We start from the raw sequence: 122,500 nt of genomic DNA, 5'->3' as shown, positions 1-122,500 counted from the left end.
CCCTCCCCCTCCCCCCTCCCGGTCTTTCCCTCCCTCTCATGCCTTGGCTACTCCCCCCTGATTCTTGGCTACCTGGCTCCATTCTTCTGTTTGTTCGTTGGCCACAAACAGGTCCCGGAACAATTGGGTGAATGGCTCCCACGTTCTGTGGAAGCCGTCGTCTGACCCTCGGATGGCGAATTTGATTTTCTCCATTTGGAGAGATTCCGAGAGTTCGGACAGCCAGTCTGCAGCTTTGGGTGGTGCTGACCGCCAGCCAGTCTGCAGCTTTGGGTGGTGCTGACCGCCAGCCAGTCTGCAGCTTTGGGGGGGGGGCTGCTGACCGCCAGCCGAACTGGATTCTACGGCGGGCAATCAGGGCAGCAAAGGCAAGGGCGTCCGCCCTCCTCCCCAGGAATAGATCTGGCTGGTCTGAAACCGCGAAGACCGCCACTTTCGGGCATGGCTCCACCCTCACCCCCACCACTTTGGACATTGCCTCGAAGAAGGCTGTCCAGTACCCCGAAGGTCTGGGGCAAGACCAGAACACGTGGGCGTGGTTGGCCGGGCCTCCTTGGCACCGCTCACATCTGTCCTCCAACTCCGGGAAGAACCTACTCATACGGGTTCTTGTTAAGTGGGCTCTCTGTACCACTTTTAGTTGCATCAGGCTGAGCCTTGCGCCCGTGGAGGTGGAGTTGACCCAATGCAGTGCTTCGCTCCAGAGTCCCCACCCTATTTCAATTCCCAGATCTTCCTTCCATTTCTTTCTTGTTGCGTCCAGTACGGTGTCGGCCCTTTCTACCAGTCAGTCATACGTGTCACTAGTTTCATCTAGGATGCTTGCGTCCAGTAACTCTTTCAGTAATGTCTGTCGTACCAGTTGTGGGTACGTCCTTGTCTCCTTTCGTAGGAAGTTTTTGAGTTGCAGGTACCTTAGCTCGTTCCCCCTGGCTAGCTGGAATTTCTCTGTCAGTTCGCCCAGTGTTGCGATCCTGACGTCCGTGTATAGGTCCCTGACTGTCAGCGACCTTCTGTCCTCTCCCCACCTTTTAAAGGTGGCGTCAGTCAGCGCTGGCGTGAACCTATGGTTGTTGCAGATGGGAGCTTTGTCCGACATTTCAATCCCTTATATTTAAACAGTGACCTAGTTCTAGATTCTCCCACAAGGGGAAACATCCTCTCCACATCGCCCCTGTCAATACCCCTCAGGGTTTTATATGTTTCAATCAAGTCTCCTCTTACTGAACCTCTCCAACCTTTCCTCATAAAACCCGCCCAGGTAACCAACAATCCGCTGGCGAGTGCCCCAGCAGCCCATAATTCACCCATACCCACTATCACAGCTTCCGAAGTCAGATTGGCCTTCCTGAAAGTGAACCCTCGGAAGGCGACGGGCCCGGACGGGATCCCTGGTCGTGCACTGAGCCTGCGCGGACCAGCTGGCAGAGGTATTCACGGACATCTTTAACCTGCCCCTACTCCACTCCGAGGTCCCCACCTGCTTCAAGAAGACCACCATCATACCGGTACCAAACAAGAACCAGGCAACGTGCCTCAATGACTACTGACCAGTGGCCCTGACTTCAGTCGTAATGAAGTGCTTTGAGAGGTTGATCATGAAGCGCATCACCTCCATACTCCCAGACGCCTTGATCCACTGCAATTCACATACCGCTGCAACCGGTCCACATCAGACACCATTTCCCTGGCCCTACACTCATCCCTAGAGCATCTCGAAAACAAGGACTCCTACATTAGACTCCTATTTATTGACTACAGCTCCGCCTTCAACACCATAATCCCAGCCAAGCTCATATCAAAGCTCCAAAACCTAGGACTTGGCTCCCCACTCTGCAACTGGATCCTCGATTTTCTGACCAACAGACCACAATCAGTAAGAATGAACAACAACACCTCCTCCACAATAGTCCTCAACACCGGGGCCCCGCAAGGCTGCGTACTTAGCCCCCTACTCTACTCCCTGTACACACACGACTGCGTTGCAAAACTTGGTTCCAACTCCATCTACAGGTTTGCTGACGATACGACCATAGTGGGCCGGATCTCGAATAACGATGAGTCCGAATACAGGAGGGAGATAGAGAACCTAGTGGAGTGGTGTAGCGACAACAATCTCTCCCTCAATGCCAGCAAAACTAAAGAGCTGGTAATTGACTTCAGGAAGCAAAGTACTGTACACACCCCTGTCAGCATCAACGGGGCCGAGGTGGAGATGGTTAGCAGTTTCAAATTCCTAGGGGTGCACATCTCCAAAAATCTGTCCTGGTCCACCCACGTCGACACTACCACCAAGAAAGCACAACAGCGCCTATACTTCCTCAGGAAACTAAGGAAATTCGGCATGTCCACATTGACTCTTACCAACTTTTACACATGCACCATAGAAAGCATCCTATCAGGCTGCATCACAGCCTGGTATGGCAACTGCTCGGCCCAGGACCGCAAGAAACTTCAGAGAGTCGTGCACACCGCCCAGTCCATCACACAAGCCTGCCTCCCATCCATCGACCCCATCTACACCTCCCGCTGCCTGGGGAAAGCGGGCAGTATAATCAAAGATCCCCCCCACCCGGCTTACTCACTCTTCCAACTTCTTCCATCGGGCAGGAGATACAGAAGTCTGAGAACACGCACGAACAGACTCAAAAACAGCTTCTTCCCCACTGTCACCAGACTCCTAAATGACCCTCTTATGGACTGACCTCATTAACACTACACCCTGTATGCTTCATCCGATGCCGGTGCTTATGTAGTTACATTGTATATGTTGTGTTGCCCTATTATGTATTTTCTTTTATTCCCTTTTCTTCTCATGTACTTAATGATCTGTGAGCTGTTCGCAGAAAAATACTTTTCACTGTACCTCGGTACACGTGACAATAAACAAATCCAATCCAATCCATTCCTGGAATTAGTCCAGTGAACCTTCTCTGAACTGCTCCCAACACATTTACATCTTTCCTTAAGCATACCAATACTGTTCACAATGTTCCAGATGTGGCCTCACCAAAGTCCTGCACAACTGAATCACAACCTCTCTATTTTTGTGTTCAATTCCCCTCACAATAAATAACGTCGTCAGCTTTCCTACTTACTTACAGCTCCTGTGAACTCACCTTTAGTGATTGATGCACAAAGACACCCAGATCCCTCTACACCTCAGAGCTCTGCAATCCCTCACCATTTATAAAAGCTTCTTTATTCTTCCTGCCACAATGGACAATTTCACATTTGCCCACACCATGTTCCATTTGCCAGATCTTTGTCCACTGCCAACCCACGTCCATTTTCAACCTTCTTACGTCTACTTCACTATTTACCTACCTATCTTTGTCATCAGCAAATTTAGAAACCATACCGTCAGTCTTATGGTCTAGCCAACATTGTCCATGTCTCTGACACAGACAGGAGGGCAGGGGGCACTGCAGTCCTGTGGACCAGGATCCTGGTGCTGTGTTTTGTCACCAAACACTTTTCCTCAGGTGGCTGAAGGCTGTGCTGCCACACTGGAGGTGATGTCGAGTTTTATCATCAATGTCTGACCTCACCGAGGGGAGGCTCCCAAAGTATGGGAAATGATTTACGTTGTCCTCTGGCTTGCCGAGGATCTTTATAGTCGGGGGCGGGGTGCTATGGGAGCAGGCTGGTAGAGAACCTTTGTCTTCCAGATACATAGCCCAAGGCCCATTCCTCCATCCGCCTCTGTTCATGCATCGCTGATAGTTTGGAGCTCAGCCTCATTCGCAGGTGTGGTCAGCAGCTCAATGACAAGAGGCCGACGTGATCTTGGTTCTGGAATGGAGAAGGCGTAGATTGAATAATTTTCCACTCGATCTGCAGGCGGCTCCACTCTGGCGATGGGGTGGATTGTTGCAGTGAGGAAGATGGAACAGTATGTCGGTGCGATGACACAGCCTTGTTTAGTGGCCTACGTATGGCTTACATGTGACTCCAGACCCACAGCAATGTGGTTGACTCTTAAGAGTCTCAGCAAAGCACTCAGTTCATGGGCAATTAGGGCTGGACAAGAATTCCTGGCCCAGCCAGTGACACATCTCATGAAGGAATTAAAACGAGCACCTGACCCTTGAGGAGTGAAAGCAGGGGGCACGTAGGCCACCCCCACCCTCTGGGAGAATCGGGAACTCTCTCCGGGACGGTTGCATGTTGGAGTTCAAGCTTGAGACAGATTTTGTGACGGATAGAGAGTGATGGAACCAAGGTGGGCAAGTGGAGTGCAGGTCTAGATCGGTCATGATCTGGTTGAAAGCCTCCACTTCTTCCCTCTACAATTGCCCTTTCCCCACCTTTACAGGGCATTGGCATCTTATCTCACAGCCGCAGTACTGGAAATGGCGTTAGGTCAGTGAGGGCTGCACATCCCTGCTCTGATGTGACACTGCTCCCAGGCGCACTTACACACAGACAGACTGAGACACGATTCAGGTGCTATTGGACTTTGTTTTATTATTGCGTGAGTAAAACAATTAAAAAAATAAGTGACACTTTCTTTGAGAAATGAAAAAAATAGTTTACAATACGAGAGTAACATATTGATTAAGAGAGATGCAGAGAATGGGACAGATTTCATGAAATAAACTCTCAGTAGAGGTGACGTCGGGGGGGTACAGTGGGGGCGGGCGGGGAGGGGTTGTGGGGATTGTCGAGTGGGGGAGACACATTACTGAATCTCAGCCCTGAGATACGAACCTGGGTTTGGTTAACATAACACATCCAGATACCAGCCACACAACCAAAGCCCGTTAATAACAGGCAGACACATCCTAAGCCTCTGTCAGACGGCCCAGGGTCACTTTTAAGCTGCGTCCCCAACACTGACGTTGCCAGACCCTCCTCCCACATTGAGCTGTCCCGGCTGACTGGCGGGATAGGGGCATAGGTTCTGATACCACCCCTTCTCCCCACCCCTCCTGCCCCACCACACCATTCACCAGCAACCACACTTCATTTCCTCATTAATATGCCTGTGCTTCTGGAGAACAGGGAATGCAGGCATGCTCCGAACAGGGGAGCTTGGGAGCATTTTATTGCACTTAAGACAACCAAATAAGTTAATGATACACTAATAAATTAACAACAGTTAATAGGTTACCGATACATGAATGGAAAAGAGGAAATAACTGAGAACTGCACATCATGGCCACTTGCTGGGAGAGATCAGATTGGTCGTCATCAAGAAACCACAATTAGGTTTTGGTCCAGACACAGTATATTATTAACAGCACACAGCAAATTCTAACACTCAATATATTCTGTATGGGATAAAATTTAGTGCTTTGTCCTGTAAATTTCTTTGTCTGCTCACAATCAATTTCTTCTAGAAACATCTGAAGATTTGTTAGAAATCATCCTATAAATGCGGTGATAGGGATGGTTTATGGGTGAGCAGAGACATCTCTCACTGCCTGGGGGTGTTCGAGCCTTGGACACAGACTTCAAGAAGCTTTTCAAAAAGAGAAAAAAAACATTGAGGTCAAAATCAGTTGAAATTTCTCAAGCAGTTTCTCCCTCCCCACTAACTCCTTCAACAGGGACACAGTTCCTGAAGGTGCTGACTCTCACTGGGAGACAGTTCCTGAAGGTGCTGACTCTCACTGGGGACAGTTCCTGAAGGTGCTGACTCTCAGTGGGACACTGTTCCTGAAGGTGCTGACTCTCACTGGGACACAGTTCCTGAAGGTGCTGACTCTCACTGGGACATAGTTCCTGAAGGTGCTGACTCTCACTGGGACACAGTTCCTGAAGGTGCTGACTCTCACTGGGACACAGTTCCTGAAGGTGCTGACTCTCACTGGGACACAGTTCCTGAAGGTGCTGACTCTCACTGGGGGACAGTTCCTGAAGGTGCTGACTCTCACTGGGACACAGTTCCTGAAGGTGCTGACTCCCACTGGGACACTTCCTGAAGGTGCTGACTCTCACTGGGGGACAGTTCCTGAAGGTGCTGACTCCCACTGGGACACTTCCTGAAGGTGCTGACTCTCACTGGGGGACAGTTCCTGAAGGTGCTAACTCTCACTGGGACACTTCCTGAAGGTGCTGACTCTCACTGGGAGACAGTTCCTGAAGGTGCAGACTCTCACTGGGGGACAGTTCCTGAAGGTGCAGACTCTCACTGGGACACAGTTCCTGAAGGTGCAGACTCTCACTGGGACACAGTTCCTGAAGGTGCTGACTCTCACTGGGACACAGTTCCTGAAGGTGCTGACTCTCACTGGGACACAGTTCCTGAAGGTGCTGACTCTCACTGGGGGACAGTTCCTGAAGGTGCTGACTCTCACTGGGACACAGTTCCTGAAGGTGCTGACTCTCACTGGGACACAGTTCCTGAAGGTGCTGACTCTCACTGGGGGACAGTTCCTGAAGGTGCAGACTCTCACTGGGACACAGTTCCTGAAGGTGCTGACTCCCACTGGGACACTTCCTGAAGGTGCTGACTCTCACTGGGGGACAGTTCCTGAAGGTGCTAACTCTCACTGGGACACTTCCTGAAGGTGCTGACTCTCACTGGGGGACAGTTCCTGAAGGTGCAGACTCTCACTGGGGGACAGTTCCTGAAGGTGCAGACTCTCACTGGGACACAGTTCCTGAAGGTGCAGACTCTCACTGGGACACAGTTCCTGAAGGTGCTGACTCTCACTGGGACACAGTTCCTGAAGGTGCTGACTCTCACTGGGACACAGTTCCTGAAGGTGCTGACTCTCACTGGGACACAGTTCCTGAAGGTGCTGACTCTCACTGGGACACAGTTCCTGAAGGTGCTGACTCTCACTGGGACACAGTTCCTGAAGGTGCTGACTCTCACTGGGACACAGTCCTTGAAGGTGCAGACTCTCACTGGGACACAGTCCCTGAAGGTGCAGACTCTCACTGGTACACAGTCCCTGTAGGTGCTGACTCTCACTGGGACACAGTTCCTGAAGGTGCTGACTCTCACTGGGACACAGTTCCTGAAGGTGCTGACTCTCACTGGGACACAGTTCCTGAAGGTGCTGACTCTCACTGGGACACTTTCTGAAGGTGCTGACTCTCACTGGGACACTTCCTGAAGGTGCTGACTCTCACTGGGACACTTCCTGAAGGTGCTGACTCTCACTGGGACACTTCCTGAAGGTGCTGACACTCACTGGGACACAGTTCCTGAAGGTGCTGACTCTCACTGGGACACAGTTCCTGAAGGTGCTGACTCTCACTGGGACACAGTTCCTGAAGGTGCTGACTCTCACTGGGACACAGTTCCTGAAGGTGCTGACTCTCACTGGGACACAGTTCCTGAAGGTGCTGACTCTCACTGGGACACAGTTCCTGAAGGTGCTGACTCTCACTGGGACACAGTTCCTGAAGGTGCCTACTCTCACTGGGACACAGTTCCTGAACGTGCTGACTCTCACTGGGGGACAGTTCCTGGAGGTGCTGACTCTCACTGGGACACAGTTCCTGAAGGTGCTGACTCCCACTGGGACACAGTTCCTGAAGGTGCTGACTCTCACTGGGCCACAGTTCCTGAAGGTGCTGACTCTCACTGGGACACAGTTCCTGAAGGTCTGACTCTCACTGGGACACAGTTCCTGAAGGTGCTGACTCTCACTGGGACACAGTTCCTGAAGGTGCTGACTCTCATTGGGAGACAGTTCCTGAAGGTGCTGACTCCCACTGGGACACAGTTCCTGAAGGTGCTGACTCTCACTGGGCCACAGTTCCTGAAGGTGCTGACTCTCACTGGGACACAGTTCCTGAAGGTGCTGACTCTCACTGGGGGACAGTTCCTGAAGGTGCTGACTCTCACTGGGACACAGTTCCTGAAGGTGCTGACTCCCACTGGGACACTTCCAGAAGGTGCTGACTCTCACTGGGGGACAGTTCCTGAAGGTGCAGACTCTCACTGGGACACAGTTCCTGAAGGTGCTGACTCCCACTGGGACACTTCCTGAAGGTGCTGACTCTCACTGGGGGACAGTTCCTGAAGGTGCTAACTCTCACTGGGACACTTCCTGAAGGTGCTGACTCTCACTGGGGGACAGTTCCTGAAGGTGCAGACTCTCACTGGGGGACAGTTCCTGAAGGTGCAGACTCTCACTGGGACACAGTTCCTGAAGGTGCAGACTCTCACTGGGACACAGTTCCTGAAGGTGCTGACTCTCACTGGGACACAGTTCCTGAAGGTGCTGACTCTCACTGGGACACAGTTCCTGAAGGTGCTGACTCTCACTGGGACACAGTTCCTGAAGGTGCTGACTCTCACTGGGACACAGTTCCTGAAGGTGCTGACTCTCACTGGGACACAGTTCCTGAAGGTGCTGACTCTCACTGGGACACAGTCCTTGAAGGTGCTGACTCTCACTGGGACACAGTCCCTGAAGGTGCAGACTCTCACTGGGACACAGTCCCTGAAGGTGCAGACTCTCACTGGGACACAGTCCCTGTAGGTGCTGACTCTCACTGGGACACAGTTCCTGAAGGTGCTGACTCTCACTGGGACACAGTTCCTGAAGGTGCTGACTCTCACTGGGACACAGTTCCTGAAGGTGCTGACTCTCACTGGGACACTTTCTGAAGGTGCTGACTCTCACTGGGACACTTCCTGAAGGTGCTGACTCTCACTGGGACACTTCCTGAAGGTGCTGACACTCACTGGGACACAGTTCCTGAAGGTGCTGACTCTCACTGGGACACAGTTCCTGAAGGTGCTGACTCTCACTGGGACACAGTTCCTGAAGGTGCTGACTCTCACTGGGACACAGTTCCTGAAGGTGCTGACTCTCACTGGGACACAGTTCCTGAAGGTGCTGACTCTCACTGGGACACAGTTCCTGAAGGTGCTGACTCTCACTGGGACACAGTTCCTGAAGGTGCTGACTCTCACTGGGACACAGTTCCTGAAGGTGCCTACTCTCACTGGGACACAGTTCCTGAACGTGCTGACTCTCACTGGGGGACAGTTCCTGGAGGTGCTGACTCTCACTGGGACACAGTTCCTGAAGGTGCTGACTCCCACTGGGACACAGTTCCTGAAGGTGCTGACTCTCACTGGGCCACAGTTCCTGAAGGTGCTGACTCTCACTGGGACACAGTTCCTGAAGGTCTGACTCTCACTGGGACACAGTTCCTGAAGGTGCTGACTCTCACTGGGACACAGTTCCTGAAGGTGCTGACTCTCATTGGGAGACAGTTCCTGAAGGTGCTGACTCCCACTGGGACACAGTTCCTGAAGGTGCTGACTCTCACTGGGCCACAGTTCCTGAAGGTGCTGACTCTCACTGGGACACAGTTCCTGAAGGTCTGACTCTCACTGGGACACAGTTCCTGAAGGTGCTGACTCTCACTGGGACACAGTTCCTGAAGGTGCTGACTCTCACTGGGGGACAGTTCCTGAAGGTGCTGACGCTCACTGGGGACAGTTACTGAAGATGCTGACTCTCACTGGGGGACAGTTCCTGAAGGCGCTGACTCTCACTGGGGGACAGTTCCTGAAGGTGCTGACTCTCACTTGGGCACAGTTCCTGAAGGTGCTGACTCTCACTGAGGTACAGGAGCTTTCCAACAGCATTTCTTGCCTTACTGTTTCAGCGCTGGGCTGAGAGGTGGCAAATTGAGTTTAATGCAGAAAAGGGTGAAGTGATTCATTTTGGAAGGAATAACAGGAAGACAGAGTACTGGGCTAATGGTAAGATTCTTGGCAGTGTGGATGAGCAGAGAGATCTCGGTATCCATGTACATAGATCCCTGAAAGTTGCCACCCAGGTTGATAGGGTTGTTAAGAAGGCGTACAGCGTGTTAGCTTTTATTGGTAGAGGGATTGAGTTTCGGAGCCATGAGGTCATGTTGCAGCTGTACAAACCTTTGGTGCGGCCGCATTTGGAGTATTGCGTGCAATTCTGGTCGCCGCATTATATAGGAAGGATGTGGAAGCATTGGAAAGGGTGCAGAGTAGATTTACCAGAATGTTGCCTGGTATGGAGGGAAGATCTTATGAGGAAAGGCTGAGGGACTTGAGGCTGTTTTCGTTATAGAGAAGAAGGTTAAGAGGTGACTTAATTGAGGCATACAAGATGATCAGAGGATTGGATAGGGTGGACAGTGAGAGCCTTTTTCCTTGGATGGTGATTCTAGCACGAGGGGACATAGCTTTAAATTGAGCGGAGGTAGATATAAGACAGATGTCAGAGGTAGGTTCTTTACTCAGAGAGTAGTAAGGGCGTGGAGTGCCCTGCCTGCAACAGTAGTGGACTCGCCAACACTAAGGGCATTCAAATGGTCATTGGATAGACATATGGACAATAAGGGAATAGTGTAGATGGGCTTTAGAGTGGTTTCACAGGTCGGCGCAACATCGAGGGCCGAAGGGCCTGTACTGCGCTGTAATGTTCTATGTTCTATATGGTTAAATGTTGACTTCCCGGAGTCGTTGTCCCCCATCTCACCTTCTCTGCTAATCCCCTCAGGCTCAGTAGTGATCTGGACTGTGGGATATGGCCCTGTATCCTGGGGTAATTCAACACTCAGTTAGGCTGTCACCATTGAGGGCTCTAGGTAGCTGTGCAAAGTCATACATTGGTCAGCGTGAGGTAGTGTCAGGGAGGGGTGGATGTTGCGTTAGCCCTGCATGCCTCAGAGGCTTCTGTGACTCGAGATGATCGTACTGCTATGGCCCTATTGCCACACAGTGAGAGGTACAGACTGAACTCTCTTCTCCAGCTTCTACCTTTGCTGCGGTCCCAGCATCGAGCCAGAGCCACATCTGATCTCCTACCCGACGCCCAACTCAGCTTCTGATCCATCAGTGAGATCGCCAATTTCCACCTCCATAACATCGCCGGACTTTTCACCAACTCCATCCATCTGCCACAGCTTAGACCCCTGCATTGTTGAACATTCCAAAGTACCCCAGGCCAGACTCCAGCTCTGCAAAAACCCTGCTCGCGCCAAGCCCTGCTCACGTATCCCACTCTCTGCTCACTGACCTATTCTCACTCAATTTGAAAATCGTCATCCGTACTCAATGGCCTCGCACTTTCCTTCTCTGTCATCTCCTCCAACCCCACATCCCTCTCTGTTCCTCCCACCCTGGAGTCTTGACAGAATTCAATTTTAATAACACTGCCATCGATATCGGAGACTTCAGCTGCTGCCCCGCTCAGCTCCAGACCCTCCCTCAGTCTCTCTGTCCCGCTCAGCTCCAGACCCTCCCTCAGTCTCTCTGTCCCGCTCAGCTCCAGACCCTCCCTCAGTCTCTCTGTCCCCCTCAGCTCCAGACCCTCCCCCAGTCTCTCTGTCCCGCTCAGCTCCAGACCCTTCCTCAGTCTCTCTGTCCCGCTCAGCTCCAGACCCTCCCTCAGTCTCTCTGTCCCGCTCAGCTCCAGACCCTTCCTCAGTCTGTCTGTCCCGCTCAGCTCCAGACCCTCCCTCAGTCTGTCTGTCCCGCTCAGCTCCAGACCCTCCCTCAGTCTGTCTGTCCCCGCTCAGCTCCTGACCCTCCCTCAGTCTCTCTGTCCCCCTCAGCTCCAGACCCTTCCTCAGTCTCTGTCCCCCTCAGCTCCAGACCCTTCCTCAGTCTCTGTCCCCCTCAGCTCCAGACCCTCCCTCAGTCTGTCTGTCCCCGCTCAGCTCCTGACCCTCCCTCAGTCTCTCTGTCCCCCTCAGCTCCAGACCCTTCCTCAGTCTCTGTCCCCCTCAGCTCCAGACCCTTCCTCAGTCTCTGTCCCCCTCAGCTCCAGACCCTTCCTCAGTCTCTCTGTCCCCCTCAGCTCCAGACCCTTCCTCAGTCTGTCCCCCTCAGCTCCAGACCCTTCCTCAGTCTCTGTCCCGCTCAGCTCCAGACCCTTCCTCAGTCTCTCTGTCCCGCTCAGCTCCAGACCCTCCCTCAGTCTCTCTGTCCCCCTCAGCTCCAGACCCTCCCTCAGTCTCTCTGTCCCGCTCAGCTCCAGACCCTTCCTCAGTCTGTCCCCCTCAGCTCCAGACCCTTCCTCAGTCTCTCTGTCCCGCTCAGCTCCAGACCCTCCCTCAGTCTCTCTGTCCCCCTCAGCTCCAGACCCTTCCTCAGTCTCTCTGTCCCGCTCAGCTCCAGACCCTTCCTCAGTCTGTCCCCCTCAGCTCCAGACCCTTCCTCAGTCTCTCTGTCCCGCTCAGCTCCAGACCCTTCCTCAGTCTCTCTGTCCCGCTCAGCTCCAGACCCTTCCTCAGTCTCTCTGTCCCGCTCAGCTCCAGACCCTCCCTCAGTCTCTCTGTCCCCCTCAGCTCCAGACCCTTCCTCAGTCTCTGTCCCCCTCAGCTCCAGACCCTTCCTCAGTCTGTCCCCCTCAGCTCCAGACCCTTCCTCAGTCTCTGTCCCGCTCAGCTCCAGACCCTTCCTCAGTCTCTCTGTCCCGCTCAGCTCCAGACCCTCCCTCAGTCTCTCTGTCCCCCTCAGCTCCAGACCCTTCCTCAGTCTCTCTCTGTCCCCGCTCAGCTCCAGACCCTTCCTCAGTATCTCTGTCCCATGTTCAAGATGCCCCTGAAAGAAAGCCCTTTCTGATCACCTGTCCTTATATATCTTTGAGGTTTGCTGCCCGACTGGATTTTGTTGAGGACTGAGTTAAATGCTAATCTGAAGCTGACACTGACTTCTCGAGTCAGCATGTGTGGAATAATGTGGAGCACCAAATCTGCTGTCAGGGTCCACGCTCCACTGGAGGAGCTTACAGATCGCAAGAGCCAATCGATCAGGAGTTACTGGGAACTGAGAGTTTCACTCTGTCAGCCTTGCTGTAAACCCTTCAACAAAGATACACCTTGTTCAATGAAATGTAACTGCATTTTCACGGAGGCATCATTTCAGAATTACTGCTGAATATTCATGGGGATTGTTGTATAATTTAACGATTATAAACTTTCTTTTAGATCCAAGACAGTCCAGAAGGTTAAAAAGTTACACGATACTTACAGCAAAACAGGAGACTGTTGCTAGTCATCAGTAGCTGTCAGTCCTCTCACCGGGCCGTTCAAAATCATCTGGAGAGAGAGACAGAGGACCATGGAGTAAAGTCATTACAGCCACCCTCAAAACCCCGCCCCCGCACCCCCAAACCCCGACACCGCCCCCCCAAACCCCGCCCCCGCGCCCCAAACCCCGCCCCCCCAAACCCCGCCCCCGCGCCCCCACACCGCCCCCAAACCCCGACACCGCACCCCCAAACCCCGACACCGCCCCCCCAAACCCCGACACCGCCCCCCAAACCCCGACACCGCCCCCCAAACCCCGACACCGCCCCCCAAACCCCGACACCGCCCCCCCATATCCCGACACCGCCCCCCCAAACCCCGACACCGCCCCCCCAAACCCCGACTCCGCCCCCCCAAACCCCGACTCCGCCCCCCCAAACCCCGACAACGCCCCCCCATATCCCGACAACGCCCCCCCATATCCCGACACCGCCCCCCATATCCCGACACCGCCCCCCCATATCCCGACACCGCCCCCCCATATCCCGACACCGCCCCCCCATATCCCGACACCACCCCCCCTCAATAGACCTTAACTCCCAGCAGAGCAAGATCCCTGGCAATGCCATTTCAAGGAAAAGTGGGAGTTAAAAAGTCAGATTGGTAGAGCACAGAAGAGGCCATTCAGCCCATCATAGCACACCTGTATCAGCAATAATAGGCCCATTATCAAGACTGCAGGCTCCCAGAGCACTTGTTAAGAAAGGCACAGTTTAAAGGAGCTAACTGGCGATCAGAGTGGGGAAGGAAAGGATGAGAGACCTCCGTGTGGGAAAGGGACTGACTGTTGCCTCACAACGTGGGTGAGCAATTGCGTGATTGTAGAACAGGACAGGTAGCCCAGGGAACTCAACCCTTGTTCTCACTTATGCAGATATGAACAGATCCCGATGGTCCGAGTTTGGAAGGAACAGCAGCAGACATTCCAAGACAGCTCATTCCAACCCTCCAGGCCCAGGAAAGTCATACAGGACGGAGACAGCTGACCTTGGTCCCTGGTCTCCAGGCTTGTGAGGTTGTCACCCACGCCCTGAACCCCGGTGATGGCAGGGCCCAGCAGGTAGGGGAATGATGCCAAGGTGAATTCCACCAACTGGAGATGGTTTGGGTCGGCAGGTTGCTGAATACCTGCTGCTGTAACGGGCCGCACTCCCAGGGCTCCACGGCCAATCTGAACTCAGGCTCAACGCACCTCATCCAGTTCTTTCTTGGTGTCGTCCTCCATGCGGCGAATGTCATCCATAGTAAGCCCAATCCACCTGTCCATCCAACAGAACAGCTGCCGATGGAAGACTGTGAATAAACGTCTTTCTTGCTGCACTCAAACAGACAAAAAAACAACAACTCAACAATCACAAACAACAACTGGACAAGATTAGTTTCCAATCTGAAGTTGATGCCGTGTGTCAGACTCTGGCCTCAGCAGGCTGACGGGGTGTCACACTAGAGAGCTCAGTCCACACGATGCACATTGATGTCGTGGTTCCAATAATTCCAGAGACTGGGCACTTGCCACTGCAGCACTGGGCTAGTGGGGATACCTGCTTCATTTTAGTTCCAATTTTCTTCCTTCCACCAATAAGACTAGAACCTAATGGCAGGTTGCAACTAGAGAACGATAAAGCACGAGAGCAAACTATTCAACTCATCGCCTGTGCTGGCTCTTTGTGACAAGCTATCCAATTAGTGCCGCAACTGTTTATGTCACACTTCTAAAGAGGTGCTTCACGGGAATATTAAAGAGAATTCAACACCGAACCACAGAAGGATTAGGACAATGACCAAATGCTTGGTGAAAGAGGTGGATTTGAAGGAGTGTCTTAGAGGAATAAAGCGAGGGACTTCCAGAGCTCAGGGCTCAGGCACCAACAATGCAGCGATCTACAAAGCCTGTACTTCCCCAGGAAACTCGGCATGTCTGTATTAACTCTTATCAACTTTTACAGATGCACCATAGAGAGCATCCTATCGGGCTGCATCACAGCCTGGTATGGCAACCGCTCGGCCCAAGACCGCAAGAAACTTCAGAGAGTCGTGAACACCGCCCAGTCCATCACACGAACCTGCCTCCCATCCATTGACTCCATCTACACCTCCCGCTGCCTGGGGAAAGCGGGCAGCATAATCAACCCAGGTTATTCTCTCTTCCAAGCTCATCCATCGGGCAGGAGTTAGAAAGTCTGAGGACACTCACTAACAGATTCAAAAACAGCGTCTTCCCCGCTGTTACCAGACTCCTGAACGACTCTCTTATGGACTGAACTGATCTCTCCACGCACCTTCTCTACTGAGTAGTCCTACACTCTGTGTGCTTCCCCCGCTGCCAGTGTCTATGTATTTACATTGTGTATTTATGTATGTCCTGTATTTTCATGTATGGAACGATCTGTCTGGATTGTACGCGGAACAATACTTTTCACAGTACCTCGGTACTCGTGACAATAAATCCAAATCAGGGGATGTTCAACATGTCAGAATTAGACGAGCACAGAGAGCGGAGAGTTGCAAGGCTGGAGATTGCAGAGATAGAGAGGGAGGAGGGAGGCCATGGAGCGATTTATAAACAAGAATAAGAATTTGAAAGGAGGACACGGCTTGGCCAGGAGGCGGTTCAGGTGGGTGGATACAGGATTGACACGTGAACTGGACTTTGTGGGAGTTGGGACTCGGACAGAGTTTTAGATAAATTCACAGTGGTCTGCCTCTGTGCCAGTCTCCCTCCCACCCACCCTTACTTAGCCACTCAGTCAGAAGATTGTGGGTGCACCCCCCCCCCCCCCCCCCAATACATCTAGGTTAATACTTTGAGGCATTAGTGAGAGGCTGCTGCACTGTCAGAGGTGCACAATACTGCGTTCGCCTGGTGTCGCAGCCAATATTTGTCCCTCACTTGGCGAAGCTGCGGGTTGGCCAATGACGCAGAGAGACTCGGGGGACATTTGACAAAAGTGTTCAAAACGGGGCAGGGTTTTGACAGAGTAAATAAGGAGAAACACTCTCCTGTGTCAGTACCCAGGGGTGATACAGATTTACAGATTGTGGGTAACTTTCAAAAGGACCAGAGAGGGAGGAGGAGGTGTGTGTGTTTTACATGGCAGATTGTTGCGATCCGCAATGTGCTGCCTGGAAGGCCGGTCGAAGCAGATTCAATCATGACTTTCAAAAGAAAGTCAGACATTCATCTGGGAAAAAAAGATCCTGCAGGGAAACTGGGATTAATTGGATTGCTCTTGAAAGAGCTAGCACGGACACGGCCAGTCGAACGGCCTCGTTCTGTCCAATATTCTGGTAACCAACATAACCAACAAAACAGATCTCCTGACCATTTCCTGACCACTATTAATGAAAACAAAACAGCTGCTGGGTCCTTCCTTCCCCAATACCGATTGTTACGTTGTGAAACACTCGTTACCCGGTCGATGCTGTGTAACTTCATCGCTTCACTCTCTTTGACATTTCACTCTCCCCATCCAGCAGCTATTGGCTCAGTGGGAATCTCACTGCTGTCCTCCTGCTCACTCACCTTCTGGATGAAGCTCTCCACTTTATTCTGAAGGCCCCACCATTTAAACTTCACCGTCACCAGTTTGTAAGCACACATGTGCGGCCAATCTCTCCTCTTTGCTAGTTCTTTCTGCAACGGAATGGGGAGAGATCAGTTGTCAGGGGACCCCGTTTTACTGTGGCGGCTTTTAAAGGATTCAGTTTCGGGTTGCCATTCACCCACAGCCGAGAAGAGATTCGGGAACTTTTCCGATTCAGAGAGCTTCAATACCACCGAGTGTTGTTCCAACAGCCAATCGCAAAGGCAGATGAAAATGAGGGAAGTATTTTGTATCCAATCAGTGCTAGGAGTGTATGATGGGGACAGTGTAGAGGGAGCTTTACTCTGTATCTAACCCCGTGCTGTACCTGTCCTGGGAGTGTTTGATGGGGACAGTGTAGAGGGAGCTTTACTCTGTATCGAACCCCGTGCTGTACCTGTCCTGGGAGTGTTTGATGGGGACAGTGTAGAGGGAGCTTTACTCTGTATCTAACCCCGTGCTGTACCTGTCCTGGGAGTGTTTGATGGAGACAGTGTAGAGGGAGCTTTACTCTGTATCTAACCCTGTGCTGTACCTGGCCTGGGAGTGTTTGATGGGGACAGTGTAGAGGGAGCTTTACTCTGTATCTAACCCCGTGCTGTACCTGTCCTGGGTGTGTTTGATGGGGACAGTGTAGAGGGAGGTTTACTCTGTATCTAACCCCGTGCTGTACCTGTCCTGGGAGTGTTTGATGGAGACAGTGTAGAGGGAGCTTTACTCTGTATCTAACCCTGTGCTGTACCTGGCCTGGGAGTGTTTGATGGGGACAGTGTAGAGGGAGCTTTACTCTGTATCTAACCCCGTGCTGTACCTGTCCTGGGTGTGTTTGATGGGGACAGTGTAGAGGGAGCTTTACTCTGTACCTAACCCCGTGCTGTCCCTGTCCTGGGAGTGTTTGATGGAGACAGTGTGGAGCGAGCTTTACTCTGTATCTAACCCTGTGCTGTACCTGTCCTGGGAGTGTTTGATGGGGACAGTGTAGAGGGAGCTTTACTCTGTATCTAACCCCGTGCTGTACCTGTCCTGGGAGTGTTTGATGGGGGACAGTGTAGATGGAGCTTTACTCTGTATCTCACCCCGTGCTGTACCTGTCCTGGGAGTGTTTGATGGGGACAGTGTAGAGGGAGCTTTACTCTGTATCTAACCCCGTGCTGTACCTGTCCTGGGAGTGTTTAATGGGGGCAGTGTTGAGGGAGCTTTACTCTGTATCTAACCCCGTGCTGTACCTGTCCTGGGAGTGTTTGATGGGGACAGTGTAGAGGGAGCTTTACTCTGTATCTAACCCCGTGCTGTACCTGTCCTGGGAGTGTTTGATGGGGACAGTGTAGAGGGAGCTTTACTCTGTATCTAACCCCGTGCTGTACCTGTCCTGGGAGTGTTTGATGGGGACAGTGTAGAGGGAGCTTTACTCTGTATCTAACCCCGTGCTGTACCTGTCCTGGGAGTGTTTGATGGGGACAGGGTAGAGGGAGCTTTACTCTGTATCTAACCCCGTGCTGTACCTGTCCTGGGAGTGTTTGATGGAGACAGTGTAGAGGGAGCTTTACTCTGTATCTAACCCTGTGCTGTACCTGGCCTGGGTGTGTTTGATGGGGACAGTGTAGAGGGAGGTTTACTCTGTATCTAACCCCGTGCTGTACCTGTCCTTGGAGTGTTTGATGGGGACAGTGTAGAGGGAGGTTTACTCTGTATCTAACCCCGTGCTGTACTTGTCCTCGGAGTGTTTGATGGGGACAGTGTAGAGGGAGCTTTACTCTGTATCTAACCCCGTGCTGTACCTGTCCTGGGAGTGTTTGATGGGGACAGTGTAGAGGGAGCTTTACTCTGTATCTAACCCCGTGCTGTACCTGTCCTGGGAGTGTTTGATGGGGACAGTGTAGAGGGAGGTTTACTCTGTATCTAACCCCGTGCTGTACCTGTCCTGGGAGCGTTGATGGGGACAGTGTAGAGGGAGCTTTACTCTGTATCTAACCCCGTGCTGTACCTGTCCTGGGAGTGTTTGATGGGGACAGTGTAGAGGGAGCTTTACTCTGTATCTAAGCCCGTGCTGTACCTGTCCTGGGAGTGTTTGATGGAGACAGTGTCGATGGAGCTTTACTCTGTATCTAACATGTAATTATAGGTGAAGTGAGCACATGTTATTTACCTTCCAACTAGTGCCAAGTTTTCCACGACCTGTCTTGACGGATTTGTAGATTGCGGGATCTTCCTCTGGTTTGTAATCCTGGAAAGATGAAAGGTCGACGGTTAGGCGGGACCCTGGTAACCATTTTAGACTGAGTTACACATCACCTCCCGAATTAGAATCACTGAATCAACAAATGATTTATAATGATATTAATGTTATTATTATTTTTCACATCCCATTGTTTAAAATGGCATTTGGAGGCCACATTCACGAGATCCTCTATTCCTCAAAAGCAGGTTCATCCTTGAATGAAGAAGAAATTTGAGCTCATGTTGGGGCAGCGGTCAGACTGAATGGCCATTATTAACTGTGATTACATCATGGTGGTCTGGATCCCGGACGTATTAACGCTGTAGTCATGAGACTGAAACTACCTGCCAGAGACTGAAAACAAGCTGAACAAAGCAAATCTTGGGGAGAATCATCGGAACTATCATTGCTAAAACCCTTCCAATGCAGTTAAAGTACGGTACTTGCTCCAGCTTCCAGGACGACCCGAGAACCAATTTCCTGGTTATTCATCTACAAGAGGCTTTGCAGCTTCACGAGAAAGGATGTCACTGCCACAGAGGAGCGCAGCGAAGGTTCACGAGAAGAGAAGGGATGGCCAGACTGTCTTATGAAGAGAGACTGGGGAAACGGGGCCTGTATTCTCTGGAGCTTTGAAGAATGAGTGGTGAATCTACAAATTAGACAGGCTAGACGCAGGTAAAATGTTTCCCCTGATCGGGGAGTCTAGGGGCACAATTTCAAAGTAAGGCAGAAGCCACTGAGAACAGAGATGAGGAGAAGTTTCTTTACACAGAGGATGTGAATAGTTGGAATTATCTATCCCAGGCCTACATCCATGTCCTAAATTTCATTTTTTATAAATATGGCATTAATTTACAGATAACCTTTGTCTGTATGATCGCGAGAGTGAGGTAAGTGATTGAGTAGGTACGTTTTAAACACCTGGGGCCACTGTGTAATAATAAATAATCTTTATTCTTAAAATCACTAAAAAAAAAATCACCGAGGGGGAATAGAAATCCACCTTAATCACAAACATTCCGGCTACAGACTGGAACGGACCACGCAAGCCCGGTCCTTATCACATGGCACAGATAACGGCCACAATTCTTTGGACTCTGGAATTGTTCGTACAGATTGGAGGTTAGTGAGTGCAGCCCGCTGTTCAAAAGGGGAGTTAGAGAGAGAACAGGGAACTACAGACCAGTGAGCCTCACGTCGGTAGTAGGGAAGTTGCTGGAGTCCATTAACAAGGATTTCATAGCACAGCATTCGGAAAGCAGTGGTGTAATCAGACAAAGTCAGCATGGATTTACGAAAGGAAAATCGCGCTGGACAAATCTACTAGAATTCTTTGAAGATGTAACGAGTAGAGTTGACCAGGGAGTTATTTAGACTTTCAGAAGGCTTTCGATAATGTCTCACATAGCAGATTAATGTGTAAAGTTACAGTGCATGGGATTGTGGATAGTGTCTTGAGCTGAATAGAAAGCTGGTTAGCAGACAGGAAGTAAAGAGTTGGAATAAATGGGTCTTTTTCTGATTGACAGGCAATGACTAGTGGAGTGTCGCAGGGATCTGTGCTAGGACCCCAACTGTTCACATTATATATTAATGGTTTGGACAAGGGAACTAAATGCATTATCTCCAAATTTGTAGATGATACAAAGTTGGGTGGGAGGATGAGCTGTGAGGAGGATGCAGAGATGCTTCAGCGAGATTTGGGCAGGCTGAGTGAGTGGGCACATGCATTATAGATGCAGTACTAGGTGGATAAATGTGAGGTTATCTGCTTCGGTAGCAAAAAATAGGAGGACAGATTATTATTTGAATGGGTGTAAATTGAGAGAGGTGGATACTCAGCGAGACCTTGGTGTCCTCGTGCATCAGACGCTGAAAGGAAGCGCACAGGTACAGAGGCAGTAAAAAAGGCAAATGGTATGTTGGCCTTCATGAAAATCAAATGAAATGAAAATCGCTTATTGTCACAAGTAGGCTTCAATGAAGTTACTGTGAAAAGCCCCTAGTCGCCACATTCCGGCGCCTGTTTGGGGAGGCTGGTACGGGAAGGACAGCAAGAGGATTTGAGTAAAAGAATAGGGATGTTTTACTGCAATTGCATAGGGCATTGGTGAGGCCACACCTGGAGTATTGTGGGCAGTTTTGGTGTCCTTATCTGAGGAAGGATGTTCTTGCTGTGGAGGGAGAGCAGCGAAGGTTTACCAGGCTGATTCCTGGGATGGCGGGACTGGCATTGAGGAGAGACTAAGTGGGTTAGGATTATATTCATTGGAGTTTTAGAAGCTTGAGAAGGGATCTCATAGAAACTGATAAAATTCTAACAGGATTGGACAGGGTAGATTCAGAAAGAATGTTCCTGATGGTGGGGGAGGCCAGAACTAGGGGTCATAGTTTGAGGATAAGGGGTAAACATTTTAGGACTGAGGGTGAGGAGAGATTTCTTCACCCAGAGAGCGGTGAATCTGTGGAATTCGCTACCACAGAAAGTAGTTGAGGCCAAAACGTTGTGTCATTTCAGGAAGGAATTAGATATAGCTGGATCAAGGGATATGGGGGGGGGGGGGGGGGGGGGGGGGGGGGGGGGGGGGGGGGGGGGGGGGGGGAGATCAGGGTATTGAACTTGATGATCAGCCATAATCATAATGAATGGCGGAGCAGGCTCGAGGGGCCGAATGGCCTCCTCCTGCTTCTATTTTCTATGCCAAGCATCCCACCAGGCATTTGCTACCTGCTTGCCTCTTCTTTCCCCATACTCATGAAATTAATTTCCTTCAATTAGTTATCCCGATCCCGTTTCAGCAGTTACTGTGGCTAGCTTTCACTGCCCTTTCAGACAACGCATTCCCAGTCACAGCAACCCGCTGCATTAAAAAAATCCCATTTCCCTCTGGCCCTTGGTGAATTATATGAACATACAACATCGAAGTAGGCCATTCAGCCCCTCGAGCCTGCTCTGCCATTCATTAGGATCATGACTGATCTGTCGGAGTTTCTAATTCTTCATTTCCATTCACTCCCGATGACCTTTGATTCTCTTTCCTAACAAGAATCTATCGATCTCCACCTTAGATATTCAGCCTACAACACCACCGGAGGCAGAGAGACCCAAAGTTGCATATTCCTCGTTTCTCCTATCGGTCCTCTGCCAAAATCTGGGAGGAGCGTTTTGCCAAGGTACGGCAGAAACTGGGCTGTGCTGGAAAATAGCTCAGGCTGGAGCTGTACGCAATGGTAGTCTTGTGTATGGAAAGAAGCCCTTATGGGTGTTAATTGTGGCAAACTTCTGTGATTCCTCGTCCAATTCTAATCACAGGCATGCATGGCTGAGATCCAATTTAGAGTGGATGAGGCCCACACCACCTTGGTATAGACGTCCTCGATCCGGGGGATCGGATACCTATCCACCGGGGAGGACATGGTTAGTTCTTATCGAACGATCCAGTTTGGCACAATTGGTGCTGCCCACTCGGAGAATTGATTATGCCCAGATCTTCTCATCTCAAACTCCGCTTCCACCTTCTGATGCAGGGCACTGGTCTGACTCTGAAGACCTTGGGCGTTGAATCCAGGTTGACACAGATTTGGGTTTGACACCTTTGATCCTGCCCAGTTCATTGTGCAAAACGTCCTCTTACCTCCTCAGCACATCGTGGAGGACACCGCTGGAAATTGAAACAATTTCCAGCCATTGAGCCTAATCTTCTGTAACCAGTCTCTGGCTGGGTTTGTGTCCTTCCACAATAACCAAGGGCATGTTGGCTTCTTGCTCTTTATACTTCACTGCTGTGCCGGTGGTTCTGGGCATCACTGGTGGATGTGGAAATCCTGGCTGAGGTGCTGCTCAAACTTAAAGACCGAGTTTCAACATGGATACAATCTGCTTTCCCACAATGGTCACCGAAGCCCTGATGTTGACTTCTATTTCAAGGGGTTTGCATTTACCGGTAGGATAATTTAAATTGGGATCATCTTATTCAACTGGGCTGCATTCAACTGATGCATTGCAAGCTCCTCTTCCGAGCTCTTCTCCACTATGTTCAGTGGACTGTGGCTGCTGCTGTCATTTTTTGCCTGGGGTGTTTTGCCCAGCGCAGCAAAGTGCATGAATGTGACACTTGTGGTTGCATCGGAAACAGACAAGCTCCCGAACGTGGCAGGTCCCTTGGGGATGGTCTCCCCCACAATGGTCACAGTCCACCACTGACGTGGGGTGACACCCTTTCCTTCAACTCTGGTCCAGTGCCAAGGACCGTGCCTGGCTCTCTGCTGTCCCTGTTGATCCTGCCGCATACCTCGTGGCCATACCGCCCCATTCTTGATTGACCGTCCTTTCGGTCACGCTTTGTAGCTTGGTGGCGCCTTTTTGGTGCACTCGGTCGCTGGAGCTATCTCAATCTCTCTTTCCAACATTATGGTGGTTTTAGCCAGGCGCTTCTCCGGATCTGGAGGTTATGGATCCCACAAACCAGCCGGTTGCACAACATGTCACTAAGTATGGTCCCGAACTCTGTGCTCAGCGAACTGGTGAAACCTGGCTATGAAAGCTGAGACAGACTCTTCATGGTCCCTAACCTCATCTCAGAGTTAAACTTATAAACCTTGGAGGATAATCGAGGCATTGGGTTGAAGCTCTTTGACCAATTTCACTACCTGATCAAAGGTCTTCAAGTCGGGTGCATCCGGGGACGTGATGATCCGGATTAAATTATACGTTTGGGGCCCACAATCTGCTTGAAGTATCACCTTCTGTTCGTCGGTAATCTCGTTCATGGTAAAAAGTATTGGAGCCGTTCGATGCACTGACTCCAATCTTCAGCCAGCCCCTCCATCACACAGGCTTGGTTTACCAATGATCGGCATTTTCACTCATGGTCTGATGCTTCCCGGCTCTCATTGGAGCTTCTTTCCTTTCTGAACCGCTCCTTCCTTCCTCCGTTCACCATGTAATGCCGGCTGCGACTGAAACTTTCACCTCATCGCCAATATGGTGACTCGAGGCAGACACTGGAGACCGGCGGTAGTTAACAAGGAATTTATTGATGAGCGACAAAGGCAGGCAAATAGCAGGCTCAGACCACAATAACAGGTCCTGCGTAAACACCCTACCTGCTGGGGTTTGCACGCCCCCACGAGGTTGGGCTTGAGTCAGTCACGTGGTTTGTCGAGCCCGCCCCCTTAAAGGGGCCACGCTACCAGAGTTGTCATTACTGAATAGAAGCATCTCAGAGTGCAACTCGACCTCCGGAGAAAATGTGAATATCATGGTACTTCACTGTTACAACAATTTGAAATGTTTCTATAATTTTTCTTCCATAAATATTATAAACAAAGTAGATTTTTGTTTAAAAAAAAAACTGTCCTAAATGGGTTTCTCCTAATTTTAAAACAGAGCCCCCTGCCCCCACCCCCGCCAGTTCTGGACACACCCACAAGAGGAAACATCCTTTCCACGTCCTCTGTCAAGACCATTCAGGACCTTATAAACTTCAGTCAAATCACCCCCTCACTCTTCTAAACTCCAGCGAAACAAGCTCAGTCTGGCCATATGACAACCCGCTCATTCCGGGTAACAATCCAGTAAACCTCCTCGAACACATTTACACCCGTCCTGAAATAAGGAGACCAAAACTTCACAAAGTATTTGAGATGTAATCTTACCGATGCTCTGTGTAACTGAAGCATTACATCCTTACTTTGATGTTCAATTCCTCTCGTAATACGGGATAACATTGCAATAGCTGCCTCAATTACTTACTGTACCTGTTCACAAGCTTTTTGTGACTCATGCACGAGAACATGTTGCCATTACAGAGACCTGGTTGAGGGAAGGGCAGGATTGGCAGCTAAACGTTCCAGGATTTAGATGTTTCAGGCGGGATAGAGGGAGATGTAAAAAGGGGAGGCGGAGTTGCGCTACTTGTTCGGGAGAATATCACAGCTGTACTGCGAGAGGACACCTCAGAGGGCAGTGAGGCTATATGGGTAGAGATCAGGAATAAGAAGGGTGCAGTCACAATGTTGGGGGTTTACTACAGGCCTCCCAACAGCCAGCGGGAGATAGAGGAGCAGATAGGTAGACAGATTTTGGAAAAGAGTAAAAACAACAGGGTTGTGGTGATGGGAGACTTCAACTTCCCCAATATTGACTGGGACTCACTTAGTGCCAGGGACTTAGACGGGGCGGAGTTTGTAAGGAGCATCCAGGAGGGCTTCTTAAAACAATATGTAGACAGTCCAACTAGGGAAGGGGCGGTACTGGACCTGGTATTGGGGAATGAGCCTGGCCAGGTGGTAGATGTTTCAGTAGGGGAGCATTTCGGTAACAGTGACCACAATTCAGTAAGTTTTAAAGTACTGGTGGACAAGGATAAGAGTGGTCCGAGGATGAATGTGCTAAATTGGGGGAAGGCTAATTATAACAATATTAGGCGGGAACTGAAGAACATAGATTGGGGGCGGATGTTTGAGGGCAAATCAACATCTGACATGTGGGAGGCTTTCAAGTGGCAGTTGAAAGGAATACAGGACCGGCATGTTCCTGTGAGGAAGAAAGATAAATACGGCAATTTTCGGGAACCTTGGATGACGAGTGATATTGTAGGCCTCGTCAAAAAGAAAAAGGAGGCATTTGTCAGGGCTAAAAGGCTGGGAACAGACAAAGCCTGCGCTGGAATTTAAGCAAGGAGTCAGGAGGGCTAGAAGGGGTCACGAAAAGTCATTGGCAAATAGGGTTAAGGAAAATCCCAAGGCTTTTTACACGTACATAAAAAGCAAGAGGGTAGCCAGGGAAAGGGTTGGCCCACTGAAGGATAGGCAAGGGAATCTATGTGTGGAGCCAGAGGAAATGGGCGAGGTACTAAATGAATACTTTGCATCAGTATTCACCAAAGAGAAGGAATTGGTAGATGTTGAGTCTGGAGAAGGGGGTGTAGATAGCCTAGGTCACATTGTGATCCAAAAAGACGAGGTGTTGGGTGTCTTAAAAAATATTAAGGTAGGTAAGTCCCCAGGGCCTGATGGGATCTACCCCAGAATACTGAAGGAGGCTGGAGAGGAAATTGCTGAGGCCTTGACAGAAATCTTTGGATCCTCGCTGTCTTCAGGGGATGTCCCGGAGGACTGGAGAATAGCCAATGTTGTTCCTCTGTTTAAGAAGGGTAGCAAGGATAATCCCGGGAACTACAGGCCGGTGAGCCTTACTTCAGTGGTAGGGAAATTACTGGAGAGAATTCTTCGAGACAGGATCTACTCCCATTTGGAAGCAAATGGACGTATTAGTGAGAGGCAGCACGGTTTTGTGAAGGGGAGGTTGTGTCTCACTAACTTGATAGAGTTTTTCGAGGTCACTAAGATGATTGATGCAGGTAGGGCAGTAGATGTTGTCTATATGGACTTCAGTAAGGCCTTTGACAAGGTCCCTCATGGTAGACTAGTACAAAAGGTGAAGTCACACGGGATCAGGGGTGAGCTGGCAAGGTGGATACAGAACTGGCTAGGCCATAGAAGGCAGAGAGTAGCAATGGAGGGATGCTTTTCTAATTGGAGGGCTGTGACCAGTGGTGTTCCACAGGGATCAGTGCTGGGACCTTTGCTCTTTGTAGTATATATAAATGATTTGGAGGAAAATGTAACTGGTCTGATTAGTAAGTTTGCAGACGACACAAAGGTTGGGGGAATTGCAGATAGCGATGAGGACTGTCAGAGGATACAGCAGGATTTAGATCGTCTGGAGACTTGGGCGGAGAGATGGCAGATGGAGTTTAATCCGGACAAATGTGAGGTAATGCATTTTGGAAGGTCTAATGCAGGTAGGGAATATACAGTGAATGGTAGAACCCTCAAGAGTATTGAAAGTCAGAGAGATCTAGGAGTACAGGTCCACAGGTCACTGAAAGGGGCAACACAGGTGGAGAAGGTAGTCAAGAAGGCATACGGCATGCTTGCCTTCATTGGCCGGGGCATTGAGTATAAGAATTGGCAAGTCATGTTGCAGCTGTATAGAACCTTAGTTAGGCCACACTTGGAGTATAGTGTTCAATTCTGGTCGCCACACTACCAGAAGGATGTGGAGGCTTTAGAGAGGGTGCAGAAGAGATTTACCAGATTGTTGCCTGGTATGGAGGGCATTAGCTATGAGGAGCGGTTGAATAAACTCGGTTTGTTCTCACTGGAACGAAGGAGGTTGAGGGGAGACCTGATAGAGGTATACAAAATTATGAGGGGCATAGACAGAGTGGATAGTCAGAGGCTTTTCCCCAGGGTAGAGGGGTCAATTACTAGGGGGCATAGGTTTAAGGTGAGAGGGGCAAGGTTTAGAGTAGATGTACGAGGCAAGATTTTTACGCAGAGGGTAGTGGGTGCCTGGAACTCTCTACCGGAGGAGGTGGTGGAAGCAGGGACGATAGGGACATTTAAGGGGCATCTTGACAAATATATGAATAGGATGGGAATAGAAGGATACGGACCCAGGAAGTGTAGAAGATTGTAGTTTAGTCGGGCAGCATGGTCGGCATGGGCTTGGAGGGCCGAAGGGCCTGTTCCTGTGCTGTACATTTCTTTGTTCTTTGTTTGTTCTTTGTTCTAACACCCAGATCCCTCTGCATCGTGGAATTATGCAGTTATTTCCCATTTGAGTAAAACTCTGCTTTTTTATTCTTCCTGCCAAAGTGAACAACTTCACATTTACCCACATTGTACTCCACCTGCCAGATTTTTACCCACTCACTCAACCTCTCTATATCTGTCTGCAACCTCCTTATGTCCTCTTCACAACATACTTTCCCGCCTGTCTTTGTGTCATCTTCAAATGCAGCGACCATAACTTCACTTCCTTCATCTAAATCATTTATATAAATAGCTAAAAGTTGACGCCCCTGTAGGACTCCATTCAGCACATCCTGCCAATCATAAACATTGCACAGGTTGACTGGAGTCACTGCAGTATTCCAGAGTTCCGTTCAAATCACAGCTCAGTCCAGGAGGCACAGGAACCTCATGTAACACAGTCCGAACGATAAAGGTTTATGGCGTAATACCACACTGCTACCCACAGAGAGCAACAGTGCACAACATGGGCCACTTAGCACCTCCTGACAATCAAAGGTACAACTCATCACTGCCACTTACGGGCAAGAAATATAGAACACAGGATTGGGCCTCAGAAAGCAATATGCTGCCACTGCTGGGAATCCGGAGTAACTCAGTGGGTCAGGCAGCTTTGGGAATCGAGAAGAGATTTGGTTTCTGGCCCAACTAGTTAACACCACCACCACAAATATCAAACCAATAATTCAAGATGGTACACCCACTGAAGAGTGCTGCACTGTCAGAGGGTCAGTACTGAGGGAGGGCCGCACTGTCAGAGGGTCAGTACTGAGGGAGTGCTGCACTGTCAGAGGGTCAGTACTGAGGGAACGCTGCACTGTCAGAGGGTCAGTACTGAGGGAGTGCTGCACTGTCAGAGGGTCAGTACTGAGGGAGTGCCGCACTGTCAGAGGGTCAGTACTGAGGGAGTGCTGCACTGTCAGAGGGTCAGTACTGAGGGAGTGCTGCACTGTCAGAGGGTCAGTACTGAGGGAGTGCTGCACTGTCAGAGGGTCAGTACTGAGAGAGTGCCGCACTGTCAGAGGGTCCGTACTGAGGGAGTGCCGCACTGTCAGAGGGTCCGTACTGAGGGAGTGCCGCACTGTCAGAGGGTCCGTACTGAGGGAGTGCCGCACTGTCAGAGGGTCCGTACTGAGGTAGTGCTGCACTGTCAGAGGGTCAGTACTGAGGGAGTGCCGCACTGTCAGAGGGTCAGTACTGAGGGAGTGCCGCACTGTCAGAGGGTCAGTACTGAGGGAGTGCTGCACTGTCAGAGGGTCAGTACTGAGGGAGTGCTGCATTGTCAGAGGGTCAGTACTGAGGGAGTGCTGCACTGTCAGAGGGTCAGTACTGAGGGAGTGCTGCACTGTCAGAGGGTCAGTACTGAGGGAGTGCTGCATTGTCAGAGGTTCAGTATTGAGGGAGTGCCGCACTGTCAGAGGGTCAGTACTGAGGGAGTGCTGCTCTGTCAGAGGGTCAGTACTGAGGGAGTGCTGCACTGTCAGAGGGTCAGTACTGAGGGAGTGCTGCACTGTCAGAGGGTCGATTTTAAGTGGTGGCTGCATCTGATCCCGCAGGCGGACAATGAAAGGACCGACAGTGACTATTTTGAAGATGAGTATGGGAGTGCCCCCTGGTGAACTGACCGTGAATCAGCATTCCAAATTACCTGGTCTCTATCTCATTGTTGTCTCTGGGAGCTTGCCAAGTGCAAACTGTTTGGGTTGTAAAATAAAAAAGTCTTTGCGTTGGTATCAAGCAGAAATCTCGGTGTCCGAGGGAGAGACAAAAACCCACAGAGACTGAATCCAGGACAGGATGCAGCAAGTGGGAAGCAGAAAACAGAGAATTGGTGGGTGGGCGGGTGCCAGGCTCACTGTAACACTGTACCAAACCCAACTCACCCCGGAGTCGCTCTGTGCCGGGAGAAGGCAAAACAAGGAAACGGATGCCGAACGTCCTCTCGGCTGTGTCAAGGCCGGGACCAGGGCAACCTCTCAATCCGGCACAACACAGTGCTTTCCCAAATGGCAGGATATTCAATCAACTGGGACTGGTCTAATCTCAGGAAATAAAGCACAACAATCTTGTTTCTTCCGTTCTGTGTGTTGAGAACATTGACAAACGGTGTGGTTCCCTTGCTCCACACATTCAGTTTCAACCCACTCACCCGAGCATGAATCTGGCTCCGGTCAGCAATGTCTATGTGAACAACTTCAACATGTTTCCACGTGTTGGGTTCCAAACCATGTACCTGCCGAGGGAGAGCAAAGTGACCATTGAAACTTATACTGGGGACAGTGTTGGGGACGGGTCTGTCACTGTAACACTGGGGTACAGGGCTGGTGGGGACGGGTCTGTCACTGTAACACTGGGGTACAGGGCTGGTGGGGACGGGTCTGTCACTGTAACACTGGGGTACAGGGCTGGTGGGGACTGGTCTGTCACTGTATAACACTGGGGTACAGTACTGGTGGGGACGGGTCTGTCACTGTAACACTGGGGTACAGGGCTGGTGGGGACGGGTCTGTCACTGTAACACTGGGGTACAGGGCTGGTGGGGACGGGTCTGTCACTGTATAACACTGGGGTACAGTACTGGTGGGGATGGGTCTGTCGCTGTATAACACTGGGGTACAGTACTGGTGGGGACGGGTCTGACACTGTAACACTGAGGTACAGTACTGGTGGGGACGGGTCTGTCACTGTAACACTGGGGTACAGTACTGGTGGGGAGGGTCTGTCACTGTAACACTGGGGTACAGTACTGGTGGGGACGGGTCTGTCACTGTGTAACACTGGGGTACAGGGCTGGTGGGGACGGGTCTGTCACTGTAACACTGGGGTACAGTATTGGTGGGGACGGGTCTGTCACTGTAACACTGGGGTACAGTACTGGTGGGGACGGGTCTGTCACTGTAACACTGGGGTACAGTACTGGTGGGGACGGGTCTGTCGCTGTATAACACTGGGGTACAGTACTGGTGGGGATGGGTCTGTCACTGTATAACACTGCGGTACAGTACTGGTGGGGACGGGTCTATCACTGTATAACACTGGGGTACAGTACTGGTGGGGATGTGTCTGTCACTGTATAACACTGGGATACAGTACTGGTGGGGACGGGTCTGTCACTGTAACACTGGGGTACAGTACTGGTGGGGACGGGTCTGTCACTGTATAACACTGGGGTACAGTACTGGTGGGGACGGGTCTGTCACTGTATAACACTGGGGTACAGTACTGGTGGGGACGGGTCTGTCACTGTATAACACTGGGGTACAGTACTGGTGGGGATGGGTCTGTCACTGTATAACACTGGGGTACAGTACTGGTGGGGACGGGTCTGTCACTGTATAACACTGGGATACAGTACTGGTGGGGACGGGTCTGTCTCTGTATAACACTGGGGTACAGTACTGGTGGCGACCGGTCTGTCACTGTATAACACTGGGGTACAGTACTGGTGGGGATGGGTCTGTCACTGTAACACTGGGGTACAGTACTGGTGGGGACGGGTCTGTCACTGTATAACACTGGGGTACAGTACTGGTGGGGATGGGTCTGTCACTGTATAACACTGCGGTACAGTACTGGTGGGGACGGGTCTATCACTGTATAACACTGGGGTACAGTACTGGTGGGGATGGGTCTGTCACTGTATAACACTGCGGTACAGTACTGGTGGGGACGGGTCTATCACTGTATAACACTGGGGTACAGTACTGGTGGGGACGGGTCTGTCACTGTATAACACTGGGATACAGTACTGGTGGGGACCGGTCTGTCACTGTAACACTGGGGTACAGTACTGGTGGGGACGGGACTGTCACTGTATAACACTGGGGTACAGTACTGGTGGGGACGGGTCTGTCACTGTATAACACTGGGGTACAGTACTGGTGGGGACGGGTCTGTCACTGTATAACACTGGGGTACAGTACTGGTGGGGACGGGTCTGTCACTGTCTAACACTGGGGTACAGTACTGGTGGGGACGGGTCTGTCACTGAATAACACTGGGGACAGTGTTGGGGACGGGTCTGTCACTGTAACACTGGGGTACAGGGCTGGTGGGGACGGGTCTGTCACTGTAACACTGGGGTACAGGGCTGGTGGGGACGGGTCTGTCACTGTATAACACTGGGATACAGTACTGGTGGGGACGGGACTGTCACTGTATAACACTGGGGTACAGTACTGGTGGGGACGGGTCTGTCACTGTATAACACTGGGGTACAGTACTGGTGGGGACGGGTCTGTCACTGTATAACACTGGGGTACAGTACTGGTGGGGACTGGTCTGTCACTGTATAACACTGGGGTACAGTACTGGTGGGGACGGGACTGTCACTGTATAACACTGGGGTACAGTACTGGTGGGGACGGGTCTGTCACTGTATAACACTGGGGTACAGTACTGGTGGGGACGGGTCTGTCACTGTATAACACTGGGGTACAGTACTGGTGGGGACTGGTCTGTCACTGTATAACACTGGGGTACAGTACTGGTGGGGACTGGTCTGTCACTGTATAACACTGGGGTACAGTACTGGTGGGGACGGGTCTGTCACTGTATAACACTGGGGTACAGTACTGGTGGGGACGGGTCTGTCACTGTATAACACTGGGGTACAGTACTGGTGGGGACTGGTCTGTCACTGTATAACACTGGGGTACAGTACTGGTGGGGACGGGTCTGTCACTGTATAACACTGGGGTACAGTACTGGTGGGGACGGGTCTGTCACTGTATAACACTGGGATACAGTACTGGTGGGGACGGGTCTGTCACTGTAACACTAGGGTACAGTACTGGTGGGGACGGGTCTGTCACTGTATAACACTGGGGTACAGTACTGGTGGGGACGGGTCTGTCACTGTATAACACTGGGGTACAGTACTGGTGGGGACGGTCTGTTACTGTATAACACTGGGGTACAGTACTGGTGGGGACGGGTCTGTCGCTGAATAACACTGGGGTACAGTACTGGTGGAGATGGGTCTGTCACTGTATAACACTGGGGTACAGTACTAGTGGGGACGGGTCTGTCACTGTATAACACTGGGGTACAGTACTGGTGGAGACGGGTCTGTCACTGTATAACACTGGGGTACAGTGCTGGTGGGGACGGGTCTGTCACTGTATAACACTGCGGTACAGTACTGGTGGGGACGGGTCTGTCACTGTATAACACTGGGGTACAGTACTGGTGGGGACGGGTCTGTCACTGTATAACACTGGGGTACAGTACTGGTGGGGACGGGTCTGTCACTGTATAACACTGGGGTACAGTACTGGTGGGGATGGGTCTGTTACTGTATAACACTGGGGTATAGTACTGGTGGGGACAGGTCTGTCACTGTATAACACTGGGGTACAGTACTGGTGGGGACGGGCCTGTCACTGTATAACACTGGGGTACAGTACTGGTGGGGATGGGTCTGTTACTGTATAACACTGGGGTATAGTACTGGTGGGGACAGGTCTGTCACTGTATAACACTGGGGTACAGTACTGGTGGGGACGGGTCTGTCGCTGAATAACACTGGGGTACAGTACTGGTGGAGATGGGTCTGTCACTGTATAACACTGGGGTACAGTACTGGTGGGGACGGGTCTGTCACTGTATAACACTGGGGTACAGTACTGGTGGGGACGGGTCTGTCACTGTATAACACTGGGGTACAGTACTGGTGGGGATGGGTCTGTTACTGTATAACACTGGGGTATAGTACTGGTGGGGACAGGTCTGTCACTGTATAACACTGGGGTACAGTACTGGTGGGGACGGGCCAGTCACTGTATAACACTGGGGTACAGTACTGGTGGGGATGGGTCTGTTACTGTATAACACTGGGGTATAGTACTGGTGGGGACAGGTCTGTCACTGTATAACACTGGGGTACAGTACTGGTGGGGACGGGTCTGTCGCTGAATAACACTGGGGTACAGTACTGGTGGAGATGGGTCTGTCACTGTATAACACTGGGGTACAGTACTAGTGGGGACGGGTCTGTCACTGTATAACACTGGGGTACAGTACTGGTGGAGACGGGTCTGTCACTGTATAACACTGGGGTACAGTGCTGGTGGGGACGGGTCTGTCACTGTATAACACTGCGGTACAGTCTGGTGGGGACGGGTCTGTCACTGTATAACACTGGGGTACAGTACTGGTGGGGACGGGCCTGTCACTGTATAACACTGGGGTACAGTACTGGTGGGGACGGGTCTGTCACTGTATAACACTGGGGTACAGTACTGGTGGGGATGGGTCTGTTACTGTATAACACTGGGGTATAGTACTGGTGGGGACAGGTCTGTCACTGTATAACACTGGGGTACAGTACTGGTGGGGACGGGCCTGTCACTGTATAACACTGGGGTACAGTACTGGTGGGGACGTGTCTGTCACTGTATAACACTGGGGTACAGTACTGGTGGGGACGGGTCTGTCACTATATAACACTGGGGTACAGTACTGGTGGGGACGCGTCTGTCACTGTATAACACTGGGGTACAGTACTGGTGGGGACGGGTCTGTCACTGTAGAACACTGGGGTACAGTACTGGTGGGGACGTGTCTGTCACTGTATAACACTGGGGTACAGTATTGGTGGGGACGGGTTTGTCCCTGTATAACACTGGGGTACAGTACTGGTGGGGATGGGTCTGTTACTGTATAACACTGGGGTACAGTACTGGTGGGGACAGGTCTGTCACTGTATAACACTGGGGTACAGTACTGGTGGGGCTGGGTCTGTCCCTGTATAACACTGGGGTACAGTACTGGTGGGGACGGGTTTGTCCCTGTATAACACTGGGGTACAGTACTGGTGGGGACAGGTCTGTCACTGTATAACACTGGGGTACAGTACTGGTGGGGATGCGTCTGTCCCTGTATAACACTGGGGTACAGTACTGGTGGGGACGGGTCTGTCACTGTATAACACTGGGGTACAGTACTGGTGGGGACGTGTCTGTCACTGTATAACACTGGGGTACAGTACTGGTGGGAACGGGTTTGTCCCTGTATAACACTGGGGTACAGTACTGGTGGGGACGGGTCTGTCACTGTATAACACTGGGGTACAGTACTGGTGGGGACGTGTCTGTCACTGTATAACACTGGGGTACAGTACTGGTGGGGACGGGTCTGTCACTGTATAACACTGGGGTACAGTACTGGTGGGGACGGGTCTGTCACTGTATAACACTGGGGTACAGTACTGGTGGGGACGGGTCTGTCACTGTATAACACTGGGGTACAGTACTGGTGGGGACGGGTCTGTCACTGTATAACACTGGGATACAGTACTGGTGGGGACGGGTCTGTCACTGTATAACACTGGGATACAGTACTGGTGGGGACGGGTCTGTCACTGTATAACACTGGGGTACAGTACTGGTGGGGACGGGTCTGTCACTGTATAACACTGGGGTACAGTACTGGTGGGGGTGGGTCTGTCACTGTGTAACATTGGGGTACAGTACTGGTGGGGACGCGTCTGTCACTGTATAACACTGGGGTACAGTACTGGTGGGGACGGGTCTGTCACTGTATAACACTGGGGTACAGTACTGGTGGGGACGGGTCTGTCACTGTATAACACTGGGATACAGTACTGGTGGGGACGGGTCTGTCACTGTATAACACTGGGGTACAGTACTGGTGGGGACGGGTCTGTCACTGTATAACACTGGGGTACAGTACTGGTGGGGACGGGTCTGTCACTGTATAACACTGGGGTACAGTACTGGTGGGGACGGGTCTGTCACTGTATAACACTGGGATACAGTACTGGTGGGGACGGGTCTGTCACTGTATAACACTGGGATACAGTACTGGTGGGGACGGGTCTGTCACTGTGTAACACTGGGGTACAGGGCTGGTGGGGATGGGTCTGTCACTGTAACACTGGGGTACAGTACTGGTGGGGAGGGTCTGTCACTGTAACACTGGGGTACAGTACTGGTGGGGACGGGTCTGTCACTGTGTAACACTGGGGTACAGGGCTGGTGGGGACGGGTCTGTCACTGTAACACTGGGGTACAGTATTGGTGGGGATGGGTCTGTCACTGTAACACTGGGGTACAGTACTGGTGGGGACGGGTCTGTCACTGTAACACTGGGGTACAGTACTGGTGGGGACGGGTCTGTCGCTGTATAACACTGGGGTACAGTACTGGTGGGGATGGGTCTGTCACTGTATAACACTGCGGTACAGTACTGGTGGGGACGGGTCTATCACTGTATAACACTGGGGTACAGTACTGGTGGGGATGTGTCTGTCACTGTATAACACTGGGATACAGTACTGGTGGGGACGGGTCTGTCACTGTAACACTGGGGTACAGTACTGGTGGGGACGGGTCTGTCACTGTATAACACTGGGGTACAGTACTGGTGGGGACGGGTCTGTCACTGTATAACACTGGGGTACAGTACTGGTGGGGACGGGTCTGTCACTGTATAACACTGGGGTACAGTACTGGTGGGGATGGGTCTGTCACTGTATAACACTGGGGTACAGTACTGGTGGGGACGGGTCTGTCACTGTATAACACTGGGATACAGTACTGGTGGGGACGGGTCTGTCTCTGTATAACACTGGGGTACAGTACTGGTGGCGACCGGTCTGTCACTGTATAACACTGGGGTACAGTACTGGTGGGGATGGGTCTGTCACTGTAACACTGGGGTACAGTACTGGTGGGGACGGGTCTGTCACTGTATAACACTGGGGTACAGTACTGGTGGGGATGGGTCTGTCACTGTATAACACTGCGGTACAGTACTGGTGGGGACGGGTCTATCACTGTATAACACTGGGGTACAGTACTGGTGGGGATGGGTCTGTCACTGTATAACACTGCGGTACAGTACTGGTGGGGACGGGTCTATCACTGTATAACACTGGGGTACAGTACTGGTGGGGACGGGTCTGTCACTGTATAACACTGGGATACAGTACTGGTGGGGACCGGTCTGTCACTGTAACACTGGGGTACAGTACTGGTGGGGACGGGACTGTCACTGTATAACACTGGGGTACAGTACTGGTGGGGACGGGTCTGTCACTGTATAACACTGGGGTACAGTACTGGTGGGGACGGGTCTGTCACTGTATAACACTGGGGTACAGTACTGGTGGGGACGGGTCTGTCACTGTCTAACACTGGGGTACAGTACTGGTGGGGACGGGTCTGTCACTGAATAACACTGGGGACAGTGTTGGGGACGGGTCTGTCACTGTAACACTGGGGTACAGGGCTGGTGGGGACGGGTCTGTCACTGTAACACTGGGGTACAGGGCTGGTGGGGACGGGTCTGTCACTGTATAACACTGGGATACAGTACTGGTGGGGACGGGACTGTCACTGTATAACACTGGGGTACAGTACTGGTGGGGACGGGTCTGTCACTGTATAACACTGGGGTACAGTACTGGTGGGGACGGGTCTGTCACTGTATAACACTGGGGTACAGTACTGGTGGGGACGGGTCTGTCACTGTATAACACTGGGGTACAGTACTGGTGGGGACTGGTCTGTCACTGTATAACACTGGGGTACAGTACTGGTGGGGACTGGTCTGTCACTGTATAACACTGGGGTACAGTACTGGTGGGGACGGGTCTGTCACTGTATAACACTGGGGTACAGTACTGGTGGGGACGGGTCTGTCACTGTATAACACTGGGGTACAGTACTGGTGGGGACTGGTCTGTCACTGTATAACACTGGGGTACAGTACTGGTGGGGACGGGTCTGTCACTGTATAACACTGGGGTACAGTACTGGTGGGGACGGGTCTGTCACTGTATAACACTGGGATACAGTACTGGTGGGGACGGGTCTGTCACTGTAACACTAGGGTACAGTACTGGTGGGGACGGGTCTGTCACTGTATAACACTGGGGTACAGTACTGGTGGGGACGGGTCTGTCACTGTATAACACTGGGGTACAGTACTGGTGGGGACGGTCTGTTACTGTATAACACTGGGGTACAGTACTGGTGGGGACGGGTCTGTCGCTGAATAACACTGGGGTACAGTGCTGGTGGGGACGGGTCTGTCACTGTATAACACTGCGGTACAGTACTGGTGGGGACGGGTCTGTCACTGTATAACACTGGGGTACAGTACTGGTGGGGACGGGTCTGTCACTGTATAACACTGGGGTACAGTACTGGTGGGGACGGGTCTGTCACTGTATAACACTGGGGTACAGTACTGGTGGGGATGGGTCTGTTACTGTATAACACTGGGGTATAGTACTGGTGGGGACAGGTCTGTCACTGTATAACACTGGGGTACAGTACTGGTGGGGACGGGCCTGTCACTGTATAACACTGGGGTACAGTACTGGTGGGGATGGGTCTGTTACTGTATAACACTGGGGTATAGTACTGGTGGGGACAGGTCTGTCACTGTATAACACTGGGGTACAGTACTGGTGGGGACGGGTCTGTCGCTGAATAACACTGGGGTACAGTACTGGTGGAGATGGGTCTGTCACTGTATAACACTGGGGTACAGTACTGGTGGGGACGGGTCTGTCACTGTATAACACTGGGGTACAGTACTGGTGGGGACGGGTCTGTCACTGTATAACACTGGGGTACAGTACTGGTGGGGATGGGTCTGTTACTGTATAACACTGGGGTATAGTACTGGTGGGGACAGGTCTGTCACTGTATAACACTGGGGTACAGTACTGGTGGGGACGGGCCTGTCACTGTATAACACTGGGGTACAGTACTGGTGGGGATGGGTCTGTTACTGTATAACACTGGGGTATAGTACTGGTGGGGACAGGTCTGTCACTGTATAACACTGGGGTACAGTACTGGTGGGGACGGGTCTGTCGCTGAATAACACTGGGGTACAGTACTGGTGGAGATGGGTCTGTCACTGTATAACACTGGGGTACAGTACTAGTGGGGACGGGTCTGTCACTGTATAACACTGGGGTACAGTACTGGTGGAGACGGGTCTGTCACTGTATAACACTGGGGTACAGTGCTGGTGGGGACGGGTCTGTCACTGTATAACACTGCGGTACAGTCTGGTGGGGACGGGTCTGTCACTGTATAACACTGGGGTACAGTACTGGTGGGGACGGGCCTGTCACTGTATAACACTGGGGTACAGTACTGGTGGGGACGGGTCTGTCACTGTATAACACTGGGGTACAGTACTGGTGGGGATGGGTCTGTTACTGTATAACACTGGGGTATAGTACTGGTGGGGACAGGTCTGTCACTGTATAACACTGGGGTACAGTACTGGTGGGGACGGGCCTGTCACTGTATAACACTGGGGTACAGTACTGGTGGGGACGTGTCTGTCACTGTATAACACTGGGGTACAGTACTGGTGGGGACGGGTCTGTCACTATATAACACTGGGGTACAGTACTGGTGGGGACGCGTCTGTCACTGTATAACACTGGGGTACAGTACTGGTGGGGACGGGTCTGTCACTGTAGAACACTGGGGTACAGTACTGGTGGGGACGTGTCTGTCACTGTATAACACTGGGGTACAGTATTGGTGGGGACGGGTTTGTCCCTGTATAACACTGGGGTACAGTACTGGTGGGGATGGGTCTGTTACTGTATAACACTGGGGTACAGTACTGGTGGGGACAGGTCTGTCACTGTATAACACTGGGGTACAGTACTGGTGGGGCTGGGTCTGTCCCTGTATAACACTGGGGTACAGTACTGGTGGGGACGGGTTTGTCCCTGTATAACACTGGGGTACAGTACTGGTGGGGACAGGTCTGTCACTGTATAACACTGGGGTACAGTACTGGTGGGGATGCGTCTGTCCCTGTATAACACTGGGGTACAGTACTGGTGGGGACGGGTCTGTCACTGTATAACACTGGGGTACAGTACTGGTGGGGACGTGTCTGTCACTGTATAACACTGGGGTACAGTACTGGTGGGAACGGGTTTGTCCCTGTATAACACTGGGGTACAGTACTGGTGGGGACGGGTCTGTCACTGTATAACACTGGGGTACAGTACTGGTGGGGACGTGTCTGTCACTGTATAACACTGGGGTACAGTACTGGTGGGGACGGGTCTGTCACTGTATAACACTGGGGTACAGTACTGGTGGGGACGGGTCTGTCACTGTATAACACTGGGGTACAGTACTGGTGGGGACGGGTCTGTCACTGTATAACACTGGGGTACAGTACTGGTGGGGACGGGTCTGTCACTGTATAACACTGGGATACAGTACTGGTGGGGACGGGTCTGTCACTGTATAACACTGGGATACAGTACTGGTGGGGACGGGTCTGTCACTGTATAACACTGGGGTACAGTACTGGTGGGGACGGGTCTGTCACTGTATAACACTGGGGTACAGTACTGGTGGGGGTGGGTCTGTCACTGTGTAACATTGGGGTACAGTACTGGTGGGGACGCGTCTGTCACTGTATAACACTGGGGTACAGTACTGGTGGGGACGGGTCTGTCACTGTATAACACTGGGGTACAGTACTGGTGGGGACGGGTCTGTCACTGTATAACACTGGGATACAGTACTGGTGGGGACGGGTCTGTCACTGTATAACACTGGGGTACAGTACTGGTGGGGACGGGTCTGTCACTGTATAACACTGGGGTACAGTACTGGTGGGGACGGGTCTGTCACTGTATAACACTGGGGTACAGTACTGGTGGGGACGGGTCTGTCACTGTATAACACTGGGATACAGTACTGGTGGGGACGGGTCTGTCACTGTATAACACTGGGATACAGTACTGGTGGGGACGGGTCTGTCACTGTATAACACTGGGGTACAGTACTGGTGGGGACGGGTCTGTCACTGTATAACACTGGGGTACAGTACTGGTGGGGGTGGGTCTGTCACTGTGTAACATTGGGGTACAGTACTGGTGGGGACGCGTCTGTCACTGTATAACACTGGGGTACAGTACTGGTGGGGACGGGTCTGTCACTGTATAACACTGGGGTACAGTACTGGTGGGGACGGGTCTGTCACTGTATAACACTGGGATACAGTACTGGTGGGGACGGGTCTGTCACTGTATAACACTGGGGTACAGTACTGGTGGGGACGGGTCTGTCACTGTATAACACTGGGGTACAGTACTGGTGGGGATGGGTCTGTCACTGTATAACACTGGGGTCCAGTACTGGTGGCGACGGGTCTGTCACTGTATAACACTGGGGTACAGTACTGGTGGGGACGGGTCTGTCACTGTATAACACTGGGGTACAGTACTGGTGGGGACGGGTCTGTCACTGTATAACACTGGGGTACAGTACTGGTGGGGACGGGTCTGTCACTGTATAACACTGGGGTACAGTACTGGTGGGGACGGGTCTGTCACTGTATAACACTGGGGTACAGTACTGGTGGGGACGGGTCTGTCACTGTATAACACTGGGGTACAGTACTGGTGGGGACGGGTCTGTCGCTGTATAACACTGGGGTACAGTACTGGTGGGGACGGGTCTGTCACTGTATAACACTGGGGTACAGTACTGGTGGGGACGGGTCTGTCACTGTATAACACTGGGGTACAGTACTGGTGGGGACGGGTCTGTCACTGTATAACACTGGGGTACAGTACTGGTGGGGAAGGGTCTGTCACTGTATAACACTGGGATACAGTACTGGTGGGGAAGGGTCTGTCACTGTATAACACTGGGGTACAGTACTGGTGGGGACGTGTCTGTCACTGTATAACACTGGGATACAGTACTGGTGGGGAAGGGTCTGTCACTGTATAACACTGGGGTACAGTACTGGTGGGGAAGGGCCTGTCACTGTATAACACTGGGGTACAGTACTGGTGGGGACGGGTCTGTCGCTGTATAACACTGGGGTACAGTACTGGTGGGGATGGGTCTGTCACTGGATAACACTGGGGTACAGTACTGGTGGGGACGGGTCTGTCACTGTATAACACTGGGGTACAGTACTGGTGGGGACGGGTCTGTCACTATATAACACTGGGGTACAGTACTGGTGGGGACGCGTCTGTCACTGTATAACACTGGGGTACAGTACTGGTGGGGACGGGTCTGTCACTGTAGAACACTGGGGTACAGTACTGGTGGGGACGTGTCTGTCACTGTATAACACTGGGGTACAGTATTGGTGGGGACGGGTTTGTCCCTGTATAACACTGGGGTACAGTACTGGTGGGGATGGGTCTGTTACTGTATAACACTGGGGTACAGTACTGGTGGGGACAGGTCTGTCACTGTATAACACTGGGGTACAGTACTGGTGGGGCTGGGTCTGTCCCTGTATAACACTGGGGTACAGTACTGGTGGGGACGGGTTTGTCCCTGTATAACACTGGGGTACAGTACTGGTGGGGACAGGTCTGTCACTGTATAACACTGGGGTACAGTACTGGTGGGGATGCGTCTGTCCCTGTATAACACTGGGGTACAGTACTGGTGGGGACGGGTCTGTCACTGTATAACACTGGGGTACAGTACTGGTGGGGACGTGTCTGTCACTGTATAACACTGGGGTACAGTACTGGTGGGAACGGGTTTGTCCCTGTATAACACTGGGGTACAGTACTGGTGGGGACGGGTCTGTCACTGTATAACACTGGGGTACAGTACTGGTGGGGACGTGTCTGTCACTGTAGAACACTGGGGTACAGTACTGGTGGGGACGGGTCTGTCACTGTATAACACTGGGGTACAGTACTGGTGGGGACGGGTCTGTCACTGTATAACACTGGGGTACAGTACTGGTGGGGACGGGTCTGTCACTGTATAACACTGGGGTACAGTACTGGTGGGGACGGGTCTGTCACTGTATAACACTGGGATACAGTACTGGTGGGGACGGGTCTGTCACTGTATAACACTGGGATACAGTACTGGTGGGGACGGGTCTGTCACTGTATAACACTGGGGTACAGTACTGGTGGGGACGGGTCTGTCACTGTATAACACTGGGGTACAGTACTGGTGGGGGTGGGTCTGTCACTGTGTAACATTGGGGTACAGTACTGGTGGGGACGCGTCTGTCACTGTATAACACTGGGGTACAGTACTGGTGGGGACGGGTCTGTCACTGTATAACACTGGGGTACAGTACTGGTGGGGACGGGTCTGTCACTGTATAACACTGGGATACAGTACTGGTGGGGACGGGTCTGTCACTGTATAACACTGGGGTACAGTACTGGTGGGGACGGGTCTGTCACTGTATAACACTGGGGTACAGTACTGGTGGGGACGGGTCTGTCACTGTATAACACTGGGGTACAGTACTGGTGGGGACGGGTCTGTCACTGTATAACACTGGGATACAGTACTGGTGGGGACGGGTCTGTCACTGTATAACACTGGGATACAGTACTGGTGGGGACGGGTCTGTCACTGTATAACACTGGGGTACAGTACTGGTGGGGACGGGTCTGTCACTGTATAACACTGGGGTACAGTACTGGTGGGGGTGGGTCTGTCACTGTGTAACATTGGGGTACAGTACTGGTGGGGACGCGTCTGTCACTGTATAACACTGGGGTACAGTACTGGTGGGGACGGGTCTGTCACTGTATAACACTGGGGTACAGTACTGGTGGGGACGGGTCTGTCACTGTATAACACTGGGATACAGTACTGGTGGGGACGGGTCTGTCACTGTATAACACTGGGGTACAGTACTGGTGGGGACGGGTCTGTCACTGTATAACACTGGGGTACAGTACTGGTGGGGACGGGTCTGTCACTGTATAACACTGGGGTACAGTACTGGTGGGGACGGGTCAGTCACTGTGTAACACTGGGGTACAGTACTGGTGGGGACGGGTCTGTCACTGTATAACACTGGGGTACAGTACTGGTGGGGACGGGTCCGTCACTGTATAACACTGGGGTACAGTACTGGTGGGGACGGGTCTGTCACTGTATAACACTGGGGTACAGTACTGGTGGGGACGGGTCCGTCACTGTATAACACTGGGGTACAGTACTGGTGGGGAAGGGTCTGTCACTGTATAACACTGGGGTACAGTACTGGTGGGGACGGGTCTGTCACTGTATAACACTGGGGTACAGTACTGGTGGGGACGGGTCTGTCACTGTATAACACTGGGGTACAGTACTGGTGGGGATGGGTCTGTCACTGTATAACACTGGGGTCCAGTACTGGTGGCGACGGGTCTGTCACTGTATAACACTGGGGTACAGTACTGGTGGGGACGGGTCTGTCACTGTATAACACTGGGGTACAGTACTGGTGGGGACGGGTCTGTCACTGTATAACACTGGGGTACAGTACTGGTGGGGACGGGTCTGTCACTGTATAACACTGGGGTACAGTACTGGTGGGGACGGGTCTGTCACTGTATAACACTGGCGTACAGTACTGGTGGGGACGGGTCTGTCACTGTATAACACTGGGGTACAGTACTGGTGGGGACGGGTCTGTCGCTGTATAACACTGGGGTACAGTACTGGTGGGGACGGGTCTGTCACTGTATAACACTGGGGTACAGTACTGGTGGGGACGGGTCTGTCACTGTATAACACTGGGGTACAGTACTGGTGGGGACGGGTCTGTCACTGTATAACACTGGGGTACAGTACTGGTGGGGAAGGGTCTGTCACTGTATAACACTGGGATACAGTACTGGTGGGGAAGGGTCTGTCACTGTATAACACTGGGGTACAGTACTGGTGGGGACGTGTCTGTCACTGTATAACACTGGGATACAGTACTGGTGGGGAAGGGTCTGTCACTGTATAACACTGGGGTACAGTACTGGTGGGGAAGGGCCTGTCACTGTATAACACTGGGGTACAGTACTGGTGGGGACGGGTCTGTCGCTGTATAACACTGGGGTACAGTACTGGTGGGGATGGGTCTGTCACTGGATAACACTGGGGTACAGTACTGGTGGGGACGGGTCTGTCACTGTATAACACAGGGGTACAGTACTGGTGGGGATGGGTGTCACTGTATAACACTGGGGTACAGTACTGGTGGGGATGGGTCTGTCACTGTGTAACACTGGGATACAGTACTGGTGGGGACGGGTCTGTGTCTGTATAACACTGGGGTACAGTACTGGTGGGGACGGGTCTGTCACTGTATAACACTGGGGTACAGTACTGGTGGGGATGGGTCTGTCACTGTATAACACTGGGGTACAGTACTGGTGCGGACAGGCTTGTTACTCACATTCTCTGTGTTTCCCATGTCAGACTTGTGCCAAGTTTCAATTTTGAGCAGAAAGTCATCCTTCATATATTCGTTCTGTCAGATGAAGATTGAAAGTGTTTAGCTGTGAGTTTTGTTCCCAAATTACAATGACAAAGAACTGAGCGCACACAAACGCTGCTGATTCAGGAGACGACTGCTGCACACAGAGTGGGGCAGAGAACCTCAACCTCTCCCTGGTCCAGTTTCACCCTCGCTCCCGTTGCTGAAATACCCATTTCATCCTCTTTCTCCAGTGTCCAGTTTCAGATATTCCACCGGGCTGCTGCAGAAGCAGCTGCCTCCTGTGAGAGACAAGGCTGCGAATGGCAGTGGGGGCTTCAACTGTGGCAGGGTTGGGGTCACAGCCAGGGCTGCAACATGCCACGTCTTGCTGTTTGAGGAGTGATGGTGCGAGGAGCAGGGAGATGGGAGACTGGCCGGTGACAGAGCTGGGAACTCGGGAAACAAGGGAGGTCTCTGCATCTTCTTTCCCTTCCGACCACGGACCTGGAGACCCCCCTCCCCACACCCCCCCAAGTTCTTCCTAAGGTTTTCCAACTCCCTATCGGAATCAAAGAGGTGTGCGTGTTTCTCAATGTTAGTTGCTCTGTAATCAGTTTTATTCTGTACAGAGGGGGGCCTATCATAATCTTTCCAAATATAATGCACATTAGTTTTCCTAAAATTCAATCTGGAAGTTAGGGTGCATGTTAGGCATGGTAACTCAGCAAAGTGGGGTTTTCTTTGTGCTGGTATCTGCCGGTTGGGGAATTCAGTCAGTCCTATTCGGGATCAGCTCTTCTTCCTCAGCCACGTTTTGGGTTTCTCGTTGGCCCACCGATCGGGGTTTCCTTATTGGAGATTGTACAAGGGCAGAAGGGTCTAAATTCTCAAGGAAACAGGGATGTTCCTGAAGAACGCCGCTGCCTGCAACAGGGTCCGAAAAGTGCATCCTGCAGAGTTTCTTTCACAATTGGCTTTGTGATGGTTCTCCTGAGGCAAAGCACCCAGGGATTGAACTGTTTCAATCCATCAAAGGGCTCAACTGGCATGGTAAAGAGTAGGTAAAGAGTAGGTAAAGAGTAGGTAAAGAGTAGGTAAAGAGTAGGTAAAGAGTAGGTAAAGAGTAGGTTTTCAGGCCCACTATTTTGATACTCATGGCGCAGATTTGTTATTTGATATTCAAACACATGAATCAGGAGGAGGTGGCCACTCGGCCCCTTGACTCTGCTCCACCATTCAAGAAGCTTGCAGCTGGCTAGGCAGGGGTCTAGAGGGGGGGGAGGGGAGGGGGGGGGGGGGGGGGAAAGGGTTGCTGCTGCACTGGCCGAAAGGGAATGGGACACAGAAGAGGTGGTCGGGACGGGGGTCCCCCCTCTGGGGGACTGGAGGGTGAGGGAGGCGTGGACACGGGACTGGCCCAAAAAAGGAGATGGCTAGTCGGCGGGGCATGGGGGGGGGGGGGGGGGGGGGGGGGGGGGGGGGGGGTTGAGAGCCCCTCCAATCCGGCTGATAAAGTGGAATGTGAGGGGCCTGAATGGGCCGGTGAAGAGGGCTCGAGTGTTCGCGCACTTAAAGGGATTGAAGGCGGACGTGGCCATGCTCTAAGAGACTCACCTGAAGGTGGCGGACCAGGTCAGGTTAAGAAAGGGATGGGTAGGACAGGTATTCCACTCGGGACTGGACGCGAAGAATAGAGGGGTGGCAATATTGGTGGGAAAGCGGGTGTCATTTGAGGCCAAGACTATTGTAGCGGACAATGGGGGGCGCTATGTAATGGTGAGCGGTAGGCTGCAAGGGACGTGGGTGGTGTTGGTAAACGTATACGCCCCGAACTGGGATGATGCAGGATTCATGAAGCGCATGTTGGGGCGCATTCCGGACCTGGAGATAGAAGGCCTGATAATGGGAGGGGACTTCAATACAGTGTTGGATCCAGCACTGGACCGCTCCAAATCAAGGACTGGAAAGAGGCCGGCGGCGGCCGAGGTACTTCGGGGGTTTATGGATCAGATGGGGGGAGTGGACCCATGGCGGTTTGCATGGCCTCAGGCCAGGGAATTTTCTTTCTTCTCCCATGTACACAAAGCCTACTCCCGGATAGATTTCTTTGTTCTGGGTAGGGCGCTCATCCCGAGGGTGGAGGGGACGGAGTATTCGGCTATAGTCGTTTCGGACCATGCCCCGCATTGGGTGGAACTGGAGCTGGGAGAGGAGAGGGACCAACGCCCGTTGTGGCGGCTGGATGTGGGACTGCTGGCGGACGAGGTGGTGTGTGGGAAGGCGAGGGGGTGTATCGAAAGGTGCTTGGAGGCCAACGACAACGGGGAGGTGGGGGTGGTATGGGAGGCGTTGAAGGCGGTGATCAGGGGAGAGCTAATTTCCATTAGGGCTCACAGGGAGAAGACAGAGGGTATGGAAAGGGAGCGGTTAGTGGGGGAGATTTTGAGAGTGGACAGGAGATACGCAGAGGCCCCGGAGGAAAGATTACTTGGGGAAAGACGACGGCTCCAGACGGAGTTTGACCTGCTGACCACAGGGAAGGCGGAGGTACAGTGGAGGAAAGCGCAGGGGGCGACCTACAAGTATGGGGAAAAGGCTAGTCGGATGCTGGCACACCAGCTCCGTAAGAGGATGGCAGCGAGGGAAATAGGGGGAGTCAAAGATGGAAGGGGAGCCACGGTTCGGAGTGCGACGAAAATAAACAAGGCCTTTTATGAAGAACTGTCCAGATCCCAGACCCCAGCGGGGGAAGAGGGGATGAGACGATTCCTAGATCAGCTGAGATTCCCAAGGGTGGAGGAGCAATAGGTGGCTGGTTTGGGGGCACCAATTGGGTTGGAGGAGCTGAGCAAGGGTTTGGGGAGCATGCAGGCGGGGAAGGCCCCGGGACCGGACGGATTCCCGGTGGAGTTCTACAGGAAGTACGCAGACCTGTAGGCCCCGCTACTGGTGAGGACCTTTAATGAGGCAAGAGAGGAGGGGACCCTGCCCCCGACAATGTCGGAAGCGACAATTTCTTTGATCCTAAAGCGGGACAAGGACCCACTGCAATGTGGATCGGACAGGCTGATCTCGCTCCTCAATGTGGATGCAAAGTTGCTGGCAAAAGTGCTGGCCACGAGGATCGAGGACTGTGTCCCAGGGGTAATCCACGAGGACCAGACGGGATTTGTAAAGGGCAGGCAACTAAACACCAATGTGCGGCGGCTCTTAAACATGATAATGATGCCAACGGAGGAGGGAGAGGCGGAGATAGTGGCAGCTATGGACGTGGAGAAGGCCTTGGACCGAGTAGAGTGGGAGTACCTCTGGGAGATGCTGCATAGGTTTGGGTTCGGGGTAGGGTTTATCAGCTGGGTTAAGCTCCTTTACAGAGCCCCGATGGCGAGTGTAGTGACGAACCGGCGGAGGTCGGAGTACTTTCGACTGTACCGAGGGACGAGGCAGGGGTGCCCCCTGTCCCCCCTGTCGTTCGCATTGGCGATCGAACCATTGGCCATGTCATTGAGGGAGTCTAATAAATGGAGGGGGGTGGTCCGAGGGGGAGAAGAGCATCGGGTGTCGCTATATGCGGATGACCTGTTGCTGTACGTGGCGGATCCAATGGAGGGGATGGTGGAGGTCATGCAGACTCTAAGGGAGTTTTGGGAGTTTTCGGGCTATAAGCTCAATGTAGGGAAGAGTGAGCTCTTTGTATTACAGGCGGGGGACCAAGAAAGAGGGATAGGGGACCTACCGCTGAGGAGGGCGGAGGGGAGCTTTCGGTATCTGGGGATCCAGATAGCCAGGAGTTGGGGGACCCGACATAAACTGAATCTGACGAGGTTGGTGGAGCAAATGGAGGAGGATTTCAAAAGATGGGACATGTTACCGCTCTCGCTGGCGGGTAGAGTGCAGTCGGTCAAAATGGTGCTCCTTCCGAGGTTTCTGTTTGTGTTTCAGTGCCTTCCCATCATGATCACTAAGGCCTTTTTTAGGAGAGTAGGCAGGAGTATTATGGGGTTTGTGTGGGCGAATAAGACCCCGAGAGTAAGGAGAGGGTTCCTGGAACGCAGTAGGGGCCGAGGAGGGTTGGCGCTGCCAAACCTGGGGAGCTACTACTGGGCAGCAAATGTGGCGATGATCCGCAAGTGGGTGATGGAGGGAGAGGGGGCGGCATGGAAGAGGATGGAGATGGCGTCCTGTAAAGGAACGAGCCTGGGGGCGTTGGTGACGGCACCGCTGCCGCTCTCGCCGACAAAGTATACCACGAGCCCGGTGGTGGCGGCAACGCTCAGGATCTGGGGCCAGTGGAGACGGCACCGGGGTGCAATGGGAGCATCGGTGTGGTCCCCGATCAGGGGTAACCACCGGTTTGTCCCGGGGAAGATGGACGGGGGGTTCCAGAGCTGGCATTGGGCGGGGATTGGAAGAATGGGGGACCTGTTCATCGACGGGACGTTTGCGAGCCTAGGGGCACTGGAGGAGAAGTTAGAGTTACCCCCGGGAAATGCCTTTAGATATATGCAGGTGAGGGCTTTTGTGAGGCGACAGGTGAGGGAATTCCCATTGCTCCCGTCACAAGAAGTTCAAGATAGGGTGATCTCGGGTGTATGGGTCGGGGAGGGCAAGGTGTCGGAAATACACCAGGAGTTGAAAGAAGAGGGGGAAGCGCTGGTAGAAGAGTTGAAGGGTAAATGGGAGGAGGAGCTGGGGGAGGAGATCGAGGAAGGGCTGTGGGCTGATGCCCTAGGTAGGGTTAATTCCTCCTCCTCATGTGCCAGGCTCAGCCTGATACAATTTAAGGTGGTCCACAGAGCGCACTTGACGGTGGCGAGGTTGAGTAGGTTCTTTGGGGTAGAGGACAAATGTGGAAGGTGCTCAGGGAGCCCGGCGAACCATGTCCATATGTTTTGGTCATGCCCGGCACTGGAGGGGTTCTGGAGAGGAGTGGCGGGAGCAATATCTCAGGTGGTGAAAGTCCGGGTCAAGCCAAGCTGGGGGCTAGCAATATTTGGAGTAGTGGACGAACCGGGAGTGCAGGAAGCGAAAGAGGCCAGCATTCTGGCCTTTGCGTCCCTAGTAGCCCGTCGAAGGATCTTGCTAATGTGGAAGGAGGCGAAGCCCCCCAGCCTGGTGGCCTGGATAAATGACATGGCTGGGTTCATAAAGTTGGAGAGGATTAAGTTCGCCTTGAGAGGGTCTGCGCAGGGGTTCTACAGGCGGTGGCAACCGTTCCTAGACTATCTCGCAGAGCGTTAGATGAAGGTCGGTCAGCAGCAGCAACCTTGGGGGGGGGGGGGGGGGGGGGGGGGGGGGGGGGGGAGGAGCGGGGGGGGGGGGGGGAAGGGGGGACTGCCTGGGAGGGTGGATGAGCAAGAGATAACATGAAGGGTTGGGGAAACTGGCACGTACGGGTGAGGGCCAGTGTACAAAGCTGTGTAAATATATCATTTTGCCATGTATATATCTTGCTCTGCGCGATTTCTCGTTTTTTTTTTGTTACGGGGGGGGGGTTAGTGTTTGTAAGGGAGAAAAATTGTGTTAAAAAACTTTAATAAATATATTTTTAAAAAAAGAAGATTGCAGCTGGATTGTGAGCTCCACCCTACTTTCCTGCTGACCCCCCCCCCCACCCGACAACCTTTCACCGCTTTGCTAATGAAGAATCGATCCAGCTCTGCCTTAAACATATTCAAAGATTCTGCTTCTACCGCCTTTTGAGGAAACCACCCTCTCAAATTCCTTCTCATCCCGTCTTAAACGAGGGACCCTTTATTTTTAAAACAGTGACGTGGTATTGTCATGTGAGTGCCTTTAAGAATTGGATGTTTAAGAAATGTACCTTTAAGAAATGAAGCTGATCATATTACTGAAGTGATGTCACAGGAGGGGGGGGGAGCCGAGCTCACTTCGGCTTTTTGGGTTTTAGTTTGAGACGGCAGCTTGGGTGCGACTGTATTTTTGGCTGTGAGCTGCATTGCTGGTGATCTCTGCCATGAAGGACTATCTCTTAATCCTTTGGTGAAATCGGAATTGTAAAAAGGTCTCAGTATTGAATATAAATCTAATGTGCTTCTGTTTGAAGGATTTGTTAAGTCTTTTGGATGTGTAAAGGAACAGTTTGCAGGATTGGGTAGTGTTGTATTATTTTCGGGGTTATCTTTGAAGGGCTGGTAAGAGATCCAATGTTTATTTAAAAGGTTAATTTGAGTTCATGGAATAAACATTGTTTTGTTTTAAAAACCACGTGTCCAGAATTGTAATCCCACACCTGGGGAACAAGCCGTGTGCTTCAAAAGCAACAATCCATTAAAGGGGGGGGGGGGGGGGGAAGAGTTGGTTGAACGCCATGATACATTTTGGGGTTCTGAAAACACCTCTTCCATAACAGTATATATGCCCAAAGATGTGCAGGTCGGGTGGTGTTACAGGGATAGGGAGGGAGAGAGGTCCTGGGTCGGGTGCTCTTTCAGAGGGTCAGTACAGGCTTGATAGGCTCAATGGCCTCCTTCTGCGCTGTAGGGATTCTATAACAAATCATTTAAGAGGCAGGTTGTGCAGAAATCTTGTGAGACAGTGGAACTCTCAAACAGACGTCCCGTCAGCCCACTGACAGCCTCCACTTGCAACTGGCCTGGCCGCAGCAGGAATCTCCCATCTCTCCCCCAACAGTCTGAAACTATCTCGGTGTCGGTCACAGGGAGTGGGTGAAGAGAGTAGCAGACATTAGATAAACGTGAGGGAGGCGGGAACGGAAGGTTATGCTGATAGATTTTGGTGAATAAAGTTGGAGGGTGGGGGGGCCGCGGGGAGGGTGGGGGGGGCCGCGGGGAGGGTGGGGGGGCCGCGGGGAGGGCCGCGGGGAGGGTGGGGAGGGCCGCGGGGAGGGTGGGGAGGGCCGCGGGGAGGGTGGGGAGGGCCGCGGGGAGGGTGGGGAGGGCCGCGGGGAGGGTGGGGAGGGCCGCGGGGAGGGTGGGGAGGGCCGCGGGGAGGGTGGGGGGGCCGCGGGGAGGGCGGGGAGGGCCGCGGGGAGGGTGAGGTGGCCGCGGGGAGGGTGGGGAGGGCCGCGGGGAGGGTGGGGGGGCCGTGGGGAGGGTGGGGGGGCCGCGGGGAGGGTGGGGGGGCCGCGGGGAGGGTGGGGGGGCCGCGGGGAGGGTGGGGGGGCCGCGGGGAGGGTGGGGGGGCCGCGGGGAGGGTGGGGGGGCTGCGGGGAGGGTGGGGGGGCTGCGGGGAGGGTGGGGGGGCTGCGGGGAGGGTGGGGGGGCTGCGGGGAGGGTGGGGGGGCTGCGGGGAGGGTGGGGGGGCTGCGCGGCGGGTGGGGGGGCTGCGGGGCGGGTGGGGGGGCTGCGGGGCGGGTGGGGGGGCTGCGGGGAGGGTGGGCTCACTGACCATGGTGCTGGGGGGGATTGACATTGTTCTCTGTAGCAAAGAGCAAGTGTCGAGGCGGCTATGTTGCTGACAGGATTCCTCGCTCAGGGTTATAGAGGAGCTCATAGAGGAGGAGGACAGGATCAGGTTTCTGTGGTCGATGTAGGTACCATGACACAAGCAGGACAAAGAGGGATGTTCTGCGTCATCAGTGTGAGGAACTTGGCACCAAATTAAGCAGAACCTCAAAGATAATAATTTCTGGATTATTACCACAATCTGTTGCAATTGGCAGAGGGCACACAAGATTAGCCACACAAATAAGTGTTCACGGTGTGGGGAGAAGTGGGTTCCGGATTGTGGGAAACTGGCACCAGTATCGGAGAAAGTGGGGGCTGTGCCGTTGGGAATATCTATACCTGAACCGTGCTGGGCCTGGTATTCTAGCTGCACAACTAGAGAGGGGTTTAAAATAACACGGGGTCAAATTTGGGATGATGTGGTAAACCAAGAAGAGTGGAGACAAGACTAGAGAGGAATGCATTAAAGTGGGAAATGATAAACAGTCCATGCCGGGGGGGGGGGTAACCGACCCTCCGAAAGAGCACCCTACCTAGGCCCAATCCCGCATCCTAGCCCCGTAACCCCACCTAATCTGCACATCCTTGGACACTAAGGGCAATTTATCGCAGCCAATCCACCTAACCCGCATCTTTGGACTGTGGGAGGAAACCGGAGCACCCGGAGGAAACCCACGCACACACGGGGAGGATGTGCAGACTCCGCACAGACAGTCACCTGAGGCTGGAATTGAACCCAGATCCCTGGCACTGTGAGGCAGCAGTGCTAAGCACCGTGCCACACGGCAGTGGTGCTGAGTATATTGTTGGGTCTGTGGGCTGACAAATCCCTGGCTCCGGGTGGGCTTCATTCTTGGGTATTAAAAGAAGTGGTTCGGGGGGATTGAATTTTCCATAACTCCCTAGATTTGGGGAAGGTTCCATTAGATTGGAAAATAGCAAATGTAACTCTTTTGTTCAAAAAGGGAGGGAGACAATGCAGGAAACTACAGGCCAGTTAGCCTAACATCTGTCTTAGGAAAATGTCAGAAGCTATTATTCAAGACTTTTCAGCCAGAGAGTCAACATGGGTTTTGTGAAAGGGAAATTATGTTTAATCAATTTATTGGAATTCTTTGAAGGAATCACATGTGCTGAGATAAAGGGGGGCCAGTGGATGCACTGTACTTGGATTTCCAGAAGACATTTGATAAGGTGCCACATAAAAGGTTGTTGTGGAAAAATAAATCTCACGGGGTAGGGGGCATGGATTAACGATTGGCTAACAGGAAACAGAGTGGGCATAAATGGGTAATTTCTGGTTGGCAGGGTGTGAGGAGTGGTGTGCCACAGGGAACAGTGCTGGGGGCTCAACTTCCTACAATTATATCAATCACTTAGATGAAGGGACTGAAGGTACAGTTGCTAAATTTGCTGTTGGCCCAAAGATAGGTAGGGAAGTAAATTGTGAAGAGGGTGTAGGGAGGCTGCAAAGGGACACAGATAGGTTAGGTGGGTGGCAAAAATCTGGCAAATGGAGCATAATGTGGGCAAATGTGAAATTGTTTATTTTGGCAGGAAGAATAAAGAATTAAGCTTATTACCCAAATGGTGAGAGATTGCAGAGCTCTGAGGTGGGGGGGGGGGGGGGGGTCTGGGAGTTCTAGTGCATGAATCACAAAATGTGGGTATCCAGGTGCAGCTAACAGAATGTTACTGTTTATTGTTTGGGAATTGATGACAAAAGTAGGGAGGTTATAATTCAGTTGTACAGGACATTGGTGGGACCAAATTTGGAATCTCACTATTTAAGGAAGGGTGTAAATGTGTTAAACGCTGTTCAGACATCCCGCACATCCAGACATAGGAACAGCTTCTTCCCCCCCCCAGCTACAAGACTCCTCAACGACTCCCCCTCGGACTGATCTGTTCCCTGTAAGAACACTATTCACGACGCCCTGTGCTGCTCTTGCTCATGTATTTGCTTTGTGTGGCCCCTTGTTCCGCACTGTAACCAATCACTGTTTGTCGATGTACCATTTGTCAGTGTTCTCTGTCGATTATTCTCTTTGTCTACTATGTCCGTACTGTGTACGTTCCCTCGGCCGCAGAAAAATACTTTTCACTGTACTTCGGTACATGTGACAATAAATCAAATCAATCAATCAATCAGAAAGAGTTCATTAGACTAATACCAGGAATGAGGAAAGGTTGGACAGGTGAGGCTGTAATTTATAAGTGGAGTCTTGATTAAAAACTCCAAGATCCTGAGGGGTTTTGACAGGGTGGATTTGGAGAGGATGTTTCCTCTTGTGGGAGAACCTCAAACTAGGGGTCACTGTTTACTAATTATTTTTGCTTGTTTAAGACAGGCGAGGGGAATTATTTTTCTTTGGAACTCTCTTCCTCAAAAGCCGGTCGAAGCAGAGTGTCTGATTATATTTAAGGAAGAACTCGACAGATTCTTGATTAACAAGGGGCGGAAAGTCAGTTATTGGAGGTAGGAGGGAATGTGGAGTTGAGGCTACAATAACGGTCTTGTTGAATGGCAGGGCTGGGTCGAGGGGCCGGTTGCTGCTCCTAATTTTGTATGTTTGATGAAGTGCTACTCCAGAGGACGAGGTCCTATAACTAAAATCAGATCCTAGCCCTGCCCCATCTGCAGATGTAGTCACCGCCATCGACTGATTCTTCGAGAGACACTCACCGTAATGACTGGAGTCAGCAGCACAGAGCGACATAGGAGAGAGAAGAAAGGAGTGTAAATGCATTGCAACATTGGCAGGAACGATACATCAGAGAGTGGCTCATGGGCCAGGCAGTGTGGACAACCCAGTCAGCAGCACGAACCACAATCCCATCACAACATCGATATTGCACCATTAAACCCAACCAATTTGAACTAATGTTTCCATAAAGTGCTTGAAAACACTTTTGTCTGAAAGAGTCCAATTGGCCTTGAAACGTTAACTCTGTCTCTCTCCACTGATGCTGCCAGACCTGCTGAGTTTTTCCAGCATTTCCAATCTCCAGCTTCACAGTATTTTGCTTTCATTTTAGAATGAATATCTTCTTTGCTTTTTGCTGATTTTCTCAGGATCTGGTCGCCCCCAGCATTGACTGCCTTTCCACATTGCCCCAAGGGTCAGTACTGGGGCCACTGTGGGGCGAGGAACAGTGACGTACAAGAGCGACAGGCTCTCTTCCCCCCCGGAGAACCAGAGCTTTTATTCTCCATGACGATTTGGCAGCTTTCAAGGTCTTTTTACGCGATGCAAACCCAAGAATTGCAAAGTTACAGAATCCAATCCCTCGATGGGTTTTGAACTCTCAATCGCCGAGTTAGCAGAGAATTAAGGTCTTGGTCAACATACTTTACTGACGAGGCGAGTGCTGCAGAAACGCAGCCTTTTGTTTACTGCTTTTGAAGGCAGCCTCACACTCGTCCAGGAACCGCGGCAGATTTGATGCTCGCCCTGGATCAGAACCAAACTGAGTGACAGGAGGCAAATTAGACGGATTTTCAACTCCTGCCCTCTCCAAGGAAAGATGGGGAAGGGCACACAAAAATACCCGAGGTCCTTGTTAAGCCCAATAAACTGCAGACGCCTGGTTTGTACTTTACAGCACAAGCAACTTTTTATCATGTACATTATTGATTAAACGGACAGAAATATAACTATCTACTGCCCCTTTCCCAATTCCCCCGAACTAACACCACTCGCTACACACACAACACACACGGTGGGGGGGGGGGGGGGGGGGGAGAAAATAACAAAAGGCTAAGCGTCTTTGATGCCCTGGGATGACGTCCAGGCAATGTGGTTCTGAAGTTCAGCTATCGTTCAGATACTTTTTCCTTCTAGGTTGGAGGTGATATTCTCTGGCACGGTTGCCTCCTTCTCTTCAGACTCAGCGTCATTTCGAGAGAGAGTGAGAACGAGCGGTCCTTTCACTTCCAGGATCTAAACACTTCTGCCCAGTTCTCTCAGAAAGCACCATGCGGGAACCAATCACTGACCGTTGTCAGGCAGAACACTGTCCCTGAGAAACCGAGTCCCTCCAAAACTGGTTCCTGAGGTCCACTCAGTGCCGAGGAGTCTGGCTATGAACAAAACCTGGGAACAGGGTGTCCTGACAAGCAGGCTGCTTCAACCTGGAGTCTTCTGCTTAAAGGCACATTCCGATTATGGGTCCATGGACCAAATTAATACAATAAAACATAAAATAAATGGAATAAAGGAAATAAACAGGAAGGACTCTTACAATATAAACGGGCCGCATTCTCCCATGTGACTGCAGGTCAAAAGTGAGTGATCAGAATCCTCACACGGAGGAAGAGCGAGCTTTGGGTTCAAGGCCTCTATTTAACAGTACATGTTCTTACTGCAATATACACCTTGTAACAGGTAGCGGTTCAAGAACATAAGAACACCAGAACTAGGAGCAGGAGTCGGTCATCTGGCCCCTCGAGCCTGCTCCGCCATTCAATGAGATCATGGCTGATTGTTTTGTGGACTCAGCTCCACTTACCCGTCCACTCATCATAACCCTCAATTCCTTTACTGTTCAAAAATCTACCTCTGTTTGCCTTAAAAACATTCAACGAGGTAGCCTAAACTGTTTCACTGGGCAGGGAATTCCACAGATTCACGATCCTTTGGGTGAAGAAGTTCCTCCTCAACTCAGACCCAAATCTACTTCCCCTTATTTTGAGGCTATGCCCCCTAGTTCTACTTTCACCCGCCAGTGGAAACAACCTCCCTGCTTCTATCCCATGTGTTCCCTTCATAATTTTATATTCTAGAAGGTCCCCCCTCATTTTTCTAAATTCCAATGAGTTCAGTCCCAGTCTACTCAGCCTCTCTTCATAAGCCAATCCTCCCCACTCTGGAATCAACCTAGTGAATCTCCTCTGCACCCCCCCAGTGCCAGTACAGGAGGCAGCTCACCACCACCATCTCAAGGACAACTAAAGGTGGGCAACAAATGCTGGCCTAGCCAGCAACACCCACATCCCGCAAATGAATTTTAAAAAGTAATCGAGGCCGCCACACTAAAGCAATCCCAAGAAAGTGCTGCATTGTCAGAGGTGCTCGAGGGGCGAGATGTGAAACCGATGCGGCCCCCGCCCCTCCAATCTGCATGTCCAGGGGGATGAGAAAACATCCCAGAGCAGCACGTGATGAGCAGGTTACACATCGCACTGCTACTCGAGGGATCAGGCTGTGCACAAAAGGTCAGCTGCATTTGCATACATTCCCGTGACTGCACTGCAAACTCATTCAGCACCCAAAATAAAAGGTGAGTGGCCCCGTCACATTTTATAAAAGGTCTTCTCTGCTCAAGCCTGATCTAGTTTGCTCCTATCGGCCTGCAGGCTTAATGAAATATTTACACGGTTCTGAAGTGACACTATTATCGCAGACTGCAGGGATCCAGTATCGCTTCACTGTCATGGCAATGTCACATTCCACCAGCGCTGCAATACGGCTGATAAATTAAAGAGGAATAAGGGACCTGCAGGTCTGGCATCTTTGTTACCTTTGCTTTATCTGTGGCAGATTACACTTCAGAGAACAGAGAGTGTGGCGAGGTTAATCACCATCACTCATCTCAGCACAATCCTTTACAATGGGTAGCAGCAGGTGAGGATGCTTGCAGCTGGGTTTTAGTCGTGTTCTTAAAGGGGCAGCGTTCGCCTGGAAGGTGACATTGGTCGACTGGGCTCCTGTTTAAAGGCAGCAGAACTTTGGAAGAGGATCGATTTCAAAGGAACTAAAATGATCGAGAACTCAGATACAGAACACTGTCAGCACACTCTCCCCAACAGCATGCCCTGCCCAACCTCTCCCCCCTCTCCCACCCACCCACCACCACACTGTCAGCACTCTCTCCCCGCGCTCCCTCTCCCCAACATGCCCTGCCCAACCTCTCTCCCCCCCACCCACACACCACACTGTCAGCACTCTCTCCCTGCGCTCCCTCTCCCCAACATGCCCTGCCCAACCTCTCCCCCCCCCCACGCACCACACTGTCAGCACTCTCTCCCTGCCCTCCCTCTCCCCAACATGCCCTGCCCAACCTCTTCCCCCCCCCCCCCGCACCACACTGTCAGCACTCTCTCCCTGCGCTCCCTCTCCCCAACATGCCCTGCCCAACCTCTCTCCCCCCCCACCCGCACCCACCCACCACACTGTCAGCACTCTCTCCCTGCGCTCCCTCTCCCCAACACACCCTGCCCAACCTCCCCCCCCCCCCCCCACCACACTGTCAGCACTCTCTCCCTGCGCTCCCTCTCCCCAACACACCCTGCCCAACCTCTCCCCCCCCCACCACACTGTCAGCACTCTCTCCCTGCGCTCCCTCTCCCCAACACGCCCTGCCCAACCTCTCTCCCCCCCCCCGCTCCCTCTCCCCAACATGCCCTGCCCAACCTCTCTCCCCCCCACCCACACCCACCCACCACACTGTCAGCACTCTCTCCCCGTGCCTCCTCTCTCCAACAACATGCCCTGCCCAACCTCTCTCCCCCCCCCCCCAACCACACCCACCCACCACACTGTCAGCACTCTCTCCCTGCGCTCCCTCTCCCCAACATGCCCTGCCCAACCTCTCCCCCCCCCCCCACCCACCACACTGTCAGCACTCTCTCCCCACGCTTCCTCTCCCCAACATGCCCTGCCCAACCTCTCTCTCCCCCCCCCACCACACCCACCCACCACACTGTCCGCACTCTCTCCCCGCGCTCCCTCTCCCCAACATGCCCTGCCCAACCTCTCTCCCCCTCCCCAACCACACCCACACACCACACTGTCAGCACTCTCTCCCCGCGCTCCCTCTCACCAACAGCATGCCCTGCCCAACCTCTTCCCCCCCCCCCCCCCACCCACACACCACACTGTCAGCACTCTCTCCCCGCGCTCCCTCTCCCCAACATGCCCTGCCCACCTCCCCCCCCCCCCCACCACCACACTGTCAGGACTCTCTCCCCGTGCTCCCTCTCCCCAACATGCCCTGCCCAACCTCTTCCCCCCCCCACCCACCACACTGTCAGCACTCTCTCCCCACGCTCCCTCTCCCCAACATGCCCTGCCCAACCTCTCTCCCCCCCCCACCCACACCCACCCACCACACTGTCAGCACTCTCTCCCTGCGCTCCCTCTCCCCAACATGCCCTGCCCAACCTCTCCCCCCCCCCCACCACACTGTCAGCACTCTCTCCCTGCGCTCCCTCTCCCCAACATGCCCTGCCCAACCTCTCTCCCCCTTCCCCAACCACACCCACCCACCACTGTCAGCACTCTCTCCCCAACATGCCCTGCCCAACCTCTCTCCCCCCCCAACCACACCCACCCACCACACTGTCAGCACTCTCTCCCCACGCTCCCTCTCCCCAACATGCCCTGCCCAACCTCTCTCCCCCCCCCACCCACCACACTGTCAGCACTCTCTCCCCGCGCTCCCTCTCCCCAACATGCCCTGCCCAACCTCCTCTCCCCCCCCACCACACTGTCAGCACTCTCCCCGTGCCCCCTCTCCCCAACATGCCCTGCCCAACCTCACCCCCCCACCCACCCCCACCACACTGTCAGCACTCTCTCCCCACCCTCCCCAATATCATGCTCTGACCAACCCCCCCACCACCAAAAAACAGGACTCTTCAGAAATTCGCCAAAGAGATTCCAGGGTTGGTTTAGCACAGGGCTAAATCGCTGGCTTTGAAAGCAGACCAAGGCAGGCCAGCAGCACGGTTCAATTCCCGTACCAGCCTCCCCGAACAGGCGCCGGAATGTGGCGACTAGGGGCTTTTCACAGTAACTTCATTTGAAGCCTACTTCTGACAATAAGCGATTTTAATTTTCATTCTTGGGGTATGAGTACCATTTGCAAGCCCCGGAATACATTTCGCACCACGGTTGATCTGGAGGGAGTGGTGTGATCCACCTTCTCGACTCTCTGGTACGGAATGGCTCGAAGGGCACTTCAGAAGTTTAGGCTGGATGTTATTTATTTATTTATTTTATAAATTTAGAGTCCCCAATTCATTTTTTCCAGTTACGGGGCAATTTAGTATGGCCAATCCACCCACCTGCACATCTTTGGGTTGTGGGGGTGAGACCCTCGCAGACACGGGGAGAATGTGCAAACTCCACACGGACAGTGACCCGGGGCCGGGATCGAACCTGGGACCTCGGCGCCGTGAGGCCGCAGTGCTAACCACTGCGCCACCGTGCTGCCCCAGGCTGGATGTTAAATCAAACCAAGTTTCCTTTGAAAGGATAACAACGGATTTTCTACCTTTTTTTTTTGTTATCGGTTATTTAGCTTGCTGTTTTGAGCTTCAGACCGGAGTGGGAAAAACTGGTCGGAAGGAACTGTGAATGGATTAACTTGACTGCTGGGGGAAACAGAAACTGTTGAGAGGGATGGTCGGTCCCTGTTGAGAGGGATGGTCGGTCCCTGTTGAGAGGGATGGTCGGTCCCTGTTGAGAGGGATGGTCCGTCCCTGTTGAGAGGGATGGTCCGTCCCTGTTGAGAGGGATGGTCCGTCCCTGTTGAGAGGGATGGTCCGTCCCTGTTGAGAGGGATGGTCGGTTCCCGTTGAGGGGGATGGTAGGTCCCTGTTGAGAGGGATGGTCCGTCCCTGTTGAGAGGGATGGTCCGTCCCTGTTGAGAGGGATGGTCCGTCCCTGTTGAGAGGGATGGTCGGTCCCCGTTGAGAGGGATGGTCCGTCCCTGTTGAGAGGGATGGTCGGTCCCCGTTGAGAGGGATGGTCGGTCCCTGTTGAGAGGGATGGTCGGTCCCTGTTGAGAGGGATGGTCGGTCCCTGTTGAGAGGGATGGTCGGTCCCTGTTGAGAGGGATGGTCGGTCCCTGTTGAGAGGGATGGTCGGTCCCTGTTGAGAGGGATGGTCGGTCCCTGTTGAGAGGGATGGTCGGTCCCTGTTGAGAGGGATGGTCGGTCCCTGTTGAGAGGGATGGTCGGTCCCTGTTGAGAGGGATGGTCGGTCCCTGTTGAGAGGACTGGTAGGGCAAGTGCAGTGATTTAGGCTGGTAGAGCGTCGAAAAGGAATCCTATCAGCTCCACACCACACCAACCGCAAGCCCGATTCACAAGTTAAAGGTCAGCAGTAACAGGATTGGTTTATAATCAAGCCAATTCAACTTGGTTTCAGTTTATAACAATACGATTTGGACATCAGTATAATTGTCGACTGCCCTCCCCTCACCACCCACCTCTGCCCCAGTCCAATGCACAGGATCTGAAGGAATTGCACTTACCAGTTCGGCAGTACGGATACGCGTTCCACGCCTCCTCATGCACATTCAGAGCTCCCTCGGGAGCCAACATCTGCACAAATCTGGGCACCTTGCTGAAAGAACAACATGGTTACTACTTCTCACGTCTCACCTTAAAGACAAGTTTAGGATGGACGTCAGCAGCCGCCATGCACCTGATGAGGTGAACAAATCGAAACGGCTTCTAGTTAAAGCAGCAGTGCTGCAGATCGTGGCGGCACTTCAGAAACTGTTGGAATGGGGGGCAAACTGGAGGGTCTTTTTGGTTGGATGGGTCAGGGTGAATTGTGTGGCCTTCTTTACATAGAAACTAGGAGCAGGAGGAGGCCATTCGGCCCTTCGAGCCTGCTCCGTCATTCATTATCATGGCTCATCATCCAACTCAACAGCCGAATCCCACTTCCCCCCCATATCCTTTGATCCCCTTCGCCCTAAGTGCTACATCTAATTGCTTCCTGAAAAAATACAATGTTTTGGCCTCAACTGCTTCCTGTGGTGATGAATTCCACAGGCCGACCACTCTCTGGGTGAAGAAATTTCTCCTCATCTCGGTCCTAAATGGTCTACCCCGTATCCTCGGACTGTGACCCCTGGTTCTGGACACCCCCACCATCGGGAACATCCTTCCTGCATCCACCCTGTCCAGTCCTGTTGGAACTTGAGGTTTCTACGAGACCCCTCCTCATTCCTCTGAACTCCAAAGTCTAAGTCCTTACATTCTGCTGAACTCCAGCCAACTTTAGTGTCTTATCTTATGATCATCACCCAACAGAAATCATAGAATCCACACAAACATATGAATTAGGAGCAGGAGGAGCCATTCAGCCCCTCGAGCCTGCTCCGCCTCTCTATAAGATCATGGTTGATCTGATTGTGGCTTCAACTCCACTTTTCAGCCCGACCCTAATAACCTTCAAACTCTTTGTCAGTCAAGAATCTAACTAGCTCAGCCTTAACACTATTCACTGACCCTGCCTCCACCAGTCTCGGGGGTAGAGAGTTCCAAAGATTCACGACCCTCAGAGAAAATAATTCTTCTCATCCCATTCTTAAATAGGCGACCCTTATTTGTAAACGTGTCCCCCTAGTTCTAGTCTCTCCCACAAGAGGAAACATCCTTTCGAAATTCACCCCGTCAGGATATCGTCGGTTTCAATAAGATCAGCTCTCGTCCTTCTAAACTCCAACAGATACAAACCCAGCCTGTCCAACCTTTCCTCGCAACTGCCTAACCCCCACATCCCAGGAATCGAGTGAACCTTCGCGGTATGGCTTCCAGCACATTGATGTCCTTCTTATATAAGGAGACAAAAACTGTACGCAGTATTCCAGATGTGGTCCCACCAATACCTTGTATAACTGCAGCAAAACATCCCAACTTTTATGGAGCATATACAGAGTTAGTGTTGCGTGTGTACGGTAACCGGTTCTCTGTGCACAGATGCTGATGTGCACAGAGTTAGTGTTGCGTGTGCACGGTAACCGGTTCTCTGTGCACAGATGCTGATGGTCCTGATGAGCCTTTCCAGCATTTCTGTTTTTGTTGCGAATTCCAGCATCTGCAATATTTTGCTTGTATCCTTACTTTTATATTCCTTTCCCCTTTCAATCAGCAAAGACATTCCATCTGTCTTCCTAACCACTTGCTGTACCTGCAAACTAACTTATTGTAATTCATGGACCAGGACACCCAGATCCCTCTGTACCCCCGCTCTATCTCCATTTGAACAACATTCTGTTTTTGTATTCTTCCCGTCAAATTGGACAGGTTCACATTTTCCCCACATTATACTCCAGCTGCCAAAACTATGTCCCCTTTGTAGACTCCTCGTGTCCTCTTCACTGCTTACTTCCCTATCTACCTTTGCGTTATCAGCAAATTTAACAACTGCACGTTTGGTCTCACACGGCTTTGAGAGAGTTCACGGTGTCCCTGCCCCAATGCCTTAGAGTTGGACAAAATGCATCATAAACAGTGAGCTGGAACCACATCAGAACTTAACCTCACCCAGGGCAGCACGATGGCACAGTGGTTAGCACCGCTGCCTCACGGCACCGAGGTCCCAGGTTCGATCCCGGCCCCGGGTCACTGTCCTGTGTGGAGTTTGCACATTCTCCCCGTGTTTGCGTGGGTCCGCACACGAGTGCGGCCTCAACCGGGACCTGGGATTCATGTCGCATTACATTCATCCCCCACCATCTGGCCTGCAAAATCCTACCAACTGTCCTGGCTTGAGACAATTCACACCTCTTTAACCTGGGGTTACCCCATCTCTGGATCTGTAAAGATTCAATCACCTGCTAATGCTCGCATTCCAAGCATTGTCTGGCATCTTTGAATCTGTCTATATATATATATATGTTTCTGGAACATACCTCTTCATTCACCTGAGGAAGGAGCAGCGCTCCGAAAGCTAGTGACATCGAAACAAACCTGTTGGACTTTAACCTGGTGTTGTAAGACTTCTTACTGTGCCCACCCCAGTCCAACGCCGGCATCTCCACATCATGTCAACCCAAAGATGTGCAGTGTAGATGGATTGAACACGCTAAATTGCCCCTTAATTGGAAAAATGAATTGGGTATTTATTTTTTAAAAACCTCACCCGACTTTCATTCTCGGCCCTAGTCACCTATATCGTTTTCCCAACTAAGCCCATCTCAAACTGCAGGAAGAAAGACTTGCGCTTTTCACATCCACCAACATCCAATTAAGTACTTCTGACTTGTAATCACTGATGTGATGGTCATCGGTCAACATATGCACAGCAGGGGGGACTTCCGCTTGCGGCTGAGCTTCGGCAGCTCCCGCTATAACGGACTTTTGGGCTCTCCAGAGGAGCCCCAACGGAAATTTTATGATTTAATCCCGTGTGGGAAGGTGAAGTAAGGTCCCCCCTTACGTTGTATGGCGGAAATTAGCGGTGGAGCGTCGGAGAAAGAGGCTCTGGAGCAGCGGCAAAAACGAGGGGGAAAAAACAAGATGGCGGAGGGCGGAGATCGAGCAGCATGGGGGGCCGGACCAGCAGGGTTTCCTTAAGCGCTGTGTGGAGGAGCTTAAAAAGGAGGTGCTGGCGCCAATGCTGTTGGCAATCGAGGGGCTGAAGGAGACCCAGAAGGCACAGGCGGTGGAGCTTTGTGAGGTGAGGGATAAAACGAATGACAACGAGGACGAGATCCTGGGCCTGGCGGTAAAAATGGAGACGCATGAGGCGGTGCACAGGAGGTGGGCCGAGAGACTCGAGGTCCTGGAGAACAGGTCGAGGAGGAAGAATCTCCGGATTCTGGGTCTCCCTGAAGGGGCGGAGGGGGCTGATGCCGGGGCGTATGTGAGCACGATGCTCCATTCGCTGATGGGAGCGGAGGCCTCTCCGAACCCCCTGGAGCTGGAAGGGGCTCACCGGGTCCTGGCGAGGAGACCCAAAGCTGATGAGCCGCCAAGGGCGATAGTGGCAAGGATCCATCGCTTTGCGGACAAAGAAAGTGTTCTGAAATGGGCCAAGAAGGTGCGGAGCAGTAGATGGGAGAATGCGGTGATCCGAGTCTACCAGGATTGGAGCGCGGAGGAGACAAGGAGGGGAGCTGCTTCAACCGGGCCAAGGCGGTGCTGCACAAAAAAAAGAGTCAGGTTCGGCATGCTGCAGCCTGCGCGACTGTGGGTCACTTATCAGGACAGACACCATTATTTTGAAACGCCAGAAGAGGCTTGGACCTTTATCCAGGTGGAAAAATTGGACTCAAACTGAGGGGCTGTGGTTGTGGGGGGGGGGGATGTTGGTTGTATACGGGGTTGTAAATATGGGTAAAGAATATTTCATGGGTGGGACGATGGATGGGGATGTGGGTAGAGTTCTGGTTAAAATTATTTTCCCCCCCCTGTAGACGAGATGGTGGGGAATGTGGGCGTCGGTGCTGGAGGGAGGTGAGACTCGGGGATGGGGGAACTGGGACAATGGCCGCAACAGGAGCTGCACCACAGGGGGCGGGGCTGGCTCAGGAAAGCGCGGGCTTTTTCCAACGCTAGGGCGGGGGGGATGGAGGAAGGTAAGGAGGAAGAGAGACTCCCACACGGGGAGATCAACGGGAAGGCGGGGTCAGCAGAAGTCAGCTGACTCACGGAAGTAATATGGGGGGAGCAAAAGTGCTAGATGCGGATCTAGCGGGGAGGGGGGGGGGGGGGGTGGAGGGAAGGGGGGGACATTAGGGTTGCTGCTGCACTGTCCGACAGGGAACTGAACATGGAAGAGGTGGTCGGGGCGGGGGTTCCCCGTCTGGGGGACTGGAGGGTGCGGGAGGTGCGGGCATGGGACTGGCCTAAGATAGGAGATGGCTAGTCGGCTTTGGGGGGGGGGGTGTAGCCCCCCAATCCGGCTGATCACGTGGAATGTGAGAGGCCTAAATGGGCCGGTTAAGAGGGCCCCGAGTATTTGCGCACCTAAAGGGACTGATGGCAGACGTGGCCATGCTTCAGGAGACACATCTGAAGGTGGCAGATCAGGTCAGGTTAAGGAAGGGATGGGTAGGACAGGTGTTCCACTCGGGGCTGGATACGAAGAATAGAGGGGTGGCAATATTGGTGGGGAAGCGGGTGTCGTTTGAGGCAAAGAACATAGTAGCGGACAATGGAGGCCGATACGTGATGGTGTGCGGTAGGTTGCAGGGGACGGAGGTGGTACTGGTAAATGTATACGCCCCGAACTGGGACGATGTTGGATTCATGAAACGGATGTTGGGGCGTATTCCAGACTTGGAGGTAGGGAGCTTGATAATGGGTGGGGATTTTAACACGGTGCTGGACCCAGCATTAGATCGTTCCAGATCTAGGACGGGAAAGAGGCCGGCTGCAGCCAAGGTGCTCAGGGGGTTTATGGATCAGATGGGGGGAGTAGATCAGTGGAGATTTGCCAGGTCTTTGGCCAGAGAATTCTCTTTTTTCTCCCATGTACACAAGGCCTACTCCCGGATAGATTTTTTTGTTCTGGGCAGGGCATTGATCCCGAAAGTGGAGGGAACGGAGTATTCGGCCATAGCCATTTCAGACCATGCCCCGCACTGGGTGGAGCTAGAGCTGGGGGAGGAGAGGGACCAACGCCCGTTGTGGCGGTTGGATGTGGGACTGCTGGCAGACGAGGAAGTGTGTGGGAGGGTGCGGGGGTGTATCGAATGGTATCTGGAGGCCAACGACAATGGGGAGGTGCAGGTGGGAATAGTGTGGGAGTCGCTGAAGGCGGTGGTCAGGGGATAGTTAATCTCCATCAGGGCTCATAGGGTGAAGAGAGAGGGCAGGGAGAAGGAGAGGTTAGTGGGGGAGATTTTAAGGGTGGACAGGAGATATGCAGAGGCCCCTGATGAGGGACTACTCAGGGAGAGGCGAAGTCTCCAGACGGAGTTCGACCTGTTGACCACGGGGAAGGCAGAGGCACAGTGGAGGAAGGCACAGGGGGCGATATATGAATATGGGGAGAAGGCGAGTCGGATGCTGGTACACCAGCTCCGTAAGAGGATGGCAGAGAGGGAAATAGGTGGAATCAAGGATGGCAGGGGAACTACGGTGCGGAGTGCAGGGAAAGTGAATGAGGCATTCAAGGCTTTTTACGAGGAGCTGTATAGGTCCCAGCCCCCAGGGGGAAAAGAGGGGATGCGACGATTCTTGGACCAACTGAGGTTCCCGAGGGTGGAGGAGCAGGAGGTGGCTAGTTTGGGGGCGCCAATTGGGGTGGAGGAGCTGGTTAAAGGACTGGGGAGCATGCAGGCAGGGAAGGCCCCGGGGCCGGATGGGTTCCCGGTGGAGTTTTATAGGAAGTTTGTAGACCTGTTATTCCCGTTGCTGGTAAGGACCTTCAATGAAGCAAGGGAGGGGGGGACCCTGCCCCCAACAATGTCGGAGGCGACGATCTCTTTGATCTTGAAGCGGGACAAGGACCCACTGCAATGTGGGTCGTATAGGCCGATCTCGCTCCTCAACATAGATGCTAAGTTGCTGGCAAAAATGTTGGCTACGAGGATCGAGGACTGTGTCCCGGGGGTGATTCACGAGGACCAGACGGGGGTTGTAAAGGGCAGGCAGCTAAACACCAATGTGCGGAGGCTACTGACTGTGATAATGATGCCATCGGTGGAGGGGGAGGCGGAGATAGTGACAGCTATGGACGCGGAGAAGGCCTTTGACCGAGTAGAGTGGGAGTATCTCTGGGAAGTGTTGAGGAGGTTTGGGTTCGGGGGAGGGTTTATTAGTTGGGTTAAGCTCCTGTATAGAGCCCCGGTGGCGAGTGTGGTCACGAACCGGCGGAGGTCGGAGTATTTCCGGCTGTATCGAGGGACGAGGCAGGGGTGCCCCCTGTCCCCTCTGCTGTTTGCATTGGCAATTGAACCTTTGGCCATGGCGTTAAGGGAGTCGGGGAAATGGAAGGGGGTGGTCCGAGGGGGAGAGTAACATAGAGTGTCACTGTACGCAGACGACCTGTTGCTGTATGTGGCGGATCCAGTGGAGGGGATGGTTGAGGTCATGCAGATCCTATGGGAGTTTGGAGATTTTTCGGGCTATAAGCTCAACGTGGGAAAGAGTGAGCTCTTTGTGGTGCATCCGGGGGATCAGGGAAGAGGGATGGACGACCTACCGTTGAGGAGGGCGGAAAGGAGCTTTCGATACTTGGGGATTCAGGTAGCTAGGAGCTGGGGGGCACTGCACAAACTTAATTTGACGCGGCAGGTGGAACAGATGGAGGAAGATTTTAAAAGGTGGGACATGTTGCCACTCTCGCTGGCGGGCAGGGTACAGTCGATTAAAATGGTGGTCCTCCCAAGGTTTCTTTTTGTGTTCCAGTGCCTTCCAATCGTGATCACCAAGGCTTTTTTTTTTTATAAAGAGGGTAGGCAGGAGCATTATGAGTTTTGTGTGGGCGAGCAAGACCCCGAGGGTAAGGAGGGGGTTCCTGGAGCGTAGCAGGGATAGAGGAGTGTTGGCGTTGCCGAATATGGATGGCTACTACTGGGCAGCCAACGTGGCGATGATCCGTAAGTGGATGATGGAGGGAGAGGGTGCGGCGTGGAAGAGGTTGGAGATGGCGTCCTGTAAAGGAACGAGCCTGGGGCGCTGGTGACGGCAACGCTGCCGCTCTTGCCGACAAGGTACACCACGAGCCCGGTGGTGGCGGCAATACTAAAGATCTGGGGGCAGTGGAGACGACACAGGGGAGCGTTGGGAGCCTCGGTGTGGTCCCCGATTAGGGATAACCATTGGTTTGTCCCAGGAAGGATGGACGGGGAGTTTCAGAGCTGGCATCGGGCAGGGATTAGAAGAATGGGGGACCTGTTCATCGATGAGACGTTTGCGAGCTTAGGGGCGCTGGAGGAGAAATTTGGACTACCCCCGGGAAATGCCTTCAGGTACATGCAAGTGAGGGCGTTTGAGAGGGGGCAGGTGAGGGAATTCCCGCTGCTCCCGGCACAGGGGATTCAAGACAGGGTGATTTCGGGCATATTGGTCGGAGAGGGCAAGGCGATATACCAGGAGATGAAAGAGGGGGAGGCTTTGGTAGAGGAGCTGGGGGAGGAGATTGAGGAGGGTCTGTGGGCTGATGCCCTGAGTAGGGATAATTCCTCTTCCTCGTGTGCCAGGCTCAGCCTGATACAGTTTAAGGTTATTCACAGAGCGCATATGACAGGGGCGAGGCCGAGTAGGTTCTTTGGGGTGGAGGACAGATGTGGGAGGTGCTCATCTTGCTAATGTGGAAGGAGGCGAAGCCCCCCAGCATGGAAGCCTGGATAAATGATATGGCTGGGTTCATAAAGTTGGAGAGGATTAAGTTTGCCTTAAGAGGGTCTGCGCAGGGGTTCTACAGGCGGTGGCAACCGTTCCTAGACTATCTTGCGGAGCGTTAGATGAAGGTTGGACAGCAGCAGCAGCAACCCCGGGGGGGGGGGGGGGGGGGGGGGTTCTGGGGGGCATTTGAGCAAGAAAACACATGAATGATCCGGAAAACTGACATGTACGGGAGGAATCCAATGTACGAAGTTCTGTATCTTATTGACTTGCCATGTTCATGTCTTGCTATGCGAGCTTTCTTTCTTTTTTGTTACGGGGGGAGGGGGGTTGTTTGTATGGTTGAAAATTTTGTTAAAAAATTCTTAATAAACATTTAAAAAAAAAAAAAACATGGGAAATCTGCTGTACAGCAGTGTTTTAATGACCAGATAAACTGTTATTTGTGCTGCTGCTTGAGGGATAAATATTGGCCAGGATACCGGGGGGGAACTCCATAGAACATAGAATTTACAGTGCAGAAGGAGGCAATTTGGGCCATCGAGTCTGCATCGGCCCTTGGAAAGAGCTCCCTCTGTCAGCCCACACCTCCACCCTATCCCCGTAACCCCTCCTCACCTTTTTGGACACTAAGGGCAATGTATCGCGGCCAATCCACCTAACCTGCACATCTTTGGACTGTGGGAGGAAACCGGAGCACCCGGAGGAAACCCACGCACACACGGGGAGGATGTGCAGACTCCACACAGACCCAGCGGGGAATCGAACCTGGGACCCTGGAGCTGGGAAGCCACAGTGCTAACCACTGTGCTACCGTGCCGCCCTTGATTATTTTATTTTTTTTAAATAGTGGCATGGGATCTTTTACACCCACTCAAGCAGGTAGATGGGGCCTGGGTTTAACGTCTGAAAGACGGCACCTCCAACAGTGCAGTGCTCCCTCAGGACTGCACCAGATTTTCAACTTGTATTCGAGCCCTGGTGGAAACAATGTATTACCCCACCTTTCTCCACGGCACACAGTTTCCTTCTGTCTGAATTTTAATTTACTTACGACAGTTACAGCATAGCAACTCGCTACACTTAAAATTCATGCACGTGAGGAACATCCAGAGAGACAACAGACACTACATAAAGCCAAGGCCTTTGTTCCTCCCTGTTTCTCCCAAATAGCTGTCTTGCTGTTGCAATGCATGGTCTTTGATGGGAAATTCTAATCGCCTCAATTTACCCTCCCTCCTGCACAGTAACATCAGAGGGGCAAGATAGAATGGGGGTCGAAATGATGATTCCAGTCCACTGCTCTGGTGCCCCAGGACATTGTCAAGAATTTAATTTACACACCTTTTCTTTTTTAACAGAATGTCATGATATGCAAACATGCAACCAATGAACACTCAGAATAGGACACAACCAATGGGCAGTCAGGACACTCAGAGGTGGCATCACCACAAGGGGGCATGACATAAACACTATAAAAGGGATGAGGCACTCACACCCTGCCTCTTTCCACAGACAGACATCTAGAGAGTTAGACAGGGTTGATCAGCATCACACCCCAGCACGTGGCTTAGAGCAAGCTGGCACAGTTAGACTGAGTTACTGCAGTTAGATTAGCAGAGAGTCGAAGTCATTTGAGAACTGTGTTAATAGTTCAATAAACACGTTGAACTCATTTCAGAGTCTGGAGCATCCTTTAGTTAAGACTGCATCAAGTAGCAGCCCGTGTTATCCGAAGCAGCAGAACACAACACAGAACACGGAGCATCATTGATTCCGAACGCTGCTAATATGATAACAGGAGGTGGTTAGACAGCTTCGGGAGAACAAATACAGGAGCCTGAAGGTTTATTGGGAAGGAACAGAAGGAAACAATGGGGCCATCTTCAATGACTTGTGTAGATATACACCGAGGTCCCTCTGATCCTGCACCTCCTTTAGAGTTTCTCTCATTATTTTATACTGTTCCTCCATATTCCTGTCAAAATAAATCACCTCACATTTCTCTGCATTGAACTTCATCTGCCACTTGTCTGCCCAATCCATCAACATGTCTATGCCCTTCTGAAGTTCAAGACTCATCACAGGCATCACCTACCCTGCACATTTTTGGGTTGTGGGGGTGAGATCCATGCAGACACAGGGAGAATGTGCAAACTCCACACAGACAGTGACTCAGAGCCGGGATCAAACTGGGTCCTCGGTGCCTAAGGCAGCAGTGCTAACCACTGCATCACCGTGCTTCCCTATTGTCAGTAATCCTGAGGTCACTGTTCTCGAGGTCCTGCTTTTTCATTCCCTTCCCATCTCCCTCGAATCTGTATTCAGGGCCTCATCCCTTTACCTACCCTTGGCATTGTGGACCATGTCCTCTGGTGTTCACCCTTCCCCAAAAGAATCTCCTGCAGCCACTCTGTGACATCGTTGACCCAGGCACCAGGGAGGCAACACACCACCCTGGGGTCGTGTCTATGGCTGCAGAAACGCCTGTCAGCTCCCCAACTATGGAATCCACTTTAGCACTTCCACTCTTTGTCCTCCCCTCTTGTGTAGTTCAGATACCCCTGGTCCCATGGACTTCTTCGCTCTTGTTACAGTCCTCTGAGGAACCATCTCAGCTGGGCTGCCTGGGATGTCTGTGAATTCTATTTTAAATTCTCATCAGAAATTACTGGTTTCCCTCTCAAGAGGGTCAGGTCCAGTAACATGGTGGATGGCAGATCAGCAGGGAGCAAATCAGCAATACATAGCAGGTTACTGGGTACCAAAATTACTGATAAGAACCATTAAACCAGGGCGATTAAATAATATCATACATCAGCCCTTCTCCATAACTCACCTCTCACACTCAGGCTTAGCAACTTACTCCAAAGTAATGCTAAAATACCCTGCTAGCTTCCAAGGGGAGGCAGTGGCGTAGTGGTATAATAATAATCTTTATTAGTGTCGCAAGTAGGCTTACACTAACACCGCAATGAAGTTACTGTGAAAAGCCCCTAGTCGCCACATTCCGGCGCCTGTTTGGGTACACAGAGGGAGAATTCAGAATGTCCAATTCACCTAACAGCACGTCTTTCGGGTCTTGCGGGAGGAAACCGGAGCCCCCGGAGGGAACCCACGCAGACACGGGGAGAACGTGCAGACTCCGCACAGACAGTGACCCAAGCCGGGAATCGAATCTGGGCCCTTGGCGCTGTGAAGCAACAGTGCTAACCAGATGATCTAGTCATTACCACATTGCTGTTTGTGGGAGCGTACAATGTGCAAAGTGAGATAATAAAAAAAATTAATGAGCCAGATGCTTTTTTCTCACAATCAATGATAGTTTTTTGAAAAGAGATTTAAAGTACCCAATTCATTTTTCCAATTCACGGGTAATTCAGCGTGGCCAATCCACCTAACCTGCACATCTTTGGGTTGTGGGGGTGAAACCCACGCAGACACGGGGAGAATGTGCAAACTCCGCACGGACAGTGACCCAGAGCTGGGATTGGAGCCGGGACCTTGACGCCGTGAGGCAGCAGTGCTAACCATTGTGCCGCCCTGGCAATCAACGATAGTTGCCATGGTCACGGTTACTGACTAGCTTTATATTCAAGATGCAAATTGTCCAGTTGCTGGGTGGGATTTGCACTGGGTCCAGGCCCCAGGGTTACTGGGTCAATACTGTAGTCACTGTGCGACCAAACCACAACCTGCTGCAGAGCCAGGTTGGTGCTCAGCAGGTTCCACCCCCATCTGCACTTACCGCTGGAGATGGTAGATCTTGTGTGTGTATTGTCCCTTCTCACCGTCTTTCTCGTACGGCTCGTTCTTTAACACTTCAACACCTTCGCCGCCGCCAGTCTCATTCTTACTTGCCTCCGCCACGGAGTATAATTGTCCCACCTGGTACTGTAAGGGGGGGGGGGGGGGGAAAGCAAAAGGCCGTAAGACATAGGAGCAGAATTAGGCCACTCGGCCCATCGAGTCTGCTCCGCCATTCAATCATGGCTGATATTTTCTCATCCCCATTCTCCTGCCTTCTCCCCATAACCCCTGATCCCCTTATTAATCAAGAACCTATCTATCTCTGTCTTAAAGACACTCAGTGATTTGGCCTCCACAGCCTTCTGCGGCAAAGAGTTCCACAGATTCACCACCCTCTGGCTGGAGAAATTCCTCCTCATCTCTGTTTTAAAGGATCGTCCCTTTAGTCTGAGATGGTGTCCTCTGCTTCTAGTTTTTCCTACAAGTGGAAACAACCTCTCCACGTCCACTCTAACCAGGCCTCGCAGATTCCTGTAAGTTTCAATAAGATTCCACCCCTCATCCTTCTCAACTCCAATGAGTACAGCCCCAGAGTCCTGAAGTAAGAGTTGAATTGCTTCATGCAGTCTGTATTTTGGATTAAAGTTCCTGGGCTCCCAGCACAGAGCCTCAGACAGACACACTCACAGGTCAAATGGAAATATGCAACAAGACATTTTGCATCCAGCTGAGGAAAAATAAAATTATATCTTGTGTTTTTTGCTACCTCAGGGTGTGTATTTCTGTAATATCACCAGCTAGCTCCTCACTAACAGCAATGTGAAAGTGACCAGAGAATCTGTTTGGCATTTAGTTTTTAAAAAATAAATTTAGAGTACCTAATTATTTTTTACAATTAAGGGGCAATTTAGCATGGTCAATCCACCTACCCTGCACGTCTTTGGGTTGTGGGGGCGGAACCGACGCAAACCCGGGGAGAATGTGCAAACTCCACACGGACAGTGACCCAGAGCCGGGATCGAACCTGGGACCTCAGCACTGACCCTCTGACAGTGCGGCACTCCCTCAGTACTGACCCTCTGACAGTGCAGCACTCCCTCAGTACTGACCCTCTGACAGTGCGGCACTCCCTCAGTACTGACCCTCTGACAGTGCAGCGCTCCCTCAGTACTGACCCTCTGACAGTGCAGCACTCCCTCAGTACTGACCCTCTGACGGTGCGGCACTCCCTCAGTACTGACCCTCTGACTGTGCAGCACTCCCTCAGTACTGACCCTCTGACAGTGCGGCACTCCCTCAGTACTGACCCTCTGACAGTGCAGCACTCCCTCAGTACTGACCCTCTGACAGTGCAGCACTCCCTCAGTACTGACCCTCTGATAGTGCAGCACTCCCTCAGTACTGACCCTCTGACAGTGCGGCACTCCCTCAGTGCTGACCCTCTGACAGTGCGGCACTCCCTCAGTACGGACCCTCTGACAGTGCGGCACTCCCTCAGTACTGACCCTCTGACAGTGCAGCACTCCCTCAGTACTGACTCTCTGACAGTGCAGCACTCCCTCAGTACTGACCCTCTGACAGTGCAGCACTCCCTCAGTACTGACCCTCTGATAGTGCAGCACTCCCTCAGTACTGACCCTCTGACAGTGCGGCACTCCCTCAGTGCTGACCCTCTGACAGTGCGGCACTCCCTCAGTACGGACCCTCTGACAGTGCAGCACTCCCTCAGTACTGACCCTCTGACAGTGCAGCACTCCCTCAGCACTGACCCTCTGACAGTGCGGCGCTCCCTCAGTACTGACCCTCTGACAGTGCAGCACTCCCTCAGTACTGACCCTCTGACAGTGCAGCACTCCCTCAGTACTGACCGTCTGACAGTGCGGCTTTCCCTCAGTACGGCTCTCCCTCAGTACTGACCCTCTGACAGTGCAGCGCTCCTTCAACACTGACCCTCTGACAGTGCAGCGCTCCTTCAACACTGACCCTCTGACAGTGCAGCACTCCCTCAGTACTGACCCTCTTGACAGTACAGCGCTCCTTCAACACTGACCCTCTGACAGTGCGGCACTCCCTCAGTACTGACCCTCTGACAGTGCAGCACTCCCTCAGTAATGACTCTCTGACAGTGCAGCACTCCCTCAGTACTGACCCTCTGACAGTGCGGCACTCTCTCAGTACTGACCCTGACAGTGCAGCACTCCCTCAGTACTGACCCTCTGACAGTGCAGCACTCCCTCAGTACTGACCCTCTGACAGTGCAGCGCTCCTTCAACACTGACCCTCTGACAGTGCAGCACTCCCTCAGCACTGACCCCCTGACAGTGCAGCACTCCCACAATACTGACCCTCTGACAGTGCAGCACTCCCTCAGTACTGACCCTCTGACAGTGCAGCACTCCCTCAGTACTGACCCTCTGACAGTGCAGCACTCCCGCAGTACTGACCCTCTCACTACCCCAGTACAAGCACTGGCTGTGCCAGCCTGGAATATGTGCCCAGGTCGCAGGAGTGGAGTTTCTGACAAGGGGGACCTTCAAAGTAACGGCTAAAATTATTTAGCCAACAGGAGCTGGTCATAACCTGCGGAATGTTAAGATTACACAGCCAGCTTCTCCAGAAAGACTCAGTCAACACATTCCCACATCAGCTACAACGCAAAGGTCAATCCTTGGAAAACAATGTTTCTTGGCCTGTGTACATGAGACAATATGTTTGTGGTGGGTAAGTGAGGTTTAATGGCTGGCTGGAATTTGAGTTCTCACACATCCTTCTGAATGATAGCGCTCATCGAATGTTCGCCTTTCAATCCGTTTTCTGATTAGTGTAGTCCCAGTTGCAAGCCTGGCTTTACCTTCTAATAACATTAACCTGATCCCTAAACCCCTGCGACTTTACTGCAGCTCAGATTCTAAATAGAACCATTGTCAGAGGTCGCAACTGATTGTATAATTTATATCACATCACACAACAGGCCAAATTTCACTTGCATTTGACAGTTAAGTGTCTCCTTAGTCTGCTGTCTGTCCAGTCTGCAGTTTCCACTGGCAATCTGCACACTGCATTGCCCTCTAATCAGACAGGGAATCGGTAAACTTCTTCACAAAGATCTCATGATGAACCACGGAAAATGACCCTTTAACAGGGCTTTTGGAGGTTAGGGTTGAACCACTTTCAGATACAGTTCTCCCAACTCTATATAACCTTGTGCTGTGCCTGTCCTGGGAGTGTTTGATGGGGACAGTGTATATGTAGTTTTACTCTGTATCTAACCCCGTGCTGTACCTGTCCTGGGAGTGTTTGATGGGGACAGTGTAGAGGAGCTTTACTCTGTATCTAACCCCGTGCTGTACCTGTCCTGGGAGTGTTTGATGGGGACAGTGTCGAGGGAGCTTTACTCTGTATCTAACCCCGTGCTGTACCTGTCCCGGGAGTGTTCGATGGGGACAATGTAGAGGGAGCTTTACTCTGTATCTAACCCCGTGCTGTACCTGTCCTGGGAGTGTTTGATGGGGACAGTGTAGAGGGAGCTTTACTCTGTATCTAACCCCGTGCTGTACCTGTCCTGGGAGTGTTTGATGGGGACAGTGTAAAGCGAGCTTTACTCTGTATCTAACCCCGTGCTGTACCTGTCCTGGGAGTGTTTGGTGGGGACAGTGTAGAGGGAGCTGTGCTCTATCTAACTGGAGATGTATGCGACCCAGGAGGCAGGATTGAATATCTTTAATGGGTGTGATACATATTGCCCTGTTTATACACTCCTGAAGTTGGTTACCTTGACTGGAGTCTGGAACTATCCGGAAGGTCAGTCAGGTTCCAGCAGCAGATTGCTGGAAGCAGCTTCTCTGTCTAAACGACAGGCAGCTGATCTCAAACTGGGATTTGACGTGATTAGGGAAAGAAAGTACAGATTGTGTGTAATATTTCTAAATCGGAGATCCCTAAAGCTATCAGAGGACAGGAGGGTTATTCCTGTCCCCTCGTTCTCAGGAGCTGACCTGTTTAATCACAATCAGTCTGCATTCTGAAGGATCACAGACACCATGGGACTGACATTAGGCTGCTGCAACGTGGATTGAGGCAACCTCGGGGGTAAATCCGTCGTGCTCCGCACCGGGGGGGGGGGGGGGGGGGGGGGGGGGGGGGGGCACAGGCTGCCTTCCAAACCACATCTCAGCAGAGCTTGTGCGCAAATCTCAACAGTCAGACCCTCAAGCTATTGAACCACAGAAGGCATCACAGAGTTTTGACTGATCCAGTTCTAACCTGGTGATACTTTTTAAGAGTATAAATTGAGAGTTTCCAATTAAGGGGCAATTTAGCGTGGCCAATCCACCTAGCCTGCACATCTTTTTGGGCTGTGGGGGGTGAGACCCTCGCAGACACGGGGAGAACGTGCAAACTCCACAGGGACAGTGACCCGGGGCCGGGATCGAACCTGGGACCTCGGCGCCGTGAGGCAGTAGTGCTAGCCACTGCGCCACCGTGCCGCCCTTCCTAGTGATACCTCAGCAATTAACAGGGAAGACCCAGCCCCACCAACTGCCCTTGGAACCAGAGGGAAACTGTCACAGAGAGAGCGATGTCTATCCAAACCGAGCGCAGCACCGACCTTCTCCGTCTGTGCTGCCGGGCACAACAGGGAACACATTTAACTGCCAAGTGCCTCGGTTTCCCACTTGTAGACACACACTGGCATTTATAGATATTTCACGCTCCTGGCCTCAGGAGATTCTCAAGTACTTCACATCCAATTAAATATTTAACTGCAGTCATTGGTGACCAGATGCACACGGCAGCACATCGCATAGCTCCAGGAACAGCAGTAATGGAGCCGACAATCTGCTTTGGATCGTGCCGGTGAGGGACGAGCATGTACGTGGGTTGAAGGGAGAACTCCATTGTCCTTCTTCAAAAAGACCCAATCGATATTTAATATAAAATAAAAAGAGAAAGTGTTGGAAATTTTCAGCAGTTCAGGAGGCAGCAATGCACAGAGAGCAACCAAATTCAGGTTGTGTGTTGAGGACCAGCTGAGTATTTCCAAGGGCAGCACGGTGGCGCAGTGGTTAGCACGGCTGCCTCACGGCGCCGAGGACCCAGGTTCGATCCCGGCTCTGGGTCACTGTCCGTGTGGAGTTTGCACATTCTCCCCGTGTTTGTGTGGGTTTCGCCCCCACAACCAAACGGTGTGCAGGTTAGGTGGATTGGCCACGCTAAATTGCCCCTTAATGGAAAAAAAAAGATTTGGGTTCTCTAAATTTAGTTTTAAAAAGCTGAGTTTTCCAACACGTCCAGTAGTTTATTTTTGTACCCTCCTGAACAGGCAGCTGGCAAGGGCTTTACCACATCACTTCAAAGATGGCACCTCTAACAGTGCGGCACTCCCTCAGTACTGACCCTCTAACAGTGCGGCACTCCCTCAGTACTGACCCTCTGACAGTGCGGCACTCCCTCAGTACTGACCCTCTGACAGTGCGGCACTCCCTCAGTACTGACCCTCTGACAGTGCAGCACTCCCTCAGTACTGACCCTCTGACAGTGCGGCACTCCCTCAGTACTGACCCTCTGACAGTGCAGCACTCCCTCAGTACTGACCCTCTGACAGTGCGGCACTCCCTCAGTACTGACCCTCTGACAGTGCGGCACTCCCTCAGTACTGACCCTCTAACAGTGCGGCACTCCCTCAGTACTGACCCTCTGACAGTGCGGCACTCCCTCAGTACTGACCCTCTGACAGTGCAGCACTCCCTCAGTACTGACCCTCTGACAGTGCGGCACTCCCTCAGTACTGACCCTCTGACACTGCAGCACTCCCTCAGTACTGACCCTCTGACAGTGCGGCACTCCCTCAGTACTGACTCTCTGACAGTGCGGCACTCCCTCAGTACTGACCCTCTGACAGTGCAGCACTCCCTCAGTACTGACCCTCTGACAGTGCGGCACTCCCTCAGTACTGACCCTCTGACACTGCAGCACTCCCTCAGTACTGACCCTCTGACAGAGCAGCACTCCCTCAGTACTGACCCTCTGACAGTGCGGCACTCCCTCAGTACTGACCCTCTGACAGTGCAGCACTCCCTCAGTACTGACCCTCGGATAGTGCGGCACTCCCTCAGTACTGACCTTCTGACAGTGCGGCACTCCCTCAGTACTGACCCTCTGACAGTGCTGGTTTAGCACAGGGCTAAAGAGCTGGCTTTTAAAGCAGACCAAGGCAGGCCAGCAGCACGGTTCAATTCCCGTACCAGCCTCCCCGAACAATCGCGGAATGTGGCGACTAGGGGCTTTTCACAGTAACTTCATTGAAGCCTACCTGTGACAATAAGTAATTTTCATTTCATTTCATTCACTTTCTGTATTGCTGCAGACTGTTCTATGAATAACCGATGCTATAGTCTGTACCTGACTCCCCTTGCTCACCTTGACGAGCACAGGAGATCTCTGCTTACTCCGCACACACAACTACCACCCTATAGAATTGGTGAGAGAATGACAATGCTTTCCTGAACTAGAAAAAAACGAATCTCTCACGCCCCCTTCTCAGCCTCCACTCTCCATTTCAGTGACAGAAAGAGTTTGATGCAATAACTCACAAGGAATGCCGGCTTCTCTCTCTGCTTGTGTGAGCTGGTTCTGATCTGCTTAGCTGCACACAAAGCTCATAACAAAGAACCATATTAGCACAACTGGCCGTAAGGACATTAAACCTGGTGACATGACATGTGGCGGAGATAGTTCTTCAACAACAACCACTCTGTAATGCTCTGGCAAATCCCTAGCAGGCAAGACTGGCAATGCAAGATGGTGAAAAAGTATTGGTTGCCACTCCTGAACTCCATCGAATGAGCCAAACTGGAAAATGTCCTTCTAAGCGAGGGCAGAGTTCATAGAATCATTGAATTTACAGTGCAGAAGGAAGCAATTCGGCCCATCGAGTCTGCACCGGCCCTTGGAAAGAGCACCCTACTCAAGCCCACATCTCTACCCTATCCCCGTAACTCAGTAACCCCTACTTAACCTTTTTGGACACTAAGGGCAATTTAGCATGACTAATCCATTAACCTGCACATCTTTGGACTGTGGGAGGAAACCGGAGCACCCGGAGGAAACCCACGCAGACACGGGGAGAACGAGCAGACTCCACACAGACAGTGACCCAAGCCGGGAATCGAACCTGGGACCCTGGAGCTGTGAAGCAACAGTGCTAACCACTGTGCTACCGTGCTGCTGGGTTGTGTATCTTTGGTGTACCGGGGCCTGGGGTTGAGCTGAGCCCTATATTTTGGTTGGCTTCCTGTTACCTCCCTTTGCAAAGGTGGTGAACAAGCAGCTATTTCCTCTTCCTCATTTCTGGGTGGTCGGTGGGTGCCAAGGCAAATATGGAAACAGGGCTGGGCTCTGATCCTTTGTGATCCTGTCGCTAACTCCTGGTACATCTCGCCCTTTATCCTTTTCTTGGGAAACCCTGAAGGCATTGATCATAATGCGAACAGGTTGTTGCCAGTCCTCTCTGTATAAATGTATTGAATGATGTTGGTTCTGTATCGGGCCCGAGTTGCGTTGCCTGGTTATATATGCAGCTCCCTTTTCGAACTGGGGTTTTCATGGATTTTCTTGTTTTCTTTTCATTTGTCAGGGTGGGTAGGAAGAATCCGGTGTTGGTTCCTGGGTGGAGGCAGACGGGTTTGGTATCCGAGGAGAGGAGGCTGCGGTGCGACATTGGTAATGCTCGAGTTGAGGGAGATATATATGTATATTGGTGCGTGGGGAAAATTTGTCCGGCAGTCTCATGGTAACTGAGCAGAAGCTTCATGGGAGGGTGTGCACCATTTGACCTGTTTTCATGGCTTCATCATGTTTCTCCCTTGGTCTCTGCTGTTTTAAAAAAAAAAATAGATTTAGAGTACCAAATTCAGTTTTTCCAATTAAGGGGCAATTTAGTGTGGCCAATCCACCTAGCCTGCACATCTTTGGGTTGTGGGGGTGAAACCCATGCAAACAGAGGGGGGGGGGGGGGGGGGGGGGGGAGTGCAAACTCCACATGGACAGTGACCCAGAGCTGGGATCGAACCTGGGACCTCACCGCAGTGAGGCAGCAGTGCTAACCACCGTGCCGCCCTTGGTCTCTGCTGGGTTAGAGAGGTATCTAACTATCTCTAACGATTGTGTCAGTATTCATGTTGAGCCAACCTCATGATGCCATCATCTTCAACCAATGGACCGTGGGAACTACCGAGGAATCTCTCTGCTCTTCATCGCCAGGAAGATCATCGCCTAAATCCTCACTAGCCACCTTCTCCTAGTCCCCGAGCAAATCCTTCTGGAAAGCCAGTGACATGGAGTTTGGTATCCGAGGAGAGGAGGCTGCGGTGCGACATTGGTAATGCTCGAGTTGAGGGAGATATATATGTATATTGGTGCGTGGGGAAAATTTGTCCGGCAGTCTCATGGTAACTGAGCAGAAGCTTCATGGGAGGGTGTGCACCATTTGACCTGTTTTCATGGCTTCATCATGTTTCTCCCTTGGTCTCTGCTGTTTTAAAAAAAAAAAATAGATTTAGAGTACCAAATTCAGTTTTTCCAATTAAGGGGCAATTTAGTGTGGCCAATCCACCTAGCCTGCACATCTTTGGGTTGTGGGGGTGAAACCCATGCAAACCGGGGGGGGGGGGGGGGGGGGGTGCAAACTCCACATGGACAGTGACCCAGAGCTGGGAGGCAGCAGTGCTAACCACCGTGCCGCCCTTGGTCTCTGCTGGGTTAGAGAGGTATCTAACTATCTCTAACGATTGTGTCAGTATTCATGTTGAGCCAACCTCATGATGCCATCATCTTCAACAAATGGACCGTGGGAACTACCGAGGAATCTCTCTGCTCTTCATCGCCAGGAAGATCATCGCCTAAATCCTCACTAGCCACCTTCTCCTAGTCCCCGAGCAAATCCTTCTGGAAAGCCAGTGACATGGAGTTTCCTAGGTGGACAATCATACTCGTTAGTGAGTGATCATCAAAGAAGAATGGTTCCAGTATCGCCAATACTGGTCAATATCCATAATAATAATAATCTTTATTGTCACAAGTAGGCTTGCATTAACACTGCAATGAAGTTACTGTGAAAAGCCCCAGTTGCCACATTCCGGCGCCTGTTCGGGTCACAGAGGGAGAATTCAGAATGTCCAATTCACCTAACAAGCACGTCTTTCAGGACTTGTGGGAGGAAACCGGAGCACCCGGAGGAAACCCACGCAGACACGGGGAGAACGTGCAGACTCCGCACAGACAGTGATCCAAACCGGGAATCGAACCTGGGTCCCAGGCGCTGTGAAGTGCTAATAATAATAGTGCTAACCATTGTGCTACCATGCTGCCGAAATGTAGAGTACCCAATTCTTTTTTATTCCAATTGAAGAGCAATTTAGCGTGGCCAATCCACCTAACTTGCACATCTTTGGGTTGTGGGGGTGAGACCCACGCAGACAGGGGGAGAATGTGCAAACAGACAGTGACCCGGGGCCGGGATCGAACCCGGGTCCTCAGCGCCGTGAGACAGCAGTGCTAACCACTGCGCCACCGTGCCGTCCCTTCATACCAACAAAAATAAATCAACTGTCCACTCATATCATTTACCCTTTGTGGGATCTTATGCAAATTGGCCAGTACATGACAATGATACCTGACCTGGGACGACCATTTAATGAATAGCTGGAACAGTCATGATGGGTCAAGTAGCCTCAGTCTTTGCTGTAACGTTCTATGATTCAGTTCCACATCTCTCCTCAGCCTCCATAAAACATCCGTGATTTAAATAAAATCTATGTCGCTAAATTTCTCTGTGGTGTCTTGACTGGCTCAAGTATTTAGTGAAAAACATCCGAATGATGCCAATAGCCTGGAACATTCTGCACAGGCGGGATAGAGGGCTGAAAATCTCCCACAGCAAAATGACTGAACAGGTGGCAAGTTGAAGGAGAATTAGAAATGCTCAGAATTGCTGGCATTTTAGTTGGGGCAATGTGAGCCACTTTGCAAAGCTGTCAAAGGCGGCTCTCAAAAGTGGGTTAGTGGCACCCGTGATGCACTCACTTTTACAGTTTCATGGCACTATAAAGTTTTGACATATTATGCAGTGGACTCTCTGTAATTAAGGCTCATGACACGGCGAGCGAAAGATAATCAGAGCTCTAATCATAAATACACCAGCTCAGAAGGGATGGGCTTAATAGTATTATACATCCCAGAGACTGTAGCATTACTTGGGTTACATAAATAATGGAATTTAGTGCAGAAGGAGATCATTCGGCCCATCGAGTCTGCACCAGCCCTTGAAAACAGCACCCTACCCAAGCCCCCATGTCCACCCTATCCCCATAACCCAGGAACCCCACTTACCCTTTTTTTTTTTGGACACTTAAGGGCAATTTAGCTCGGACAATCCACCTAACCCGCACATCTTTGGACTGTGGGAGGAAACCCTCGCAGACACGGGGAGAACTGTGCAGACTCCGCACAGACAGTGACCCAGCGGGGAATCGAACCTGGGACCCTGGAGCTGTGAAGCCACAGTGCTAACCGCTGTGCTACCGTGCTGCCCCAAAGGGTAAATGGTTACCAGCAGTGGTTAAGAAGACATATGGTGACTTCTGGGTGCGGCTATGCAGAGCTAGGTCGCATATTCAGTAGCTCCCGCTTGGAACGGACTTTTGGGCTCTTTTGCAGGGCCCCCACGGCATTTGTTTGACATTTCCCGGTGTGGGAAGAAGACTGCAACATTCCCCCGACAGTGTCCCCCAGGAATGTTGTGTATTTTGGCTGCCAGGCCCGGCAGAAGCAGTGGAAGATTTGGCTGCAAACAGGATAAACAGGGCCCCTTCCAGCATGCAAGCGGAGGTAGGGCAAGCTTAAAGCTGCAAACTGACCTGAGGACCTTTATCAAAAGTGAATTCTAACAGCAGAGGGAACAACTGTGAAAAGATCTCACCAGGGCCACTGAAGAAGCGGGGACAAGGCTTCCGGTGGCGGCCATGGAGGAGTAGGTCACGCATTCGGCAGCTCCCGTCTGGAACGGACACTTAGACCTTTTTCAGGAGTTTCCACGGACATTTTGGGGCAGATTGGTGAAGCGAACACTGCCAAAAGGATTCCCTCTCAAGACTTTTGGGCTCTTTTCAGGGCCCCCAAGGGCACTTTTTCGACGTTTCCCGGTGTGGGAAGGAGTTAATAATAGTTCCCCGTCAGTATATGGCTTTAACTAGGAGTGGGGTGACAAAAAAAGAAGATATATGGTATACTTGCCTTTACTAGCCGAGGCATAGCATTTAAGGGTTAGAGTGTTGTGAGCAGTTCTGGAATCCACATTACAGGAGGGATGTGATAGCCACTGGAAATGATGCAGAGGAGATTTACCAGGATGTTGCCTGGGCTGGAGAGTTTTAGTTATGAAGAGAGATTGGATAGACTGGGATTGTTTTCCTTGGAGCAGAGGAGACTGAGGGGGGACATGATTGAGATGTATAAAATTATGAGGGGCACAGATAGAGTAGGCAGGAAGAAACCTTACCCCTTGGTGGAGGAATCAATGACCAGGGGACATAGAGTTAAGGTAAGGAGGTTTAGAGTGGAGGGGAGGAAAAACATTTTTACCCCGAGGGTGGGGAGAGTTTGGAACTCACTGCCTGAAAGGATGGTGGAGACAGACCTCCAGAACTAGGTAAATAACCCTGCCTCTAGTCCCCTGCATTAAACACCAGCATATTTTTGCTTCACCAATACACAATTTAAGATCTCAAGCGGCCCCTAAAGCAACACCTTTTATTTGGAGGAAGGGAATGAAATTAGAAGTTTTTCTGATTTCTGGTGAAAGGTCACAGGCTTGAAAGGTTGACGGTCTGTCTCTCTCTCTCATTAGACGCTGCCAAATGTTCAGAGTATTTCCAGCATGTTCTGTTTTTACTTCAGACTTCCAGCATCTGCAGTATTTTATCTTTGTGCTGGGAGTCATCGTGTTCAGCTCCAGGCACAACCCCTCAGGAAGAATATATTAGTCTTGGGAGGACATGGAGTACAGATTTACCAGAATGATATCAGGGCTAAAAGGCTTCAGTGATGAAGAGAGGTTGCATAGACAAGGCTCACATTCCTTTGAATAGAGAAGAGTAAAAGGCAATCTACTCAAAATATTTAAGCTGATCTTGAGGATGAGATAGGGTAGAGAGAACCCCTTTCCTCTGGTAAGGAACTTCACAAGAGTTCAGCTAATCAGGAGTGAATTCAGGAGGTACATTTTCACACAGCCTCACAATGGAAATCTATCACAAAGAGTGGAGATTGGTAGAGACCCATGGACTTAGAACATTACAGCGCAGTACAGGCCCTTCGGCCCTCGACGTTGCGCCGACCTGTGAAACCACTCTAAAGCCCATCTACACTATTCCCTTATCGTCCATATGTCTATCCAATGACCATTTGAATGCCCTTAGTGTTGGCGAGTCCACTACTGTTGCAGGCAGGGCATTCCACACCCTTACTACTCTCTGAGTAAAGAACCTACCTCTGACATCTGTCTATATCTATCTCCCCTCAATTTAAAGCTTTGTCCCCTCGTGCTAGACATCACCATCCGAGGAAAAAGGCTCTCACTGTCCACCCTATCCAATCCTCTGATCATCTTGTATGCCTCAATTAAGTCACCTCTTAACCTTCTCCTCTCTAACGAAAACAGCCTCAAGTCCCTCAGCCTTTCCTCATAAGACCTTCCCTCCATACCAGGCAACATTCTGGTAAATCTCTGCACCCTTTCCAATGCTTCCACATTCTTCCCATAATACGGCGACCAGAATTGCACGCAATACTCCAAATGCGGCCGCACCAGAGTTTTGTACAGCTGCAACATTACCTCATGGCTCCGAAACTCAATCTCTCTCCCAATAAAAGCTAACACACCGTACGCCTTCTTAACAACCCTCTCAACCTGGGTGGCAACTTTCAGGGATCTATGTACATGGACACCGAGATCTCTCTGCTCATCCCCACTGCCAAGAATCTTACCATTAGCCCAGTACTCTGTCTTCCTGTTATTCCTTCCAAAATGAATCACCTCACACTTTTATGCATTAAACTCCATTTGCCTCCTCTCAGCCCAGCGCTGCAGCTTATCTATGTCCTTCTGTAACTTGTAAACTTTTCAAGATTCTCAAGGAATTTGGAGCAAAGAGAGGTAACTGGAGTGGAGATACAGGTCAGCCAGGCTCAATGGGCTAAATAGTTCCCTAAATGGAATGCCACTGTGGCACAACGTTTAGCACTGCTCCCTCATGCCACCAGGGATCTAGGTTGAACTCCGATTTTGGGTCACTGTCTGTGTGGAGTTTGCACGTTCTCCCAGTGTCTGTGTGGGTTTCCTCCGGGTGCTCCAGTTTCTTCCCACAGTCCAAAGATGTGCAGGTTAGGTGGATTGGCCATGATAAATTGCTCCCCCCGCTTAGTGTCCAAAAGGTTAGATGTGGTTACTGGGTTTCAAGCGGGGGATTGGACCTAGGTAGGACGTTCTTTCAAAGGTTCAATACTGACTCAATGGGCCAAATGCTTCCTTTTGCAGGTCAATCAATTATGATTCTCAAACAGTGAAGAGGTAACACATCTCACCAACCCTGCTTCCCCACCTCTTCACTCTCCCTGTAACTAACCTAAAGGTGAGGAAAGTTCCTACCTCAGTCGGGAGTGAATCACTCCAGGTAGATGCCAGGCAATGTGGAAAATTGCCCAGGTGTGTCCTGTACATAAGAAACAAGACAAACCCAACCAGTCAATTACCGCCCTGTCAGTCTACTTTCCACCAAGTGGCAATTACTCAGCAATAACCTGCTCATGGACGCTCAGTTTGGGTTCCGCCAGGGTCACTCAGCTCCTGACCTCATTACAGCCTTGGTTCAAACATGTACGAAAGAGCTGAATGCCAGAGGTGAGGTGAGAGTGACTGCCCTCGACATCAAGGCAGCATTTGACCGAGTGTGGCATCAAGGAGCCTTAGCAAAACTGGAGTCAATGGGAATCAGGGGGGAAACTCTCCGCTGGTTGGAGTCACACTTGGCACAAAGGAAGATGGTTGTGGTGGTTGGAGGTCAGTCATCCCAGCTCCAGGACATCACCATAGGAGTTCCTCAGGGTAGCGTCCTAGGCCCAACCATCTTCAGCTGCTTCATCAATGACCATAATACGGTCAGAAGTGGGGATGTTTGCAGATGACTGCACAATTTTCAGCATCATTTGCGACTCCTCAGGTAATGAATCAGTCCATATCGATATGCAGCAAGACCTGGACAATATCCAAGTTTGAGCTGACAAGTTACATTCACGCAAGTGCCAGGCAATGACCATCTCCAGCAAGAGAGGATCTAACCATCGCCCCTCGACATTCCATCGCTGAATCCCACACAATCAACATCCCGAGGAGGTTACCATTGATCAGAAACTGAACTGGACCCAGCCACATTAATACTGTGGCTACCAGGGCAGGTCAAACACTAGGAATCCTGCGGTGAGTAACTCACCTCCTGAACCCCCAAAGCCTGTCCACCATCTACAGGGCACAAGTCAGGAGTGTGATGGAATACTCTCCACTTGCCTGGATGAGTGCAGCTCCAAGAACACTCAAGAAGCTCGACACCATCCAGGACAAAGCAGCTCCCGCTTGATTGCTCCCCTTCCACAAACATTCACTCCCTCCACCACCGACGCACAGTAGCAGCCGTGTGTACCATCTACAAGATGCTCTGCAGTAACTCGCCAAGGTTCCTTAGACAGCACCTTCCAAATTCACGACCACTGCCATCTAGAAGGACAAGAGCAGCAGATACCTGGGAACCCCACCACCTGGAGGGTCTCCTCCAAGTCACTCACCACCCTGACTGGGAAATATATCGGCCGTTCCTTCACTGTCGCTGGGGCAACATCCTGGAACTCCCTCCCTAACACAGGGAGCACAGTGGGTGTATCTACACCTCAGGGACTGCAGCGGTTCAAGGCAGCAGCTCTCCACTACCTTCTGAAGGGCAACTAGCGATGGGCAATAAATGTTGGCCTAACCAGCGACGCCCACATCCCGTGAATGCATTTAGAATTTAAAAAATCTCTGTGCAGCTTATCACCGAGGGGTTGGGTTGCTTTGGGAGAGGTCAGCTCAGTGAGTGAATGGAATGCAGGACTGTAAGAGAAACAAAGATACGGTCTTTCTATTTTTAATGTGGTTAAACACTGATTGATGTACCCGACTAACAATGTGGTGTGAGTAAAAGTGATCTATCTTCGGAGGAGAAATGACAATGGCAATATAAACTAAACGGTAAACTTTAAGAGGGGTGCAGAAGCAGAAACACACAAGGTTTCACACACAATCTTTGAAAGAGGCAGTTGAAAAGAGAGAAGTTGTGTAGGCTGTTGGAAAACACACAGGATCCTGGGTTTCAAACAATGATGTGGAGATGCCGGCGTTGGACTGGGGTGAGCACAGCAAGTCGTCTTACAACACCAGGTTAAAGTCCAACAGGTTTGTTCCGAAACCTGGTGTTGTAAGACTTCTTACTGTTCAAACAAAGAAGCAGAGAGCAGAAAAAACCCAAGGACGTCACAGAAAATCTTCAGAAAGCATTGGTTAGGTTTCAACATGACAGAGGTCAATCCTGGGCGGGAAAACCTCGGAGAGGGTGCGGAGGAGATTTACCAGGATGGTACCGGGGGCGAGGGACTTCAGTTAATGTGGAGGGACTGGAGAAGCTGGGATTGTTTCACCTTAGAACAGAAATTGTTACGGGGATAGATGCTTAATGGAGGTTCAATATTATGAGTGGTTTTGAAACAATAGCAAGAAACTGCTTCTGGTGGCAGAGAGGTCAATTATCAGCAGACACAGATTTACGGTCAATGGCAAAAAAAGAAGCAGAGAGGATTACTATCATCCGAAAGCAGATTTAATAGCAACTTTCCAAAGGAAATTTGGCATTTGTTGAAAAGAAAACATTGGGAGCGATGGGAATAAAGAGCAGTGCAGTGGCTCTAACTGGATACACTTCCACAGAGCCGGCCCACACACAACAGGCCGAGTGGTTTCCTTTTGCACCACAGACTTCTCCAAAAATAAACCTCCTAGACAAATTCCAAATCAGCATCAAAGGTGGCTGCAGGCAGAAGTGGTGGTGAGTCAACAAATCTTAAATATAACGTGATTGCGGTGAGGCGTATTACACAACTATCATTAGCTTCACTATTAGTGCGGTCCTTACACGGGCAGCTTGCGATAGGGGCTGATTAATAACGGTTTCAGAGCAGAAGTTACAATATTGACCACGTTCACTCCTTCCACATATCGAGGTGGGAAAGATGTCCAGTTAGATAGTGTCATCAAAAACATTTGAGAAACAAATGGCTGTGATAGGGAAACGTTTGGGTCATTTTGCATGGATGAAATCTCATTGGGCTGAATGGACCTTCTTTAGGCCAGAGCTCTCTGGTGATGTTTGCAAACTGGTAGTGGGGTGGCATGATAGGCCACTCATTCACATTACAGGTTTGACCATTAGTGATTCTAAACAGGATATTTGAGCGCTGACGATAGGTAGAGCAGACAATGGAGAATCAGACTGAATATAGAGGGAGCCCAGGGGAAGTGAAAAAACTCAGCGGAAAAGCAAGCAGAGAGCATGAAAAGAGACCGGCAGTTAACATAAAAGATGATCCCAAGGTCTACTGTCAGCATATAAATAATAAAAGGGTGGTAAAAGAAAGAGCAGGGCCGATTAGTGATACAAGAGAACTTGCAGGAGGCAGGAGAAATAGCCGAGCTATTAAATGAGTACTTTGCATCTGTCTTTACAAATGAAGATGTGGAGATGCCAGCGTTGGACTGGGGTGGGCACAGTAAGAAGCCTCACAACACCACATTAAAATCAGACAGGTTTATTTGAAATCACTAGCTTTCAGAGCGTTGCTCCAGGTGAAGAGACCCGATGAAGGAGCAGCGCTCCAAAGTGATTTTAACCTGGTGTTGTGAGACTAGTTACTTTACCCAGGCCGAGGTGAGGGGGGAGGTAACTGGGACACTCGAGGAATTTACAATTGAGGAGGAGGTGGTGGTGGAAAGGTTATCTTTACTTCAAATTGATAAGGTGCCAGGACCCAATGAGATGCATCTAAGGGCACTGAGGGGAGTGAGAGTGGGAATTTCAGAGGGACGAGTGATAATCTTCCCGTCTTCCTCAGACACCGGGGTGGTGCCAGAGGTTTGGAGAATTGAGAATGTTACACCCTGGTTCAAAAAGGGAGCGAGGATAAAGGCAGCAACTACAGATCAGTCAGTTTGACTTCAGTGGTAGGGAAACTTCTGGAAACTATAGTTTGGGACAAAGTCCATAGTTACTTAGACAAGCGCAGGATAATTCAGGAAAGCCAGCATGGATTCATTAAGGGGAAATCATGTTTAACTTGGAGATTTTTTGAGCAGGTAACAGAGAAGGTTGATAAGGGCAATGCTATTGATGTGATGTATATGGATTTTCAAAAGGTATTTGATACAGTGCCACACAACAGACTTGTGAGCACAATTCTAGCTCACAAAATAAAAGGGAAAGTAGTCACTTGGATACAAAATTGGCCGAGAGACAGGAAAGAGAGAGGTGTGCTGCGTTCAGACGGTGCGGTGCTGCCCCGACCCTCCGACACTGCAGCACTCACTTAGCACTGCACTGAGATTGTCGGCCTGGGTTATGAGCTGTGGTCTGGAGTGGGCCTTGACCCCCCCCCCCCCCACCCACTGAGCCTCAGGCAATGGGGCACCATGTATAATGCTTTCCAATCAGATTTCCACCTTTGGTGTAATAACCTTATTTAACATCCAACATGAACTGCTAGGTTCCCCTAGATGAGATTGCAAGAGTGTGGATATCGGGACTTCATTAATCTACGATTGAAAAGACGATCACAGCATGAGCCGCCTCCACTGGAAAAGGGAGAATTGGAAATCAGGATGGAAAAGGAGAGCAAGAGAACGGGGCATAATATTATCCATCTGCATTACACCCTCCCCCACAATTACTGTGTGTGTGTGTGGGGGGGTTAGCGATTATAATACAAAAGGTCAAAACAAACAAGTGAACAAATGCAGCTTAGTGCTGCTGGCCACTGCAATCAGCTGAGCAACAAAACAGGAAGTTGGCGATTCAAATTGTAACACACGAAGAAGAGAATGACAGCACCCTGGGAAAGGTAGTAATCTAATCAGATAAACCCAGGATTACCCCCTTTAATTCTCTTTTGGGTATTTGAGTTTTGTTACGGTCCACTCACCGATCTCCCAGCTGCAGTTACAGCTGAGATGATTCTTTTGACAATTTTATCTTTGCCACCCATTAAAGTGCGAGTCTCTATTGCACGATTGCTTGAAAATTAAAAGCGTGTGAATACTTATGTAAGCTCGAGGACTTTAAAATGAGCAGTCAGTTTTTACTGGTTAGAGGCTAGCCATCATTATAGATGGAGTTTGACAGTGCTCATTGCAGAGGGCCGGGAGCTAGGTGCCGGAGAGTGCAGTAAGGTAGAAGCTCTGTTACATCACCTATAACCGGCACAGTGTATGAATCACCTAATGGAGAAGGATCACAGAATTGTTTCTGTGCAGAGGCAGGCAGTCATTCTATCCTGTCTGTACTGGCTCTCTGAACGAACAACTCACCCTGTGCCATTTCCCCCGCCTTCTCCCGGTAACTCTGCACATTCTTTCCATTCAGATAACAATCTAATTCTCTGTTGAAAGCCTCAATTGAATCTGCCTCCACCACACTCTCAGACAGTACATTCCAGATCCTAACCACTCGCTGTGTGAACCTGCCTCCACCACACTCTCAGACAGTACATTCCAGATCCTAACCACTCGCTGTGTGAATCTGCCTCCACCACACTCTCAGACAGTACATTCCAGATCCTAACCACTCGCTGCGTGAATCTGCCTCCACCACACTCTCAGACAGTGCATTCTAGATCCTAACCACTCGCTGTGTGAACCTGCCTCCACCACACTCTCAGACAGTTCATTCCAGATCCTAACCACTCGCTGTGTGAATCTGCCTCCACCACACTCCCAGACAGTACATTCCAGATCTTAACCACGCGCTGAGTGAAAACATTTCTCCTCATGTCACTTTTGCTTCTTTCACTAATTATTTTAAATCTGTGCCCTCTCGTTAACGATCCTTTCCTGAGTGGAAACAGTTTCTATCTTCTCAGTCCAGACATCTCAGGATTTTGAATACCTCGATCAAATCTCCTCTCAGCTTCTTGTCTCCAAGGTAAACAGTCCCAACTTCTCCGATCTGTCTTCAGAACTGAAGTCCCTCATCCCTGGGACCATCTGCACCCTCTCCAATACCTTCATATTCTTCCCAATGTGTGGGCCCAGAACTGGACATAATACTCTAACTGAGACCAAAGAAAGCTCGGAATGCTTTACCTCTCAACCTGCTCGGCATAGTTCACAAGCAAAGAGGGTGAAGAATCAGGGAAGGACTGGAGGAATTTTGAGTTGATACGGAAGATGATTAAAACACTTGAAATGAAATGAAATGAAATGAAAATCGCTTATTGTCACAAGTAGGCTTCAATGAAGTTACTGTGAAAAGCCCCTAGTCGCCACATTCCGGCGCCTGTTCGGGGAGGCTGGTACGGGAATTGAACCGTGCTGCTGGCCTGCCTTGGTCTGCTTTCAAAGCCAGCGATTTAGCCCTGTGCTAAACAGCCAACTTCATTGAGATATTAAAATTGCAACGTGATATATTGTGATTTTTACTTCAAAAGTAGAATCAAAAGGACCTAAATGAAAATTAGTAACAAGTAACAGCTAATAGAATATTTATCTCCCAAAGCAAAGGTACTGGGGGTTTTACAAAATATTCTCAGTGAGTCAGAGGATTCGAAGGATCGGTTTAGAAAAAATAAAAAAGTCTTGCATTTCTAGAGTGCCTCTCGTGACCTCCAAAATCTTTTTTACGGTCAGTGAAGTGATTTTGAAATGTATCAGTGCTTTCAAACTACATTTTCCCGAAACCCAGTTGGCAACTGGGCGATCTTCGGGGCCCACGCCACCTTCACTTACTCAGTCTATCCCGAGTCAAGGCAGCGTTTGGGAATCTAAGGTGCAAGGGAGGGAAAGAAAATCATCTAGTTTTCCTGATTTTAATCACCAATCAGTGGCCCCTGGTGCATTGAATTTATGTCAACAGTGAGTGAGGACGGGACAGACATGCATGTGATCTCCTATCTGTAAAGGTTCACTGTCCAGGGTCACACATGAAGAATAGTTACTCATAAGAGATACTGGAGGACTGCCAACAACTATGAACCTGTATTCATCGTGGGACGCTGCCTCGAGGAAAAAGAGAGAGAAGGAAGACCGAAGAGAGGATATTACAGGGAGAGAGCCATAAAACAGCCTTTAGTCTGATGATAGTGATTTTCAAATTTTGATTTAGAATTGGCTTGAATGCAATTCAATTACTTTTTTAAAAACACATTTAGAGAACCCAATTCATTTCTTCCAATTAAGGGGTAATTTAGCATGGCCAATCCACCTAACCTGCACGTCTTTGGGTTGTGGGGGCGAAACCCACGCAGACACGGGGAGAATGTGCAAACTCCACACGGACAGTGACCCAGAGCCGGGATCGAAACCGGGTTGTCGGCGCCATGAGGCAGCAGCGCTAACTACTGTGCCACCTGGCACAGGTTGTTTTCCAAGTATTAGGTGGTTTGCTATGTGTAAAGAAGTGAGCAATTCAGAAACCATCCAGGTGGAATCTACAGGTGGATAGCACAGTTGCTTCACAGCTCCAGGGTCCCAGGTTCGATTCCCGGTCTGCGCGGAGTCTGCACGTTCTCCCCGTGTGTGCATGCGTTTGCTCCGGGTGCTCCGGTTTCCTCCCACAGTCCAAAGATGTGCAGGTTAGGTGGATTGGCCTTGATAAATTGCCCTTAAGTGTCCAAAAGGTTAGGTGGGGTTTACAGCGATAGGGTGGAGGCGTAGCCTTAAGTAGAGTTGCTCTTTCCAAGGGCCGGTGCAGACCCGATGGGCCGAATGGCCTCCTTCTGCACCGCAGGGATTCTATGATTCCACGTTGACTGTGACCCAAACAATCAGAAAATCATAAACAGGAGAGGCAATGCATCCACTGTGTATTGCCTTTATAAAACAAAGATAGCACCAGATAGCATTAGAAATGTCGCTGAAACACATAATTCCTCGAATTGAAAAGTCCGAAATGGACTGAAACATGCTGTTCTGCTTATTAAGGCTGTTTCGGTATTTATATGGGATACTTTGTCAGTGGCAAGTGTGCCAGATTTTTACTGTCACTTGACATTGATAGTCAGTAAATGGTGAAGCAGCTGGACTGCGGAACAGCATGGGAGCAGGAACAAAACCCAGGACAAGACCAGCGTGCATTTATATAGCATCTTGGACATAGTAAAACAGCACAAGGTGGCCCACAGGGGCGTCAATCAGATATAAAGTGACACTGAGCGGCACGGGCAGACGTGAAAGCACGCAAGCAAATGTCTAGCCCCGGAAGGAGGTTATAGGAACAGAACCAGAGAAACAAAGACCTTTAGGGCCCAAAATACCAAAGGCACAGCCGCCAATGGTGGGGCAAAGGGAGTCGTGAAGCGCGAGTGGCCAGAATTAAAGAGTGCAGAAAACTTGGAGGATGGTAGGGGCAGGTGGGGAGGAGGTTACAGAGATAGGGAGTGGGGGGGGGGTGGGGGGGGGGGGGGGGATCAGAGAGCGCAGTCCTAGAATAAAGGGGGGCTAATTTAAGACTGGGATGAGGGTGAATTTCTTCACAGAGGGCTGTGAGCCATTGGAACTCCTTGCGACAGGGAGCTGTGGGGGGCAGAGTCCCTGTGGATATTTAAGACTGAGACAGAAATTCCTGATCAGTCAGGGAATCCAGGCTTACAGGGAAAGGGTAGGAATATGGACGCGGGGAATCATCGGCCATGATCCTACTGAATGGCAGAGCAGGCTCGAAGGGCCGAATGGCCTCCTCCTGTTCCTACTTGTTATGGTCTTATAAATGAGGCAGTGTGTGAAGAGTGAGGTGCACTTGATGACACACAGGAGATTTGACCCAAAAGGCTACAAACTTAACCTGGAGAGACGTTCCCAGTGAACCCAAACGGGGGAGGGACGGAGCTGGAGGGGCTCACGTTCAAAAGGCCCAGAACAGATTCCGCTACCTGGGGACCCAGATAGCCAGAGACTGGACACAGATCCACAAGTAGAACCTGACCAGCCTGGTGGAGGAAGTAAGAAAAGACCTTCAACGGTGGGGCTCACTCCCACTCTCCCTGGCGGGGGGAGTGCAGACGGTCAAGATGAACGTACTGCCAAGGTTCCTCTTCCTGTTTAGATCCATCCCGATCTTCATCCCCAAGCCTTTTTCCAAAACATAGACAGGCTAATCATGGCGTTTGTGTGGGGGGCAAGAACCTGAAAATTCCCAAACCGACACGGCAAAGAGGGAAAGTCAGAGGGGACCTGGCTCGACCGAACCTACAATACTACCGCTGGGCAGCAACGGCAGAAAGAGTGAGGGGATGGGTCCAAGAACCCGACACAGATTGGGTACAAATGGAGGATGCATCCTGTAAAGGAACGACCCTCCGGGCCCTGGCCACAGCAGCACTCCCATCCCCCTCAACAAGATACACAACAAGCCCAGTGGTAGCGGCCACGCTGAGAACGTGGACCCAGCTCAGACAGCACTTCGGGATAACCAAAATGTCCCTTATGGCCCCCATCTGCGGCAATCACAGATTCCCCCAGCCATGCTAAATACCACCTTCAAAAGATGGAGGCGGGACGGGGGCACACTGACGGTCGGGGACTTCTACGTAGGGCGCAGGCTGGCGACACTGGACGAACTGACGAGGAAGTGGAAACTAGCAGAAGGACAGGAATTGAGACACCTCCAAATAAAGCGCTTCCTCCGCAATGAGACAGTAGGGTACCCCGGGGCCTCAGAAAGCACACTACTAGAGACCTGATAGGCACAAGCAGCGAGAAGGGGGGCTGTGTGGGAAAATATACGGACAGCTACTGGACGGAGTCCGGACTCCACTCGACGGGACCAGACACAAATGGGAGGACGGACTGGGGACAGAGGTAGGATGGGGACTCTGGAGCGAAGCACTGAGCAGGGTGAGCTCCACCTCCTCCTGCGCAAGGCTAAGCCTAATGCAGCTCAAAGTGGTGCACAGAGCGCACCTGACCAGAACCCGAATGAGCAGGTTCTTCCCGGGGGTGGAGGACAAATGTGAGCGGTGCCAGAGGGGCCCGGCCAACCACACCCACATGTTCTGGGCTTGCCCCAAGCTTGCTGGGTTCTGGACAGCCTTCTTATAGGCAATGTCCGAGGTTGTGGGGGTGAGGGTGAAGCCATGCCCAATAGTGGCAATCTTCGGGGTAACGGAGCAGCCAGAGCTACACATGGGGGGGGGGGGGGATCATCGACCGATCCAGAGGGCAGCAAAATGTACGTACAGTTAGTCAAATGAAGGACAAAACAAACCTCTCTGTAAAATAAAGCAAATTAGCGCGGGCAAGAAAAATGTAATGTGTATCAGCAACTGTTTATAAATAGGAGAAAAGCCAATAAACAGATTTCCCCCAAAAAAAGATTTGACCCAGATTACCATTTAATAAAGTTAAACACCAGTGAAAGACAAACCTGAATGTGAATGGATCACTCACCTCATCCACAGAGACCGGCAGGATTATCCGACTGCAAGAGAATAAATAAATAAATAAATAAATAAATATTGGTGCGCTCAAAACAGAACCCCCAGAGGCCACGAGTTTCACACTTTCCCCGTCTGAGCAAACACGCACCCCATCCTCCCAACATCATTTTTCATTCTAACTTGAAATTTGTCACAAAACCCACTTCCATGGCCGATCCTGCTAACTCGCTCCGCCTGCCACCCCCCCACCCTTCAGCAAACCTGGTGACTGGGAGGAACATTCTCCAGGGCACCTGGTCAAGGTGCCGTATCAGGCCATCCAGCAAGAGAGCTCTGTGCTAGTGTTTCTCCACATTAGCCTCATCTCCCCCGATCCCCATATCCTCATCGCCTCATGTGTTTATTCCGCTTCCCCCTGAATTGTGTCTATTCACCTCGAGCACACCCAACCAGAGCGGGTCCCACATTCTCCCCACGCCCCGTGGGAGCGAGTCCCACATTCTCCCCACGCCCCGTGGGGGCGAGTCCCACATTCTCCCCACGCCCCGTGGGGGCGAGCCCCACCCACTCCCCGTGGGGGCGAGCCCCACATACTTCCCATGGGGGCGAGCCCCCACATTCTCCCCCCTCCCCGTGGGGGCGAGTCCCACATTCTCCCCCCTCCCCGTGGGGGCGAGTCCCACATTCTCCCCCCTCCCCGTGGGGGGCGAGCCCCACATACTTCCCATGGGGGCGAGCCCCACATTCTCCCCCCTCCCCGTGGGGGCGAGTCCCACATTCTCCCCCCTCCCCGTGGGGGCGAGTCCCACATTCTCCCCCCTCCCCGTGGGGGGCGAGCCCCACATACTCCCCCCTCCCCGTGGGGGGCGAGCCCCACATTCTCCCCCCTCCCCGTGGGGGGCGAGTCCCACATTCTCCCCACTCCCCGTGGGGGCGAGCCCCACATACTCCCCCCTCCCCGTGGGGGGCGAGCCCCACATACTCCCCCCTCCCCGTGGGGGGCGAGCCCCACATTCTCCCCCCTCCCCGTGGGGGGCGAGCCCCACATTCTCCCCCCTCCCCGGGGGAGCGAGCCCCACATTCTCCCCCCTCCCCGGGGGAGCGAGCCCCACCCCCTCCCCGGGGGAGCGAGCCCCACCCCCTCCCCGGGGGAGCGAGCCCCACCCCCTCCCCGGGGGAGCGAGCCCCACCCCCTCCCCGGGGGAGCGAGCCCCACCCCCTCCCCGGGGGAGCGAGCCCCACCCCCTCCCCGGGGGAGCGAGCCCCACCCCCTCCCCGGGGGAGCGAGCCCCACCCCCTCCCCGGGGGGAGCGAGCCCCACCCCCTCCCCGGGGGAGCGAGCCCCACCCCCTCCCCGGGGGAGCGAGCCCCACCCCCTCCCCGGGGGAGCGAGCCCCACCCCCTCCCCGGGGGAGCGAGCCCCACCCCCTCCCCGGGGGAGCGAGCCCCACCCCCTCCCCGGGGGAGCGAGCCCCACCCCCTCCCCGGGGGAGCGAGCCCCACCCCCTCCCCGGGGGAGCGAGCCCCACCCCCTCCCCGGGGGAGCGAGCCCCACCCCCTCCCCGGGGGAGCGAGCCCCACCCCCTCCCCGGGGGAGCGAGCCCCACCCCCTCCCCGGGGGAGCGAGCCCCACCCCCTCCCCGGGGGAGCGAGCCCCACCCCCTCCCCGGGGGAGCGAGCCCCACCCCCTCCCCGGGGGAGCGAGCCCCACCCCCTCCCCGGGGGAGCGAGCCCCACCCCCTCCCCGGGGGAGCGAGCCCCACCCCCTCCCCGGGGGAGCGAGCCCCACCCCCTCCCCGTGGGAGCGAGCCCCACCCACCCCCCGTGGGAGCGAGCCCCACCCACCCCCCGTGGGAGCGAGCCCCACCCACCCCCCGTGGGAGCGAGCCCCACCCACCCCCCGTGGGAGCGAGCCCCACCCACCCCCCGTGGGAGCGAGCCCCACCCACCCCCCGTGGGAGCGAGCCCCACCCACTCCCCGTGGGAGCGAGCCCCACCCACTCCCCGTGGGAGCGAGCCCCACCCACTCCCCGTGGGAGCGAGCCCCACCCACTCCCCGTGGGAGCGAGCCCCACCCACTCCCCGTGGGAGCGAGCCCCACCCACTCCCCGTGGGAGCGAGCCCCACCCACTCCCCGTGGGAGCGAGCCCCACCCACTCCCCGTGGGTGCGAGCCCCACCCACTCCCCGTGGGAGCGAGCCCCACCCACTCCCCGTGGGAGCGAGCCCCACCCACTCCCCGTGGGAGCGAGCCCCACCCACTCCCCGTGGGAGCGAGCCCCACCCACTCCCCGTGGGAGCGAGCCCCACCCACTCCCCGTGGGAGCGAGCCCCACCCACTCCCCGTGGGAGCGAGCCCCACCCACTCCCCGTGGGAGCGAGCCCCACCCACTCCCCGTGGGAGCGAGCCCCACCCACTCCCCGTGGGAGCGAGCCCCACCCACTCCCCGTGGGAGCGAGCCCCACCCACTCCCCGTGGGAGCGAGCCCCACCCACTCCCCGTGGGAGCGAGCCCCACCCACTCCCCGTGGGAGCGAGCCCCACCCACTCCCCGTGGGAGCGAGCCCCACCCACTCCCCGTGGGAGCGAGCCCCACATACTCCCCGTGGGAGCGAGCCCCACATACTCCCCGTGGGAGCGAGTCCCACATTCTCCCCACTCCCTGTGGGAGCGAGTCCCACATTCTCCCCACTCCCCGTGGGAGCGAGTCCCACATTCCCCCCACTCCCCGTGGGAGCGAGTCCCACATTCTCCCCACTCCCTGTGGGAGCGAGTCCCACATTCTCCCCACTCCCCGCGGGAGCGAGTCCCACATTCTCCCCACTTCCCGTGGGAGCGAGTCCCACATTCTCCCCACTCCCCGTGGGAGCGAGTCCCACATTCTCCCCACTTCCCGTGGGAGCGAGTCCCACATTCTCCCCACTCCCCGTGGGAGCGAGTCCCACATTCTCCCCACTCCCCGCGGGAGCGAGTCCCACATTCTCCCCACTCCCCGTGGGAGCGAGTCCCACATTCTCCCCACTTCCCGTGGGAGCGAGTCCCACATTCTCCCCGCTCCCCGTGGGAGCGAGTCCCACATTCTCCCCACTCCCCGTGGGAGCGAGTCCCACATTCCCCCCACTCCCCGTGGGAGCGAGTCCCACATTCTTCCTGCTTTCTAGGTAAAGAAGTTTCTCCTCAGTTCCCCAGGGGATTTATTAGTCACTGTCTGATATTCATCAGTTCTGATGAGTCAGCAAGGTTAACTGGGTTTCTCTTGCCACAGACCTGCTGAGTATTTGCAGCATTTCCTGCTTTTATTTCAGATTTCCAGCTTTCGTGCTTTATTTATGACTTCAAGTTACGGACTCTCTCACAATCGCAAACATCTCCTTTTCATCTACACTATTAAATCATTCACAATTTTAAAGACCTCTATCAGTTCACCCCTCAATCTTCCCTTTTCTTGAGAGAAGGCTGTTCAAGCCGGAGGTGCAGCCCACTCCCATTCGGTCAGCTGTCCTTCAAGGTGGCAGTGTAGGGGAATCGCGGCTGCCGACTCGTACACTGTCCACACGCGAGAGCTCACGTCAAACAGACTACGGGACTGCAGGAAGCATCACAGATCACGTCGATCCAACTCTCCGTGTGTGCACACAGAACGTCAGAGTTTACCAGCACAGAGTAATGAAGCAGTGGTCAGAGACAGGAACTAGTCAATTTTCCTTTGCCGAACTTACAGCAAGCGAGGGGCTCCTGATCGTGAATCACGCGCCCACACACACAAAAACCTGTCAAGCCATTGGGCAAAGCGGGAGCTTCACCCGACTGGGCTCCCAACTTCCCAAGTGTAAACTTGCTCCCAGCGAGTCACATTCTGTGCATCACTCCCTCAGCATTGGGTAAGTATTATAAGCGAGCACAGGGGCAACACATTAGGACAGAGGCAGAGGTGCCTTGGGTAAAACCAGCCACTGAAACAAGGTCACACCACGCTCACATCCTCACCCAACAGCCAGACCAACCCCCTCACTGCAGTCAGGGACATATCTTCTCAATAATCATCCGATTAGAGAGTGCATGTGAACTTTTGAGATTGAATTTTAAAACAGAAAGCAGAGTGTTTTCTCCAATAACTCAAGCACCAGTTGCGTTTCAGTGGGGAGCACTGACACCCAGGTCCGAAGGCTGTGGCCTCAAACCTCACCAGAGACTGGAGTACATTAACCAGACTGACAGTCATAGGATAACACGAGGCAGTGCCGCACTGTCAGAGGGTCAGTACTGAGGGAGTGCTGCACTGTCAGAGGGTCAGACTGAGGGAGTGCCGCACTGTCAGAGGGTCAGTACTGAGGGAGTGCTGCACTGTCAGAGGGTCAGTACTGAGGGAGTGCTGCACTGTCAGAGGGTCAGTACTGAGGGAGTGCTGCACTGTCAGAGGGTCAGTTCTGAGGGAGTGCTGCACTGTCAGACGGTCAGTACTGAGGGAGTGCTGCACTGTCAGAGGGTCAGTGCTGAGGGAGTGCTGCACTGTCAGTGGGTCAGTACTGAGGGAGTGCCGCACTGTCAGGGGGTCAGTACTGATTGAGTGCCGCACTGTCAGGGGGTCAGTACTGAGGGAGTGCCGCACTGTCAGACGGTCAGTACTGAGGGAGTGCTGCACTGTCAGAGGGTCAGTGCTGAGGGAGTGCTGTACTGTCAGTGGGTCAGTACTGAGGGAGTGCCGCACTGTCAGGGGGTCAGTACTGAGGGAGTGCTGTACTGTCAGAGGGTCAGTACTGAGGGAGAGCTGCACTGTCAGAGGGTCAGTACTGAGGGAGCGCGGCACTGTCAGAGGGTCAGTACTGAGGGAGTGCCGCACTGTCAGAGGGTCAGTACTGAGGGAGTGCTGCACTGTCACAGGGTCAGTACTGAGGGAGTGCTGCACTGTCACAGGGTCAGTACTGAGGGAGTGCCGCACTGTCAGAGGGTCAGTACTGAGGGAGTGCTGCACTGTCAGAGGGTCAGTACGGAGGGAGTTCTGCACTGTCAGTGGGTCTGTACTGAGGGAGTGCTGCACTGTCAGAGGGTCAGTACTGAGGGAGTGCCGCACTATCAGAGGGTCAGTACTGAGGGAGTGCTGCACTGTCAGAGGGTCAGTACGGAGGGAGTTCTGCACTGTCAGAGGGTCAGTACTGAGGGAGTGCCGCACTGTCAGGGATGTAGTCTATCAGAAGAGATGTTAATCCGAGGCCCTGGCTGCCCTTTTAGCTGGGCCTATTTTCCTAAGAGTAGGGGAATTATCCGTAGTGCTTTGGACAATTTTTAACCTTCAACCAACGCCTGGTCATTTGCCAAACTGTTGCTTGTGGGGGTTGGTGCGTAGAGATTGGCTGCCAGGATCCTTACATTCCAGCAGTGAATGAACCTCAAAAAATATTTGACTGCAAAGCGCTTTGAAATGCTGGGGCGTGATGTGAAGCGCTACAGAAATGCTCTGGAAAGCGCTCGGTGTTGGATGTGCTGTGCTGTGCTTCCTCAGATTACTGAATGGCGACGGGTGTGAGTTAACGTCCGCGTGTGGAGTATTTCTGAGATCCAAGTGTCAGACTTTTTCTCCTAGAATTGGAACCTTTGTTTATAACCTTATCCTGACCCGGGCCTAGTCCGTGGTTTCTATTCTGTGGCACTAGGCTGGATTACGACATTTAATACCATTGCAGTTTGGGTATAAACGTGGCCTCTGCTGTGTAGCAGCTGTATCCGGGGATGCTCCCTCAGAGACTGGTACAGTACCGCACCAGACAGTGAGACAGGGAGGAGGCTCGAGTGCAGATTGTTCGAAAAATCACCACAATTGTCTACGTTAAACAGATAACTAGAAACCCACATCCAGTTTGAAGATCTGGTGCGCTAACTGCTGCCCTTCACGCAGTTTTGTTATTGCCACATAGAGCAGGAGGTGCAGTGTTCCCGTGGGTCCAGGTGATAACCTTGGACCAACTTGGAGATGCCCTTGTAACCCCTGGCAGACATAAGGAGCAAGCCCATCAGCTGGTGACGGTCAGGCAGTCTGTGCAGCCATGGGCAAGATACAGCATCATCAATGCAGACGTTGGCAGGATTCTGCTTCCGTGAGTCACTCGGTTCGTGTTCTTAGCTCTGACCACCTCCAGCTCTTCCCTAAAGTACACAGGGTTTGACAGAGGAATTCACCAATGTTCACACATCAACACCTGGTGAAAAGACCAAATTTCTATTTGCTGAGAAACTCAAACAGGATCCAGCAGCTTACACCAGTTGAAGAGCTGGCTGGCAGCCATTGAATACAAAGCAGCAGCCAGGAAGGCCATACGGCCCATCTAGTCTACCTACCATTCAACAGGATTGAGGCTGATCTTCAACCTCAAATGCAATTTCCCCGGGCCCCCCATTCTCTCAGAGTCCAAACATCTATCAATCTTAGTCCAGGATATATTCAATGATTGAATATCCATATCCCATTGGGCTAGAGAACACCAAACATTCAGAACCCCTGAGAGACAGTGTTTTCCTTCCCTAAACCACACTGTTCCCATCCAACACTCCCAGGACAGGTACAGCACGGGGTTAGATACAGAGTAAAGCTCCATCTACACTGTCCCCATCAAACACTCCCAGGACAGGTACAGCATGGGGTTAGATACAGAGTAAAGCTCCATCTACACTGTCCCCATCAAACACTCCCAGGACAGGTACAGCACGGGGTTAGATACAGAGTAAAGCTCCCTCTACACTGTCCCCATCAAACACTCCCAGGACAGGTACAGCACGGGGTTAGATACAGAGTAAAGCTCCCTCTACACTGTCCCCATCAAACACTCCCAGGACAGGTACAGCACGGGGTTAGATACAGAGTAAAGCTCACTCTACACTGTCCCCATCAAACACTCCCAGGACAGGTACAGCACGGGGTTAGATACAGAGTAAAGCTCCCTCGACACTGTCCCCATCAAACACTCCCAGGACAGGTACAACAGGGGGTTAGATACAGAGTAAAGCTCCCCCTACACTGTCCCCATCAAACACTCCCAGGACAGGTACAGCACGGGGTTAGAAACAGAGTAAAGCTCCCTCTACACTGTCCGCATCAAACACTCCCAGGACAGGTACAGTGCGGGGTTAGATACAGAGTAAAGCTCCCTCTACAGTGTTCCCATCCAACACTCCCAGGACAGGTACAGCACACGGTTAGATACAGAGTAAAGCTCCCTCTACACTGTCCCCATCAAACACTCCCAGGACAGGTACAGCACGGGGTTAGATACAGAGTAAAGCTCCCTCTACACTGTCCCCTCACTCCCAGGACAGGTACAGCACGGGGTTAGATACAGAGTAAAGCTCCCTCTACACTGTCCCCATCAAACACTCCCAGGGCAGGTACAGCACGGGGTTAGATACAGAGTAAAGCTCCCTCTACACTGTCCCCATCAAACGCTCCCAGGACAGGTACAGCACTGAGTTAGATACAGAGTAAAGCTCCCTCTACACTGTCCCCATCAAACAATCCCAGGGCAGGTACAACAGGGGGTTAGATACAGAGTAAAGCTCCCTCTACACTGTCCCCATCAAACACTCCCAGGACAGGTACAGCACAGGGTGAGATACAGAGTAAAGCTCCCTCTACACTGTCCCCATCAAACACTCCCAGGACAGGTACAGCACGGGGTTAGATACAGAGTAAAGCTCCCTCTACACTGTCCCCATCAAACACTCCCAGGACAGGTACAGCACGGGGTTAGATACAGAGTAAAGCTCCCTCTACACTGTCCCCATCAAACACTCCCAGAACAGTTACAGAATGGATGAAAACTCCTTTCATCCGGAGAAAGATATCTCCAGCTGTAGCAGCAACATTTTCACCCAGCAGTTGTATCAAAGAGATTTGAATGATTGATAGAATGCCAAGTTTAACAGGATTTAAATTGTCCCCAAGACACTTCACAGCGTTAATTAGAAGAATCACAGAAGGACATGTCGAGGCCGTTCTGCCCAAAGTGCCTGTGCTAGCTCACTGAAGGAGTTGTCCAATTCGTTCCATTGTCCAGCTCATTCTCCATATCTACTTTCTTTGCGTTTTCTAATTGCTACTGCTGCTTTGCAGGACAGGCCAAACGGAGAATGGGATTTTGCAAGATACACAGGCTTCAAAAATAAACAATTAGAGAATAAAAGAGGGACCATGTGATGGCCAAAGGTCCAGGGAGAACAGAAAACTTGGTCATCATTCATGGTTTATCATGGCCAGGAATTTTGCATTGATATTTCCTTGATGCTGTTAATGATTGGTAGATTGAACTGTCAGCTGCTGAGAGCTGGTTCCACCAGATCTACTCCTTAATCAACCGCGCAGGCATTTCCAGAACACACAATGCTTTCCTGTCAGCTGCCACTCCCTCTCTGAGATGTGGCTGTTGTTTTAAAGAAAGGCTGTTAGTTTCTCTCAAACAATAAAGTCATCTGCAAATCTCCCACAACAAGGTCATTTCAAATGTTTCACTTCCTGACTGTTAATGGCAGCTGCTAGCTTCAAACGGAGAGAAGGGTGACCCAGCTAAGGGTGACCCAGCTAAGTTTTAAAAAATATATATTTATTCAAGTTTTCCAACAGATTTTCAACAAAACCTCCCCCCCCCCCCCTAACAAAAAGAAAACAACAAGAACACAAGTAGAAATTATACATTGGATTTCCCCCATATACAGTAACCCCCCATATAACAGTAAAAAGCACAAATAGGGCAAAAAACCCCACCTTAACCCAAACACCACCCCAAGAGACCCCCCCCCCCCCCGGGCTGCTGCTGCTGACCACCTCCTAACGCTCCGCGAGATAGTCTAGGAATGGCTGCCACCGCCTGAGGAGCCCCTGCACAGACCCTCGCAAGGCAAACTTTATCCTCTCCAGCTTGATGAACCCTGCCATGTCGCTGATTCAGGCTTCCACGCTCGGGGGCTTCGCATCTTTCCATAGTAGCAAAATCCTCTGCCGGGCTACCAGGGACGCAAAGGCCAGAATACCGGCCTCTTTCGCCTCCTGCACTCCCGGCTCGGTGACCCAGCTAAGTTACCAATCAACCACATTGCTGTGGGTCTGCAGCCACATGTACATTGGAGCAGGTAGGGACATTAGTGAAGCAGATGGGTTTTTAATGACATTCGGTGATAGTTTCAATGTTGTCATTACCGACACTAGCTTTCAATTCCAATTTAATTAGCGGAGTATAAATTCCACCAGCTGCCTTGGTGGGAATTGAATCCGTGTCTCCAGAGCATCCACCTGCACCCCTGGATTCCGAGTCCAGTGACATTACTATTAAGCCATCAATGACTGGGATTTTACCAAATTGAATATTTCCAAGTTCGCTGATGACACAAAGCTAGGCAGAATGGGAGTTGCGGGGAAAATGCAAAGAGGTTGCAATGGGACTTAGACAGGCTGAGTGTGGACAAGAACATGGCAGATGGAATACAATGTGGAAAAGTGGGAGGTTATCCACTCTGGTAGGAAAAACAGAAATGAACAGTATTTCTTCAACCTTTCCACCCTCTCACCATCTATGCCCAGAGGGAGCTGAGTGTCCCTGTTTACGAGTCACTGAAGCCAGGAGTAAATAAGTCTTGCTCCAACTATCTGGAGCCTTGGCGAGACCACACCTGGAGTACTGTGCACACTTTAGGTCGCCTTATCTGAGGAAGGATACATGTGTCAGAGGGAGAGCAGCGGAGGTTCACCAGACTAACCCTGGGGATGATGGGGTAGTCCTCGGAGGAGCGATCGAGGAGGCTGGGCCCGCATTCTCAGGAATTTAGGAGAATGAAGGTGATCTCAGAGGCATACAACATTCTTACAGGGTAGATGCAGAAAAACATTTCCTCTGGCTTTGGGGTCTAGTGTCAGGGATCACACACTCAGAATAAAAGATAGGCCAATTCGGACAGGGACGAGAAGAATTTCCTCACTCAGGTCGGTAAATTCTCTACTGCAGGGGCTGTGGAGGCTCAGTCAGTGAGTATATTCAGAGAGCGAGCAACAGAGTTCTGGATATTCAAGACATCCAGGGACACGAGGATAATGTGAAGGTAATGTCATTCAGATAGAAGATCAGATGTGATCTAGTTGAATGGCGGAGCAGACTCGAGGGGCCGAATGGATTCATCCTGCTCCTATTTAAAAAAAAAAAATCACAGGGTGTGGGCCTCACTGGTTAGACCAGCATTTATTGCCCATCCCTAATTGCCCTTCAGAAGGTGGTGGTGAGCTGCCTTCTTGAACCGCTGCAGTCTAGGTGTAGGTACACCCACTGTGCTGTTAGTGAAGGAGTTCCAGGATTTTGCCCCAGCGACAGCGATATCATTCCAGTGAGTGTCTTGGTGGTGGGGTTCCCAAGTATCTGCTACCCTTGTTCTTCTAGATGGTAGTGGTCGTGGGTTTGGAAGGTGCTGTCTAAGGGGCCTTGGTGAGTTACTGCAGAGCACCTTGTAGATGGTACACGCGGCTGTAACTGTGCATCGGCGGTGGAGGCAATGAATGTTTGTGGAAGGGGAGCAATCACACGGGCTGATTTGTCCTGGATGCTGTTGAGCTTCTCGACTGTCGTTGGAACCGTACTCATCCAGGCAAGTGGAGAGTATTCCATTACACGACCTTCAGGATCTAGGGAGTCACAAATGGTGCTGAACATTGTGCCGTCATCAGCGAACATCCCCACTTCTGACCTTATGATGGAAGGGAGGTCATTGATGAAGCAGCTGAAGATGGTTGGGCCTCGGACACCATTCTGAGGAACTCCCGCAGTGATGTCCTGGAGCTGAGATGATTGACCTCCAACCACCACAACCATCTTCCTTTGTGCCGGGTATGGCTCCATCAATGGAAGGTTGCCTCCACCCCCTCCCTAATTCCCACTGACTCCAGTTTAGCTCGGGCTCCTTGATGCCACACTCGGTCAAATGCTTGATGTTGAGGGCAGTCACTCTCACCTCATCTATTCCTAGCTTCCTAATAGTTTCTCTGCATCAAGCCAATCGAATCCTTTACACAAGAGTGTTAAGATAGGAGGAGCTCATATTGCATTAGAACTTCCTTTGCTTCAGGGTAGAGAAAGGAGGAGGATTCAGAGAACCAGTGCTGTACAGAATGGAAACTGCCAGGGCAGGGGTTAATTGGAGAATGCTGTGAATAAGAGGTGTGGATGGTGAAGACGTTGGTCTGTGCTGAAGTGCTGCACATCTCAGAGTTTCAGGACTAGGGCTGGGCTATGGCAGCTTGGAATACAAGATAATCTTCACCACGTTCTGGCTGCGATCAAAGTAGCAGCAGATCATCCGGCACATAAGAAGCATTTAGAAAAATAATAATTTAGCTTCCAATAAAGGAAAAATGGGCTCAGCATACATCAAGAATTTCACACCACAGATTCTGTGCATGACTCAACATCGAGGCCTTGGCAGAGATTCAGTCTTCACTGTCAACTCTCCAACATAAAAGCAATCGACAAGAATGTAACACCAGAGTTCAGATATAGCAACGGCTTCTTACTGAAGGACTTTTCAACAAAATGTCCAAGGGGCAATTTAGCGTGGCCAATCCACTGACCTCGCACATTCTTTGGGTTGTGGGGGTGAGACCCTCGCAGGCACGGGGAGAAAGTGCAAACTCCACACGGACAGTAACACGGGGCCTCAGCGCCGTGAGGCAGCAGTGCTAACCACTGCACCACCATGCCGCCCTCTGCTGAAGGATTATGTAGAATCCATAGATGTCCTTGTACGGTGTGTATCTAGATGGTTTACCAAAAACAACAGCACCAAGTGAGTGTCACTTTCTGAAATATCTGACGATCAGATTCCTGTGATTGTGCCATTAGAGGTACAAGAGACGCAGCACTCTGGCCACCCGCAGCCGGGCATAACCCTGCCGCCCGCACCCCTGCCGCCCGCAACGCACCAGGGCACAACTTGGTCGTTGTACAACACTGGGGTCCAGTACTGGTGGGGACGGGTCTGTCACTGCACAACACTGGGGTCCAGTACTGGTGGGGACGGGTCTGTCACTGTACAACACTGGGGTACAGTACTGGTGGGGACTGGTCTGTCACTGTATAACACTGGGGTACAGTACTGGTGGGGACTGGTCTGTCACTGTATAACACTGGGGTACAGTACTGGTGGGGACGGGTCTGTCACTGTATAACACTGGGATACAGTACTGGTGGGGACGGGTCTGTCACTGTATAACACTGGGGTACAGTACTGGTGGGGACGGGTCTGTTACTGTATAACACTGGGGTACAGTACTGGTGGGGACGGGTCTGTTACTGTATAACACTGGGGTACAGTACTGGTGGGGACGGGTCTGTTACTGTATAACACTGGGGTACAGTACTGCTGGGGACGTGTCTGTCACTGTTTAACACTGGGGTACAGTACTGGTGGGGACGGGTCTGTTACTGTATAACACTGGGGTCCAGTACTGGTGGGGACGGGTCTGTCACTGTATAACACTGGGGTACAGTACTGGTGGGGACGGGTCTGTTGCTGTATAACACTGGGGTACAGTACTGGTGGGGACGGGTCTGTTACTGTATAACACTGGGGTACAGTACTGGTGGGGACGGGTCTGTCACTGTATAACACTGGGGTACAGTACTGGTGGGGACGGGTCTGTCACTGTATAACACTGGGGTACAGTACTGGTGGGGACGGGTCTGTCACTGTATAACACTGGGGTACAGTACTGGTGGGGACGGGTCTGTCACTGTATAACACTGAGGTACAGTACTGGTGGGGACGGGTCTGTCACTGTATAACACTGGGGTACAGTACTGGTGGGGATGGGTCTGTCACTGTATAACACTGGGGTACAGTACTGGTGGGGACGGGTCTGTCGCTGTATAACACTGGGGTACAGTACTGGTGGGGATGGGTCTGTCACTGTATAACACTGGGGTACAGTACTGGTGGGGACGTGTCTGTCACTGTATAACACTGGGGTACAGTACTGGTGGGGACGTGTCTGTCACTGAATAACACTGGGGTACAGTATTGGTGGGGACGGGTCTGTCACTGTATAACACTGAGATACAGTACTGGTGGGGATGGGTCTGTCACTGTATAACACTGGGGTACAGTACTGGTGGGGACGGGTCTGTCACTGTATAACACTGGGGTACAGTACTGGTGGGGACGGGTCTGTCACTGTATAACACTGAGATACAGTACTGGTGGGGATGGGTCTGTCGCTGTATAACACTGGGGCACAGTACTGGTGGGGATGGGTCTGTCCCTGTATAACACTGGGGTACAGTACTGGTGGGGACGGGTCTGTCACTGTATAACACTGAGATACAGTACTGGTGGGGACGGGTCTGTCACTGTATAACACTGGGGTACAGTACTGGTGGGGACGGGTCTGTCGCTGTATAACACTGAGAATGGCCAGTTACGCTCAAGTCTCGACACCAATTGCTTGCCAGGATGTACCCAATTATTATTTTTTTTCCCCAACTAAGGGGTAATTTAGCGTGGCCAATACTCCTACCCTGCACATCTTTGGGTTGTGGGGGTGAAACCCACGCGGAGAATGTGCAAACTCCACACGGACAGTGACACGGGGCTGGGGTCGAACTCGGGACCTCAGCATCGTGATGCAGCAGTGCTAACCACTGCGCCGTCCTGGAGATTGTGGAAATTGATGTGAATGATAGATTGGTTTGAGACTTTACAAACTGATATTACACAACAATCAATGGAGCTTTGTCCCCAACAATGCCAGACTGAATGTACGCTCGAATAGTGGTTTCATTACTGGACCAGTAACCCCGAGGCCTTGGGCCATGATGTAGAGACACCACTTGTAATACTGCAACTTTTAAATTGATTGTGTCAAATAAATCGGAAAAAGTGTCTCAGAACGGCATCCGTGTCTGGTCTGGTCTACATGTGACTCCAAACCCACAGCAATGTGACTGACTCATTGCCCCTTGGAATGACGGCACAAGCCACTCTTGTTACATCAAAGCAAGAGACTCCCCACCACCTTCTCAAGGGCAGTTAGGGAATGGCAACACATGCTGGACGCAGCCAGCAGCAAGATGTCTTGCTGGAGAACAAACCCAGGAACTCTGTGCTGCCGGTCCCCCCTGACAGGGTAATCTCCCCCCACCCAATTTCAATCCAGCTGTGTTGGGTTGCAGCATGTTTCAAAGGGAGGGAGACCCAAATCAGGGACCAACCGTCCTCGTTTAACGGGGCCTTTGGCCTCTTTGCATGGAGCCATTGTGCTGACTGTCAGCTCACTCTCTACATCACATAGACCGCCAGGGAGAGGAACACAAAGCAGCATCTGTAAAGTTGGAACCCGTCCAAGGTGCTTAATGAGAGGGTAATCAGACTAAACCTGACACCGGGCCGAAGGTGAAATGAAAACGGGTGACTGGTTTGGGAGACGATTTTTAGGAGCACCACCTTAAAAGGTGGGATAGACAGTGGAGAGATTTATGGGAATGGAATTCCAGAGCTTCGGGTTTGGAATCTAAACAGCCGGCCAGCAACGGCGAATCAATGGAAGCGGTTCAGGCCAGGCCAGAATTGGAGGAGCGCTGGCATATCGGAGGGACTGGAGATTACAAAGACTGGGCAGCCGGGGAGGAATTTGAAAACAAGAATAAGGGTTGTGCTGAAGCAAATGGCATTGAGCTGGTCACAGCTTCAGCTGGGAAGCCTGGCGATCACTGATGTCATGCGCAGACTTTCAAACCCTCCAACATCCAAAATGAAACGGCAGTGCTGCTACCCAGTTCCGCCGTGTTACACCGGGCCCGACTGTGATGGCGCACCGAAGGACAAGGCAGCACTGCGGGCTGCTGAAACTTTCAAACCGCTTTCAGTCAACTTCAAACTGCAACGGTCAAAGAAATTTAAACACCAAGAGTAGCCCGCCTTTCGCACTCACCAATTCTCTGGCAATTACTGCTCTGCGCAGTAAACGGACAACATAGAACATGGAACATAACATCGCAGTACAGGCCCTTCAGCCCTCGATGTTGCGCCGACCTGTGAAACCACTCTAAAGCCCATCTACACTATTCCCTTATCGTCCATATGTCTATCCAATAACCATTTGAATGCCCTTAGTGTTGGCGAGTCCACTACTGTTGCAGGCAGGGCATTCCACGCCCTTACTACTCTCTGAGTAAAGAACCTACCTCTGACATCTGTCTATATCTATCTCCCCTCAATTTAAAGGTATGTCCCCTCGTGCTAGACATCACCATCCGAGGAAAAAGGCTCTCACTGTCCACCCTATCCAATCCTTTGATCATCTTGTATGCCTCAATTAAGTCACCTCTTAACCTTCTTCTCTCTAACGAAAACAGCCTCAAGTCCCTCAGCCTTTCCTCATAAGATCTTCCCTCCATACCAGGCAACATTCTGGTAAATCTCCTCTGCACCTTTTCCAATGCTTCCACATCCTTCCTATAATGCGGCGACCAGAATTGCACGCAATACTCCAAATGCGGCCGCACCAGAGTTTTGTACAGCTGCAACATGATCTCATGGCTCCGAAACTCAATCTCTCTACCAATAAAAGCTAACACACCGTACGCCTTCTTAACAACCCTCTCAACCTGGGCGGCAACTTACAGGGATCTATGTACATGGACACCGAGATCTCTCTGCTCATCTACACTGCCAAGAATCTTACCATTAGCCCAGTACTCTGTCTTCCTGTTATTCCTTCCAAAATGAATCACCTCACACTTTTCTGCATTAAACTCCATTTGCCACCTCTCAGCCCAGCGCTGCAGCTTATCTATGTCCCTCTGTAACTTGCAACATCCTTCCGCACTGTCCACAACTCCACCGACTTTAGTGTCATCTGCAAATTTACTCACCCATCCTTCTACGCCCTCCTCCAGGTCATTTATAAAAATGACAAACAGCAGTGGCCCCAAAACAGATCCTTGTGGTACACCACTAGTAACTGGACTCCAGTCTGAACATTTCCCATCAACCACCACCCTTTGTCTTCTTCCAGCTAGCCAATTTCTGATCCAAACTGCTAAATGACCCTGAATCCCATGCCTCAGTATTTTCTGCAGTAGCCTACCGTGGGGAACCTTATCAAACGCTTTACTGAAATCCATATACACCACATCAACTGCTTTACCCTCATTCACCTGTTTGGTCACCATCTCAAAGAACTCAATAAGGTTTGTGAGGCACGACCTACCCTTCACAAAACCGTGTTGACTATCTCTAATCAAATTATTCCTTTCCAGATGATTATACATCCTATCTCTTATAAACCTTTCCAAGATTTTGCCCACAACAGAAGTAAGGCTCACTGGTCTATAGTTACCGAGGTTGTCTCTACTCCCCTTTTTGAACAAGGGGACAACATTTGCTATCCTCCAGTCTTCTGGCACTATTCCTGTAGACAAAGGTGACTTAAAGATCAAAGGCTCAGCAATCTCTTCCATAGCTTCCCAGGATAAATCCCATCCGGCCCAGGGGACTTATCTATTTTCACACTTTCCAGAATTGATAACAGCTCCTCCTTATGAACCTCAAGCCCTACTAGTCTAGTAGCCTGAATCTTAGCATTCTCCTCGACAACATTGTCTTTTTCCTGTGTGAATACTGCCGAATAATATTCATTTAGCACCTCTCCAATCTCCTCGGACTCCACGCACAACTTCCCACTACTGTCCTCGACTGGCCCTACTCTTACCCTAGTCATTCTTTTATTCTTGACATATCTATAGAAAACCTTAGGGTTATCCTTGATCCTACCTGCCAAAGACTTCTCATGTCCCCTCCTGGCTCTTCTTAGCTCTCTCTTTAGGTCCTTCCTAGCTAACTTGTAACTCTCGAGCGCCCTAACTGAACGTTCATGTCTCATCTTTACATAAGTCTCCTTCTTCCTCTTGACAAGTGTTTTGACTGCTTTAGTAAACCACGGTTCCCTCACTCGACCACTTCCTCCCTGCCTGACAGGTACATACTTATCAAGGACACGCAGTAGCTGATCCTTGAACAAGCTCCACATTTCCATTGTGCCTATCCCCTGCAGTTTTCCTCTCCATCCGATGCATCCCAAGTCTTGCCTCATCGCATCATAATTGCCTTTTCCCCCAGATATAACTCTTGCCCTGCGGTATATACCTATCCCTTTCCATCACTAAAGTAAACATAATCGAATTGTGGTCACTGTCACCAAAGTGCTCACCTACCTCCAAATCTAACACTATCCTGGTTCATTACCCGGTACCCAATCCAATATGGCCTCACCACTCGTTGGCCTATCTACATACGGTGTCAGAAACCCTCCTGCACACATTGGACAAAAAAGGACCCATCTAAAGTACTCGAACTATAGCGTTTCCAGTCAATATTTGGAAAGTTAAAGTCCCCCATAACAACTACCCTGTTGCTTTCGCTCCTATCCAGAATCATCTTTGCAATCCTTTCTTCAACATCTCTGGAACTTTCGGAGGCCTATAGAAAACCCTTAACAGGGTGACCTCTCCTTTCCTGTTTCTAACCTCAGCCCATACTACCTCAGTAGACGAGTCCTCATCAAACGTCCTTTCTGCCACCGAATACTGTCCTTGACTAACACTGCCACCCCTCCCCCTCTTTTACCACCTTCCCTGAGCTTACTGAAATATCTAAACCCCGGTACCTGCAACAACCATTCCTGTCCCTGCTCTATCCATGTCTCCGAAATGGCCACAACATCGAAGTCCCAGGTACCAACCCATGCCGCAAGTTCACCCACCTTATTCCGGATGCTCCTGGCATTGAAGAAGACACACTTTAAACCATCTTCCTGCCTGCCGGTCACTCCTGCAACTTTGAAACCTTACTCATGACCCACTACTCTCAACCTCCTGAATACTGGAGCTACAATTCAGGTTCCCAAGCCTCTGCTGAACTAGTTTAAACCCTCCCGAAGGGCATTAGCAAATTTCCCCCCCCCAGGATATTGGTATCCCTCTGGTCCAGGTGTAGACCATCCAGTTTGTAGAGGTCCACCGACCCCAGAATGAGCCCCAACGTTATTGGACAGTGAGAAAACGGCTGGAACAGCAACGACTGGACGATGCCAAGGAACTGCTGTTTGATCGTTGCTACAACATGCACAATAAGCAAATTATTTTAGTTAGGAAGCCAGAGCTGAGTTACTGAGAAAACATCATTGCATCACCTTCACACAGGAACAAGTCCTCAGCATCTGATGTTACGGGAAATTACCCTGGCTCTCACAGCTTTTAAAAATTGACAGTCGGATTAAGACAATGACTCAGTACCTGAAGAATAATGCTGCCAAATGATTCAGAGATACAATTATTTTTCAATCTTGGGCAAAATCTAAGTGGGACTGATCACCTTTCTTGTGGGTGTATCGATGTAACCAATTTTATGCAAATCATCTGATATTGGAAACCAATCCTTTGACCAGATCACCACATCAATGGGCAACAATCTTGCTTGAATAAACCCCCCCCCCCCCTACCCCAAGCACAGGTACAAACATTAAACAGTAAATAAGGGCGGTCCCTGCTGAGCCCCCCAACCCTTCACTGAAATAGCAATTGTAGTTTGGGTGGTTTTAATCGATGGGGTGAAATTGGGAAAAGACATGGGCTTTTCCACACTTCTCCACGCTCAGTGCAGCCGCAAGCACGGGCCTGGGGCAGCAAATCAACTTTGATTTGCGTCATATTTCAGCAAAACTCAATTCCTAAACTTTAGAAACTCTGAATAATTCAGCCACCAGTTCGTGAGGGGGGGTCGGCAAATTCCTTAATTCCTCAAAACCAAGTGAGAGCATCTCCACCTCCTAATCTTCACAGCCCCTTCAACACAATAAAAATCACCATTAACACTGAGTGAGGGAGGCAGAGAAGAGAGAGGAGGGAGAGAAGAAGGAGGAGAGAGTGAAGAGAGAGGACGAGAGAAGAGCATGCGTGAGCGAAGGCTGACTGGCGGTGGTTTAACCGGAGGGTCACCACACCTCCGGTGGGGGACAGGTTGAGGAGGTGGGGCCTTCATGAATGTCAGCCGGGACGGGGATCGAACGCGCGCTGCTGGCCTCGCTCTGCAGCACGACCCAGCTGCCCAGCCCACTGAGCTAAATCACCCCACAGACCCAAGAGTGGGGTTGAAGGATATTAGCAAACGTAAAACAGAGAGTCCACCATGTGTGTCTCTAATATCGATACTGTTCCCTGCAGACAGAGCAGATTTCAGCTCAACACAGTTTCAGACTGCAGAGGAGGTCAGTGGCTCCTTTATATCGGAGAGAGAATTCAGAAATGCAGTAACCCAGTTAGTCCTACTCCCCCTTTGAGTATTTCTCCAGTTCCATTGTGAAAGTGGTGGACATGCTTCCACCGTCCTGTCAGACAGCACCTTCCACACAACTACCCGCTGTGTTAAAACCAATCCCATCACCGCTCTGCTTCCCGGATCAATGATCCACAGTCTGCCTCCTCTCACTCCCCACCCTGCGGGGCCATGAGAAACTATTTCTCTTCACTTACTCCATCAAAATGTTTCATGGTATTAAAGAGGACAATTCAAGGAGACTTGAACAATTCTAATACAGCCATTATCTCATTCCCAATCCTTCCCGAGGGATAGTGTGGGTGGTGAACACACCTCGAGAGATGCAACTCTCCTCAGAGAATAGAGACCGAACACAAACAGTCAGGACACAAAATAACAGCAGTCAACCAGAGATTGACCAGTGTCGGGGGGGGGGGGGGGGGGGGGGGGGGGGGGGGGGGAGACGGGCGGGGAGGGAGACGGGGGGGAGGGAGACGGGGGGGAGGGAGACGGGGGGGGAGGGAGACGGGGGGGAGGGAGACGGGGGGAGGGAGACGGGGGGGAGGGAGACGGGGGGGAGGGAGACGGGGGGGAGGGAGACGGGAGGGGGGGGGAGACGGGGGGAGACGGGGGAGGGAGGGAGACGGGGGGGAGGGAGACGGGGGGAGAGGGAGACGGGGGGAGAGGGAGACGGGGGGAGAGGGAGACGGGGGGAGAGGGAGACGGGGGAGAGGGAGACGGGGGGGGAGAGGAGACGGGGGGAGAGGGAGACGGGGGGAGAGGGAGACGGGGGGAGAGGGAGACGGGGGGAGAGGGAGACGGGGGGAGAGGGAGACGGGGGGAGAGGAGACGGGGGGAGAGGGAGACGGGGGAGAGGGAGACGGGGGGAGAGGGAGACGGGGGGAGAGGGAGACGGGGGGAGAGGGAGACGGGGGGAGAGGGAGACGGGGGGAGAGGGAGACGGGGGAGAGGGAGACGGGGGGGGAGGGAGACGGGGGGGGAGGGAGACGGGGGGGGAGGGAGACGGGGGGGGAGGGAGACGGGGGGGAGGGAGACGGGGGGGAGGGAGACGGGGGGGAGGGAGACGGGGGGGAGGGAGACGGGGGGGGGAGGGGGGAGGGAGACGGGGGGGAGGGAGACGGGGGGGAGGGAGACGGGGGGGAGGGAGACGGGGGGGAGGGAGACGGGGGGGAGGGAGACGGGGGGGAGGGAGACGGGGGGGAGGGAGACGGGGGGGAGGGAGACGGGGGGGAGGGAGACGGGGGGGAGGGAGACGGGGGGGAGGGAGACGGGGGGGAGGGAGACGGGGGGGAGGGAGACGGGGGGGAGGGAGACGGGGGGGAGGGAGACGGGGGGGAGGGAGACGGGGGGGAGGGAGACGGGGGGGGAGGGAGACGGGGGGGAGGGAGACGGGGGGGAGGGAGACGGGGGGGAGGGAGACGGGGGGGAGGGAGACGGGGGGAGAGGGAGACGGGGGGAGAGGGAGACGGGGGGAGAGGGAGACGGGGGGAGAGGGAGACGGGGGGAGAGGGAGACGGGGGGAGAGGGAGACGGGGGGAGAGGGAGACGGGGGGGAGGGAGACGGGGGGGAGGGAGACGGGGGGGAGGGAGACGGGGGGGAGGGAGACGGGGGGGGAGGGAGACGGGGGGGAGGGAGACGGGGGGGAGGGAGACGGGGGGGAGGGAGACGGGGGGGAGGGAGACGGGGGGAGGGAGACGGGGGGAGAGGGAGACGGGGGGGAGAGGGAGACGGGGGGAGAGGGAGACGGGGGGAGAGGGAGACGGGGGGAGAGGGAGACGGGGGGAGAGGGAGACGGGGGGAGAGGGAGACGGGGGGGAGAGGGAGACGGGGGGAGAGGGAGACGGGGGGAGAGGGAGACGGGGGGGGAGGGAGACGGGGGAGGGAGACGGGGGGGAGGGAGACGGGGGGGGAGGGAGACGGGGGGGGAGGGAGACGGGGGGGGGAGGGAGACGGGGGGGAGGGAGACGGGGGGGGAGGGAGACGGGGGGGGAGGGAGACGGGGGGGAGGGAGACGGGGGGGAGGGAGACGGGGGGGGAGGGAGACGGGGGGGAGGGAGACGGGGGGGAGGGAGACGGGGGGGAGGGAGACGGGGGGGGAGGGAGACGGGGGGGGAGGGAGACGGGGGGGAGGGAGACGGGGGGGAGGGAGACGGGGGGAGGGAGACGGGGGGAGGGAGACGGGGGGGAGGGAGACGGGGGGGAGGGAGACGGGGGGGAGGGAGACGGGGGGGAGGGAGACGGGGGGGAGGAGACGGGGGGAGGGAGACGGGGGGGAGGGAGACGGGGGGGAGGGAGACGGGGGGGGAGGGAGATGGGGGGGGAGGGAGATGGGGGGGGAGGGAGACGGGGGGGAGGGAGACGGGGGGGAGGGAGACGGGGGGGAGGGAGACGGGGGGGAGGGAGACGGGGGGGAGGGAGACGGGGGGAGGGAGACGGGGGGGAGGGAGACGGGGGGGAGGGAGACGGGGGGGGAGGGAGACGGGGGGGAGGGAGACGGGGGGGAGGGAGACGGGGGGGAGGGAGACGGGGGGGAGGGAGACGGGGGGGGAGGGAGACGGGGGGGAGGGAGACGGGGGGGAGGGAGACGGGGGGGAGGGAGACAGGGCGGGAGGGAGACAGGGCGGGAGGGAGACGGGGGGGGGGGAGACGGGGGGGGGGGGGGGGGAGACGGGGGGGGGGGAGGGAGACGGGGGGGGGGAGGGAGACGGGGGGGGGGGAGGGAGACGGGGGGGGGAGGGAGACGGGGGGGGGGGGAGGGAGACGGGGGGGGGGGGAGGGAGACGGGGGGGGGGGGGGAGGGAGACGGGGGGGGAGGGAGACGGGGGGGGAGGGAGACGGGGGGGGAGGGAGACGGGGGGGAGGGAGACGGGGGGGAGGGAGACGGGGGGGGGGGGGAGGGAGACGGGGGGGGGAGGGAGACGGGGGGGGGGAGACGGGGGGGGAGGGAGGGGGGGGGGAGGGAGGAGACGGGGGGGGGGGGAGGGAGCCGGGGGGGGGGGGGAGGGAGCCGGGGGGGGGGGGAGGGAGACGGGGGGAGGGAGACGGGGGGGAGGGAGACGGGGGGGGAGGGAGACGGGGGGGGGAGGGAGACGGGGGGGGGGGGGAGGGAGACGGGGGGGAGAGGGAGACGGGGGGGGAGGGAGACGGGGGGGGGAGGGAGACGGGGGGGGAGGGAGACGGGGGGGGGGGTGAGGGAGACGGGGGGGGGGAGGGAGACCGGGGGGGGGAGGGAGACGGGGGGGGGAGGGAGACGGGGGGGGGGGGGAGGGAGACCGGGGGGGGGAGGGAGACCGGGGGGGGGGAGGGAGACGGGGGGGGGGGGAGGGAGACGGAGGGGGGGAGGGAGACGGGGGGGGGGGGGGAGGGAGACGGGGGGGGGGGAGGGAGACGGGGGGGGGAGGGAGACGGGGGGGGGGGAGGGAGACGGGGGGGGGAGGGAGACGGGGGGGGGGGGGGGAGGGGGGGGGGGGAGGGAGACGGGGGGGGGGGAGGGAGACGGGGGGGGGAGGGAGACGGGGGGGGGAGGGAGACGGGGGGGGGGAGGGAGACGGGGGGGGGGAGGGAGACGGGGGGGGGGAGGGAGACGGGGGGGGGGGAGGGAGACGGGGGGGGGGGAGGGAGACGGGGGGGGGGAGGGAGACGGGGGGGGAGGGAGACGGGGGGGGAGGGAGAAAGGGGGGGGGGAGGAGACGGGGGGGGGGGGAGGGAGACGGGGGGGGGGAGGGAGACGGGGGGGGGAGGGAGACGGGGGGGGGGGGAGGGAGACGGGGGGGGGGGAGGGAGACGGGGGGGGGGGGGAGGGAGACGGGGGGGGGGGAGGGAGACGGGGGGGGGGGAGGGAGACGGGGGGGGGGGGAGGGAGACGGGGGGGGGAGGGAGACGGGGGGGGGGAGGGAGACGGGGGGGGGAGGGAGACGGGGGGGGAGGGAGACGGGGGGGGAGGGAGACGGGGGGGGAGGGAGACGGGGGGGGGGGGGGTGGGAGACGGGGGGGGGGGGAGGGAGACGGGGGGTGGAGGGAGACGGGGGGGGGGAGGGAGACCGGGGGGGGGGGGGGAGGGAGACGGGGGGGGGGAGGGAAACGGGGGGGGGGTGGGAGACGGGGGGGGGGGGGGAGGGAGACGGGGGGGAGGGAGACGGGGGGGGGGGAGGGAGACGGGGGGGGGAGGGAGACGGGGGGGGGGAGGGAGACGGGGGGGAGGGAGACGGGGGGGGGGGAGGGAGACGGGGGGGGGGAGGGAGACGGGGGGGGGGGGAGGGAGACGGGGGGGGGAGGGAGACGGGGGGGGGAGGGAGACGGGGGGGAGACGGAGACGGGGGGGGGGAAGGGAGACGGGCGGGGGAGGGAGACGGGCGGGGGAGGGAGACGGGCGGGGGAGGGAGACGGGCGGGGGAGGGAGACGGGAGGGGGGAGGGAGACGGGGGGGAGGGAGACGGGGGGGGGGGGGAGGGAGGGAGACGGGGGGGGAGACGGGGGGGGGGAGGGAGACGGGGGGGGGGAGGGAGACGGGGGGGGGAGGGAGACGGGGGGGGGAGGGAGACGGGGGGGGGGAGGGAGACGGGGGGGGAGGGAGACGGGGGGGGGAGGGAGACGGGGGGGGGAGGGAGACGGGGGGGGAGGGAGACGGGGGTGGGAGGGAGACGGGGGGGGGAGGGAGACGGGGGGGGGAGGGAGACGGGGGGGGGGAGGGAGACGGGGGGGGGAGGGAGACGGGGGGGGGGAGGGAGACGGGGGGGGGGAGGGAGACGGGGGGGGGAGGGAGACGGGGGGGGGAGGGAGACGGGGGGGGGGAGGGAGACGGGGGGGGGAGGGAGACGGGGGGGGGGGAGGAGACGGGGGGGGGGGAGGGAGACGGGGGGGAGGGAGACGGGGGGAGGGGGAGGGAGACGGGGGGGAGGAGACGGGGGGGGGAGGGAGATGGGGGGGGGGAGGGAGACGGGGGGGGGGGGAGGGAGACGGGGGGGGGGGGAGGGAGACGGGGGGGGAGGGAGACGGGGGGGGGAGGGAGACGGGGGGGGGAGGGAGACGGGGGGGGGGGAGGGAGACGGGGGGGGGGGGAGGGAGACGGGGGGGGGGGAGGGAGACGGGGGGGGGGGAGGGAGACGGGGGGGGAGAGGGAGACGGGGGGGGGAGAGGGAGACGGGGGGGGAGAGGGAGACGGGGGGGGAGAGGGAGACGGGGGGGGGGGGAGACGGGGGGGGGGGGGAGACGGGGGGGGGAGACGGGGGGGGGGGGGAGGGAGACGGGGGGGGGAGGGAGACGGGGGGGGGAGGGAGACGGGGGGGGGGGAGGGAGACGGGGGGGGGGGGGAGGGAGACGGGGGGGGGGGGAGGGAGACGGGGGGGGGGGGAGGGAGACGGGGGGGGGGGGGGGGAGACGGGGGGGGGGAGGGAGACGGGGGGGGGGAGGGAGACGGGGTGGGGAGGGAGACGAGGGGGAGGGAGACGGGGGGGGGGGGGAGATGGGGGGGGAGGGAGACGAGGGAAAGGGGGGGGGAGAAGAGGGAAAGTGAGGGGGAAGGGGGGAGGGGGAAAGGGGGGGAAGGGGAGGCTTCCTTGGAAGTTAAGTATATATCAATGCGGCACCACTTTCCGCTCCACCTCTCATATCCCCTTGATCCTATCCCATTGCCCTCTTCATTGTCCCCGGCCACCCCTTTCACCCCAGCCCCTTTTCCCCTTTCCACCGCATTACCTACTCCCACCACCACTTTACCCCCCCTCTCACCCCACCTACCCTTATCCCCCTTACACCCACCAAAGACAGCAGTACGGAAGACAACAGTACGGGTGTTCCCCATCAGAAACCTTGGCTTAACCGAAGGATTCTCTCCCTGATGCTCCGGACGGTGGCGTGCAAAGTCTGACAACCCTGGCCGAGAAAGGAAATCCAGGTACGACGTACGTAATGCCCGCTTTGAACAGTCAGCCAATATATCAGTGCCACCTGCCCCCGTTAGCCCTGGACCCACCCATACCCACTATTACAGCCTCCGAGGTAAGGGCTGCCTTCTCGAAAGCGAACCTGCGGGAAGCGACAGGCCCGGAGTCCCTGGGCGAGCACGGAGCCTGCGCAGACCAGCTGGCGAGTGTATTCGCAGATATCTTCACCACCTCACTCCGCCGCTCTGAGGTCCCCATCTCCTTCAAGTGGAGAGGATGGAGAGGAAAAACTAGAACCAGAGGTCACAATCTCAGACTAAAGGGACAATCCATTAAAACAGAGATGAGGAAGAATTTCTTCAGCCAGAGGGTGGTGAATCTGTGGGGATCAAGGGTTCTGGGGAGAAGGCAGGAGAATGGGGATGAGTAACATATCAGCCATGATTGAATGGCGGAGCAGACTCGATGGGCCGAGTGGCCTAATTCTGGTCGATAGCTTTAGGTTCCTGGGGGTCACCATCACCAACAGTCTGTCCTGGTCCACTCACATTGATGCAACAGTCAAGAAAGCCCAACAACGTCTGAAATTCGGCATGTCTGCATCGACTCTCACAAACTTCTACAGATGT

General features: G+C 53.0%; 1 protein-coding gene across 1 annotated transcript; it reads right to left on the bottom strand.

Moving 5' to 3' along the window:
- Nucleotides 1-4,444: 4,444 nt before the first annotated feature.
- pitpnab (phosphatidylinositol transfer protein, alpha b) lies at nt 4,445-87,624 on the bottom strand. Its single transcript, XM_072469990.1, has 11 exons — nt 87,606-87,624; nt 72,851-72,996; nt 61,323-61,414; nt 54,745-54,752; nt 44,605-44,679; nt 29,561-29,644; nt 18,733-18,810; nt 16,526-16,636; nt 14,195-14,317; nt 12,944-13,011; nt 4,445-5,467 (listed from the first exon to the last, which is right to left on the bottom strand). The coding sequence occupies exons 1-10, from the start codon at nt 87,606-87,608 to the stop codon at nt 12,964-12,966; spliced, it is 768 nt and encodes a 255-aa protein (XP_072326091.1). The 5' UTR covers nt 87,609-87,624; the 3' UTR covers nt 4,445-5,467; nt 12,944-12,963.
- Between the last annotated feature and the right edge of the window lie 34,876 nt (nt 87,625-122,500).

The sequence above is a fragment of the Scyliorhinus torazame genome, chromosome 12 (genome assembly GCF_047496885.1).
Source record: "Scyliorhinus torazame isolate Kashiwa2021f chromosome 12, sScyTor2.1, whole genome shotgun sequence".
Lineage (NCBI taxonomy): Eukaryota > Metazoa > Chordata > Chondrichthyes > Carcharhiniformes > Scyliorhinidae > Scyliorhinus > Scyliorhinus torazame.
Note: the sequence above shows the minus strand (reverse complement) of the source record. Positions and strands in the feature narration are given on the sequence as shown.

Excerpts from the sequence above, each read along its gene's own strand:
- pitpnab (XM_072469990.1), bottom strand. Across the intron at positions 16,637-18,732 it reads AACTTGGCACTAGTTGGAAG|AAAGAACTAGCAAAGAGGAG; the intron begins GTAAATAACATG and ends ATTCCGTTGCAG. Across the intron at positions 13,012-14,194 it reads CCAAGAAAGAACTGGATGAG|ATGATTTTGAACGGCCCGGT; the intron begins GTGCGTTGAGCC and ends CTCTCTCTCCAG.